Source organism: Chiloscyllium plagiosum, unplaced genomic scaffold, assembly GCF_037043375.1.
Source record: "Chiloscyllium plagiosum isolate Xiang-an unplaced genomic scaffold, Cpla_swu_hap1 HiC_scaffold_6, whole genome shotgun sequence".
Lineage (NCBI taxonomy): Eukaryota > Metazoa > Chordata > Chondrichthyes > Orectolobiformes > Hemiscylliidae > Chiloscyllium > Chiloscyllium plagiosum.
This window is the reverse complement of record NW_028270144.1, coordinates 114,837,691-114,981,869: the sequence shown is the minus strand read 5'-3', so window position 1 is coordinate 114,981,869 and position 144,179 is coordinate 114,837,691. Positions and strand designations below refer to the sequence as shown.

At 42.1% G+C, this 144,179-nt stretch overlaps 1 protein-coding gene across 2 annotated transcripts; it reads right to left on the bottom strand.

Moving 5' to 3' along the window:
* Positions 1 to 40,939: 40,939 nt before the first annotated feature.
* Positions 40,940 to 97,913, bottom strand: LOC122550908 (SH2 domain-containing protein 1A-like). Of its 2 annotated transcripts, none has more exons than XM_043692334.2 (4): positions 97,544 to 97,911; positions 86,436 to 86,496; positions 65,052 to 65,193; positions 40,940 to 41,500 (listed from the first exon to the last, which is right to left on the bottom strand). In XM_043692334.2, exons 1-4 carry the CDS (start codon positions 97,870 to 97,872, stop codon positions 41,457 to 41,459), a joined length of 576 nt encoding a protein of 191 aa, XP_043548269.1. In that variant the 5' UTR covers positions 97,873 to 97,911; the 3' UTR covers positions 40,940 to 41,456. The 2 variants fall into 2 exon arrangements, with proteins under 2 accessions (XP_043548269.1, XP_043548271.1); XM_043692336.2 differs by lacking the exon at positions 40,940 to 41,500 and adding an exon at positions 57,402 to 59,573 and having other exon boundaries at positions 97,544 to 97,913.
* Positions 97,914 to 144,179: the final 46,266 nt, after the last annotated feature.

Sequence of the window (144,179 nt, the reverse complement as noted above, 5' to 3'; positions counted from 1 at the left end):
AAGCAGGACAACATGGAAAACAGCTTCATGATTTTCCCTTCCCTCCCTTGTTGCAAGAACAGCACCTCATTTTCCACTTGGGGATCCTGCAGCTTTCCGGGCTCAATATGGAGTTCAACAACTTTATGGTTTGAGTTTCTCCCATGTCCTTACCCCCCCCACACAACCCATTGTTAGTCACTAACAGTCCCTATTAATAGGTATGCGCCCTCCTAGCCAGATTGTCATCTACTCCTTTCTATGTTCAACTGTCCTTCTCTCTCTTTGGGCTATATCTCCACCTATCCTTTACTCTTTACCCCCTATCTTCTGCATATAAACCAACCTTTTCCTAGCTCCTATTGATTCTGAGGAAAGGTCAATTAACCCAAAACGTTAAATCAGATTTGTCTCCACAGATGCTCCAGACCTGCTGAGTTTTTCCAGCAATTTCTGTTTTTAATTCATGAGTCTTGTGTTTAAATTAACTTGAATAGTTGCTGGAAATTGCTCTCTGTGATACTGTGTAATAGTGCTAAGTACCAACAGCCTCACTGTTATATCAACACAAATTTGGGTTCAACGTATCTAACAGAGATGTTTGTCTAATCAAAATAGTTGTAGTGGCTTTACTATAATTTTAAAAAATTGATATGATCAAAGAGAATAAAACAAAGTTGGTTTATTTCAAGGTGACACATCTATAGTAACACAGTTGTGTCTTTGGAACTTAGTTATTATTTTCTACCGCAAGGCATTTTGTGCTCATTAAAGTAAGAAATGTTAGTGCTGAGGAGCAAAATGCTATTTCTATCATTTGTAAACAATGTTGTCTTCTACTTTTCCCTTAATCTTTCCTTCACCTTTCTCTCCTTAAGCAGGCTTCCTTTCTGCTCTTTGTTTGATTTCCTATATGTGAGCTGTCTTTGAAATAAATATCCTTATTTTCCTGATTCAGACATTAATTCCACTTCAATAAAACTTTAATGTCTGATTTTTCCCCGGTGTATAAGTGGTTGAGGGGTGGCCTTATAGAAGTTTATAAAATCTTGAGGGGCATAAATAAGCTGGAAAGCAACGGTCCTTTTCCAAGGTAGGGTAATTGAAAACAAGGGGTCATGTTTTTAAAGTGAGAGGAGAAAGATTTAAAAAGGGCATGAGGGACAATTTTTTTTACATAAAGTGCGATAAGTGTGTGGAATGAACTTCCAGAAGAAGTGGTAGATGCAGGTACAGTTACGTTTAAAAGACTTTTGGATAAGTACATGAACAGGAAGATTTGGAGGGATATGGGGTAAAATGCAGGCAGGTGGGACCAGTTTAGTTTGGAAACATGGTTGACATGGAGCAGTTGGACTGAAGGATCTGCTTCCATGCTGCATGGCTCTATGACTCTCTGGCTGTTCTCGAGTTCTAAGCATCTTGTAGAGGACGCTGCACTGAATAGCAAGTTTCTATGCAAAGCCCCACAGAATATCTTAAGACTAGTTTAATGAACTGTTTGTGCTCTTTGTGCATCAATTACAAAATCAGGACGAATATTTTGAGCAGGACTAATTAATCAATATTTATCATTGTATTCAGGTTTATCAATCTTAATTCATAATATATTCAACAGTTAACAATTGTATGTGTAATAGTCACTTGGCCTGAGTAAAGTTGCACTGTTTAATAATTCTATAAGGAAAGGTCAGTTGGAATAGGCCGATACAATCTGGAATTTAGAAGGAGGGGTGATCTCTTCAAAAGGCTTGAGGTTCTTCGAGGGCTGGACAGAGGCAATGCTGAAACTCTTTTCCCTCACTGAAGAATCTAGAGCTAAGGAATTTAGTCCTAGAATACGGGATAAAAATGAGGAGGAATTTCCTCACTGAGGCATGTGTGAATCTTCAGACTTCTCTCGAGGACTACAGATACTCAGTCAATTCAGCATATGCAAGGCTGAGATATTTGGAACTTTGGACACTGACGGAAACAAGGGGCTTCGGAGTTGAGTGGCAAAATGGAGTTGAGGCTGAAGATTAACCATGATTTTATTAAGTGGGCTTGAATTGGCTCTGTGGTGTCTTCCTCCTCCCATTGTTTATTTCTCTACAAAATGAGATCAGGGCAATTTAAACGTTGACGATGCTATTCCTATAATTATGATATCACCAGTGTAGTGTAAAAATTAGAAAATTATTTCCAATGGATACATCCAAAAACATTAACTGACCTCTTCAAGTTTATCCAGCCTTTGTGCAATTTATCCATGCATTGACATTCAGATGTGTTTGTTATCCTCTCATCTGCCTCTTTTGAATTGGAAAGACACACAAGATATCTTTCTTGGTCTCAGCAACTTCAGTCCACAAACCAACTCTTAAGGTGCATCAATGCATCAGACTGCATTGACTCTGAAGCTGGAATTTTGATAACTGAAGCAGGGTGCTCATCAAGGCTTACAAAATCATGAAAGTTTCAGAGAGAGGAGACAATGAAGGATTGTTTTCACCAACTGGTGAATGAGTAGCAAGAAAGCATTAATCCAGAATAATTGCTAGAAGAACAGACCAGGAAGTTTGAAGAATTGCTTTCAACACTGCTGCAGAGCTATTAAATTGTGGAATTGTGTGTCAGACCTGGCTCAGGAGGCTGGAACTGTAGCATCCTTCAAAGGGGAACAGCATAAGTCAGTGAAAACCAAGAATCGAAAGGATTTCAGAATCAGTTCGTCCAGGAGTTGGATTATGGCCATTTCAGAAAATGATCAGCTCCTAAACCTGGATGAATATATCTGTTAAGGCTGGATGACAGTACATTGGCTTGCCGGCTTGACTCATGGAGCACCAGCAGTCTTTGGGGTAATAGCTGCTGGACAACCAGGCGGTGCTGAGCCCCTTTTAGATAGCACGTTTCCCCTACCAAGTTGGAAGTCATCCTCATTTACTCAATAACTTTCCTGAAAATCCCAACATTCAGGTGCCAGTGATTGGTTTCACAGTGAATGTAACCCCAACCTTCTCTCTCCGTTACTGTGCATTTCCAACATTCCTCAAGTTAAATGTCTGATATCCATCATTTCCACATTTTCCTTTCTGTTACTGTTAAATGTTGATGACACTGCTTAAATCTTCACTGAGTTAGGGAATATCTCTAACAATGCTCCATCATTGCTGTTTTATCCTATGACCATTCTTCTCTTGAAAATATATATATATTATTCATACACAGAGATTTTTTATGCAAATGCTAAGTAATTGCATTCATGAAGTAAAGACAACCAAACTGATGCCACAACAGCGGGTGGGGGGGACAGTTATCTCAAAGGCCTGAATTACATTTAGAATGGACCAATTATTCTGCGGAAATTCCTTTTATGTTGTCCTCAATTAAGTTTTCTCTGAAATTCTTCCTCTCTGCTACTTTAAATTGTGTAGTTGTCAGTAATGCAGATCAAAGAAAGGATGCTGCAATTGGCAAATCATGGATAACAGGATTTTAAATAATGAATTGTCACACTGAAGATAATCTGAGAGACTGCAATCAAGATTTATCAGCCGGCCTCAGTAACATTATAAAGTTATATGTCAATGGGGAGAGGAAGACGAGATCTTATGATGCATATTTTAAGGAGTTTACTGGAGCTTTAAAAGCATGCCAAATAAATATGCAAATTACAAATATTACGCTAGGTAACATGCACAGTTTACCATTTCCATCCAAAATACAGCTCCACTTAAATTTTCAGTTGAGAATATTAAGCCAGAGGTGCTTAGTGGCTTCAGGTTGTGCAGTCCGTTATAAGCAGGTTATTTTTGATACTGTTTAGACTTCTGTCAAGACAATAGAGCAAAACATTTCATACAAAGGCACATCGGTTTTAACTGAAAACATAAACATTACTGGAACTCACAGCAGGTCAGGCAGTATCCGTGGAAAGACAGCAAGCTAACATTTCGAGTCTTGATGAAGACTCAAAACAGGAGCTTACTCTCTCTCCATGGATGCTGCCTGACCCACTGTGATCTCCAGTATTTTTTTGTTTTCAGGACAGATTCCAGCATCTACAGTAATTTACTCATGCATTGCTTCTTAATACTGGGTAGCACAGTATTAAGAGAGTCTTTAAGAGAGAGGAATATATCAAAATGCAGCTTGTGAGATTCATGCTGTACTGTTGTTTAACTTCCAACATTGCCCATACGTCAAGCGACGATTCCCCATTTGAACTGCTTTATTTCAAGCAGCTGCATCAGAAACAATGTAACTACACCTGCTAACACAGCATCTCTAGTGTAACACAGCTTGGAAACATAGCAAAAACCTTTACCTGATGTGTGGACAGTGGTATAAGTTTGAACAATTTTCAGCCACTTATTTAAGGAAAGATCTGCAACTATTGGAGACAGTTCAAAGAAGGTTCACTCGGCTGATACCAGATAAGCAAATCTGTCTTATGAGGAGAGGTCCAGTAGATTGGACCTGTACTCATTCAAATATAGAAGAATGAGTGGAGACCTTATTGAAACAAATAAGATTGCGACAGTAGATGTGAAGAAGTTGTTCCCCCATGTGCAAGACTCTAGGTCCAGAGGGCATAATCTCAGAGTAAGCATATACATGGTAGAGATGAGGAGGACTTTCTTCTCACAGAGAGGGTACGGAATCTGTGCAAATCTTTATCACAGAGTGAAGCAAAATTTTGATCATTAAGTAAATACAAGGTTTAGATAGATATATGTTTTAATCAGTAAGGGAATTAAGGGTTACGGGGAAGTCGATCTTAGCCATGATTCCATTGAATGGTAGAGCAAACGCGATGGGCTAAATGGCCTACTTTTGCTGCTAGGTCTTATGGTCCATGGTCTTAAAGGCATGACAGAGAATATTCTTGGAAACAAATGCTTCAGGCCAACTTCCAATGTATTTCCACTGGCTGCATTTTCCCTGGAGATGGCTGAGTCCACTTCGGTGACCTGTCTGGCAGCAGCAGGAATCCATGGTGCTTGGATTATTTGGCACATAACTACACCACCCACGCCCTCCACGTCCTCCAAGACTTCCATTTCCCCGGCCCCCAACGCCTCATCTTCACCATGGATATCCAATACCTCTACACCTCCATCCGCCATGACCAGGACCTCCAAGCCCTCCATTTTTTCCTCTCCCGACGTCCCCAACAGTACCCTTCCACCGACACTCTCATTCATTTCGCCGAACTGGTCCTCACCCTTAACAATTTCTCCTTCGAATCCTCCCACTTCCTCCAGACCAAAGGGGTAGCCATGGGCACACGTATGGGCCCCAGCTATGCCTGTCTCTTTGTTAGCTACACAGAACAGTCGATCTTCCGTAATTACACTGGCACCATTCCCCACCTCTTCCTCCGCGACATTGATGTCTGCATCAGCACCACCTCGTGCTCCCGCCAGGAGGTTGAGCAATTCATCAACTGCATCAACACATTCCACCCTGACCTTAAATTTACCCGGACCATCTCTGACACCTCCCTCCCCTTCCTGGACCTCTCCATCTCCATTAATGACGACCAACTTGACACTGACATTTTTTACAAACCCACCGACTCCCACAGCTACCTGGATTACACCTCTTCCCACCCTACCTCCTGCAAAAATGCCATCCCGTATTCCCAATCCCTCCGCCTCCACCGTATCTGCTCCTAGGAGGACCAGTTCCACCACAGAACACACCAGATGGCCTCCTTCTTTAGAGACCACAATTTCCCTTCCCACATGGTTAAAGATGCCCTCCAACGCATCTCGTCTACATCCCACACCTCCACCCTCAGACCCCACCCCTCCAACCGTAACAAGGACAGAACGTCCCTGGTGCTCACCTTCCATTCTACCAACCTTCGCATAAACCAAATCATTCGCTGACATTTCCGCCACCTCCAAAAAGACCCCACCACCAGGGATATATTTCCCTCCCCACCCCTTTCCGCCTTCCGCAAAGACCGTTCCCTCCATGACTACCTGGTCAGGTCCACGACCCCCTACAACCCACCCTCCCATCCTGACACCTTCCCCTGCCACGCAGGAGCTGCAAAACCTGCGCCCACACCTCCTCCCTCACCTCCATCCAAGGCCCTAAAGAAGCCTTCCACATCCATCAAAGTTTCACCTGCACATCCACTAATATCACTTATTGCATCCGTTGCTCCCGATCCGGTCTCCTCTACATTGGGGAGACTGGACGCCTCCTAGCAGAGTGTTTTAGGGAACATCTCCGGGACACCCGCACCAATCAACCACACCGCCCTGTGGCCCAACGTTTCAACTCCCTCTCCCACTCTGCCGAGGACATGGAGGTCCTGGGCCTCTTTCACCGCCGCTCCCTCACCACCAGGCGCCTGGAGGAAGAACGCCTCATCTTCCACCTCGGTACACTTCAGCCCCAGGGCATCAACGTGGACTTCAATAGTTTCCTCATTTCCCCTTCCCCACCTCACCCTAGTTCCAAACTTCCAGCTCAGCACAGTCACCATGACTTGTCCTACCTGCCTATCTGCTTTTCCACCTATCCATTCCACCCTCCTCCCTGACCTATCACCTTCATCCCCTCCCCCACTCGCCTATTGTACTCCATGCTGCTTTCTCCCCACCCCCACCCTCCTCTAGCTTATCTCACCACACTTCAGGCTCTCTGCCTTTATTCCTGATGAAGGGCTTTTGCCCGAAATGTCGATTTTGCTGCTCCTCGGATGCTGCCTGAATTGCTGTGCTCTTCCAGCACCACTAATCCAAAATACAAACTTCCATTGACATGCCATTTCCCAATGTTATAGGGCTGGAATTGTATATCATCCCCAGGTGCATGCTAGCAATGGGGAACGGTGTGGGAGCGATCATAAAATTAGGCAGGTTGGTGGACAGGCATCAGGGCTATCACCTACCATTTGCATTATGGATGCCTGACAGCCTGCCCAATTGAAATGGTGAAGTGGGTGGTATTTTGCTGAAGTGGGTGGTATTTTGCTGTGATTAACTGAGTATGGGTAGAAGTATAGGTCCAGGTACCCTGTACCCAACAAAAAAAAGAAGGAGCTTTCCCTGATTGAAGCCTCCCACCATTATCCTTTTTAGGACCCTTTCTCACCAATGCTGCTTAGGGGCTGATGGTGATTGAGCAAATGAAGAACCCAAAGATAGAGTGCTGTCAGTTTGGAATGGGGACCTTACTCTACTAAAGTTGGAAAACCCACTGTCTGGCACACATCTGGTTAGTGGTTAAGGTCTGTTCTATTCTATTTAAGATTATACAGGAACCAATGGTTAACAAAACATTTAATCAATGGAAATGTGTCACAGCTGCAGCTTGTTGGAGGTGTGATCCAGGTCAAAAAAAAAAGAGACACAGAGTGTACAACATGGAAACAAACCCTTCTTCCCAACTCATCCATGCCAACCAAATATCCTAACCTAATCTAGTCCCACTTGCCAGCACTTGTCCAATACCTCTCTAAACCCTTCCTATTCATGTAATCATCCAGATGCCTATTAAATGTTGTAATTGTACCAGCCCCCACCAGCTTCTCTGGCAGCTCATTCCATACACACACCACCCTCTGTGTGAAAAGGTTGCCCCTTAGGTCCCTGTTTAATTTTTCTGTTAAACCCATGCCCTCTAGTTTTGGACTCCCCTACCCTCAGGGAAAGACGTTGGCTATTCACCCTATCCACGCCCTTTTTATAAATTTTTAGAAGATCACCCCTCGTCTTCCGACTTTCCAGGGAAAACAGTCCAGCCTGTTCAGCATCTCTCTATAGCTCAAATCCTCCAACCCTGGCAACATCCTTACAACCTGAACAGCTTCAGATACAATCTAATATACAGATGCTACAACACAGCAGAGAGGGAAATGTTACCTTGATACATTATACCAGAAGGCAATCACACCTCTTTAGATAGGATCTTTTGATTTAGTCAGGGAAAAGAGGATGTGTGCCAGCCTCAGGTTTCAACAGGTATGAAGTTCTTTCTGCTTGTTCGGAGAAGAGTGAGGGCCGCAGAGTGGATGAACTAACTGACCATGGTACCATGGCACAGGAGACCATTGAAATGGGAGAGAAAAAGGAACATCCTGATAGTATGGGATATGTATTATCAGGGGGATGGACACTGTTCTATGCAGCCAGGAGTGGGAGTCCTGACAGTTTTGTAGCTTGCCTTGTGCCAAGACTTGGGAAATCTGCTCAGGGTGCTCAGTGGGAGGGAGAGGACACAGTAGGCATGGTGCATGTAAGTGCAATGAAATAACTAAAACATAGAAACAGTTTCTGCTTAAACAGGATGAGGAGCTCAGCAACAAATTAAGGGCAGAACCTGAAGGCAATTCTTGGGTTCTTACGTGAGCCACATGCCAACTGGCAGAGGGCATATAATGATAGAGATATGAATGCATGGCTAAAAGACTTGTGGGGAAATTAGGTTCCAAGTTTTGGGCCTTGGCACTAGCAGTAAGGAAAATGGAGGCTGTACCATTAGGATGGTCTGCACCTGCAACATGTGGAGGCAAGTGTTCAACAAACTGTATATTTATGTAAACAGAAATGGTTTTAAACTACGCAATGGGGGTGAAGGATCTGGGTTAGGTATCAAACCAAGAGATCGAGGTTAAGGCAACATCTACTCTGTCCAGGCCATTCAGTATTCTGTATGTTGCAAATACATCCCCCCTCTCATCCTTCTAAACTCCATCGAGTATAAACCCAGAGTCCTCAAACGTTCCTTTTATGTTAAGCTTTTCATTCCTGGGACCATTCTCATGAACCTCCTCTAAACACACTACAGTGCCAATACATCCCTCTGAGATATGGGGCCCAAATCAGAAAGAAAGGTCAGAGAATTACAGGAATAGGCGGAACAAAATAATCTGAAAATATACCATCAGTCAAGACAAGCTGTAACGAAGATAACAAAGAAATAAACTAAAAACTCTGTATCTGAATGGTCATGGCATTTATAACAAAGTAAACAAATTGCTACGACACATGGAAGTAAATAAATATAATGTTGAGACAGACAGAGGTGTGGCTGCAAGATGACAAGGATTGGGTCCTGAATATTTTGTGGTATATGATATTCAAGAAAAATAGGGATGTAACTAAAGGTGGAGGGGTAACATTGTTAATCAAGGATGGTCTTGGTACAACACTTAGAGAATGGTTTGCTTCAGGAGGTCAGAATGTTGAAGCAGTTTGAGTCGAGGTGAGGAATATTAGGAGAAAGACATCAGTTACAGGAGTGACCTACAGGAATCCCTTAACAGTAACCACAATGTAGAACATTGTTATGAAAGATTTTAATGAAGTATTATTATTTGGGAAGTTTGGCTCTTGAGTTCCGTTCATTCTGTAAAGGTCTTTTTTTTTACAAAGGAGTCAGAAGGTTATTTGGAGCAATATGCTAAAGTCAATCTTTCCAAAGAATTCATGTGGCATAAACTAAATAAGGGAGGTAGCGGTATAATATTTACATCACTGGACTAGTAATTCAGAGTCCATGCTAATGTTCCAGGAACCAGGTTTCAAATCCCAGCATGATGAAGTTTAATTTCAATTAAAAAGTTTTGCTGTTAAAACCTACTCAAAGGATAATTGTAATGACTGTAATTAAAAGCCCCAAATGGGACACTAATGTCCTTTGGGGAGGAAATTCTTGCCTTGTTTGACTTAAATGTGACTCCAGACCACAACAATGTGGTTGATGTTTAACTACCCTCTAAAATAATCGAGCAAGCCGATCAGTTCATGGGCACTAGTGATGCGCAGCATTACTAGTCTTGCCAGCGATCCCGAGATTGCGTACATGAGTTTTTTACAAGTGAATCTACAAGTTAGCTGGTGAAAGACAGATGGCCAGAGACCATAAGCAGGTTCTGTTCAGAAGAACATTAAATCCCAACAGAAATGGTTGTTTAAGACCATAAAACCATTAGATATAGGAGCAGAGATTGGGCTAGTCAGCCCATCGAGTCTGCTCCACCATTCAATTGTGGCTGATAAGTTTCTCAACCCCATTCTTCCACTTCTCCACGTACCCCTTGATCCCCAAGATACTTAAGAACATTTCTATCTCAGTCTTAAATATACTCAATGACCTGGCCTCCACAGCCCTCTGTGGCAATGAATTCCATAGATTCACCACTCTCTGGCTGAAGAAGGTTCTCCTTATCTCTGTTCTAAAAGGTCTTCCCTTTACTCTAAGTAATGCCCTCAGGTCCTAGCCTCTTCTATCAATGATAACATCTTCTCAACATCTACCCTGTTTAGGCCATTCAGTATTCTGTATGTTGCAAATGTATTCCCCTTCACCTTCTAAACTCTATCGAGTATAAACCCAGAGTCCTCAAACGTTCCTTATATGTTAAGCTTTTCATTCCTGGGACCATTCTCATGAACCTCCTCTGAACACACTCCAGTGCCACTACATCCCTCTGAGATATGGGGCCCAACACTGCACACAATACTCCAAATGTGGTCTGATCAGAGCCTTATAGAGTCTCAGAAATACATCCCTGCTTTTATATTCAAGTCCTCTCAAAATAAATGCCATCATTGCATTTGCCTTCCTAACTACTTTAGTTTGTGGAAATAATCAGAGCTAGATAAAAGCTGTTTGAGCAGTCTCAAAATAAAATTCACTGAATCCATACAGTGTGGAAACAGGCCCTTCAGCCCAACAAGTCCACACCGATCCTCCAAGGAGTATCCCACCCAAACTTATTCCCCTAGCCTATTACCCAACATTTACTCCTGACTAATGTACCTTACTTACACATCCTTGAACACTATGGGCAATGTAGCATGGCCAATTCACCTAACCTGCACATCTTTGGATTGTGGGAGTAAACCGGAGTACCTGGAGGAAACCCACACAAAGTCAGAGAAATGTCTATGAGTTAGTCTGTCTCTGTGTCTTGGGGATAGGTGAGAGAATCACATCTGATAAAGGTGCATAAAGTGCAGAAAAGAAATGCTTGTCACCTAGTCATTTGAATAAAAAATTTTAAAGTGAAGGTGGGAGTGAGTCTTCACTAGGGTTGAGTGTCTGTAAGGGCTATTGTGGAGAAAAAAGGGTGAATCTTTCTTTTGCCTGTCCATGAAAAGATCTTTCCAAATTAACTCTTTATAGCTCTCTTGTTTTCCCATTTTCTGTGATAAATGTTTATTTTTTGTTAACCATGCTAGCCTTATGGGAATATGTTTTGCTATGGTAATCAAATTACAGCATAAAAACTTATGGAGATGAATCTTACTTTTTTTAGCTATGTACAATTTGCATTGAGTTTTTTGCAGTGCTTTTCACTATGAGGCCTGGCGTATTTTCTTTAACTAACAATAATCTTTCATTCGTCATTTAACCGGCAACTTGCTGGTCTACTGAGAAACCTGTTGGAGACTTGTCAAAAACGAAGAATGGAGTAAGATGGTCTTGACCTTGCCAGTCTCCTCGCCTAATTCTGCCATATATCTCATTATAACCCATGTCTCAGAGATCTCTATACATTTCTACCAAAGTCTATCAAGCCAAGTTTCTCTATTGAACCTGAATTGTCTAATATTACCATCTGCTGGGATCATAATTACAACATTTACAATAAGAAACATTGGGTGATTTTTGTAAAAAGTCAACAATAATCAAGGTTGGTTTTAATTTGCTGACTACTGAATAAACTGAAAACATCAGATTGTCAATAATAGCTAGGGTAAGGAGTTCATAGAATGATTTTGAGATAGCTTCTCACAACAGCACATTCCAGAACCAATCAGACAACAGGTTCTATAAGACTTGGTATTATGTAATGAGGCAGGATTAATTTCATTACCTTAGATAGCAGTGACCACAAGATGATTGAATTTTAAAACAGAGGTTCTTGTTAGAGAAAGGAATCAAAGGATGGAAGAGTGGAACCTCAGTCCTGATCTTATTGAAAGGCGAAGAAAGCTTGAGGGGCTGAATGGCCTACTTCTGTTCCTAAGTTGTATGTTTGTAGTTCCAGTGGCGACTAGTTCTTTGACCAGCAATTCCTCAGAGATAAGATACCCTGCCCCAGCAGGGAGGAAACCACAATCTCAGGAAATTAACTGTCTGAGCCAAGCAATATTCAATGGCTCGCTGTAATGGTAGCCATTGCTATTGGACTGATGGTGTCCTCAGCCTCAGCAGCCTGCTGGGCCATCAGCAACAATCTCACAACAGACACAGTAAAGGGAGCCTAGAGTGTGATGCTGAAAAAGCACAGCAGGTCAGGCAGTATCCAAGGAACAGGAGAATCGACATTCTCCTCGGATGTTGCCTGTCCTGCTGTGCTTTTCCAGCACCACACTCTTGACTCTAATCCCCAGCATCTGGAGTCCTCACTTTCACCACAGTAAAGGGAGCCTGTCACCTCTGCAAGGTGAGCTAACCAGCTCCCTCACCTCCTCTAGCCATCTCTCCAGCCGTCCCTACGAAGTGAGTTAACCAAACCACCCACCACCTTTAGCCACCCCTTGTTATATGATAATGCCAAAGACAGTTTCTTAACCGACCACCTTTCAGAAGATTGAACCAAAACTCCCGCTGCATGCAGCAAACAAGGGTCAGAACCAAAAGTTGAAACTTTATTGCTGGAACAGCACAGCAGGTCAGGCAGCATCCAGGGAACAGGAGATTTGACGTTTCGGGCACAGGCCCTTCTTCTTCCTGAAGAAGGGCCTGTGCCCGAAACGTCGAATCTCCTGTTCCCTGGATGCTGCCTGACCTGCTGTGCTGTTCCAGCAATAAAGTTTCAACTTTGATCTCCAGCATCTGCAGACCTCACTTTCTCCTCAGAACCAAAAGTGCCACTGTTGGCCCAAAATGTTCCAATCAGAACATTCTGTTTCAAAATTCCCTGCTGTAATGAGAACATTGAAAATTTCAATGATAAAAGAAGAGATTACTGAACAGAAACACTTATTTTAAAATGTTTCTGTGATGAACTGCACATGTTTCTTGAAAATTATAAACTTTGAAGCTAAGAAATAATGTATTCAAACTAATTAAAGAAATCCATAACATATTCTGTTCTTCCATTTGTACATATTCATTTTTGACATACTGTTAGAATCCTGCTCTGGCTCGTCTTGGTTCTGAATTAAAAGCAGAGCATGCTTGAAGAATCTTGTTTACTGTCGGATTTGAAAATGAGGTGATGTAAATCACACATAACAACAGTTCGCTGAACATCAAAACAGTTCAGACATGAAAAGCTGTCACAGATATAAAGATCATTAGGGGTTCTCCTGATCATCCTTCAATGGAAAAGTCAAGAAAACAGCATTATCAGAATTTGATCCAGTTTTCAGCTATTTCCACAGTCATCTTCCTGAAGCTAGAGAAGACAAATGGGAAACCCTGACAGAATTTCGTCCCCACAGCCATCGGACTTGAGCTGAGCTAGTAAAAAGCAATGCCAGGGGAAAACATTCTTCATATAAAGAGTTGTGATGATTTGAAATGCACAGGGTTTTCAAGAAAATAACAATAAAGAGGAACAATGGGATTTGAAAGACAGAATTTGCATGAATTCTCAAAGACCCTTCATTAGGTATTCTTATCATATCTTATAACCAAAAAATGTACACTCAGGAGACCACTTGGTCCATTGATTGTGTTTTGAAGAGCAGTTCAGTTAGTCCCACACCCTCTGCTCTTTTCATACCTTCAAGTATGTATCCAAAGCATTTTTGAGGGGGATTACTGAATCTGTATCCACCACCTGACCAGGCATTGCTTACCCTCACTGCATAAACACATTATATAATTGCTTTGAAATCAATTGGAAAGTGTCTTATATTCCAAAGTGATGAAGGAGACAAATGAAAATCTGCATAGATAAGGACTTCCTCTTCCCCACAGGTTCGTCTGACCCCATTCCTCACTGTTAAAGCGCCAGGTACCAGTAAAACCTATTTAAAACATAAATGCACTTTCACCAAAATTCAAAGTTCAAACCTAAAGCAAAATAACAGTGGTGGATTTGTGGGAGTGAATTGGATTACAGATTTTTTAAATAGCAAAATCCACCCAAGGTTCCTGAATGATGCCTCTATTCATGTCTATAGAGTATCCTGTAAACATTTGAGGTCTGGAGTGAAGTGATTCCTAGCTGGATGCTTCTATTTTCCTGCATTAGTCAATATCTTCATTACTCAGATCTTTGGGTATAGGAGTTGGGACATTATGTTGAGATTGTACAAAATATTGGTGAGGTCTCTTCTGGAGTAATGTGTCCAGTTCTGGTTGCCTTTTATAGGAAGGATATTATTAGGCTGGAAAGGGTTCAGAAGAGGTTTATCAGGATGTTGCCAGGAATGAAGAGTTTGAGTTTAAAGAGAGACTGGATAGACTAGGGCTTTTCTCACTGGAGCCATAGAGGGTTGAGGGGGTGACCTAATAGAGGCTTATAAAATAATGAGGGGTAGAGATAAGGTGAATGGCAGGTGTCTTTTCCCTAGGGTAGGAGTTTTCAAATCTAGGGGGCATATTTTTAAGGTGAGGGGAGAAAGATTTAGGAAAGACATAAAGGACAACTTTTCTTTACACAGAGAGTGGTTTGTGTGTGGAATGAACTTCCAGAGAAAGTGGTAGATGTGGATACAGTTATAACATTTAAAAGACATTTCAAATAAGTACACAAATAAGAAATGTTTGGAGGAATATGGGCCAAGTCAGGTAGGTGGGGCTAGTTTACTTTGGGATTATGTTCATCATTGACTGTTTGGATCAAACGTTCTCTTTCTGTTCCAAATGAATCCATGACTATGACTCTATAACTCATTGAACAGCAAGAATAGCTTACATCAGTACCATTTAACTCTTAAATCAGGATGTTTTGAACTAAGATCTTGAACGTTCTTGACGGGGTGCATGTGGAGATGACATTTTCTCTTACGGAAGGATCTAGAACTACAGTCCGCTGTTTGAAAATCAAGGAGGTGAGGCAATTTTCTTTTCTCTCTCAGGGGTTGTAGTTGTTTGGCACTCTCACCCTGAGGAGGTAGTGGAAGCAAATTCCTTGAATTATTTTATGGCAAAGGTAGATAGATTCTTGACGAAAAGAAACAAAGAACTGCGGATAGTGGAAATCATAAACGAAAACAGAAATTTCTGTGAAAACTCAGCAGGTCTGGCAGATTTGTGGAGAGAAAGCAGAATTGACGTGAACACATGTTCTGAAGGAGGATCACTGGACCCAAAACATTAACTCTGCTTTCTCTCCACAGATGCTGCTACACCTGCTGAGTTTCTCCAATAATTTCTGAAATAGGTTCTTGTTAAGCAAAGGGCTGAAAGGCTATTGGCCTTGGTGAAAATGTAGATTTGAGACTACAAAGCGATCAAGCATGATTCTGTTGAATGGCAGAACAGTTTCAAGGGGCTGAATGGCCTACTCTTGCTCCTTGTTTGTACCTTGGTATATAGCTGTGTCTATACTGGGTCCCAATTGCAGTCATTATAAATCAACAGAAAACTTAACATGAGATTAACAGAAACTGTAAAGAACAGGAATTATATAGTAACATCATCAGAGTGCAATAGGATTGTCTGGCTGTATAAGCACGTTGGGAACGAAAAGCCTTTTTAAACCTCTTAAGAACACCTAACAATATCATAAAAGCCTAGTATTTATAATCTAAAAGCAACTAAAGGGGCTCTAATCCCAGTGATGGAAGTCATCAACAGTGCCATGATGTGGCACTTTTAAGGGAGTAGCCTGCTCACAGACACGTTGTTTGGGTTTACCAGAACCACTCAACTCCTGACCTCATTCCAACTTTAGTCCAAACATGGACAAAAGAGCTGTTCCCCAGAGGTGAGACGAAAATACATACCCTGGACATCAAAGCAGCAGTAGTAAGAGTCCAAGTATGCATAAACAAGCCCCAGCAAAACTGGAGTCAATGGGAATCAGGAATAAAACTAGTAGAGTTATATATATATATAGTAATAGTTTATATTGTTTACCTGTGAACAGAATTGACCTTTTTGTAAGAAACATTTGTTTTTCTTAAATGCAGAAACCTAGTCAGTGTTTCTGTGAATCTGGGTCTACCAGGCAGGTACATTTGGCATTTTAAGTACTTAGACTAAAACCTTAAGTGTTGTTAAGGCCTCTCCAGTGTGGATGGGTGCACTCCAACAATACACAAGAAACTGGACACCAACCAAGACACAACAGCCCAATTAATTGGCATTCACCACCTTTAATAGTCACTCTCTTTGCCACTGATAAACGAACAAATGCAGGAGATGCAATAGAAGTTCCATAAAATCATCCTGATTTGGAGCAATATCACCATTCCTTGAGTGTTTGCTGAGTGAACATCTCGGTGCTGCCTTCCTAACAGCCCTGTGGATTTTACCTACACCACATGGGCAGCAGTGATTCAAGAAGGCAGGGCAGCGAATCCTGGTCAAGCCAGTGATAGGCTGCACACTGGTGAGGCCACTTTTAGAATACTGCATTCAAGTCTGGTCTTCCTGCTCGAGGAAAGATGTTGTTAAACTTGAAAGGGTTCAGAAGAAATTTACAAGGATGTTGCTGGAACTGGAGGGTTTGAGCTATAGGAAGAGACTGAATAGACTGTGGCTTTTTTTCCCTGGAGAGTCGGAGGCTGAGGGGTGACCTTATAAAAGTTTATAAGGTCATGATGGTCATGGATGGGGAAAGAGTCAAGGTCTTTTTGCCAGGGTAGGGAACTCCAAATCTAGAGAGCAAAGAAGTGAGAGGGGTAAGATTTAAACGGGACTTGAGGGCAACTTTGTCACGCAGAGGGTGGTGCAGATATGGAATGAGCTGCCAGAGGAAGTGATGGAGGCTCGTACAATTACAATATATAAAAGTCATCTGGATGGATACACGATTAGGAAGGATTTAGAGGGATAGGGGCTAAAAGCTGGCAAATGGGACTAGGTCAGATTAGGATGTCTGGTCGGTGTGGATGAGTTGAACCGAAGGGTGTGTTTCCATGCTGTACATCTCTATGATTCTATACACTGATATCTCATGAACAAATGCTAAAGCATGCAGCAAGAATGATAAATACCTTGACTGGTGCTTCAAGGGTTAAGCTCTGCCAGCTCTGCTTACACTGCCTGAAGTGCATTGTCCTTCCCCAGTGCCACATGTGGTCTAATGACATAAATAAGTCTACAGGGAGCATCCCGAGCCACTAATGAAGCCCTGGCTGCAAAATTATGTTTAAAAGTGATATCATAAATGAGGGTAGAAAAAGATTTTCAGCCCATCAATCTGCTTGGACACTATTTTACTTTTCTGACTGTGAATTTTCCAGCAATGTTCACTATTAATAAAATTGTGTGTGGGGAAAAGAAAAACAAATTAATATTTTTTATGGTGCACTTAGAGAGTGATAGGGATTTGCCAGTGAAGTGTTTTAGAGTGCTGTCCCTTTCCCTCTGGGAGCTGAGTTCAAAATAAGTCTCTTTTTGCTCTGACAGCTGTTAGGGGGCCCTAAGTGAAATGAATTGAGACAATCGCAAATCAGTTCCCTGTGGACCTGAGTTCATGGTACAAAACTGCCCTCAAATTTGTTGCAATTGGCTTCTCTTCAGCATTCTCAGGACATGAGAATAAACAGCGATAGTGTGAAATTGTGAGCAGTGCCACAGGTGCAGCAGGGGGTGTTCTTTTGAGGTGAGAGTGGTTGCACTCAATTCAAGAGTAGCGGAATGCAGCAACGGAGGGATAGTGAGGGCTCAAGTTTGAAAGAATTGTCCCACTTTACAAGGTGATGCATCCCACTGCAACACACACAAAATGAGGCAGTGGGATGCCATGATAGCGTGTTGAACACCCACAGAGGATGGTTTGAGACAGGTCTATTGTTTACCAATAACATGGGCCCTGATAACAGAACCGACCATGGATGGGTGGTTGGCATGGGTGGGCGGTATGTCAATAAGGAGGCCGAGATTCCTTAGCCACTTGTTTCCCTCGGCAGAAGAATGATACGACCACATCAGTGATGCATACTGGCTAATGACAGACCAGGATTCAGGATCCTACCTGCAAGTCAAGCCGAAGAGAATCAAAGACGTTTCAGAGAGAGTCATGCTCTAGGAACTATGCTTACTCACTGCATTTTATCACTTCCTTCATCCGTTAGGTCCCCAAGAAACATTTCTAGTGATGTAGGTACTTGCCACTGAAATACCAATGTCAGTGAGCTGAGTAGAAGAGATTCCCAGTCAGCACATCCCAGGCTTCATTCTTGGGTGCCAGACGGGTGAGTTTTCAGCACCTTGAGTATATTCACGTTTTATAGAGTGCTGGAATCATGAAGCGATTACAATACAGATTGTGGCTATTTGGCCCATTCAGGTCCATGCCAGCTCTTTGTAGAACAACCCAGTCAGATCCATTTCCAAGCTCTATCCCTATAATTCTGCAAGTTTTGTTCGTTCATGGGTCCATGCAATTTACTTCTCTAAGTAATCCATTAAACAACGGACAGAAATTAATACATTGAATCTTTAACAATTCTTTTCTGCAATGTATTGAAATCATGTAAATAATATTCAGAACAGATATGTACCTTTATTCCTTGTATTCCAGTTAAGGCTTAAATTGGGTTAGGTTTTGTGTTAATTGATTTAATACCGTTGCCATATTAACAAATATCATATTCATTACTAATCACAAAGCATACAATATGAGTCCATGCAATTTGAAAGCCTCCATCACTTTTTTTAATTGCAAGGGCTTTAAATTATGTTTTAATGGAATATGGGCATCACAGGCTAGGCTAGAATTAATTGGCCATCCTTAGTTACCCTTGATAAGGTTGTGATGAGATATTCCTTTAAGTGTTGTGGTTCATGTGCTGTAGATACATCCCAATGCATTAGGGAGGATGTTCCAGGATTTTGAAGAAATGGCAATTTATTTCCAATTCGAGTTAGCAAGTAACTTTGAAGGGAACCTGCATCGGATGGTGTTCCCGTATATCTGCTGCTCTTTGACCTTCAAGATGGAGGTGATTGTGAATTTGGAAGATGCTGTCCAAACAGCCTTGGTTAAATTCTGTAGTGCATCTTGTACTGCTGCTACTCAGCATCAGTGGTGGAGGGCATGCATATTTATGGATGTGGTGCCAATCAAGTGGGCTGCTTTGTCCCAGATGGTGTCAAGCTGAGTATTCTTCGGGAGTTTGTACCTGATCACTACTGTGTAATAAAGTATCTTTTCTTGCTTGAGATAAGAGTCTCTTCTAGTTGAAACTTATCATGGTTATTCCTCTACCAGTATAAACCAAAACAGGTTCTTAGAAAAAATCAAGAAAAAAAGATTAGCGGCAGCAATCCCCAACCATAAATCCCACAGATTCTACTGCCAACTGAGGAGGTTAGTCACTCTACAGTTATTGGTGATCAAACAAGATTAACCATGAGTTGATTACACTTGAATGATGGGCAAGTGAAGTCCTGATGCCGTTTATAGCTTCATACAAATGTATTTGTCACATCAGCAGACACGGAGAACTCAATCTAAAGGACTCAGAACACTCCTTGTTTTGAAGCCAGTGGTGACAGTTCTTTCACAGATCCCGAAGTGACAGGCAGAGAATATTTGTAACATCTATGTCAGCCAGATACTAAGAGGTTAGCTCAGTAAAGTTGGTGAAGGGATAGAGGATTGTAAGCAAATCATTCAAACGGCTCATTGAAATCCTGACTTAAAGAAGTTTAGAATAAATTTTACAAAGAAGAGTTTTAAACCATAATTCATACGCATGAGGGAATAATAGTCATGCTGAACATGGCACGTCAGGTCTTTAGTGTTGTACTCGCTAGCATAACAAAGGAATTGTGTTAATATGCAGATAGCATCTCCATCTAGTGGTCACTGGTGTCTAACCAATATTAGTTCCAAACAAATGTGTTTGTACACTTCACACTGGTGTATTGCTTGTGCAAACTACCTTCAGTTGAAAGACATGCTGTAAGTGGAGGTGTCATTACCTTTCGAAAGTGTTTATGGTTTTGGGTGCAATGCTCAGTCAAATTACAACAATTGGCTTTGGGCTCAGTATATAAAACAAGAATCCCAGTCATTATTTAGGCTGCTGGGTATTCACAGGAAAGGCTGAAGCACTGAAATGGCTTTCCCTTGTCTATTATGTTACAGACCCAATTGCTCTGCCAACATAGAGTTATGAGTTGGAGTTGTATAGAACTTTAGTTAGGCCACATTTGGCACATTGCGTACAGTTCTGGTTACTGCACTACCAGAAGGATATGGAGGCTTTGGAGAGGGTACAGAAGTGGAATATACCAGAATGTTGCATAGTTTCGATGCCATGCTGTGAAGGTGCTGGTGTTGGACTGAGGTGGACAAGGTCAGAAGTCACTTGACACCTGGTTATAGTTCGACAGGTTTATTTGAAATCACAAGCTTTCGGAGCACTGCTCTGAAGGCATGTGATTTCAAAAAAACCTGTTGGACAATAACCTCGTGTCATCCGACTTCTGACCTTGGTTTGGATGATATTAGCGATGAGGAGAGTTTGGACAAACTATGAATAGGCAGGGAATAGAGGGATTTAGTTTAGAAAGACTTTATGTATTTATGCAGTCTTGTAGGGCCGAACAGTCTGTTCCTATGCTGTACTGTTCTTTGTTCTTTGTAGTAGTCCTGAAATTCATTGAGCTTCCTGATAATATTTGTGGTTTTTTACATATGTAGCCTACATAACATTTGCCACAGAGTCAGATTCTGCTGAGTCCAATATCTTGAGATTTATTTGCAGTCCTATTTCCAAAGCTACCATATCACTGATTCAGACTGGGTTCTGCATTTACTGATGTCACTGTACATTTCATACATAACATCTGAATACACTGACTCCATTACGCAGACAGTGAGACTGAACATGAGGTGGGTACCTTTAAATCAGAATGCCATATATCATGACACATTATAACTGTCGTGAATGTACAGGTCTTTCTGGAATCAATGCCATAGTATTACATCACCTTTCTCTCCTTTAAAGAATGGCACCACTTTTCCAGTGCCAGAAAAATAAATAGAAATCATTTCTATACATGCAGCCTTGTTAGATGTACAAATGATCAGATCTAGTCCTTGTATACTTGTCATGACCTGGCAATGTAGCTTCCCTCTGTGGTGTGCTATTTGTCAATGCAGATGGATTTGTATCATTCAGTGTCATGTTGCCTGACACAATGTCTTCAGTAACCCAATTGCCATTCCATGTGTCAGGTGGTTAACAATGTACAATATGGACATGTCGCCTATTTCTTCATAAGATGTGACCACAGCCCATTGCCATATCACAGACGAGATACAATGACATAGCATGTTCCCACAAAGCCATGTATCCGAAACAAAGTCTCAAACTCTGCTACTTCAGGATGAGGTAACTGTCTGTGAGAGTATGGGAGGGAAGAACTGTCTGGATCTGTCTTCCGAACGGTTCAGTGGGTGATTATAAAGCATTGCCTCAAGGAGTAGCACATGAGCGAACATAGCAACTGAAAACCTGGCAGGTCGCTTTGCATTTAATTATCTTGGATTGTGCAGCACAGATTGTGCATTCCGAGACAATTCAACTGAGTAGTGAACACCTCATTTTTTGTGTATGTCCTGGACACATGTATTAATATACTTCAGTCCAATGCCAAACACAGTTTGTTGAGGTATATCAAACATATAGAACTGATGATCAATGTGTCAACAGAGCTTGCACTAGTAGTATCTTTGATTGTTCATATGGTTGGTGGCACTGAATACCGCAAAGGCTATGGACCCTGACAACATTCAGCAATAATACAGAGCTTGCTAGGACACTGGCCAAGCTGCTCTATTATAACCATGACACTGGCATCTATCAGACAATGTTGAAAATTGCTCAGGAATGTCCTGTACCCAAAAAGCAGGACAAATCCAACCTATCCAGTTGCCAGCACATCATTGTCCTATCAAGTAGCACTTGCACAGCAATAGCATGCTCACTGATGTCCAGTGTGCGTTCTGCCAGTGCCATGCAGATCCAAACCTTATTACAGCCTTGGTTCAAACATGGACATGGAATACCAGATGTGAGTGACATCAAGACAGCATTTGACTGAGTGTAGCATCAAAGAGTCCTAACAAAACTGGAATCAGTGGGTATCAGGGCAAACTTTCTGCTGCTTGGAGTCATACCTGGCAGATAGGAAGATGGTTGTAGTTGTTGTAGGCCAGGTCATCTCAGCTCCAGCATATCTCTGCAGGAGTTTCTCAGGTTAGTGTCCTCAGCCTAATAATCTTCAGTTACTTGATTAATTACCTTCTTTCCATCAGATGGTCAGAATTATGTATTGTCACTGATGACTCTATAATGTTCAACATCATTCACCATTCCTTGGATCGTGAAGCAATACATGACAATATCCAGACTTGGGTTGGAATGTGACAAGTAACATTCACACTGCACAAATCTCAGGTAACAACCATTTCTAACAATAGAAAATCTAATCATTGCTCCTTGACATTCAATGGAGTTACCATCACCAAATCCCTCCCCCTATCTACATACTGAGAGTTACCATTGACTGGTACCTGAATTGAACTAGCTATAAAAATATTGTGGCTACAACAGCTGGTCAGAAGTAAGAATCCTGTAGGAAGCAACTCATCTGACTCTCCAAAGCCTGTTCATCATCTACTAGATATAGGTCAGGGGTGTGGTGGAAACTCCCCATTTGCTCGAATGGGTGCAGCTTCAGCAACACTCAAGAAGCTTGACAGCATCCAGCACAAATCAGCCTGCTTGATTGGTACCAATTCATCAAACATTCACTTCCTCCACGACTGACACTCAGGACCAACAGTGTGTGCCATGATTTGCTGAAATTCATCAAAACTTCTTAGACAGTGTTTCCAAATCCATGACCATTTCCATCTTAAAGGACAAGAGCAGCAAACACATGGGAAAGCTTCCACCCACAGCTTCCCCTCCAAACCATAAATCATCCTGACTTGGAAATATATCTCCATTCCTTCACTGGTGTGGGGTCAAAATCCTGGAATTCCCTCCCTACCAACATTGTAGGTCCACATACACCAGCTCAAAATGGCAGCCCACCACCACCTTCTCAATGGCAGTTCAGGACAGGCAATAAATGCTGGCCCAGCCAGCAATGTCCACACCCCACAAGTGAAATTTTAAAAGTGGAAATTCGCTGAAACAGTCAGCAGAATGCAATAGCATCCTTGGTACGTGGAAAATATCTGTCCTGATCTTGCATCATGGACCAGAGGAATCTTGTTTGGAAGGAAAGGTTCTTTTTGATTCTATTGTTTGTTGGCATTAATGGAATTGACGTAGGTCACGTAACTTGGTTAGTTCATTGGTGCCCTCGTTCATGACAGGCTGATATGTGGCCTTGTGTACCAATCTCATTTTAGTTTTGTGCTCATATGAGCTATATGTATATGGCCTAGTATGTCCTGCAGGGCAATTGGCAGAATTATGACATGTGTACCTTTGAAGATTACATTCTGGGAGAGTCCTAGTTATCTCTAAGTGACCATAATGAGCTTATTATCTCAGGGAAATGTTAAATGCAGTCAGACCATACACTGACAATGATTCGCTTGAGTTTCTCGTAGCTCAACATTGTCTGCCATCGCTCGCTGAATCTGTTCTGCTCAAATGAGACTGATGTCACAGTCTGGAATCTTTGGTGTTGCAGTGGATGGATTTGTCACCTCATAGATCATAATGACATGTAGATCCACCCAAACTAGTAGAACAACAAGATTAATCTGATTCAAGGTTGCAAAATGTTTCATGTTTCTATCTCAAAGATTGCATACATGATAGATTATGCCAATGCATGGGACATCAGACCTATTGTAAGCAATTAGCTATCGTGTATGGACTGTACCATACATCGTCTTTTTCCCAAGTACTTTCTGTGTAGGATGTACCAAGCGATGATCAAGTGTCAATTTTGAGATACGGGTGCGTATTGTCAGCTCCTTTTGAGGTAAAGCACTTGTATGGATGTAACGGCTTCAACATTTCTGATACCGTCCATGAGGTGAGTCAGATTTATCACAAATACAGTCTGAGTTGGGTCTGGAAGCTTAACATTGTGGTTACCTCAAGGACTTTATTGCTTGTGTGCCATAGACAGGACTTTGGGAGTCTCTTGAGCATTGTCTCTTGCACCTTGAATTTCTCTGGATGATTAAATTTCCTCTAAATTTGAGGCAATGTGGAACATAGCTGGCTTTTGTCATGAAATGGCGCTGTCTCGGTGAGTGAGGCAGGCAACATCTCCTCAGGCGATGATTTGGTTGTGCAACTGAACCTAATTGACAGTTGCAATAGTTATTCCAGACCAAGGCACTTGACAACGTTGCTGGCCTACTGCAATCACTTCAAACTTGTGTCCTTCGCACAGCAGAGTATCAATGGTGGTTTCTTCTGATTTTTCAAGAAGTGCCTTTCAGGAAGATTTGATAATTACAAGCTTTTTTTCCAATTTAGTCTTGGGATATGAGTTGAAACTTTATTGCTGGAACAGCACAGCAGGTCAGGCAGCATCCAGGGAACAGGAGATTCGACGTTTCGGGCACAGGCCCTTCTTCAGGAATGAGCAGAGAGTGTTCAGCAGGAGAAGATAAAAGGTAGGGAGGAGGGACTTGGAGGAAGGGAGTTGGAAATGTGATAGGTGGAAAGAGGTCAAGGTGAGGGTGATAGGTCGGAGTAGGATGGAGGCGGAGAGGTCAAGAAGAAGACTGCAGGTCAGGAAGGCGGTGCCGGGCTGGAAGGATCCGGCTGAGACAAGGTGGGGGGAGGGGGAATGAAGAAACTGGTGAAGTCCAAGTTCATCCCCTGCGGTTGGAGGGTTCCCAGTCGGAAGATAAGACGCTCCTCCTCCGACCGTCGGGTTGTTGTGGTTTGGCGGTGGGAGCCGACTCCCACAGCTACCTGGACTACACCTCCTCCCATCCTGCCCCCTGTAAAAACACCATCCCATTCTCCCAATTCCTTCGTCTCCGCCGCATCTGCTCCCAGGAGGACCAGTTCAAAATACGTACAACACAGATGGCCTCCTTCTTCAAGGACCGCAATTTCCCCCCCGACATGGTCGACGGTGCCCTCCACCGCATCTCCTCCACTTCCCGCTCCTCCGCCCTTGAGCCCCGCCCCTCCAACCGCCACCAGGACAGAACCCCACTGGTCCTCACCTACCACCCCACCAATCTCCATGTACAGCGCATAATCCGCCGTCACGTCCGCCACCTCCAAACAGACCCCAGCACCAAGGATATATTTCCCTCCCCTCCCCTATCAGCTTTCCGTAGAGACCACTCCCTCCGCGACTCCCTTGTCAGATCCACACCCCCCACCGACCCAACCACCACTCCCGGCACCTTCCCTTGCAACCGCAGGAGGTGCAACACGTGCGCCCACACCTCCCCCCTCACTTCTCTCCAAGGCCCCAAGGGAAACTTCCATATCCGCCACAGATTCACCTGCACCTCCACCCACATCATCTACTGCACCCGCTGCAGCCGGTGTGGCCTCCTCTATATTGGGGAGACAGGCCGCCTACTTGCGGAGCGATTCAGAGAGCACCTCTGGGCCACCCGGACGAACCAACCCAACCAACCTGTGGCACAGCATTTCAACTCCCCCTCCCACTCCACCGAGGATATGCAGGTCATTGGACTCATCCACCGCCAAACCACAACAACCCGACGGTCGGAGGAGGAGCGTCTTATCTTCCGACTGGGAACCCTCCAACCGCAGGGGATGAACTTGGACTTCACCAGTTTCTTCATCCCCCCTCCCCCCACCTTGTCTCAGCCGGATCCTTCCAGCCCGGCACCGCCTTCCTGACCTGCAGTCTTCTTCTTGACCTCTCCGCCTCCATCCTACTCCGACCTATCACCCTCACCTTGACCTCTTTCCACCTATCACATTTCCAACTCCCCTCCTCCAAGTCCCTCCTCCCTACCTTTTATCTTCTCCTGCTGAACACTCTCTGCTCATTCCTGAAGAAGGGCCTGTGCCCAAAACGTCGAATCTCCTGTTCCCTGGATGCTGCCTGACCTGCTGTGCTGTTCCAGCAATAAAGTTTCAACTTTGATCTCCAGCATCTGCAGACCTCACTTTCTCCTCTTGGGATATGAGTATCACTGGCTAGTCAGCATATTGCCCATCCCTAGTTCCCCTTCAAAAGTGGTTATGAAATCCAATTGAGTGGCTTGCTAGGCCATTTCAGAGGGCAGTTGAGAGTCAACCACATTGTTGTGGGTTTGGAGCCAAAACAGACTAAAACAGGTGAAGTTGGCAGATTGTTTTGGGAAAGCAAATCTTAGCAGGACTTATACACTTAATGGTAAGGTCCTAGGGAGTGTTGCTGAACAAAGAGACCTTGGAGTGCAGGTTCATAGTTCCTTGAAAGTGGAGTCGCAGGTAGATAGGATAGTGAAGAAGGCATTTGGTATGCTTTCCTTTATTGGTCAGAGTATTGAGTACGGGAGTTGGGAGGTCATGTTGCGGCTGTACAGGACATTGGTTAGATCACTGTTGGAATATTGCATGCAATTCTGGTCTTCTTTCCATCGGAAGGATGTTATGAAACTTGAAAGGGTTCAGAAAATATTTACAAGGATTTTGCAAGGGTTGGAGGATTTGAGCTATAGGGAGAGGCTGAATAGGCTAGGGCTGTTTTTCCTGGAGCATCGGAGGCTGAGGGGTGACCTTATAGAGGTTTATAAAATCATGAGGGGCCTGGATAGGATAAATAGTCAAAGTTTTTTCCCTGGGGTGAGGGAGTCCAGTACTAGAGGGCATTGGTTTAGGGTGAAAGGGGAAAGATATAAAAGAGATCTAAGGGACAATGTTTTCACACAGAGGGTGGTACATGTATGGAATTAATTGCCAGAGGAAGTGGTGGAGGCTAGTACGATTGCAACATTTAAAATGCATCTTGATGGGTAGATGAATAGGAAGGGTTTAGAGGGATCTGGGCCAGGTGCTCGCAGGTGGGGCTAGATTGGATTAGAATATCTGGTCGGTATGGACCAGTTGAACTGAAGGTTCTGTTTCTGTGCTGCCCATCTCTATGACTTTATAACTTGATCTCCTTCCCTGAAGTGCATGAATGAGCCTGATGGGTTATTCCAACAATTGACAATGTTTTCATGGTCATCTTAATTCCAGATTTTTTAAAAGTCAAATTCCACCATCTGCTGTGGAGGAATACAAACATGGGCCCCCAGACTATTAACTGAGTTTGCGGATTAATAGGCTAGTGAATATACCACTAGGACATCTGCACCCCACTAATGCAACAACCAATTGAATAAACCATTCACCTCAGTTAACTTCAGTGAAAGCACAATCCGTATCTTTGTGTCAATGCTGCCTGCAAATTATTCGATCACTTCATCTAAATGTATGGCATGCATTGAAATCTGTGTCTCCTGAAATTTGTTTCAAACTTTATGTTGATTTTCTAAAGCCAAGAGAAAACACTTTGCTGAGATCTTTTCAAATATCATCAAAAATTCTGGAAGATTTCACCTTCTCAAACCTTCAATATCCAATGTAAGAAGAAGTTTGATGCCTGTTGTTCTTTGCCAATTGTCTAATGGCCCATAAAGATCGATACCTTCTTTCAATAATTGATGTCCTGAGAGAATGTCAATGGAATGCTAACCCAGACATTAGGTTTTGTGTACCTTTGTTAGAAGTGCTGCTTTCTCCAGCATTTTCTGTTTTTGTCTCAGATTTCCAGCATCTGCAATTTTGTTTTTATTTTAGCTCTCCCCTGAGGTTTTGGTGTTTGTAAGGAAGGATTTTTTTTAGGATGAAAGCTATTGTGTGATATTGAATCTTTTTCTGACATCAGTAAAGGAAGGTTTCCAAACTTCTGTCGAGGGTAATATAGTTATTTTCTTTTTCCTTGTTTAATAAACGTTTTGAATGTTTTTGTTATAACTATGCTGTCAACTTCTTGTGACTGTGCACAGTGATGGAACTCCATAGTTAAACAAGAAATAACAAAATGATGAGCTAATGAGCCAATCCTCACAGTGGGATCCAACTTGATCAATACTAACATCAACTGAGATAACAACTGTGCAAAGTAAGGACAGAAACAGCATTTATAAAATCCTGCAGGAAGAAAAGTGAACAATTCACTTAAATTGGGATAGAAGCAACCAGTTACATTCTAAAGCAGCAGTATAAATGGGAAAGGAGAAATCTGAACAAAAAACAATATCAAAAAATGTCAAAATAAAACTTTTATCTTTTGCAAATCTGGAATGCTGTCAGAGTGGTGGGATAAATTGCTATTGTAACCTGGTTCCATCAGGTCTTCACACAATTTGGCAATGAGCAATTTCTCTCAAGTAGGCTTATATGAAGCTCAGAAACTCCTATGCAGTCTGGAGGGACCAGCAGTCATAGTATTGTATCCAGTTCAAAAACATGGTCCTAATATGTCATTAAGGGACCTTCTACTGGAGTTGGAGTTAAACACTTCCAACCTCATGCTTGCTCGTGATATTCTCTTACGCCAGTGGAGCTGGTCACACTGGGTATGATCCAGGCTCAGGAGTGTGCCCAATATTTCATCTTATGTCAATATTCCATGCCAGGCATAACTCAGAGTTTAACAATATGGTATGGAGAGTGACCTTTCATATCTACCATCAATCATTTGTGAAATATTGCCTGTATATAAGCTTTTGGACTGAACCTGCAAACCAAAAGTCCTGAGTTCAATTCCAATCATGACAGATTGATATGTGAGGATTTTTTTGAGGAGTTGAACTGAGGTAAGGTTGTGGATGAAGAGGGTAAAAAAGACGTCAGGCTTCCTCAGAGACACTAGCATATTTTATGTCAGTGCAAGGGATAAATAATGATAGTATTTTGTGCAAGAAACATATTTGCAGTCAGAAAGCTGAAATGCAATGTAACTTATATTGAAAAATATACATATTGGACCAAGTAAATAGGTTAAAACATGCAAACGTGTATCAGGTCGTAACAAAATAGACAAACAAATTCAGCGGGTGACAAGGAAGTGGTGGCCAGAATATTATGGGAAGAATAAGGTTGAATAGAAATAGCATTCAAACTACATAAATCATTCCTCCATATAAATTTAATTATTTAAGTGCTTCACTAAGGAGCTGATCCATGTAAGGAACAGGGATACCTCAGGTCATTTTCATCCTGCAATTTACGGGATTGAAATTAGTCCAACTTCTGAATTGTTTTGACTGTTCTAGGTGCGATGGGTAACTAGTTCTGAAATGGTGTGGATAGCCTAAGAGACATTCTGAACTTAGCAGAAATGTTAACTCTTCCTGTTTTAAGTAGCAAATTGGTGTGTACATTGTGTTAATGGAAGACAATGGCCAAAGAGGGAGTACAGCAGATGTTCCCGAGGTAGACATTAGGGAAGGCAAGACTGTTGTATGAGGAAAGATTGATTCAATGGGGAATGTAATCATTTGGGCTTAGAAGAATGACAGTGTATCTGATTGAGAAAGATAATATGCTAACAAGGCTTAACAAACTATTCCTGAAGAAGGGCTTATGCCCGAAACGTCGATTCTCCTTCTCCTTTGATGCAGCCTGACCTGCTGCGCTTTTCCAGCAACACATTTTTAACAAACTAGATGCATGGATGTTTCCCTTGTTTGGAAAATCTACAATCAGAGGGTCACAGTCTCAGCACCTAGGGTAGACCATTTAAGACTGAGATGTGGAAATGCTTTTCATTCAGAGGATGGTTAATCTGTGGAATTTGCTACCACAAAAAGTTGTGGAAGCCAGATCATGAGTATATTCCAGAAATAGATTGACAAATTTTTAAATATTAAAGGCTTCTCAAGGTATGGAGAGAAAGTGGGAATATGATTTTGAGATAATGGTGCAGACATGATCATACTGAAGGGCTGACTGGCCTATACGTGTTCCTGTGTTTCTACATTTTAACGAACATTTACACATTAACTATTACTTCTTTTGCGTAGAGTCCATACAATGTGGAAGCAGGCCTTTCAGCTAATCCAGTCCACACTGACCCTCCAAACAGCATCCTACCCAGACACCCTACCCTCTCCCTGTAACCTTGCATTCCCCGTGGCTAATCTAGCCTGCACATTCCTGGACACTGCAGCCACTGATGGCCAATCCATCCAGCCTGCACATCCTTGGACTGTGAGACAAAACCGGAGCATCTGGAGGAAACCCATATAGACATGGGGAGAACATGTAAACTCCATACAGACATGTAGGTGGAATCAAACCCGAGTCCCTGATGCTGTGAGGCAGAAACGATAACCACTGAGCCACCAAGCCATCCCATTGTTTTATCTTTGTTTTATCTTTTCTAATTTGACATCCAATAGCCTTGTTACATTGTTACTTAATCTTAATATTAGCATATCTTTATCCTTCCATAATATTTACAATCCCAGTGAGTCACAGAGTTTAAACTTTAATCTAGTCCCATGGCCCATTATTAAAATCCGAAGGGATGAAAGTATTAACTACTAAAATGTTGGGTTGGAAATTAATTTTGCAGCTGGTCCTAAATAATTAACTTGAATTATTTTTCCTACTTTCAATATTCTTCTGCAATCTAACGGAGTCATTAACAAGGCAGAAGCAATAATAATTTGCAAATATACACTTCCAACATAGTTAACAATCCTAAGCACTTCACAAGAGCATTATCATGACAAAAATTGAAATGGAGTCAAAAAAAGTGATCTTACTACTATGTAACTCTCCAAATGTCAGTGCATTGCATATAGGAGTTGGGAGGTCATTTTGCAGCTGTACAAGGCATTGATTAGGTCACTTTTGGAATACGAGGTTCAATTCTGGTCTCCCTGCTATTGGAAAGAGTTGGTAAACTGGAAAGAGTTCAGAAAAGATTTACAGGGATGTTGCCAGGGTTGGAGGGTTTGAGCCACAGGGAGAGGCTGAAAAGACTGGGGCTATTTTTCTTGGAGCATTGGAGGCTGAGGGGTGAACTAACAGAAGTGTATTAAATCATGATGGGTATAGATTTGGCGAACAGTCAAGGTCTTTTCCCAAGAGTGGGGGAGTTCAAAACTAGAGGGCTAGTTAAAGTGAGAGGGGAAAGATTTAAAAGGAACCTAAGGGGTAACTTTTCACACAGAGGTGGTGCTTGTATGGAATGAGCTGCCAGAGGAGGTGGTGGAGACTGATAAAATTATAACATTTAAAAGGCATCTGGATGTATATATGAATAGGAAGGATTTGAGGGATATCAGCCAAATGCTGGCAAACAGACTATTTTAATGTAGAAAATCTAGTCGGCATGAAAGAGTTGGACCGAAGGGTGTGTTTCCGTGCTGTACATTTATATGACTCGATGACTCTAAATGCTTGGTCCAAGAGTTAGATTTTAAAGAATACCATTGAGGAAGGGAGAAGGGTAGAGGGGCAAAGAGAGTTGGAAAGAGAATTCTAGAGCTTACAGCCTAGACAGGTGAAAGTGTAGATACCAGTGGTGGACTAAAAGAAGGGATGAATAATCAGATTTGGAGAAACACAGGGTTCACAGGCTGAAGATCCATTCAAAAATGAGGACGACGGCCTGGTTAGTTGGGACCATGAAGATATTTTTGAATACACAAATGAAAATGGCACGGTGGCACAGTGGTTAGCACTGCTGCCTCACAGCGCTAGAGACCCGGGTTCAATTCCCACCTCAGGCGACTGACTGTGTGGAGTTTGCACATTCTCCCCGTGTCTGCGTGGGTTTCCTCCTACAGTCCAAAAATGTACAGGTTAGGTGAATTGGCCATGCTAAATTGCCTGTAGTGTTAGATGTGGGGAATGGGTCGGTGTGGACTTGTTGGGCCGAAGGGCCTGTTTCCACACTGTAAGCAATCTAATCTAATTAAATGAAAATGGAGACATTCTGGATCCAGTGATAGTCTAAATTGGGAAGTTCAAGAGGATTAGATGAGAGGATCTTCCAATTAGTTTTGCATAAACCGAAATTTATAGAGTATGGAAGGTAAGAGTCTGGCCATACAAGAGTGTTTGAATGAGAAAGATTAATCCTGAATATAGTTCTCATTTCACTCATAATTTGTAATAAAGTTTTCCTCAGTGAAGCAAAATATTCTCATGTTAGATTTGGAAATCTCAAGTTTGCAACATTCCCAGATGGATCAAATCCTGCTGGCTCTTCTCTCCTTCTTTTCACCCAGAAAAACCAAGTCAATATAGGCCACTTGCCAGTGTGGACTCTGGCTTATCTCCCACTCAGGCTGCTGCTGTGAGAGTCAAGCTGCCAATGGAAGTGGTCACAGCTGCTGTGTTCTGTACTGTAGGCCAGAGCTCCCAGGAGAATCAAATTTCCTGACTGTGGTTTACAGTGGCCAGAATTCTTTCCTTTAGTAGCAAGACTCATAGAGCTGAAAGACTTAGAAGGGGATAAAGGGAATGGGGAGAATGGTGTGATGAACACCAAAGCAAAAAGAAAGGAAAGGTCAAATGGGTGACAAGGAACAAAGCAATAGACAATGAAGAGGAAGGGGAAGTGAATGCCACTGAAGGGATAAGGGAATGTGAAGAAGAAGAAGAGGTGGAAGGTCATGAATGGAAAGGCAAAGGTCAACAGCAATGCAAAGATCAAGGGAGAGACATTAAAGGCAATAGAGCTAAACTGAGTTAGACTGTAAGAAGAGTACCAGGAAATTTAACAAGTGGGACTGAGAAAAGTATCAAATTGTTCTAGTGGGAGAGGACAAAGTATAATCTAAACTCGAAAGTAAGCTAGAAGTGCAATCTCTGTGGAATATTTGGGTACAATATAGAATCCAGGCGTTACTAGCCAGCTAGTGATTGAGACAATAATCAAAGACAAAATTACTTGGAATTTGGAAAAACATGGACAATTAAATGAAAGTCAACATCATTTGTTCAAGGAGCTTTACTTGATACTGTGTGTGGAAACTTGCAAAATGCATTTAAGAAAAGAAGCGCTTAATAAAGGGGATACAGGAACAGTGTGATCCAGAGGCCATACATTAATCTTTGAAAGTAATGGGATAAGTTGAGGATACTATAATTAGATGATAAAAAGTTTTTAACTATTTAAGCCTAAAAGGTCCAGCTCTAATGGAGGTGAAGAAAGGATTGGCCAGCCAACATGCTCACAATTTGATAGGGCCAAGGTTACTAGCCAGCTTTGCAAGTTTAATCTTGGACAGCTGGTTTTCCCAGGCCTCAGGGAATCCAGCAAATGATAGGAGGTGAGGACTGCTTCAGGGATTAAGGTAAGTGTCTTTGCAGTGCTGCCTGCAGGCCAGGAGAAATAGGAGTACTTCACAACCATCAGATCAGAATCCCCACTATACACTACATTATCTGTCTAGACTCTTGGGTTCCATTCACCCCGGGACCAGACTGCACGTGTAAACATTCAGGCAAGATTACAGCACTGGAAAAGTACTGTTCTATCCAATCTACTTCAACCATCCAAAGGGAAGCCCCTAAACTAAAATAACTTCATCACTTTATCAGTTTAACAATTCTGGTTTAAAGTGTTGTATATCCATAACTGAAGGGAACTAAGATAAGCTTGTCTAAAGCTTTTTGCAGAAAAAAGGGGTGGGTCTTAAAAGGGTTAACATTGGACTTGGACCATGATTCCCAAAGCAACTACGGAACAACCTTGATTATCCGAATGAGATGGGCGGGAAGTATTTTGTTCAGATAACTGATTGTTTGGATAACTGACTGTTTGGATAACTGACTGTTTAGATAACAGATGATATTTTTACAGGACCTTGAGATCTTGTCCGGATAATCCGAAATTTGGATAATTGACATTCAGATAACCAAAGTTGTTCTGTATATAACCCACTGATATTGTGGATGCCGGAGATCTGATGTACAAACAGAAGAAACTCAGCACGTTTTACAATATCTGCGGAGAAAGTAACAGAGTTAATGTTTCAAACACAATATGATTTTTCTTTGGGTTTCCAAAGAAGGATCACTTTGGATTTGAAATGTTTAGTTTTGTTTTTCTCTTTCCACGAATGCTGTTAGACTTGCTGAGCTTCTTCAGTCCCTTCCATTTTTATTGCAAAGATCTCTTATCTGTTTCCCACCACATGGAAATGTGGAATTGTTTCCAAACCACATAAATATTACCCAAACCAACAAAGAAATATGTCACATTTGTTTTGAGTAAGATGGTTCATAATGAAATATAATTAACCGTTGAAATGATATGTTTCTGAATGATACTGTTATGAAGATGTGGGTGTACTGTATCTTTAAGAGAGTAAAGGTTAGCGGTGATTGCACCAAGTGTTCTCAATAAGACACAATGTAACGTGTGCTCCAGCTACTGGGATAGCTAGTTGCCTTAAATAACAAAACAGATTTGAATTAGGCCGATCAGTTTAAATAATGCCCTGAAAAATACCAAACTCCAATCCAATTTGAATTTAGTATATTGACAATCTTAAAAGCAAATGACACAATCCGATGCTTTGGGCTATAAGACTGGGGAAAATTGAACAGTTGGAGGAGAACTGCCACTGGACCAACAAATGTAGACTACTAGTCAGAACTCTCTGTTTGGAGAAGGAGTTTGCACAGAGAAAAACCTCAATACGGACCTGAAGAGCCAATCTACCAACGAAGATAAAGTGGAGGTTCGACCTCTGGCTGGTTGTAAAATATGAATTTGTAAATCTTAATTGCGAGTTTTATCAGACTAGTATTATAGAAGGGAAGGTAAAAGATAGGTTAGGGGAAGGAGTTGTAAATAGTTGTTAGTTAATTATTCTCTGTTATACTTTAAGAAATAAAGTTATTAATTTTTACTTTAAATAATTCTTGGCCACTTTAAAGTTTACAGATTACTGCATGGGATAAATCTTTTCTGTGTTGCTGGTTTTAAATTAAGCAGGAGGGTTTACCCCATGTCATAACAATAGTAATAAGTATGAACAGAAGATAATGTGTGGCCTCAATTACTGAAAAGTTGTACTTAAAAATTATTGCTTATGTTCTACTTGAAGCTTCATTTATATATTAGGCTGTATTTATTCTAAAATATTCAAAATCATTTTAATCATGTGATCAAGATGGCAGCAGCAGAGTAGCAGCTTTTGGGCTGCTGAGCATACGGCTCGACCACTTCCATCTGCTGTTCTTTATTTTCCTTCTTTTTATTTATATTTCTTTTCTTTTAAGCCTTTTCTATTTGCTTTTCTCCTCATTTGCAGCAACATCGGCAAGAATGGGCCCTGTGCAGATTGACAGACGAGGATGGCAACATGGGCACATGAAGGGGCGAGGCCAAGTAAATGTTGAAGGAGGAGGCATCCTCTGGCAGCAGCAAGGCCAGAATGAGGCAGACACGGATCCATCCCAGCCCGAGGTCTCCCGGCGAGCGAGGAGCAGACTGAGCCGAGGCTCCAGGCCCAGGGCTAGGCCCAAAGCCTGAGGTGTCAATAGACCATAAGATATAGCAGTGGAAGTAAGGTCATTCCGCCATTCAATCATGGTTGATGGGCATTTCAATGCCACTTACCCGCACTCTCCCCATAGCCCTTAAATTGCAGTGGGTTTGGTCCCAGCATGTGACCTCATGGCAGCAGTGGCATTGGTGGAGGCAAGATGGCACTGGAGAGCTATGACACTTTGTTCCAGTGGTAGTGGTGTAGTGAACCATGGTAGTCTCATCGGATTTACAACATAGACTCAAGGCATTCAGGTGCAGGAGCCCACATCCAGGCCCAGAAGCTGAACCAGAAGCAAAGGCTCTTCCAAAAACCACCCAACCTTATTGAGATAAGACTAGAAAATGAACTTTATTATTTTATTCTTCTGGCTCTCTATTCTATGTTTTAGTTTATTTTTCTGTACTTTAAGATGGCAATGGAGAGTGGTGACACTAAACAGCACTTTTCACTCTATTTGTATTATCTACACGAATACACATGACAATAAATAAATCAAATCAAAACAATCCAACTTATTTAAAAAGTAGAAAAAAATACTAGTTAGTTCAAATAAGGTAGAATCTTGTGCCCTCTCCTGGTGGCAGGGGTATTTGATGAGACAGCACAATGATGGCTATGTCCCTGCCATCTTTCTGCTTTCACCTTATTAAACCCACGGGCAGCTTTCTGCCCCACCACCAACTGAGGACCCAAGTGGCCAATGACTACTTCCTCACGAGCCTCATCCTGCTGCTGATGTTATTACCCCAGTGGTGGGTGGGACTTGCCACGCATAGGGGCACAACAAACAAACTCCTTGCACATTTACTTTGAGCTCCAAGGATGATGGGGTACAATCCTTCTCTCAAAGGCACCCAGTTCCTGATTGATGACTCCTGCAAAAGGGGATAGCTGAGGCAAAGACAGAGATGTGTACAGTTGCTATGATATACCTGGATCAAGGTAACAATGGCTTAGCACAGGTCAAAAGCTGGCAGGTGGACTGACATTTGTTTACAGTGTTGAGCATTTCAACTCTGATTTTCTCTCAGCTCTGCCAATGATTTGGGCATTTTATTAAAGTGAAATGTGGCCTTCTATCATTTTAGCTTGATTTCACCACTCATACCTGTTATTACATCAGCTTAATTAAATCCAGCAAATCGCTGCACTACCTGCAAAACTGTTAGTCACTGTGGGCAAAATCGTATACAGGTCTGACTGATGTACACCATGGCAACATTTTTGGCATAGACAGACAACGTCCAGAATTAAAAATCACACAACACCAGGTTATAGCCCAACAGGTTTAATTGGAAGCACACTAGCTTTTGGAGCGACGCTCCTTCATCCGAATCATAACGTCCAGAATATTCATCTCGATGTCAGGAGTATTTCACTCCATCTGTTTTAGTTGGGCACTGAGGCAAGTTTCAGTAAAATGTCAGTCAAGGACAATTACATCATCTTAAATACCTTGTCAATGGTTCAAGTTGAATCATGGAATCCTTCCAGAGCAGAAAGAGGCCATTTTGCCCATTGAGTCTGCACCAATCTCTAAAGAGCTTACCACCCAGACCAACCCTCTCCCACCCCATTCCAATAAACATACATTTCCCATGGCCAATCCACCTAACCTGTACATCTTTGGACTGTGGGAGGAAACCGGACCACCCGGAGGGAACCCACACAGACACGGCAAGACAGTTGCCTGAGGCTGGAATCAAACCCAGGTCCCTGGAGCTGTGCAGCAACAGTGATAACCGCTGAGTCGCCATGCCACCCATAACCACCTCAATAACTTTCAGTTTTGTATCTTACCAACCAAGCTAGGCATTGTGAAATCATGGCATGGAAATCAGAGTGGGCAGGAGGAGATTTCAGCTCACCACCTGTTCTGAAGAACCTTCCAGTCGCTTCCACTCAAACAGTATCTCAAGGTATGAGCCATGGGCACCAGCAAAATGCAGCCCTTGTCCATGAACATTGGCATCTGGTGTTTTCAGACCCTCACAGCCATTATGGCACCTCTCGGATTCACCAGCAGTCAGCTGACAAGGCCCACATTTGCATTGCAGGGTAGGTGTCTCAAACTGTGAGGGAGGAGCTGCAGGTGCCACTGATGTGATGATCTTTAAAGGAAAACACCAACCCAAGCATTGTACCCAATTCCTGGCCATTCTAATGCATTGGACTTCTTTATTATTACTCTTTTATGGTTTTTACACCTCTCAGTATGTTGTCCACATACCTGCTCCTCTATTGCCTGCTGTATGTTTGGGTCTATAACACACTCCCAACTGGGTGGCTGCTCCTTTTTTTATTCCTAAACTCTATCCAGAAAACTTAATTTGAAGAATCTTCCAAGATATTGTCCCTCTTTATAAAGTAGCCAAATCCTTAATTAATAATGTGAGACCACTTCCTCTTTTACACCTTCCCCATCCTGCCTGAAGATCCCATACACCGGAATACTGAGATGCCAGTCCTGACCCTCCCTCAACCACATCTCTGTGATACCAACAACATCACAATTCCACATGTCCATCCATGTTTCTGAGTCATCTGTCCCACCCCTAATACTTAAAGAATGGGCTTAATGTACTTAAAGCAAAGCATTATTGCAGATGACATCCAGCTTCGCCTTACTCCTTTGAAACTGAACATAGCTGGTTACTTTACAAAAGCATATTGTATCCCTCTTGTACTAACACTCTGTGTCCTCTACCCTGATGGACCGGTTTAATTCTTCTGACTAGCAAAGCTATCCGCAAGGATGTTGGTCCCATACTGGTTCAGGTGAAGACCATCTCGCTTGTAGAGAACCCACTTTCCCCAGAAATGGTCCCAGTGATTCAGGAATCTAAAGCCCTCTTTCCTGCACAAATCTCTGAGCCAGACATTCATTTGCTCTATTTTTCTATTGCTATACTCATAGCAAAAGGCAATGGGAGTAATCTAGCTATTTCAACCTTTGAAGTCCCGCTCTTTAGTTTACTGCCTCACTCCTTAAATTCTTGATGCAAGATCTCAACCCTCATTCTATCTATATCATTGGTACAAATATGTACCATGACTACCATACTGTTTTTCACAATCAAGTGTGTAACTTTACATTTATCCATGTTATAATGCAGCTATCACATGTTTGCCTCCACACAAATTGTCTCAATTGCCCTGAATCCTTCTTGCATCTCCTCACAACTCATAATCCCATCTGGATTCGTGTCATCAGCAAACGTGGAAATGTTTCATTTGGTTCCCTTATCCAGGTTATTTAGTATATATACATACAGTGAATAGCTAAGGCCCAAGCACTATTCCCTGCATTATCTCACAGATCACGGCCTGCCACCCAAATAAAGATTCATTGGCTCCCACTCCCTATTTCTTTTGTTTCAACCAATTCCCAACCCATGCCAATATATAACAAATCCTCTGTGCTTTAATTCTGCCCACTAATCTCTTCTGTGGGACCTTATCAAACACCTTCTTCAAATCCAAATACACCACATCCACTGGTTCTCCCCTATCTACTCTACTAGTTACATTCTCAAAAATCCCCAGCGGATTGACCAAACATGATTTCATAAACCTTTCAGAAACCCATGCTGACTTTATCTAATCGTGTTAATGCTTTCCAGTTGTTCTATTAGTATTTATTTTATAATATACACGAACACTTACTGTCAATCCAGCAAGGAAAAGTTGAGCAACAGTATTTCCTGCTCAGCACACAGCCGTGGCGCCTGACATTTTGTTGACCCTTTTGGTCTAACAAGAACCATGCAAAACTAGTGCCCTGAGTGCAAAAACATTTCATTCTTGCTGACCTAACTTTTAAAGTATTAAAATGTGAGTTGGAAAGAAAGTTTTTGTTATTTTTAAACCACCCAACAATGTCACATAGACGTAAAAAAAATTACACAATTGGATTTTGCTTTAAAAATCACTTCAGACTTCCTTCAGTATCGTTTACAATGAAATATTAATTTGAATAAATGTCAATAAAAAGTAAATACATTTAAAAATATTTTAAAAGTCACATCAGTCTTGTTGACGAGCCTTTCAAGTTGAAATATCTAAGTCAGATAAATGTAATTAAAAGTTTTAAACACTAAAACATCTTTAGAAGTTCCCTCAAACTTGCTAAAAGTGCAGATGGATAAAATTTGTTTAAGTCAAGTGAAGATATTTTGTTAACAATTAACAACAAATTCATTATTTAAAACACCTGTACTTCTTGCTGAAGATTCCCATATGTTCCTGACTCTGTGTTTTTGGTGAGGTTGTGTGTCCAATAATACCTGCTCCAAGTAAGACAATGTGAAACTTCACATTAGTTTGAGGGCAATTAGCCCAAATGGACAAACTGTGAATCCCTGATGTTTTACGAAGAACATGGCATGACCATCAACAGAAACTCCTCTGGAGTACATTCTCACATACTGCACCTTGTAGTTTTTCTTGCATACACTTATATGTGTGATGATACTAAAGCTTTAAGAGGTGTATTTCATCCTGGTTTTCTTTTGAAGAGAAGTTTTAAGACAGAGGCACTGAGCTGTCTATTTGAATCCAATAAAGTAAACAGCCTGTGAGGCCTTGGTTTTATTTTTCAAAGTTGGAACAATAGAAGCAGCCTGAATGGGTGGGGTTAAGCTTACTCAGAACCAGGATTTTTAGTTTAAACTTTTTCAATAGCAGCTGCTGGTGCCTTGAAACTCGATATGAAGCTATTTTTCCTCTCTCTGTTAAAGCTAAAAGCAGGGTTCTCTTCTTGCTGCGAGAATTGCATGTCAGCCAATCTATTTTACTGATTTTGCCTTTGCCAAGGGTGTGTTTATGGGATGTTATTATATTGGAGCACTTACTGATTATTACTTAAATAATCTATTATTTTGTTAAGTTTTTCAATAGAGTTAATTTATTCCTATTCTTTCCTTTGTTGTATTTTGACAATAGTGTATGAATAAAGTGTGTTTTGCTTCAAATCTGGTGGTTGATCTATCAAATTGCATTTGGAATGCAGCGCCTGGAACTTGCCTTTAAAATAAGAAAAAGTTAGAGTCTTGACTATCTTCTTCATATACTTTGAGGGGTTTGGTCTGGTCCATAACACATGCATCAGCCTGAAATCGTGATGTGGTTGAGACCATTATATCTCAGCATTCAGAACTACTGGGAGCAAAATCATTGATAATGATGAACAAAGCTTTCCAAAACATCAACATTACAGGAAATATCAGGCTCCTTGAACTTATGGGTTGATATTAGCTCCTAAACAAATACATGCCCCAGGTTAAATTGAAAAATTTGAAATTGGGGCTCAAATTCATTTCAAACTCACATCCTTTGATTTCAATAGAAATGAGAGGAAAGACAAGGGATTCAAATCTGTTTTTGATCAACAACACATCTTCATTTTAACATTCTTTCTATTGTTAATCATAGGCAGGATTCCTATGCTTCAGAAAATTTGCTAAAAAAGACTAAAGGTACAGGATCATTAAGCTAAGCATCTTTGAAACTGTCAAACCTCTGAGGGAGTAAAAAGTACAGTCTGGTATCCAGTTTATGTATAAACCATGATGAATGATTGAGTCTCGGCCAATCTGTCCTCGAAATAATTGAATAGTTCTTTAAAAGAGCCTGCAACAGGTACAGTGAGCCAAATGGCCTCCTTCTGTATTTGCAACTCGGAAAGAGCGAAGGACTCAAATTATGGCACCAGAGTGATGAGGCACCAACTGCATTTTCACTTTTTTCCAGGATGTAGAACAGTGAAACCAACAAAACACTGACTGAAAAAATCAATACACAAAGCAACACTCAAGCAGAAGAAATGCATTTCATTGCAAAATGATCCTTTTGTGATCCAATAGCTGGAGATCCGTCCAATGTCCTGTTGCTCTGGTCAGATGCTCAGTATGTCCAAGTACTCATGTTTTCCCTGTGCACCTAAAGAAAAAAACTATTAATATTATATGATGGCATGGTTCAAAGAATTAAGCATAAATAGGAGAAAATGGTAACAACAAAAAGCAGATTGAAGGCTTTTAATTGATCAAATAATCACAATCAAGATGAGGCATTTTTTCACACAGTGAGTAGTTTTGATTTCAAACATACTGTCAGAAAGGCTGGTGGGAGAAAATTCAATATTAACTCTCAAAGGAAATGGAATATGCACGTGATAAAGGAAAGTTTGCTGGGCTTTCAGTGAAGAGCACAGGTGTGAGATTAATCGGAGAACTCTTTCAAACAGCTGGCACAAGCAAGATCAGCTAAACGGCTATTTTTCTCTGCGCTGAAAGATTATCCGATTTGCGATAACACAACTCTCTGAAGATGCAGTGGGGTCTGCTCCTTCTGAAATTAAACACATTACTGGAAATAGTGGAGAGGATACCTTCCTGCTTTACTTCTGATGCCGCAATCATTGACAGAGAGGAAAGTGGTAACAAAGCCAAAATGACAAGCCTCTATAGGAGCAGTGAGATCTGTGCGACATGCAGTAATCAGTGTGGGAAAATATTTTAGTTTCAAGTTCCCAGTTTTATTTTATTTCTGACAATAGGCTGGACAATGGATAGATGCAAATAGAAATCGCACGGCTGCATGGAAGGTAAACAATATAGTCCGCCAGTTAAGCATCCACATGATGTAAATGTGAAAATTATCCCCTAATGTATTTGCCCTGTGAAGTGGTTACAACAAGGTCAGCCAGGTGGACCTCATAGAATATGAGTTCCCTGTTTGGGGCTGTTAACCTGGTCCAATCAGGGAGCCCTAGCTGACAGATATAAACAGGAGTGTTAGAGGTTCTGAGAGCTGGCTCTGAGGGAGCTGGATCATTGTCAAGGACTCTCCACATGTACATAAAGGGTGACTTGATGGTGGGATATTGGCCTCTATGGAATTATGTCACCCTGGAAATGTATCCCTGATGTGCAGTGACTTTCCGTACGGAGGTTGTTAGTACATGCACAATGATAGGACTAAATACAAATATCCCAGCAGAATTCTATTTGTACATACATCAATCACTCTTGTTGAGGCTTAATCTTGCGGACTGCCCTTTCTACCTACAGTTGTCTCCAGCACTGCTTTGTTCTGCTACTTTCTGAAGAAATGTTTGCTGGATAAATATAGGATTTCACAAATACCTCCCAAATCTGTGACCTGTGCCACCTAGCAGGACAAAAGTGAAAGGTACAATGGGAACACCCCCTGGTCAAACACCATCTTGGCTTGATCGCCATTGTTTTATCACCATGGCCAGGTCAGATTGTTATGACTCTGACCTAACAGCACTGTGGGAGCACTTGGGTTTCAAGAGACAGCTCACCACTGCCTGCTCGAGAACATGGCTACATGTATATCACAAGAGCAATTTAAGAAAAACGTCAGCTAATTTTCTTCATTCTCCTTTTGTCAGAATTACTGCATGTTTTCTGTTTCTCTAAATGCATTTTTTGTCCTTTCCTGGGGAGCGAAAATTCTATAAAGCACAAAACCAAAAATGAATAGGCGGGGAGTTAGGAGGAGGTATAATCACATAGATCACTGCTTGCTCAGCTGCTGGGAATTCACATACTGATGTAATTCATAATAACAAATGAAAATCAATATAATAGAAAAATATTGACAAATTAAATTGATCTGACTGACACCGACTGTTGCAGAGTGTAGGCATCCTAACAGATATAAATGAAATGTAATCAAATATACTCTCTCGATGAAACATGAAATGTGCAAGTTATCTGACAATTATAAAAACAAGGCAAGCAAGAAAGCACAACCGCGGACTGTCTTGATATATGAACTTAAATCACAATCTAATTGGATTTATTTTATTTATTTTTAAAGACCAGTGCTTGAATGTTAGTGTAATAAAGAGAGCAGCATCTGTGCTAAATGAATCAGGTAAGTTGATAAGAGAAATTGGTTTGAGAAATGAATTGAAGGATTTTTTTTTCTGGAAAAGCCAAGATCAATCAGAAACCCAGTTCTGCATCTGTTTGGCATGAGCGCTAGTGCATTCTGATTTACTTGAAATCTGTTTACTTGGAGCGCTACACATCAACCCTGTTGCACAGCATCAAGAGGAGCTCTTATACAATACAGACCAGTAAAGTCACCATATCCAAATTGAATCAAGTTGTGGTATAAAGGTATGAGGATTTTACCAGCTTTTACTCCTCTAATTTAAGATATCTAATATCATTTTTCAAAGTGTTACTTTGCATCAGTTGATATTGTATTTCTTTCCAGGTTAGAGAGCTAATCGTTGAACCTCATACCAATAAATGTTAAAGAACCTTTAAAGAGCGAGGAGCTCTCCCAAGGGCATGGTCAACAATCAATGCCAACCAAAATGGTTCCTGATGAAGGGCTTTTGCCCAAAACATCGTTTCTCCTGCTCTTCGGATGTTGCCTGATCTGCTGTGCTTCTCCGGCACCTCTGATCTCCAGCATCTGCATTCCTTACTTTGGCCAACTAAGATACCATCACCAGCCATTCACTTCACATCTAATTGTGAGACGTACTCCTATGAACAATAGTCACTGAAACAGACTAACAGTCACTCCACTCTGAAAAATGATTCTGAGATTATAACATTCAAAATTAGACAAGATACAAGATTGTTTTATTCACTCGTGGGAAATGGACGTCACTGGCTGGCCAACTTTTATTACTCATTCCTCGTTGTCTTTGAGAAGGTGGTGGTGAGCTGCCTTCTTGAACTGTTATATTCCATCAGCTGCAGGTGATCCATAATGCCCGTAGGGAGGGGATTCTTGGAATTTGACCAGGTGACAGTGAAGGAACAGTGATACATTTCCAAGTTAGGATGGTGAGTGGCTTGGAGGGGAACTTGAAGGTGGTAGTGTTCCCATGTAACTGCTGCTATTGCCCTTTTGGATAGAAGTGGCTGTGGGTTTTGAAAGCACTGTCTGAGGATCTTTGGTGTAATTCTTCAGTGCATCTTGTAGATAGTATACACTGCTGCTGCTAAGCATTGGAGATGAAAGGATGCTTGTGGATGTGGTGTCAATCAAGTGGGCTGCTTTGATCTGGGTGATGTCAAGCTTCTTGAGCGTTGTTGGAGCTGCACCCATCCAGGTAAGTGGTGAGTATTTCACTGGATTATGACTAAAGTAAATTGTTCAAGGTAATGGAAGATTCCTTTGAGCAATGAGACACAAGGAAAATATTAGGTTATCTCAAATAAGGAGGGCATGTTAGGGATTTTTTTAGAAACATAATAATGTTGAGGAAAGATTAATCGAGGAAAGAATTTGAAATGTGAGATATAAATTGATTCAAGAATCAAATGAATGGGGAGAGAAGGAATTGAGAGAAATGGGGAGAACACAAGTAACTGGAGTAAACATAAGATTATCTTCTGCATGCATTTTAATATAGAAAAGCTGCATTCAACTTACCATCATTAGTTTATTGACCAAAATTAGTTCCCAGACAGGAAACATTTTGATTTTAAAATTCACATTCTTTTTCATCAAATACATCCATGATCAAATACCTTTCTGCTCTATGACCTCCTTGAGCCCCACAACTCTGAGATATCGGCACCCCTCAATTCTGGCCTCTTGAGCATTCCTGATTTTAATTATTCCATCAGTTACTTAGGCACCGAATTCTGGTATATTCTCCTTACAGCTTCCATGTCTTAACCTCACTTTCTTCCATCAAGCCACTCCTTAAAATCTACCTCTTAACATAGGTTTTGGTCAGTTGATCCAATTTCTCTCTAAGTGACTTGGTATCATATTTCCTTTTATAATTTTGTTGTGTTATACCTTTGACATTATTACATTGAATATATTATTGTTTCTGTTGTGATTAAAAAAAGATTAATGACTACTGTCTTTAAAATTGTCAAAGCTTTTCATCTTGCATTCATCAGGGCAAGTTGCAAAAATAAAGCAATAACGGCATTCATACTATACAAAAGGAACATGCTTATTTGATTCGGATAGGTGACAGACATTCTTTGGTGCACTTCTCAGGACTTTGTCTTGATCAATCAGAATCAACCTGCCTGTTTTAAAACTTAAACAAAACTTAGCAGTTAACTGCCTGTCACCATTAACGGATGTGTTTTCCATGCAAATACCTCTACCAAACAGAGTCTAAGTCTAACCAATCCACACTCTCCTCTCATAAATTACAAATATTGTGTCCCCTTTACTTTGGTATTTTTTAGATTAGATTACTTACAGTGTGGAAACAGGTCCTTCGGCCCAAAACGTTCACACCGATCCGCCACCCACCCAGACCCATTCCCCCCTTCACCTAACACTACGGGCAAGTTAACTTGGCCAATTCACCTAACCTGTGCATTTTTGGACTGTGGGAGGAAACCGGAGGAAACCCACACAGACACGGGGGGAATGTGCAAACTCCACACAGTCAGTCGCCTGAGGCGGGAATTGAACCCGGGTCGCTGGCGCTGTGAGGCAGCAGTGCTAACCACTGTGCCACCGTGCTACCTGTATTTATTGTGAATGTCCTAAAGAATGCAAGAAAAATGCATTACCAAAACATGACTTTCTCAGCAATATGCAAGTTCTGTACAACCAAGTGACTATTTCTCAAAGATTTACTTATGTTATGGACTAGGCCAGACCACTCAAAACATTCTTAAGCTGACAACCCAGGCCATAACTTTACAATTTGTTTCAGTAAGTGTACAGTAAAAATTACCTAGATTAATTTAGCTGGGTTGACTACTAGATTTTCAAACAGACAAAGACTTATTCATATAATTGCACAATGAAACACTAAGAACAGATTAAAGAAGTCCTATAGAACTTAGTCTATCCAAACTAGACAATCTTGCTGTTCTGAATATACACAACAGTCCCAATAAGCAAACTCCCTTTAAAAACCAGTATAAATGGAACACATGCTTACAGCTAAGGAGAGAGAGAGAGAGAGAGAGAGAGAGTTTCCACATAGCTCACTGTTGAACTCCTCACCAGTTCAAGGCTGAACTAAACTACTCAGCTAGAGAGCTGACCACTCCCATTTCATTATACAGGTCACATCTAAAACATGACCACTTTGGCCTGAAGTCTCATCTGTTTACACCTAAACAAAAGGCCTCTGTACCAAGACAGACCGATCCCAGCCTGGTTTATTACCCCTCCCTCTGAAAAACAAAATCAAGAACAGAGTCTCCTTGAGCCAAGGAACAGCTTTTAGAAAAAAAGGGACGAGCTTTCTGATGCTTATTAACCCTAAATCTTTTGATGTTTGACAGCATAATACAGAATATTCTGCTGTAGCACGCATTTCATTAACACAAATTCACTATAACACGACTGGCAAATTGGGGATATTGTTTCTAAAGCGCAAAGCTTTAAGCGTGTATTGGTTAGAATGTGATTCCAGCCGCATTATTTAAATGGTGTTGCTATTATGTAATTTTCTTATAATACGGGATTGCATGAGATTGGAACTATAGCGTTCTAGCAGAACTGACTGTATTGCTGAAGAAGGGCTTATGCCTGAAAAGTCGATTCTCCTGCTCCTCGGATGCTGCCTGGCCTGCTGTGTTTTTCCAGCATCACATTTTTCAACTCTGGTCTCCAGCATCTGCAGTCCTCACTTTCTCCTAGTTGCTCTTTTGACAGACATGAACACAAATAAAAGTAATTCAACCCCTCCAATGACACATTAACAAACACTTCAGGTGTATATTTGAAATCTATTTCAGCCAAGTGCATGGAGGAATCTGAGGGGAGGCCCAATAGAGATCTTTAAGGTTTTGATAGGCAGCAGGAGAGAAGATGTGAGAGAATCCAAAATTAGATATCAGGAAAATAAGTTTGTGAAAAGTAAATCCAATATTTGGAGTAACTTCTTCAATCAGAGTTATTACAATGTGGAACTTGTACTACATTCAGCAGTTGAAATAAAGAACATGGGCAAATTTAAGACAAGTTAGGGAAGCACATGAAAGAGAATGACAGAATTATTACAGTACAAAAGGAGACCATTCAGCTCATCATGCTTGCACTAGCCCTAATATTTAGTGCATTAAAAAAATCCAATGTCCTCTTTAATGCCTCAATTGAATCCAGCCTTCATCAGATTTCCAGACAGCACAGTCTGGAGAAAAAGTATTTTTTTCTGACATCACCCATGCTTCAGTTGCACATCACTTGTATATCTGTGCCCTTTCATTCTTGTTTCCTTTACAAGTGGGAACAGCTACACCTTATCTAACCTGCCCAGCTCACTCATGATTTTGAAAGTGTCAATCAGAACTTCTCCCAGCTTTCTCTCTTCAGGGAAATCAGTGTCAATTTCTTCAATTTATCCTCAAAACTAAAATTTCCTGTACCCGAAAGGACTCTAGAAAATCACTTCTGAACTCTCTCTCCAATGCATTCGCATTTTTCCTATAATGTGGAGCCCACAATTGTACCCAACACTCCAGCTCAGTTCAACACACTTTACTACCTTGCTTGTGTACTCTCCACCCCTATTAATAAAGTCAAGAATACTGTATGCTTTCTTAACTACTGTCTCAACCTGTACTGCCACCTTCAATGATCTGTGCACACATACAACCCGGTCCATCTGAATCTATATCCCCATTTAGAATTATACTCCCTATTTTGTATTGTCTAACAACATCTACCAAAATTCATCACCTAACAATTCTCTGCATTGACTGTCAGCTGTGTGCATTCCACCAATATATCAATGTCCTCTTTGAGTTCCACGTTGTCCTTATCACAGTTTACAATTTTTCTAAGTTTAATGCACACCAAGATCATTAACATTTATATTTCAGAAAAAGCGAAGATTCCAATACAAACTCATGGGAATTCCATTACAAAACTCCCCCCAGCCTGAGAAATATCAATTGAACATTACTCTGTATTTTCTATCACTCAGCATGTATCCATGTTGCCACTGTCTCTTTTATATCATGACCAACAAGTCTGTGGTGAGGCACATTATCAAATGATTTTCTGGAAATGAATGCATACCACATTAACAGTGTTACATTCATCACCCCTTTCCATTATCCATTCAAAAAACTGCAGCAAGTTAACTGAACATAACTTCCCCGCACACTCTTCCTAATCAACCCATCTTTCTCCATGTGATTACTGATCCTACCCTGAATAATTGTTTCCAAACATTTCTCACTATCGAAGTTAAACTAACTTCTCTATAATTGCTAGAATTAGTTTTACAACCTTTTTTGAACAAGACGATAATGTTGGCAATTCTCCGGTCTGTTGGCACCTCCCTGCAGTCCAGAGAAGACTCAAATATTAATAATACGTTATTAGAAAGGAACAGGATGATGAAATAGGGTGAGAGAAAGTTTGTGAGATGCACAAAAACCAGCACAGACAAGTTGAGCCAAATGACCTATAATTGCATTGTAAATTCAATGCAATTTTACATTGAATTGTAAAATTCAATGATACAATTATTGAATACAATTAGTATTGTATACAATTAGTAACAAAATTCCTTAGGGGAAAACACCCTCCTTGTGGGAAATAAACATTTGAGGCTTAGAAAGAAACAAGAAAGAAAAACAAAGTCACTTCTGGGCCAAGCACATTTAACTTGCATTACAATCTGAGCTGGAAATTATCAGACACGCAAACAGAAATTGCAGGAAAAGCTCAGCAGGTCTGGCAGCAGCTGTGAAGAGAAATTAGAGTTAACATTTTGCATGTGGACCCAAAACATTAACTCTGATTTCTCTTCACAGATGCTGCGAGACCTGCTGAGCTTTTCCAGCAATTTCTGTTTGCGTGTCTGATTCCCAGCATCTGCAGTTCTTTTGGTTTTCATCTGGAAATTGTCAGGCTGGGTATAAATCTGCTTTCTGTATCTTTTTATTTTCCTTTATTCATTCACAGGATGAGGGCATCACTGGTTAGGCCACCAATTATTGCTCATCCTTAATTTTCCAGAGGACAATTAAGAGTCAACCACATTGACGTGGGTCAGACCAGGTAAGGATGGCAGATTTCCTTCCCTAAAGGAAATTAGTGAACCAGATGGGCTTTCCCCAAGAATCAGGGATGGATTTATGGTCATCCTTTGACTCTTAATTCTAGATTTTTATTGAATTCAAATTCCATCATCTACCATCACAGGATTCAAACCTGGTTTCGCAGGACATTATTTGGGACTCTGGCTTAATGGTCCAGTGATAGTACCACTAGGCTATCACCTCCCCTCAAGAAGTGTGGAAAATGTTGCAACAAAAATAAATAACTGAGAGAGGATCTGTCACATCGTTAAATGAATTTGCTTTTAAAAGACACTCAGATAGTTTATTAATCTTCTGCTATTGTTGTATTCAACTGAAGAAATATAAAGAAATTGTATCTTCTGAATATTGAAGTACGTGTTGCCCTACTGAAAGAACCCGAAGAATGTGCTTCAGAAAGTATGTCCTCAATGATTTTGAACCAAATTTACAAATAAAGAGGTCGTTCATTAGCAAAAGAATGTGTTGGATTGAATCACAACTGCAGAAGTTCATTGTCTGGAGAAGGAATAGAGTGGAAGAGTTCTGGCTGTGAGTTAACTCTACAATGCAGTGTGGCTTCTGAGGAAATCAAAAAGTAAGACGCAGAGGTTCACAGGAAACACAAAGCTGATTGATATCTAATTCGTGGACAGCTTACAAATTCAGACCACAAATGTTTTGCAGATTACACAAACTTCACTCTCTCTACCACCAATGCACAATAGCAGTAATGAGTAAAATATTAAGTCACCATGGTCCTCCTGGAACAGAAGACTGCTCTCTCACTACAGAAAGAGAGAGAGAGAGAGACGACTAATAATTGTTCAACCTGAGGCTCACCATGCCTCAGGTGAGGAGGGAGGTTGAAAAGGGAAGTCTTTCAGGGTAACCTCAGCCAATGCAGAAACTGAATCCATGCTGTTGGTATTATTCCGCATTGCAAGCTAACTCAGCTAAGTGGATGAATACAGTGTGTTTCACTTTAAATTTGGTAATTTGACCAATTGAATTGCATCTGGAATGCAACATTTTACATTTACCTTTAAAATAAGACTACTTTCTGAATATTTTGAAGGGGATTGGCCTGGTCCAGAACACTATCTACAGCACATCGATAACAGTGGTTCAAGAAGGCAGCTCACTACCACAAGGGCAACTAGGGATAAGCAATAACTGCTGGCCCACTGCAATATGCACATCCCAAAAGTGAATAATAAACTGCCCACATTTGGTACAAATGAACCAATAAAGAATGCAATAAACGCAGTACATAAAACATACAAGGCGACCATAGTTGGATGGCAATGCCAAATACATACAAACATAGAAAATGGGAGCACAATGAGGCCATGTGGCCCTTCGAGCCTGATCCACAGATTCACTATCCTCTGAGGGAAGGAATTCCACCTCATTTCTGTCTTAAATCAGCGACTATTATTCTGAGATTATGACCTCTGGTCCTAGATGCTCCTATAAGGGGAAATTACTTTTCTGCATCTAACCTGTCAAGCCTCCTACGAATCTGTTATGTCTCATGTTAACGAAAGTACGTTATTGTGCACATGGTGAATATGAACTGGTTTGAAAGTGTTTTTTTTCCTTCTGTGAAGGTTGATGGCAAATTTTCCATTTGAATTTACAACACTTGCACTTTCAGTTTTGATCACAAAGGAAGTAAACACTTATGGCCCACTTTCCAAACATTTTTAAAAGAGAGAGATAGCATACATAAAAGGCTTATTTTGGGTATTTTGCGATGAAGGAAATAATACATTGGCCTTCATAACGAGAGGATTTGAGTATAGGAGCAGGAGTGTCTTGCTGCAATTATACGGGGCCTTGGTGTGAACACATCTGGAGTATTGTGTGCAACTTTGATCTCTTTAACCGAGGAATGATGTTCTTGCTGTAGGGAGAGTGCAGTGAAATTTTACTGGACTGATTCCTGGGGTGGCAGGATTGACAAATGAGGAGAAGTTAAATCAATCAGGATTATATTCACTGGACTTCAGAGAAATGAGGAGGGATCTCACAGAAACCTGTAAACTTCTAACAGGACATGAGAGCTTAGATGCACAAAGGATATTTCCGATGACGGGAGAGTCCAAAACCAAGGCTCACAGTCTGAAGTAAACCATTTAGGACCAAGATGAGGAGCAATTCCTTTACCCAGAGTATGGCAAGCCTGTAGAATTTGCTACCCCAGGAGGCAGTCAGGGCCAAAACATTTCATGATTTCATGAAGGATTTGGATACAGCACTTGGGACTAAAGGGATCAAAGGTGTGTCAGACTGAAGGCCTGTGACTAGTGGTGTGCCTCAGGGATAGGTGTTGGACCCATCACTGTTTGTTATCTATATCAATGGCTTGGATGAGAATGTACAAGGCATGTTTCGTAAGTTTGCAGATGACATTAAACAGGTGGTATCGGTGGAGAATGAGGAAGGATAGCAGAAATTGCAGCAGGACCTTAACCATCTGGGGAAGTCAGCCAAGAAATGGCAAATGGAGTTTAATATAGATAAGTGTGAGGTCATGCATTTTGCAAAGTCAAATCAAGGTAGGAGTTTCATGGTGAATGGTAGGACTTAAGGAGTGTAGTAGAACAGAGGGACCTTGGAGTTCAGATGCACGGTTCTCTGAAAGTGGAGTCACAGGTAGACAGGGCAATTTGCCATACTGGCCTTCATCAGTAAGGACATTGAGTACAGAAGTTGGGAAGGTATGCTGCAGTTATGCAGAATGTTGGTGAGGCCACAATTGGAGTATTGTATCCAGTTTTGGTCACCTTGTTATAGGAAGAATGTTATTAAACTGGAAAGAGTGCAGAAGAAATTTACAAGGATGTTGCCAGGACTCAAGGGTCTGAATTATAGGGAGAGGTTGGACAAGCTAGGACCTTTTTTCTTTACAGTGTAGGAGACTGAGGGGAATTTTATAGGAATATATATGATCATGAGAGGCATGGATTGGGTGAATGCACTCAGTCTTTTCCCAGGGTTGGGGAATCGATGACAAGAGGGCATTAGTTTAAGGTTAGAGGGGAAAGAATACAAGGGAACCTGAAGGGCAACTTTTTTACACTTAGTGTGGTACACATATGGAATGAGCAGCCAGCGGAAGTGGTTGAGGTGGGAACATTAACAACATTTAAAAGGCATTTGGACAAATACATGGATAAGAAAGGATTAGAAGGATATGGGCCAAGTGCAGGGAAATGGGGTTAGCATAGACGGACATTTTGGTCGGCATGGACCAGTTTGGGCTGAAGGGCCTGTCTCTGTGTTGTAGGACTCTACGACTCTGTGATTTGGGGAAAGAAGAAGTTGGATGATCAGCCATCAACGGCAAAGTCATTCCAAGGGTCAAATGACCCCTGCCTGCTTTAGTTTCCATGTTTCAGGTTGCTATGTTTCCAGTGTTACCACATTGAAAAAAGAAAGTTAAAAATCACACAACACCAGGTTATAGTCCAACAGGTTTAATTGGAAGCACACTAGCTTTCGGAGCGACGCTCCTTCATCAGGTGATTGTGGAGGGCTCCATCGTAACACAGAATTTATAGCAAAAATTTGCAGTGTGATGTAACTGAAATTATACATTGAAAAATTGATTGTCTATTAAGCCTTTCATCTGTTAACAGACAATCAATTTTTCAATGTATAATTTCAGTTACATCACACTGCAAATTTTTGCTATAAATTCTGTGTTACGATCGAGCCCTCCACAATCACCTGATGAAGGAGCGTCGCTCCGAAAGCTAGTGTGCTTCCAATTAAACCTGTTGGACTATAACCTGGTGTTGTGTGATTTTTAACTTTGTAGACCCCAGTCCAACACCGGCATCTCCAAATCATGAAAAAAGAAAATACTGGATAACCTATGAGTTATTGTTAAAATCAAGCCCAACACATTGGTTTTCAAAGTGTGATGGTGATGGACAATTCTCACTATCATGGCATGTTTGGCACTTGAGTGTGACTTAAAATACAGCGGCTGAGATAAGCAGATTAGCAGAGGAAGGGAAAATGGGATTCAAGTTGCTTTTACTTCTGCCTCAACTTTTTTAGCTCCAAGAACTGCTGCTTATTTTGCTAAAGGAGGAGGTGGTTAATAGGTGAGTATGTGGTAAGTGAGTAAGATTTGCTCTTTTCCTAAGGTTCAAAATATGATAGCAACCATTAGTAAATATGAAATTAAAATACATTCAATAGTTCCTGAAAACATTTTAAGAAACATTTGGCTAAGTCAAATATGGGTTCATTACAGACAGAGTCAAGAGAATTTATTGTTTGGAATAAAGAAACAGTAGTGAAGCTAAATGATTGTATTTCATCTATTTTCACTGAGGAAGATACAAGAAATTACCCAGAATTATAGATGCAAGTGACTAGGGAGAATGAGAAGTTTAAGGAAATTAGCATCAGTAGGGAGATTGTTTTGGAGAAATATTTGAGACTGAAAGTTGTAAAGTACCTGGGACCTGATATTCTTGAAATACCCCAGAGTATTGAAGGAGGTGATGATAGAGATAGTCAATACATTGGAGATTATCTTTCCAAATTCGATAGATTGTGTAATGATTTTTACAGATTGGAAGCTGGCAAATGTCACCCCATTATTTAAGAAGAGAATGACTGAACACAGAGAATCACTGACCTGTTAGCCTTACATCCAAAGTAGCAAAAAGATAGAATCTATTACAAAGAATTTGAAACAAGTACACTTTGGCAGTATTGATCTGATACAGCATAGTCAGATGGATTTGTAAATGCGAAATTGTGTTTGACTAACTTGTTAAACATGTTTTGAGGATGTGACTAACAAAATGAATTATGCGGAACTTCCTTCTTTGCCCTGCCTTTGTTATCAGGACCAACATGGACCATGATGCTGGATCTTTTCCTTCCCTCTCCAGCTGTGAGTCTCTAAGCAAAACCAAATGGCACTGTTGCCTGTCCTGGTGCCAGGGTTCTGGGCATCATCTTAGGACTGAAGTGGACCTTGAAGGGGGAGGGGAGGATCCAGTGTTGTGATCTAGTAGGTGCCAGTGACATAAACAGAACAAGAAAGCAGGATTTGGACAGTCAGTGTGAGGAGCTAGGCACTAAATCAAGAAGCAAGACCCCAAAGACTATAACCTCTATTATTACCTGAGCCATGAGTAAACAGGTACGGTGCACATCAGATTAGAGAGATGGATGTGTGGCAGATTAGAGAGATGGATGAGTGGCTCAAAGACTAGTGTGGGAGAAGCAGGACCTGGTTTGTAAAACACTGGCACCAGTAATGGAGAACATGAGATCTACTATAGCCTGGTCTTTGGTCAGCTCCAGAACCTGCTGTTCTAAGAAACTATATCTAAAACATTTAATGAACTTTACAGCAAGGCTACCATTGCCCAACTGACAATTCCTGTCAATATGTAGATTAAATTGCCCATAATTATTGACGTGCTTTGCTGACAAGCTCTCATTATTTCTTCCTTTATGCCCTGCCCTGCTGTGTGGTTGCTAGTTGGACCCTGTACAGATAATAATAATTAATGATCTCATAGCAAAGGCACGATAATATGATTAAATTTTGCCGTATGTTAGAGAGAGGAGGGTTCTGTGATGTTCTTTGATTTGAATAAGCACAATTATAAGGATGTGAAAGCAGAGCTGGCTAAAGTGAATTGGTGAAATAGGTTAAAGGATAGGTCAACAGAAATGCAGTGACAGATATTTAAGGTCATATTTCAAAATATACCGAATAGATATGTTCCAAAGAATGGGAAATATTTCAAGGGATGGACCAACCATCCATGGTTAAATAGAAATGCTAAAGTTAGTATCAAACTTAATGACAAAGTATATAACTGAGCAAGGGAGTTTTAATGGTGCAGTAGTAGGGCCCTCATCTCTGAGCTAGAAGGCCCAGATTCAAGTTCCACCTGCTCCAGTGGTGTGATATAACAACCCTGAACAGGCTGATGCAAAATATCCATAAATGTGCAAAGATAGATGGCATGTCAGAGAATTGAACAGGATATAATAGAAATCAAAGAATGATCAAAGAAGTTAACAAAGGACGAAAGGTTAGATTTTGAAAGCCAGGTTGAAATGTGAAAACAGACAGTTCAAGTTTCTATCGACATTTAAAGAAGAAATGAGTCAACAAAGTGAGTGTTGATCCTATAGAAAACAAGACTGGAGAACTGACAATGGAAAATAAGAAAATTGCAAATGACCTGAATAGGTATTTTGCAGAGTCTTCACAACTGACGATGCAAGTAATATCCCAGAAATGGAAGGGAGAGAGGAGCTCAGGAAAATCAGAATCATGAGAGAAGTATTACTGAGGAAATTATCGGAGCTGCAGGCTGATAGGATGGATTTCATCCTAGGATCTTAACAAAAGTGATTAGTAGACGGTTGATACGTTTCTTTGTAAAACTCACTTGATTTGGGATAGTCACATTAGATTAGAAGAGACTAAATATTAACTCCTTTATTCAGAAAGGGAGGGAGACAGAAAGCAAGAACTACAGACTAGATAGCTTAACATCTATCATTGAAGAAATATTGGAAGCTATTATTAAAGAAGATATAAATGGGTATTTGGATACGTTCAAGGTAATCAGCTAGAGTCAACATGATTTTGTGAAGGGGAAATGATGTTTCATCAAACTATTCCTGAAACTCTTTGAGGAGGTAACATATTCTGTGTATAATGGAGAATTGGTGGTTATATTGTACTTAGATTTCCAGCTTATTGTTGCATCAAAGAATACTGAGGAAAATAAAATATATTACTGTAACAGTTGGCATATTGACGTGACTAGAAGATTGATATATTTACAGGAAGCAGTGATTAGGTATAATTGTACTTTTACAAATTGGTAAGATGTAACAAGTGGTGTGCCACAGGGTGTACTGGGACCTCAATTGCACAATTTATATAAATGACTTAGATAGAGGTGCAGAAGTATGGTTGTCCAATTCATTGTCAGAACAAAATAGGAAAGAAAGTAAATTATGAAGAGAGCACAAACAGGCTATAAAATGATACTGATAGGTGAAATTAGTTGGAAACAATGTGGCAATGTTTAAGAGACATTTGGATGGATACAGGAACAGGAATGGTTTAGATGGATGTGGCCAGGAGCAGGTGGTTGGGACTAGCTTAGTTTGGGATTATGTTCACTGGATATTTACACTCCAGTGTTGCAGTTGTGACTTCCAATAGTGTCTTTTGTCCTCCAAATGGGTCTGGTTAGACTGAAGGATCTGCTTCCATGCTGCACAACTCCATGACTCTGTGACTATGAAAGAAATGTCATAACAATAAGGGGTGATGATAGAGGCATCTTTGTAGTCATGACAGATGGGAGGAACTGGTGAAATCAAACATGAGATAGACAGAGAGGCAATGCAGGTTGGGTGCAGGATCTCTCTTTTCCCGTATCCCTCCTGGGTACATCTCCTTTCAGATTAACCAAGGAACAGACCTGCCCAAAACACAGCCTCCTACCATGAAGGATACCAGATGGAGAAGGAAATAATTGTGAATACCTGTTAACAGTGGGCTAACAGGCCACAAAACTCATTCAAATCTAGCTATGTAAGCTTTTAAATGTTTGTGAGAAGATTTGTAGCTCGGGTGCTCGTTGTTGTGGTTCTGTTCGCCAAGCTGGGAATTTGTGTTGCAGACGTTTCGTCCCCTGTCTAGGTGACATCCTCAGTGCTTGGGAGCCTCCTGTGAAGCGCTTCTGTGATGTTTCCTCCAGCATTTATAGTGGTTTGTAAGCCTGTAATTAAACCACTAAATACTTCTAAAAGTAGTTCATATCTAGCTTCAACATTGAGCCACTGTTCACTGAGCTGAGGCTCCTTTATGTCAAGAGATAACAGAAATTCTGCTTGCAATTTTACTGAAAAAATTTTTACTTGGGCTGACAGATTTGGTTTGAGTAGTATAAGTAGAAATATCTTTCATTCCTGCCTACCAGCATCCTTCACATCAAAGTGTGCACGATTTGACAAAGCGTTTATTTACATTTGAGAATCACATGAATGCAAGTGTTAAAGCAAATGGCTGACAGGAAATCCTTCATCACCTCATCAAAGTGCTTTCTTCCTTTAAGTTGCAGTGAATCACCTTTGCCCACAGCAGGCAGTAATTGGATGAAAAGTCATTTTGTGTTGTTTTATTACAGCAGTATAAAGTCATACAAATGAAGCTCTGAATCATTTCTTAGGCCTGAAGCAGAAAATATTTACACTCCAGTGTTGTAGGTGTGACTTCCAGTAGTGTCTTTTGGCCTCCAAATGGTCTTTGAAGGTCACTTCGTGGCTTAAGCCTTCTGAAGGCTGTGCCAATGTTATGCTTGGCTGTGTTACATCACTGACCAGGAACAAAAAGGAATGCCACAAACTCTGCTCTGATTGGGTGCATTAGAGCCAGAATGCAATTAAAATTCAATGGGCAGCTACCATCTCAATCACAAGTCTGCTTGAAATACGGGCAAAGCTGGAAAAGCAAAATTGCGACGTGGAAACATAGATTAATGACTTGGTTGTTGGTTTTCAGTCAGAACTGGTTTTGAAACATTTCAAACATTCCTGCTACTTATTCCCAGCTTTTATAGTGCTTCCCTGTGGAAAAGGAAGGAAAGAAATTGGAGGATACAGCCATACCGGCTTTATACTCTGCCAGCTGTTCAGAGAGGAACACAGTTTGGGATTGTTTGGCAGCCAATATTATGTTTACAATAATAATGAAAAATGAACCAAGTGTGGGATCAGCCGGGGATGTGTCAGTCTCCAATGTATCATATCTTTCTTGGAAAGGCAGCATGGGGTAGGGAGAGAAGTACCATTATTAAATGCTTTATTTCACTATCTTTTAATGCAGGTCCTGGCTAACAGTGTAAGCCAATGGAAAATAGCCATTTCTCAACAATTGGTTTCTGACACAAGACATCCTACACCAGAAAACTGCTACAATTCCAAAGCCGCTTACTATATCCAGATCTCGCTCATCATGCAGTTTCATGTTCACAGTGCCGTTATTTACAACCTTGAAGAAGTGAGTTGAAAATCTCACGATGACTCAAAAAATTCTGAATGACTCATTTGAAAGGGGAAAAAAGCACACTGTCATAACGGAGTGCTTCACCTTATTTGTGGCAGGGAGTATCTTCAACATAAACTATCACCAGTTCATTAAAAGAGTTTTCATTGTTTGATCAGTTATGCAAGAAAAAGCTCAATGTTTTGGAGTGCAGAATATTCAAGACACATGACAGGACCATGGCGGGAGAATGAGTAATTAAATAATTGAATGACTTCTGTATGGAATGAGACCATTTGACCCGTCAAGTCCATGCTGTCTCTCTGCAGGAGCAATCCAGCAATGCCACTGCCTTGCCTTTCCTCTATAACCCTGCAAGCCCTTTTGCATCCAATGCATATCTAATTCAATTTTGAATCATATGCACATATATCGAAATATTAAGGGATGGAATGGGTTTTGGCCTTAAAAGCAATATGGATGATGGTGCTGTTGTAGCCCATGTTGCAACCCAGCCCACAATTAGAAAAGGTTTCACCTGACATTACTCAAGTGCAGGATGGACAAGTGAGCAGGAACAAACTCATGGAATGCTGGAGAAACTCAGCAGGTCTGACAGCATCTGTGGAGACAGAGAGAACCTCTAAGGGGGAAAAGCCATTGATATATGGAACTGTCAGTGAGACCAAGAGATGAGCATTGATCTTCCATCCATAGTGGAGCAAAGCCATGTGCACTTTTGATGCATTCACAATTTTATCAAAACTTTTCTCCTACTGTTTACTTGCCCAGTTTGACTGTGAGTACATTAACAAGTAGTTGGAAACAACTTCAGTTGCAGTACACTGTAGAGGGCTTGATGTTCTTTGCAGGGCCAATACATAAATATTCTTGGAGTCGTAGAAATTGGACGCTCACCTCTGTGCAACTGAAAACATGAAAACCAACAATAGCTTAAATAAAAAGGACAAAACTCGCAAATATTTAACAGTGAGAATGAACTTCCTATTGCCACAACTTAATATAAAGACTAAGATTAATTGAGGGATCGGTAAGTTCAACTTTGACATCATTTGATTTTAAATAGTTTTTGCAGAGGGTGAGGGAAAATTGCACATTTCTGTTGTTTATAACTAAGTCACTTTCTGTGCTGAAGGTGCTGACTTTACCCTGAATTTGACTTGGTGAGCAGCTACCGTCCTCCAGACTCTCATTCAGATGCATATTCCACATGCAAATGTTTGGATGCAGATATACCCGAAGCTATTAGTTCAACTTCAGTAACTGCTGGTTACAACATGAAACCGTCAGATCTTTGTTAAACTGTACACAGGCCTCAGGTCAACAAACATTCCTGTGTCCTGTGGCAGAATCCTACACATGGAAGCTTTCAACAAATTCCTCTTCTCACTAGTTTTGACATTAAGAAAAGAAGTACTGTTCTCTCATAATCTCATCAGTGGTCCCTACAGATGAGGATGAGTCTCTTCCACTCTCAGGGTGAGTCCGTAGATGGCTACATAGACTGATGAGGTTTCCGCAGGCTCTATTACACTTCGGGCAAAACATGGTGGTGGGAAGGGTGGATGGAGCATTGGTGTGGTAGTATGCTCCTTACTCTGTTTTCTCCTGGCTTCCACTTTTTCCTGACAGCAAGTCTCAAGATGTTTGACGCCTTCTCCAATGCTCCTCCTCCAATTTGGACAGTCTTGGGCCAATGATTCCCAGTTGTCTGTGGGAATGCCGCACTCACTAAAGTCGAATTGATAGCTTTGGATATATCTGCATCCAAAAATTTGCATGTGGAATATGCATCTGAATGAGAGTCTGGAGGATGGTAGCTGCTCACCAAGTCAAATTCAGGGCAAGGTCAGCACCTTCAGCACAGAAAGCAAGTTAATTATAAACAACATAAATTTGCAAGTGAGGCCTTGATGGTATCCCTGAAGCGTTCCCTCACAACATTAGAAAGAGTGCCCACACCAATTCTATTAATATAAGAATTCTCACGCGACCAGAATTACACTTCAGAATCCCAGGTTGTCCTTTTGGTAGAGGGTCTCAGCTAATATACAATCATATCAGGCTTTTTTACTTCCATCATGGGATGTGAGCATTTGCTGCCCACCCCAAACTGCTCTTGACAAATTGGTGCTAAGCTGTTTCGTTGAACTGCAATTACCATTTGGAGCAATGCATGCCATGAGCTGCATTATGCAAATGCAAAACATCAGCAGGTGAGACCCATCTGCTTAATATCTACGCAGTTTCCAACAGGCGGGCAGGTTTAAAATGGACCCTAGTGTTTACCTGCTTTCAACAATGTCTGAGTACATCCACAACCACCCAACTGCCAAAACGAATCCTCATTCCCACCTGCAATCAGCATGTACTCACATCAGGGTGGTAAAAACAAGGACTGCAGATGCTGGGAACCAGAGTCTAGCTTAGAGTGCTGCTGGAAAAGCACAGCAGGTCAGGCAGCATCCGAGGAGCAGAAAAATTGACGTTTCGGGCAAAGGTACTTCATCATCTATTCCTGATGAAGGGCTTTTGCCTGAAACGTCAATTTTCCTACCCCTCGGATGCTGCCTGACCTGCTGTGCTTTTCCAGCACCACTCTAGAGTCATAGAGTCATTGAGATGTACAGCATGGAAACAGACCCTTCGGTCCAACCCGTCCATGCCGACCAGATATCCTAACCCAATCTAGTCCCACGTGCCAGCACCCGGCCCATATCCTTTCAAACCCTTCAAACCTTTCCTATTCATATACCCTTCCAAATGCCTCATAAATGTTGCAATTGTACCAGTCTCCACCACATCCTCTGGCAGCTCATTCCATACACGTACCACCCTCTGCGTGAAAAAATTGTCCGTTAGGTCTCTTTTATATCTTTCCCCTCTCACCCTACAACTATGCCCTCTAGTTCTGGACTCCCCAACCCCAGGGGAAAGACTTTGTCTATTTATCCTATCCATGCCCCTCATAATTTTGTATGATTTGGACTACGATCGAGCCCTCCACAATCACCTGATGAAGGAGCATCGTTCCGAAAGCTAGTGTGCTTCCAATTAAACCTGTTGGACTATAACCTGGTGTTGTGTGATTTTTAACATAATTTTGTAAACCTCTATAAGGTCACCCCTCAGCCTGCAACGCTCCAGGGAAAACAGCCCCAGCCTGTTCAGCCTCTCCCTGTAGCTCAGATTCTCCAACCCTGGCAACATCCTTGTAAATCTTTTCTGAACCCTTTCAAGTTTCACAACATCTTTCCGATAGGAAGGAGACCAGAATTGCACACAATATTCCAACTGTGGCCTAACCAATGTCCTGTACAGCCATAACATGACCTCCCAACTCCTGTACTCAATGCTCTGACCAATAAAGGAAAGCATACCAAACGCCTTCTTCACTATCCTATTTACCTGCGACTCCACTTTCAAGGAGTTATGAGCCTGCACTTCAAGGTCTCTTTATTCAGCAACACTCCCTAGGACCTTACCATTAAGTGTATAAGTCCTGCTAAGATTTGCTTTCCCAAAATGCAGCACCTCACATTTATCTGAATTAAACTCCATCTGCCACTTCTCAGCCCATTGGCCCATCTGGTCCAGATCCTGTTGTAATCTGAGGTAACCCTCTTCGCTGTCCATTACACCTCCAATTTTGGTGTCATCTGCAAACTTACTAACTGTACCTCTTATGTTCGCATCCAAATCATTTATGTAAATGACAAAAATTAGAGGGCCCAGCACCAATCCTTGTGGCACTCCACTGGTCACAGGCTTCCAGTCTGAAAAACAACCCTCCACCACCACCCTCTGTCTTCTACCTTTGAGCCAGTTCTGTATCCTAATGGCTAGGTCTCCCTGTATTCCATGAACCCTAACATCAGCTTAACAATTTATTTGCACCTCAAGTAAGTTCCTGGCATGTTTAAACAATAAGATTGACACCACTGCATTGAAAATGAATTGCAAACAAGGCATGACTTTACAGCTTTCATTTACCAAACTGCATTGCACAAAAGGACATTTATGCAACTTGAGCAGCACAGTGGCTCAGTGGTTAGCACTGCTGCCTCACAGTGCCAGGGACCCCGGTTTGATTCCATCCTTTAGGTGACAGTCTGTGTGGAGTTTGTACATTCTCCCCGTGACTGCGTGGGTTTCCTCTGGGTGCTCCAGTTTCCTCTCACAGTCCAAAATCCAAGTTAGGTGGATTGGCCATGCTAAATTGCCCACAGTGTCCAGAGATGTGTGGGTTGGGTGGATTAACCATGGGAAATGTAGGGATAGGGTAGAGGTCTGGTAGGATGCCCTTCAGAGGTCGGTGCAGACTTGATGGGCCAAGCAGCCTTTTTCTGCACGATAGGGATTCTACGATGTAGGGAGAAATTATACTGTCAGGGATGGATTGAACAGGCTTAAACTCTTTTCTCTGGAGAAAGTGGAGAGGTGACTAAAAAGAAGTTTTGGAAAGTGTATTGAGTCTGTTTCCACTGCACTTTTAGTGCATCCAGCCAAGAAAAGAAAACTGTTACAAAATTCTTCCTTAACTCCACCCTAGAGTGTATCTTAAATCTCTGTCCTCTTCTTACAATCCCTTCTACCAGTGGAAACAAAGTGTCCCCATCAACTCCATCAACACACCTCATCATTTCAATTACATTTCCTGACTCATCTCTACTCCAAAAAGCAAAGGCACCTACACGTCTGGTCTCTCCACCTAACTTACATCCTCAACTGTGGTACCATATTGGTACATCTCCTCAGTGGCCTTGACATTCCCATGATGTGCAGTGCCCAGAATTAAACAAAATCTTTCAGCTAAAGTTTAACAAGTGATTGATGAACTTTTGTCACAACTTCCTTGATTCTGTGCTCTGTGTCTTCGCTAATAAAGCTCAGGAGCTTGTATTCTATCTTAACAACTTGTCCTGTCATCTTCAAAGGTTTATACATGACCCCAGGTTTCTTTGTTCCTGCACCTATTCTTGTTTTTACGTGGTCAAAAGTCATAAAGAGAAACTATACAATTATATTAATGAGCCCATACAAAGGACAGTGAATGTGTTCTATGTTATCCATCACGTGCATAACAGCCTGAAGCCTGAAATCAAGTAAAAGAAAATTACAATATGTCATTAAGCAGTCTGACATTTGATTTCTTTTGTGGCCATTAGTCTTTTTTTTACTCTCTTTTGAACATCTCATTAGTGTGCTCATCAAAGTACAAGATATCAATGATCAGGATGAAGCTTCTCTCTATTTCCAGCGTTCAATTTCAACTAGACTCAGGGCATAAACTAGGGGATAGCTAGCCTCATCAATGTAAAAAGTGTAAGAAATACAGGAGATAAGTCAAAACATCCAGGTAAATAGCATCAAGCTTAAGCAATATCCAAGCAAGCCTTTTGAGGTGGTTATGTGCTAAGAAGGGGGAATGGTTGTGTGGAGAGGGAGTTGCTGACTGCAGTAATTTGAAGAGATAGAATCAGCCTCATAGCAGCTACACTTCTTTGCCTTTAAGCCTTTTACTGATGATCAGGATTAAGCAGCCTTGAACATGGGCATGTATAGTATCAAAGTGGCTTGAACAAATACTGAAGGTGGAAGTCCATGATACATATAGAATAGAGTCCCTACAGTGTGGAAGCAGGTCATTTGGCCCATCAAGTCCACATCAATCCTTCTAAGGGCATCCCACCCAGACCCACCCCTATCCTGTAACCCTGCATTTCCCATTGGCTCGCCCACCTGGCCTGCACATCCCTGGACACTATGGGCAATTTAGCATGGCCAATCCACCCTAACCTGCACATCTTTGGACTGTGGGAGGAAACCAGAGCAAGTGAAGGGAACCCTGCAGACATAGGGAGAATGTGCATACTCCACACAGACAGCCACCCAAGGATTGATTCAAACCCAGGTCCCTGGTGGTGTGAGGCAGCAGTGCTAACCACTGAGCCACCATGCCACCCTAATACAGCTAATCAATCAAGTATGATTTTCAATGGAAACTCTTGGAAGATATTGTCAAAGAGCTGAGAATGTGTGTTGTTGTATCCAAGATTTGGCATTGTGGGGATGCAATCAGTTGTGCTAAATCCTTGAATTAAAATTTTCAAGCTATTAAGTGGAACAGATGGGGTAGATAGAAACTATCTCCATTAATTGAGGAGACTCGAACCAGGAAACATAGTTTAAAAGTTCTGTTCATTAGTCTCTTCATCTTGTGCAAAAATAGCAACAGAAATTTTACAGCAGCACATAGATATGAATTATTCCATGACATTCTTAAACGTGATAGTCAGCGGTTCATCAAAACAAATATTGCACCAACCTTTAAATAGCCACGTAAATTACACTGACATGAACACACACGTATCACTCTTCTCACCTCCATTGTGGCTTCCTATTTTGTCTGCATTATGTTCCACTGGATGCAGTAATGGTACAACCGTACCTTGGTCTGGTTTTGTGTAAGTTAGAATAAGTTTATCAATGTTGCTGAAAAACTGAGGCGGAATTCCTTCCGATGTCTGTTGAGTGAAAGAGTAAAATAACAATAAATTAGATTACGATATCTGATACTGAAGTGTAAGTCAGCTGGGGTGCTCAATCTCTCCAGGTTGGCTGTTAACTAACAGAACGCAGCAGCTCCCAAATCAATTTCTTTAAACATCTAGAAATATAAGGATCAATGATTGTATGGGAACATAAACTCCACGCATCCTTCCAAATCATATATCACTCCAGTTTGGATATAGAATCCCTAAAGAGGGAAAAGAGGCCATTTGGCCCATCAAGTTCACACTGACCCTCTGAAGAGCATCCCATTCAGACCCACCCCCAAACCCTATCCCTGTAACTTTGCATTTCCCATGGTTAAACCAACCATCCTGCACATCTCTCAACACTGCAGGCAATTTAGCATGGTCATTCCGCCTAACCTGCACATCTTTGGACTGTGGGAAGAAACTGGAGCACCCAAAAGGAACCTACACAGACATAGGGAGAATGCGCGAACTCCACAGACTGTCGGCTGAGACTGGAATTAAACCCAGGTCCGTGTGAGGCAGCAGTGCTAACTACTGAGCCACTGTGCCATCCATATATGTCACTGTTCTGTCATAGTCTGTGAGTCAAAATCCCAGAAACCTCTACTTAACATCAACCCCAAAGAGCTGTCAGAGCTTAGTCATTGTGCGTTTAAAGTTGTGATTGACTTATCTCTAAATGCCAACAATGTAAAGGAATGTGGGGAAAAGACATTGAAGTGAATGATCAGCCATGATTGTTTTGAATGGCAGAAGAGGATTCAACAGGCTGAATGACCTACTTCTGTTATTATGTTCCCCTCGAACATATCTTCAACACCATAGACTGCAGTGGTTCAAACAGAAGCATAATGGTGATGGGTAATAAATGCCAGATTTACCAGAGATACTCATACTAGAAGTTATTTTAAATGTCAGAGAGACTACCAAGAATCACATATATGCGATACTGATCATACATTATAGAGTAAATCAGTATGGCCCAGTATATTGCTATGTCCTGAGATATTGCATTCTGTATATTGTTTGGTAACTTACCATTTTCTTACAGCAAGCAAGTGAGATAAATATATCGTGCCAGAACACAGTCTGCTATTTACATTCGGAAGATATTCACTTGGCACTTGAATTTAAGAACAGTTTTAATGACTTAATCTCTTTTAGTTCAAAACAGGAAAAGAATCTGCAAAGCTATTCTCAGGGTGCGCTGTTGAAAAGTTATTTAACTCTCCTCTGGAACCAGTTGTTGTGGAATTCAGTTTTTATTTCTTCTTGGCTAAATCTGTCCTCACGTGCAATAACAAATCTCTTAAGATTTCTGTACTGCACCAATTCAAGCCTTCTACAACTCCTTGATCTTCATCACTATACCTTTCGTGGCCATTCTTCCAAACACCTTTCCCTAATTTCTGGAATTCCATCTCTTGGCCTCTCCACATCTCTGCCTCCATCTCTTCTTCAAAACATACTTGCTTGATCAAGCTTTTAATCACTAATCTAATGTCTCCTTCAGTGCCTTATCCAGGTCGATACTTTTTGAGCTTCTCACTGAGGTAAGTGTTGGTTGCAAGTCCTCTGCACCCTTTTTAACCTGTTGCCATGGAATCCCTAAGTGTTGGAAGCAGGCCATTTGCCCCATTGAGTCCACACTAATCTGTGAAGAGCATCCCACCCAGGTCCATCACTCTAACCCTGTATTTCTCATAGTTACCCACCTAACCTGCACATCCCTGGATAATTTATCATGATCAATCCACCTAACCTGCACAGCTTTGGACTGTGGGAGGAAACCAGAGCACCTGGAGGAAACCCACATGGACACAGTGAAAACAAGCAAACTCAACATAGTCACGTAAGGGTGGACTTGAACCCTGACCCCTGGCACTATGAGGCAGCAGTGCTAACCACTGAACTACCATGTTGCTGTCTGGGATCCTGTCTTTAAAAGGTGTCCCCATTAAATGAAAATCCAATTTTCTGGAAGCCACAGCAATCATGGCCATTTCAAAGGGTTGAGTGGAATTTAATGGGGCCCTTTCAAATGTGTTGGGAGGTGAGGTGAGCAGGGAATCAAGAAGGCAGATGGGGGATGGTGTGCCCATCATCTTCCCAATGCTTCAGAATTTTATCAGTGGTGGAGAAGATGAAGGACCACCCTTCCACACAAAGATCAATTGATCTCAAGCTACGAGAGTCTTTCCCCACTGTCACTGGCACCTTACCAGGAGTGGTGGGGGCAGTGAGAAATATGGTAGCCTGTATGGGCAAAACACACACTCATGCTCCGTGTAAATTGGCTGCCAATTTTTGTACATTACAACAAATGTCTGTATTTAAAACTATCCCATTGATTATGAAGTGCTCTGGGAAACTCTGGGTGAAGAGCACAATGTGAATGCAAGTCTTCCTTTCTTCTTTCTACATATGCAGAGAATGTCCAGTGAGAGTCTGCAACAACCATTTAATAAATGTTGGATGCTGGCACATGCACTTCATTTTGCTGATAGATAAGGACAACTCCATCTCAGCCAATTGGGGATTCTAAGTCAATCTAGTAGATGATGAGTTATTGCTTGTGCTCCTGTCCCTTTAAGAAATGGGATCTCATCTCCAAGACGTCTTGATCAATTGTTAAGGTAGGCAGCCCTGCAGTCTCAGCAGTGCTACAGGGAGAAACCAAGAAAGGTGCCAAAGACACCACCTTCAGACCAAGGTAAAGAGGATCAGAGTCACTGGGTTAGATGGGCAGGCTCCAAATGTTTGTGAGGCCAGGGGCAGGTGCTTGGTGGGTGCAAGAGGCTGTTACTGCCAACAGAGTGCCTGTGCCCCAAGACCTGAGCGAGATATCAGCTTTCACCAGCTGGTCTCCTCCTAAATAGCACAAACCCAACCGCTGTTGGTAAATTGCCATGGTGGCAGGAAGAGAACCTGAACCAGCAAAGCAAGTGGTGAGTCCAGAACCAGGGCTCACAGTCTAAGGACACAGGGTAGGTCATTTCAAACTGAGATGAGGAGAAATTTCTTCATCCAGAGAAGTGGTTGAGGCCAAAACATTAAATGTTTTCAAAAAGGAGTTAAATGCAGCTCTTAAAACTATAGGGATCAAAGGATATAGAGAGAAAGCAGGAACAGGGGACTGAATTGGATGATCAGCCATGATCATATTGAATGATGGAGCAGGCTTGAAGGGCTGAATGGCCTACTCCTGCTCCTGTTTCTATAATTTCCTCCAGCCCTATAATTCTCAAGAACATTTGGTGATCTTGGCTGGGAGGGGAACTGTATCCACTGTCCTTGCCCCTTCTGGGTGTTAAAGATTTGGAAGGTTCTGTCCAAGAAGGAGAAAGTGACAACTGCAGATGCTGGAGATCAGAGTCGAGAGTGTGGTGCTGGAGAAGCACAGTAGGTCAGGTAGCATCCAAGGATCAGGAGAATCGACATTTCAGGCATAAGACCTTCATCAGGAATTGTGTCCATCCAGGGATAGCGTGCTCATTGTCCAAGGAGCCTTGGTGAGTTGTTACAGTGTGTCTTGTAAATACATTACTGCCAAGTGCATATACCAATCTGTGACTCGACTAATCATTGAGTCATAGGGTCATGGAATATTCCATGGCACTGTTTGAAGAAGAACAGCAAAGTTCATCCGGAAACCAGGTCACCATTTAACCTTCCACCAACCTCTTTAAAAAGATGATCGGGCTATTTATCTCATTGTTATTCAGGGATCTTGCTCTGTGTAAATTGGCTGCCAACTTTTGTACATTATAACAAATGTCTGTATTTAAAACTATTCCATTGATTATGAAGTGCTCTGGGAAACTCTGGATGAAGAGCACAATGTAAATGCAAGTCTTCCTTTCTTCTTTCTACATATGCAAAGAATGTCCAGTGAGAGTCTGCAACAACCATTTAATAAATGTTGGATATTGGCACATGCACTTGATTTTGCCTGATAGGTAAGGACAACTCCATCTCAGCCAATTGGGGATTCTAAGACAATCTAGTAGATGATGAGCTATTGCTTGTGCTCCTGTCCCTTTAAGAAATGGGATCTCATCTCCACGGAAACCCATTCTTTGGTCCAACCCGTCCATACCGACCAGATATCCCAACCCAGTATAGTCCCACCTGCCAGCACCCGGTCCATATCCCTCCAAACCCTTCCTATTCATATACCCATCCTAATGCCTATTAAATGTTGCAATTGTACTAGTCTCCAAAACTTCCATACACATACCACCCTCTGCGTGAAAATGTTGCCCCTTAGGTCTCTTTTATATCTTTCCCCTCTCACCCTAAACCTATGCTCTCTAGTTCTGGACTCCCCACCCCAGGGAAAAGTCTATTTACCCTATCCATGCCCCTCATAATTTTGTAAACCTCTATAATGTCACCCCTCAGCCGCCGACGCTCCAGGGAAAACAGCCTCAGCCTGTTTAGCCTCTCTCTATAGCTCAAATCCTCCAACCCTGGCAATATCCTTATAAATCTTCTCGAGGGCAGTTTTCCCAGTTTTGGTTCAAGCTGCAGATAGTAGCATGGAGGACATCACCGGATCACCAAGTTTGGGTTTGTCATTGTAGCTGTAATGACTAGGTCAATGCTGGGTTGTTTTTCTATTTTCATTCCTTTTAGAATTGATACAGAGGGATTGCTATACAACTTCAGAGGTAATGTGACTGTTAGCCATATTTCTGTAGGTCTTAGTTACATGTAGGTCAAACCAACTAAGTACAGCAAACTTTTTTCCCTACAGGACACTCAAGGACACTAGATCTTTAGAACAATCATTTCGCTGTCATCATTAAACTGGCTTTTAATTCATTTAATTTTCATTAAATGAATTTTAAATTCCACCAGCTGCCATGGTGGGATTTATCCTCTTAGACTCATGCAACATGGAAACAGACCCTTCGGTCCAACCAGACCATGATCCCAAACTAAACTAGTCCCACTTGCCTGCACTTGGCCCATATCCCTCCAAACATTTCCTACTTGTGAACTTATCCAAATGTCTTTTAAAGGTTGTAACCTGCATCCACCACTTTCTCTGGCAGTTCATTCTACATACAAACCACTTCCCATGTAAAAACATTGCCCCTCATGTCCATTTTAAATATTTCACTTCTCACCTTAAAATTTGACCACGAAGTTTTAAATTGCCCCACCCTAGGGAAAAGACCTTTGTCATTCACCTTATCTATACCCCTCATGATTTTATAAACTTCAATAAAGTCACCCCTCAACCTCCTACGCTCCAATGAAAAAAGTCCCAGCCTTTCCAGTCTATTTTTATATCTCAAACCCTCCATTCCCAGCAACATCCTGTTAAATCTTTTCTGAACCCTCTCCTGTTTAATAATGTCCATCCTGTAACAGGATGACCAGAACTACACAAAGTACTCCAGTAGGGGTCTCACCAATGTCCTGTACTAACTCAATATGACAACCCAACTCCTATACTCAAGATCTGACTAATGAAGGCAAGCATGCTAAACACCTTCTTAACCACCCTGTCTACCTGTGAAGCAAATTTCAAAGAATTATGTACCTGAACCCCTAGGTCTCTCTGTTCTACAACACTACTCAGGGCTCTAACATTAATTGTATAAGTCCTGCCCTTGTTTGTTTTACCAAAATGCAATACCCTCGCACTCCACCTGCCACTCCTTAGCCCATTGACCCAATTGATCAAGATCTGTTTGCAAAATTAGATAGCCTTCCTCCCTGTCCACTATACCACCAATTTTGGTGTCATCCGCAAACTTAGTAACCATGCTTCCTATATTCTCATCCTTCCCCAAGTACTAGCTTCAGCCTCTGGTTTACTAGACCAGTGTCACTGCCACATGACTGTAGGATGCCGCCAATGCTAACTGCCCTGGTAAGCGACTATACACTTCAGCAATGGGCCCAAATTGTGAGATGCTAGTACCAGTTAAAGCTGCATTGCACTGCTAAGGGACAGCCTGAACCACTTAAGAGGAAGTAATTTTATTCTGATCAGGAAAAGACAGAAGAATGGCACAAGATAGAAAATAGTAGGCTCCAAAGTTTTCTGTCTTGGCACTGAAGCAGGACCTCTCCACCTCTCCACCCCTCTCCACCCCAACCACCACCTGCCGAGCGCCAGTGCACGATTCGAGCACAGATGTCTCACCCCTGTCCAAACTAAGCAGTCCCTCCAGCTCCTGATGAAGAGTCATCAAGATTCAAAACATTAGCTTGCTGTCTCTCCACAGATCCTGACCCATTGTGATTTCCAGCATTTTTTGTTTTCAGTCCCTCTAGAACCCTGGGCCCTGGTTAGTAGTGACCTGCACTTGAGGCCTCATATCCCTGCTGAGGCATCATATTCCTGCTGAGGCCTCAGAACCCTTTGGAAGCCTCAGATCCTTGCATAGGCCTCAAATCCCCAGAAATACCTCAGATCCCTGCGGAGGCTTCAGATTCCCACAGAGGCCTCAGATCCCTGCGGAGGCCTCAGATCCCCACAGAGGCCTCAGATCTCTGCGGAGGCCTCAGATCCCCACAGAAGCCTCAGATCCCTGTTGAGGCCTCTGAATCCTATGGAGGCCTCTGAACCCTGCAGAGGCCTCAGATCCCTGCAGATGCCTCAGAACCCTGTGGAGTTCTCATATCCCTGCTGAGGCCTCAGATCCCTGTGGAGGCTTCAGAACCCTGCAGAGGTCGCAGATCCCTGCAGAGGCCTCAGATCCCCGCAGATGCCTCAGAACCCTGTGGAGGTCAATGATGGCAGTCAAGCCCCAAGGGCTTTCAAAATGTTGTGACAAAACTTCAATGATCTCACATGAGATCAAGACCACGTATCTTCAAATGTCAATTCCCACCACTGAACCATTAGTGTTCACATACATTGTTTCATGCAGAATTTTTGAAGTCAAGATAAAACCATTTAACACCTCTGATACCTCATCCTGTAGACCTTGGTGGCTTTAACAAACACTATCAAACATAAATACTTGTACGATGATAGCAACAGTCAGTAAAAATCAACCAGCAACGAGCCCACAAATAATTGACAATGAACCCTTTAAATAGTAATAGTTGGGCCTGTATTTTGCCTTATTTCATTTATTTATTGTCACATGTACGTGTTACATGTATTATTACAAATATTGTGAAAAGTGTTGTATAATGTCAGCATTTTCTGGCATCATCTTAAAATACAGAAAATAAACCAGGACAGAGAATATAAAATTAAGGATATAAAGTTAAGAGTTCGACTTTATAGTCTTTTTTCTTAATTTCTTAGTTGTGGGCATGGATCCAGGCTCTTCCATCCTGATGCTGAGACCAACAACAGATCAAAGCAGTAGGCCAACCTTGAGATCCTTTGCCATGTCTTTGCCACTGGAGCCATTCTTTGCCTCCACTGACATCATCATTGTCATGAGACCACGTTGGGCCGATCTTGGCAGTGCAGCCTCCAATGATGATGTAGAGCCCTGAACGAGGCTCAAACTTGTCTCTGGGCCCACCATGCCATTGATGCTGCCAGGTCCCGTATTAGGCCCAAACCGCCTCCCAGCATGCCTCAGAAACTGTGGTAGTGAACTGCTTTCCTGAACTGCTACAATCATTTGCTTTAGGTAGACTCACCATGCCATTAAGTGGGGTGTTCCAGGATTTTGATCCAGCAACATTTAAGGAACAGCGATATTTTCCAAGTCAGGCTGGTGAGTGGTTCAGAGAGGAACTTGCAGGTGGTGGCGTTCCCATGTATTTGCTGCCATTGTTCTTTTAGACTGTAGTAGGTATGGAAGGTTCTGTCTAAGTAGCCTTGGTGAATTCCTGCAGTTCATCTTGTAGATAGTACACACTGCTGCGACTGAGCGTCAGTGGAGGAGGGGGGTGTATGTTTGAAGATGTGGTGCTAATCAAGCAGGCTGCTTTGTCCTGGATGGTTTGCTATTGTAGTTTGGTGTTGTTGGAGCTTTACTCATCCAGGCAAATGCAAAGTATTCCATCACACTTCTGATTTGTGCCTTACATATGGTATGGCTTGGGGAAGTCAGGAGGTGAGTTACTTACTGCAAGATTCATAACATCTGACTTGCTTTTGTAACCAGAATATTACAGTTCAGTTTCTCAACAATGTTAATCCCCAGGATGTTGACAGTAGGAGATTCAGAGATGGTAAAGCCATTGAAGGTAAAAGGCTGTGGATGTGAGTTTGCTCGGTGAGCTGGAAGGTTCAGTTTCAGACGTTTCATCATTATATTTAGGGGAACAGATAGAAGGTTTTGTGCGAATGAGAGAGCCTCACAATTGGTGTGTTGCCTCCTAGGTGCCGGGGTTTGTGATGTCTCTGATCATGTTTTCAGGATCCTTGAGGGGGAGGGGTAGCAGCCCCAAATCATGGTCCACATAGGCAGCAACTACATAGGTAGGAAGAAAGGTGGGGATCTAAGGTAGAAATTCAGGGAGCTAGGGTGGAAGCTTAGAGCTAGAACAAACAGAGTTGTTATTGCTGGTTTGTTGCCTGTGCCATGTGCTAGTGAAGTGAGGAACAGGGAGAGCGTGGAGCTGAACATGTGGCTGCAGGAGGGAGAGTTTTGGATTCTTGGATAATTGGAGCTCTTTCTGGGGAAGTTGGGATCTCCACAAACAGGATGGTCTTCACCTGAACGAGAGGGGTACCAATATCCTGGGTGGAGAATTTGCTCACACTCTTCGGGGGGGGATTAAAACTAATGCAGCAGGGGGGTGGGAACCTGAATTGCAGTTCCAGTGTACAGGAGGTTGAGGGTAATGAGGTCAAGGATAGGTTTACAAGGTTGCAAGAGGGCACTGGCAATCAGGATGTTGGTGCCAGGAACATCGGACTAAGGTGGGTGAACTTGCAGCATGGTTTGGTACCTGGGATTTCGATGTTGTGGCCATTTCAGAGACATGGCTAGAGGAGGGACAGGAATGATTGTTGCAGATTCCGAGATTTAGATGTTTCAGCAAGAACAGAGATGATGGTAAAAGGGGGGAAGGTGTGGCATTGTTAATCCGGGGCAGTATTAGATTACTTACAGTGTGGAAACAGGCCCTTCGGCCCAACAAGTCCACACCGCCCCGCCGAAGTGCAACCCACCCATACCCCTACATGTACCCCTTACCTAACACTACGGGCAATTTAGCATGGCCAATTCACCTGACCTGCACATCTTTGGACTGTGGGAGGAAACCGGAGTACCCGGAGGAAACCCACGCAGACATGGGGAGAACGTGCAAACTCCACACAATCAGTCGCCTGAGGCGGCTAACCACTGTGCCACCATGCCGCCCACTATTACAGCAGCTGAGAGAACATGTGAGAACTCATTCACTGAGGTAGTTTGGGCTGAGGTTAGAAACAGAAAAGGAGAGGTCACCCTGTTGGGAGTTTTCTATAGGCCTCCAAAGTGTTCTAGGAAATAGAGGAAAGGATAGCAAAGATGATTCCCGATAGCAGTGAGAGTAACAGGGTAGTTATTATGGGGGACTTTAAATTCCCCAATATTGACTGGGAATACTGTAGTTCAAGTAGTTTAAATGGGTCAGTTTTTGTTCAATGTGTGCACAGTATGTAGACAGGCCAACAAGGGGCAATGCCATATTGGATTTGGTACTGGGGAATGAACCCGGCCAGGTGTTAGATTTGAAGGTTGGTGAGCACTTTGGCAATAGTGACTATAATTCGGTTATATTTACAATAGCAATGGGCAGGAATAGGTATATATTGCAGGGAAAGCGGTATAACCGGGGGAAAGGCAATTATGATGCGATTAGGCAAGATTTGGGATGCATAGGATGGGAAAGAAAACTGCAGGGGATGGACACACTTGAAATGTGGAGCTTATTCAAGGAATAGCTACTGCAGGTCTTTGATAAGTATTTCCCTATCAGGCAAAGACTTAGTTGTCGAGAGAGGAAGCCATAGTTTATTTAAAAAGTTGAAGGCCTTGTCAAGAGGAAGAAGAAGGAAGAGGATGAGGCATGAAGGCTCAGTTAGGGGGCTTAAGAGTAATAAGTTAACCAGAAAAGACCTAAAGAGAGGACTAAGAAGAGCCAGGAGGGGACATGAGAAGTTTTTGGTGGATAGAATCAAGGAAAACCCTAAGGCCTTCTATAGAAAAATCAGGAAAAAAAGAATGACTGAGTAAGATTAGGACCAATCAAAGATAGTATGGAAAGTTGTGTGTGAAATCTGAGGACATAGGGAAAGCGCTTAATGAATACTTTTCATCAATATTCACATTGGAAAAGGGCAATGTTAGTGAGAATACAGAGACACAGGCTACAAGATTAGATGAGATCGAGGTTGACAAAGAGGAGGTTTTAGCAATTTTGGAAGATCTGAAAATAGATAAGGCCCCAGGGCTGGATGGGATTTATCCTCTGATTCTATGGGAAGCCAGGGAGGAGATTGCGAAGCCTTTGGTTTTGAACTTCATGTCATCATTGTCGACAGGTATAGTGCCAGAAGACTGGAGGACAGCAAGTGTTGTTCCCTTGTTTAAGAAGGGGAGTCGGGACAGGCCTGGTAATTATAGGCCAGTGAGTCTTACTTCGGTTGTGGGTAAGGTGTTGGAAAAGATTATAAGAGATAAGATTTATAATCATCTGGAGAGGAATAATTTGATTAGGGATAGTCAACACGGTTTTGTGAAGGATAGGTTGTGCCTCACTAACCTTAATGAGTTCTTTGAGAAGGTGACAAAACAGGTGGATAAAGGTAAAGCAATTGATGTGGTGTATATGGACTTCAGTAAGGCGTTTGATAAGGTTTCACACAGTAGGCTATTGCACAAAATACGGAGTTTCGGGATTGAAGGTGATTTTGTGGTTTGGATCAGAAATTGGCTAGCTGAAAGAAGACGGAGGGTGATGGTTGATGGGAAATGTCCACCCTTGAGTTCAGTTACCAGTGGTGTGCCACAAGGATCTGTTTTGGGGCCACTGGTGTTTGCCATTTTTATAACTGATCTGGATGTGGGTGTAGGAGGATGAGTTAGTAAATTTGCGGATGACACTAAGGTAGGCAGAGTTGTGGATAGTGTCGAAGTTTGTTGTGGGTTACAGAGGGACATAGATAAGATGTAGAGCTGGCTGAGAAGTGGTAAATGGAGTTTAATGTGGAAAAGTGTGAGGTAGTTCACTTCGGAAGAAGTGACAGGAATGGAGAGTACTGGGCTAATTGTAAAATTCTTGGCAGTGTAAATAAACTGCGAGATCTCAGTGTCCTGGTGCATAAATCCCTGATAGTTGCCACCCAGGTGGATAGTGTTGGTAAAAAGTCATGTGGTGTGTCAGCATTTATTGGTAAGGGGATTGGGTTTCAGAGCCACAAGATCATGCTTCAACTGTACAAGACACTGGTAAGGCCGCACCTGGAGTAATGTTTACAGTTTTGGGCACCACATTATAGAAAGGATGTGGAAGCTTTGGAAAGGGTTCAGAGGAGATTTATTAGGATGTTGTCTGGTATGGAAAGAAGGTCTTACGAGGAAAGGCTGAGGGAACTGAGGCTGTTTTCATTGTTGAGAAGAGGGTGGAGAGGTGACTTAATTGAGACGTATGAGATAATCAGAGGGTTAGATAGGATGGACAGTGAGAACCTTTTTCCTCAGATGGTGAAGGCTAATGTGAGGGGATATAGCTTTAAATTGAGGGCTGATAGATTTAGGACAGATATTAGGGGCAGTTTCTTCACTCAGAGAGTAGTAGGGGTGTGGAACGGCCTGCCTGCAACAGTGTGAGACTCACTGAGATTAAGGGCATTTAAATGGGCATTGAACATTTGTATGGATAATAATGGAACAGTGTATGGACATCAGAGTATTTTCAAAGGTTGGCGCAACATCAAGGGCCAAAGTGCCTGTACTGCGCTTTAACATTCTATGTTCATACTAGGTAAAAACATCATCAGTGAGCCTCGGTGAAGCGGTGATGTTATGCCCCCCTTCCTATTTATGTGTTTGGGTTTCTTTGGGTTGGTGATGTCATTTCTGGTTCTTTTTCTGAGAGGATGGTAGATGGGGTCCAAATTAATGTGTTTGTTGATAGTGTTCTGGTTGGAGTGCCATACTTCGAGGAATTCTCATGCGTGTCTCTGTTTGGCTTGTCCAAGTATAGGTGTGTAGTCTCAGTCAAAGTGATGATCTTCCTCATCCGTATGTGAGGATACTAGTGATAGTGGTTCATTTCTTTTTGTGGCTAGTTGATGTTCATGAATCCTGGTGGTCAGTTCTCTGCCTGCCTGCAATGTACACACCAATGTAGTGTTTATTACAGTCATAGAGTCATAGAGATGTACAGCATGGAAACAGACCCTTAGGTCCAACTCATCTATGCTGACCAGATATCCCAACCTAATCTAGTCCCACCTGCCAACACCCAGCCTGTATCTTTCCAAACCCTTCCTATTCATATACTCATCCAGATGCCTCTTAAATGTTGCAATTGTACCAGCCTCCACCATTTCCTCTGGCAGCTCATTCCATACACGCTCCACCCTCTGTGTGAAAAGGTTGCCCCTTGGGTCTCTTTTATATTTTTCCCCTCTCACCCTAAGCCTATGGCCTCTAGTTCTGGACTCCCCGAGCCCAGAGAAAAGACCTTGGCTATTTATACTATCCATGCCCCTCATGATTTTATAAACCTCTATAAGGTCACCCCTCAGCTTCCAACACTCCAGGGAAAACAGCCCCAGCCTGTTCAGCCTCTCCTCGTAGTTCAAATCCTCCTCCCCTGGCAACATCCTTGTAAATCTTTTCTGAACCCTTTCAAGTTTCACAACATCCTCCTGATGGGAAGGAGACCAGAATTGCACGAAATGTTCCAACAGCTGCCTCACCAATGTCCTGTACAGTCGCAACATGACCTCTTAACTCCCGTACTCAATACTCTGACCAATAAAGGAAAGCATACCAAACGCCTTCTTCTCTGTCCTATCTACTTGCGACTCCACTTTCAAGGAGCTATGAACCTGCACTCCAAGGTCTCTTTGCTTAGCAACACTCCCTAGGACCTTACCATTAAGTGTACAAGTCCTACTAAGATTTGCTTTCCCAAAATGCAGCACCTTGTATTTATCTAAATTAAACTCCATCTGACACTCCACAGCCAATTGGCCCATCTGATCAAGATCCTGTTGTAATCTGAGGTAACCTTCTTCACTGTCCATTACACTTCCAATTTTGATGTCATCTGCAAACTTACTAACTGTACCTCTTATGCTCACATCCAAATCATTTATATAAATGATGAAAGGTAGTGGACCCAGCACCGATCCTTGTGGCACCCCACTGGTCACAGGCCTCCAGTCTGAAAAAATCCCTCCACCATCACCCTCTGTCTTCTACCTTTGAGTCAGTTCTGTATCCAAATGGTTAGTTCTCCCTGCATTCTGTGAGATCTAGTCTTGCTAACCAGTCTCCTATGGGGAACCTTGTCGAATGCCTTGCTAAGTCCTTGCAAGGTAAAGTGCTATTGCTAAATTTTCTGTTGTTGGAGATGGTCATTGCCTGGCACTTCTGTGGCACAACTGTTATTTGCTACTTGTCAGCCCAAACCTGTACATTGTCCAGGTCTTGCTGCATTTGGGCATGGACTGTGTCAGTATCTAAAGAACTGTGAATGGCACTCAACATTATACAATCATAACACAGTCCAACTTCTGAAACTATAATTGAGGGAAGGTCATGAACTATAAGCATTGGAAGTCCCCTGAGGATCTCCTGGAGTGATGGCCTGAAGCTGAATGACTAACCTCCAATACCTACAGCCATCTTTCTTTATGACTGTACCTAGATTTCTCCTTAATTCCTATGGGCTCCTGTTTTGCTAGGGCTACTTGATGGCACATTCAGTTAAATACAGCCTTTACATCAAGGGATGTCACTCCCATCTCACCTCTGGCATTCAGTTCTTTTGTCTATGAACTAAGACTCTAATAACATAAGGAGCTGAGTGGTCCTGGCAGAAATCCAACGTTATTGCTAAGCTGGTGCTCCTTGATAGCACTGCTGATGACATATTCCATCACTTCACTGTTGATTGAGACTAGACTGATGGCAAGGTAACTAGCTGGGTTGGATTTGCTGCATATGTGTTCATCCATGCATCATTAAGAGAGGGCATTAGCTGTAGCATCAAGCTCTGAAATATCAGCACCGTTGTCAAAGCAGTATTACATGGGGATTGACTGAATGATCTGCCTATTATACGCTCACTCACTGACTATTGGCTAACCCCTCAGCAAAATGGCATTGAGTGCAGTTCACACCAAATGTGCATGACTCTCCCACTGGCATTAAACATCCAAACTTTTCAGCAACTGAGTCTACGATAAGAGACTGAATTAAAGTCCTGAAATTATTTTGTTCTGGTCTGAATAGAGCGCGACTTCCTCTGAATAACAAAAAGTACAATTAATCTCTGTCCCTCCATATTTTATAAAGCTTTAAGGTTTTCATGAAGACCTTTAGCTCGGGTTGTGGATGAGGTAGTTGGTTAGCTCGCCGAGTTAACCAACTGTCCCGTTTTAGAAAGCCTTCCCTTAAAATTATTGAACCTGTTGTCACTGCTGTGAGAAACTAAATTCCACAAAAGCAGACGATATCTTTCTCGGACATCTACTGTAATTTAGGAGGATAGTCACTAGAACAGTTTTGTTGTAGATGAATAAATTAGACTATGAAACAGAAAGTAATTTCTTTGAGACAATAAGTTGTTTTTATTAATGGGATGTGGGTATCACTGGTTGAACCAGCATTTATTGCCACGTTGCTGTTGGTCTGGAGTCACCAAACCAGGTAAAGAAAATGATGGGTGTTTTCTGATAATTAGCAATGATTACATGGTCATCATCAAGCTCTTAATTCCAAACTGTTATCTGCCATGGTACCATGAATCCGTATTTCCAGAATACTGCCTTGGTCTCTGAATTAATAATCATCCAGTGATAATGTCACTAGGCCAACACCTACCCACTAAATTTGCAACTCAATTGAGCAAAACAATGGAAAGGATTTAACACAATTCCATTTTGAAAGCTTTGGCCTTGAAATTAAGCTGTGAAGACATCAATAACATTTCTAACATTCATTTCAGTTCACTGAATCTTTAACCTGTCATTTAAAGGCCCTTACAGTTTTAATTGGACCAGTTTTTCTTTATTAAAAGTTGATCACGTAGAAAAAGACTAGGGGCTGGACAGTTATAAATTGAAATAACATTTATTGCTGACATATATCTTGAATCTACAAAAATTCAACAATATTACCGATACACTTCTAAATTTGTTTTTCAAAAAAACAAGAAAAATGCAAATCTGAATAAGAAATGAATGTGTGATTTTATCAGTCAGCCACTAAAAACGAAGGTATGAAATGAGAGCTTTTAAAATTTCTGATGTTTAGTGATTTACGATATGAATCAGTGTGACTTTATGAGATTGCGCTGTGCTGCGTTCATTCATTCAGACTGCGGTAATTAAGTTTTTAATGCCTTTCGCCAAATTATAGCAAAGCAAAGATTAAATTGTACAATGAGACAGTAAATCATTGTGTTAATCAGGTAAGAGGTAGAAAAGGCATTTTGTATTTCTTTTCCCCTAAAATTAGATGTAGAGTAATGCTCAGCTGGTGAGGGTTGAGAGACAAGAGTCACTGTGAGTGCATTTGATATTTAACTAGTTTTTTTTAAGAAAGACTGGATAGGCTGGGACCTTTCTCACTGGAGCATAGGAAGTTGAGAGGTGACCTTTTATTGAAGTTCATAAAATCATGTAGGGTATAGATAGAGTTAATAGTAGGTGTTTTTTTCCCCGAGGATGGAGGAATTTCAAGAGTAGGGGGCACACTTTTAAGGTGAGAGGGTAGAGATTTAAAAAGTCATGGGGGCAAATGTTTTACACAAAGGGTGGTTCACGAGTGGAATGAACTTCCTGAGGTAGTGGTGAATGTTGGATGAGTACATGAATGGGAAAGTTTTGGCAGGATATGGGCCAGGAGCAGGCAGGTGGGACTAGTTCAGTTTGGGATCATGTTTGGCATGGACTGATTGGACTGAGGGGTCTGTTACCATGCTGTACGACCCAATGGTTCTAATGATATAAAGGACATGATCTCATTGAATGATGGAACAAACAATGATTTGGATGGCCTACTTCTGATCCTGTAGGCGAAAGTGAGGACTGCAGATGCTGGAGATCAGAGTCAAGATTAGAGTGGTGCTGGAAAAGCACAGCAGGTCAGCCAGCATCCAAGGAGCAAGTAATTCGACATTTCAGGCAGGAGCCCTTCCTGAGGAATGATCAGGGCATTCCTGAGGAAGGGCTTTTGCCTGCTCTTCAGATGCTGCCTGACCTGCTGTGCTTTTCCAGCACCACTCTACTTCTGATTCTATGTCTTATGGTCTTATTACATAAAGAGAACAAAACGGAATCTCCCAAAAGTATGAACATGAACATATTACTGTGGTATCAGTCTCTATTCATTGCTTCTGGCGCAGGCTGCTCACAAAGCTTGCGCTGCCTGATAATTTGAGTGATGAGGCTTGACTTGGCAGGCAATAGGTCCTCAACACTAAATTCTAAGATTTTAGAGAGTACACTCTATCTCGCAGAGAGTTGCTCATTGCAACTCTCATATGCTCACTGTATCTATCACACTACTCAACCTACATACTGTGCTACTCAGTGTACCTATACTATGACTCTCTGTATCTATCAAGCTGCTCAGACACTATTCTTGTCAACACAAACTAGAACTGAAACCCTGTGCAGAACATCAACTCCTATGGCTTCCCGACCTCTCAAACATCACTCCCCCACACATCCACCAATGGACAGAAACCCACCAGTTGGTTGAAACCATGTCACTCACCCATTTCATGATGACCTGCTCAACCCACCTACTGTCCGTCTTTCATCTCAGCACCAAGTAAAGATAAACTTACTCCACAAGTTTGACCAACACAACTGTTTTGAATTAAAAGGACGTGAAATGCAAGAAATCATGAATGAGTTCCCATGCCAAAACTCACCTGGCGAATGGTGAACTACATCTGTGAGCTACCACAGTGAGAGTGGTCCTTGCTAAACAGGTTCAGGACGCTCTAGCCCCTGTATAACCAACTTCCATCACTGGGGCATCAGTACAAGCCTCTTATGCAGGGGTCTGTTCCCTCTACAGACCAGTAGAGGGCTCATATATAGGGGAAGGCAGCAGCATATCACTGGACTAGTAAGTCCCAGAGGCCCAGACAGTACTGTACTTCAGTTTAAAAGTTAGAATCATTGAATCCCTAAGCATGAAGCAGGCCACTCAGCCCATCAAGTCTACACCAACCTTCTGAAGGGCACAGCACCCAAACCCAGTAACCCTGCATGTTCCATGGCTAATTCGTCTAGCCTGCGCACTAGAGGGCAACTTAGCACGGCCAATCGACCTAACCTGCACACCTTTGGACTGTGGGAGAAAACTAGAGAAAACAGAGGAAACCCATACACATGGAGAAAATGTGCAAACTCCACACAGACAGTTATCAGAGGGTGGAATCAAACCTGGGTCCCTGGCACCATGAGGCAACAGTGCTTATCACTGAGGCACCGTGCCACCCTTTCTTGGTCATTTCTGAAGAAGTCATTGCAGACTCAAAATGTTAACTCTGTTTCTGTCTCCACAGATGCTGTTGGACCAGTTGATTACATCCAACACTCTCTGTATTTGTTTCACAGTGTCCGTGTGCTGCAGTGGAAGCTCAGAGTCACACGACGCAAAGACTGCTTTCTGCCAGCAACATTCAAACTGCTACCATCACAGCTGCAGATACCAGCATTCAGTCCAACAACTTTAGACTCCAGTCGTTTGCTAGAATTGTTTAGGCAACAGCTCTGAGGATTGGCAGTGGCTCTGTGGAGTGCAAATTCTGTCATAGCAACAGAATTCCTGCGCACACCATACCAACTTCTGAAGTGGAGTCACTGGACTTGAATTAACTCTGTTTTTCTCTCTACCAGACCTGCTGAGTTTCACCAGCAATTTCTGTTTCTGCTTGTTTCAGATCTCCAGCAACCGCAGTTCTTTGTTTCATGCAAGTGACCAATGATGTGGGTTGTTTTCAAATTGTATCAGAAGACTGAGATGAGCTGCAGTCATACTGGGAATATAGGCATACCTCACAAGCCTGTTCCATTATTCCATGACATCATGATTCAATTCTATATACTTGCACTGACATATACCCCTTAATAACTTCTTGACGAGCAATATTAGTTTCGGTTTTCATGCATGGTGTCCCAAAAGAGTTCATCAGAAAGGAATGAGTAACTGGCCATCTATCTTATTGGTGTCCGCGGGATCTTGCTGTGCCACTTTGGCTGCCAAATTGGCCTGCGCAGCAACAATTACACTTACAAAGTACGAGTAGCAATTAAACATTTTAGAAAGCACAGGGGAGGTAAAAAGAATCTACAGAATGCTTTCTTCCTGTTATTATCAGCTAACCTCAAAGTTAAGTACAAACATCCTGCAGCAGAGTTTGAGATGCAGCCAAGTTCCCTTGGGGCTTTTAACTGTAGACTTGTATTAAAATCCCTCCCCACCACCACCATGACAGTATTTGTTCTCTGCGCACAAACAAAATGCACAAGTGTGAAACATCCGGTATGAATGTGGTGATAGTAAGGTTTGCCACAATCGCCAATTCTGACCTGCTAGGATGAATGCTAAGCTTGCAAAACAGCAGGAACTTGTAAAAGGGTGCAGAGAGTCAAACCGCCCTTAAACACAGTCTGTCAGTACTCATAGGAGAAGCTTGTAGCTCAGTGGGCAGTGTTCTTGTCTCTACGCCAATGGGGCTCTGGGTTTAACTCCAGGATCCCACTCCAAAGAAGGGATGGCCAAGGAAGGGATGTTCAAAACAGATTGATTATCAAAAAGCATCAGTTTGCAAACCCTTCCAATGTATGCTGATGGCAGGCAGCAAAAGGGGGAAAAGGTCCATGGTCAGCTATGCAAATGAAAGACATTGGAGTCACTACCATCACTATCCATAGCTCCAGGCTACAACATGTATGTAAAAAATGTATGTTCCCACAGCAACTTGGATTCATAGAAACACAGAAAATAAGCCCTTTGGTACTTTATGCACCATTATTCAATATGATTAGATTCCCTACAGTGTGGAAAAAGGCCCTTCGGCTCAACAAGTCCACACTGACCCTCCGAAGGATTAACCCACACAGACCCATTTCCCACTGACTAATGCGCCTAACACTATGGGCAATTTAGCATGGCCAAATCACCTGACCTGCACATCTTTGGACTGTGGGAGGAAACCCATGCAGACACGGGGAGAATGTGCAAACTCCACACAGACAGTTGCCCGAGGCTAGAATTGAACCTGGGACCCTGGTGCTGTGAGACAGCAGTGCTAACCACTGAGCCACCATGCCACCCCAAATATGATCATGGCTGATCATCCAACTCAGCACCCTGTTCCCACTTTCTCCCCCATACCCTTTGATCCCTATGTCTCAAAGAACTATACCCAACTCCTTCTTGAAAACATTCAATGTTTTGGCTTCAACCACTTTCTGCAGCAGGGAATTCCAGAAGCTCATCACAGGAAAGATACTACAATGATGTCTGTAATATCCCCAGTAATATGAAAGTTCTAAAATGAATCATAACCAGCTTTATAAGGTTGATCGATGGGATATACTGAATATTATGAATTTTCTGTAGAGGCTACTAACCCCTGCAATTGAAGAAAAATCTACACATCTTTCTTAATCAGAGCCCAAAACAACATGGACTCAGACAGATCATCTTCAGACCAGTATATTTAATTAATTTGGAAACTTGCCTATGTTTTGCTTTTTTTTGCAGGGTACTGGAGATATCTGCTCCCAAGGGCTGTCTTCATTTATTGATATAAAAGAATCAGAGCCTGATGAATTACTTCAAAAAAAGGAAATTTCTCATCATTTCAGTGCTTAATAGCCTACCAGATCTTTAAACTGTGACCCCTTGTTGTGGAATATCCAACCATTGGGAACACACTTCGTACATTTAACCTGTCTAGTCTGGTTCAAATTTCTTAGGTTTCTATGACATTCCCTCTCCCCACCTCATTCTCCTACACTCCAGTGAACATAATTGAGCCAGTCTCTCTTCATATGTCAGCCCTACCATCCCAGGTATCAAGCTGGTAAACCTTCATTCACTCCCAGAATAGAACCAGAACATTCATCCTGAAATAAGGAGACAAAAAACTGCACACACTGCTCCAGGTGTACCCCTTGAAGAGGGAGCTATTTTTGGTTAATTTGGCTGGATGGCTGGTGGGAATCAGGTTGGTGCATAGGTTTCTATCATAGGCATAGAGTCGTACAGCACGGAAACAAACCCTTCGCTCCATGCCGAACACAATTCCAAACTAAAGAAGACCCACCTGCCTATTCCTAGTCCATATCTCTCCAAACCTTTCCTATTCATGTACTTATTAAAGTGTCTTTTAAACATAACTGTGCTCGCATCCAATACTTCCTCAGGAAGTTCATTCCACATGCGAACCACCTCTGCATAAAAAAATTGCCACTCATGTCTTTTTGAAATTCTCTTCTTTCATCTTAAAAATATGCCCCCTAGACTTTAAATTTCCCATGTTCGGGAAAATACACGTACAATTAACCCTATCTATAACTCTCATGATTTTATAAACCTCTATAAGGTCACCTCTCAACCTCCTTTGCTCCACTGAAAAAAGTCCCGGCCTATCCAGCCTTCCTTTATAACACAAACCTTCAATATCCAGCAACATCCCGGTCAATCACTTTTGAACCCTCTCTAGCTTAATAATATCCTTCACTCTGTGTCAAATGTGATTGTTGATTATTCACACAGTTAACATATATATTTGAAACTTTGTATTGCTGTAGGTTTTTCAACAAGCAACCTTTTTTGATGGTGTATTTGCACTTTGCTCCTTTATGAAGTTTATGTTGCTTTATTAGTCTTGCTTTTCTGACATTCATCATTCATCTTGGCAGGTCACAGATTGCCTACTTCCTCGGTCTGATATTTAATTCCAAGGTCCGTTTCTTTCCCACTGCATATCACCCAACTCAAGGTTGAGTCTGTGGAATGGGCAAACTCCTTCAGGTCTGGGTTTAAGGGAGTTGCAATCGCTTATTAAAACAGACTGTAGATCCTTACCTGAACATGCCAATTTCCAGAATTTTCAAAAATCCGATAAGTATGAACAAACGTTTGATTCCTGGAGATGCAAAGAAATAATTAGAGTTATGTTAAAATCCAATCAAAATGGGGGAGTGGGACATGATGCATCTTCAAATCCCTGGAGCATATAATTGAGGTAATGTTAATAACTTGAGATTTCATACCAATATGGAGCAGAAACAGGCAATCCAGCTCTTCAAGCCTGCTCCACCATTCAATAAGATCATGGCTACTCTGTGTTCCAAATTGCATCTACCTTCTTTGATTCCCTTATAAGTATCTGAACAAGAACCTATCTACCTCGAGCATAAAAGTATTCAGTGTCCCGACCTCCACCACCTCTGAGGTAGGCAGTTCCAAAGTTGCACCAGCTTTCAACAGAAATTATTTCCCCTTATCTCAGGGGTGACCCTAATCATAAAACAATGTGCTCACGTTCTCAATTGATCCACAATAAGAAACAACCTTCTGACATTGACCTTGTCAAAACTACTAACCATTATAAATTAAAGTCAAACCAACCCTCACTCTTCTAAACTTCAGTGAAAACAGGAGCTGTCCTGCCTATCCTCAAAAGACAACCCATGCAAGAGGCTGACCGTAAATCTAAGCCAAGGCTGGGCCCATGGAGATAAGACTTTAAAATCTGGACATTTTTCTTTTCTTTTGGATAAGGAGTTTAAGATCTGTACATGTCTTGGGCTCTGTTTCTATAATTTCTTGTCTTTTTTTTAAAATCCTGGTATTGTTTATTCAAGATAGTGCCGTAGAATGGAGACTTTGTACAATTTTCACCGTACTTCTGTATTCTTATACTTGAGTACACGTGACAATAAAATCTAATTCTAATTCGAAACCAAAGCATTCCATTAGCCTTCTTAATTATTTATTACACCTGCATTCTGTATTTATGAGTCATGTACACCTGGATCCCTCTGCACCTCAGAATTTTGTAGATTTTCTCCATGTAAATAATACTTCTCCAACAACCTTTTCCGTCAGGCAGAAGATACAGAAGCTTGAACACACACCAGCAGGTTCAAGAACAGCTTCTTCCCTGCCATTATTTGACTGACAAATGGATTCTGTAACTTCAAATAATGTTGATCTTGTTAATGTTGTTCTTGCCTCACTCTGTCCACGTTTTTTCTCACCCTATGATCTGTACATCCATGCTTACTATTTCTGTCTGTAATTCTTGCAAAAAAAGCAAGAATTACTGTACTTAGCTACATGTGACCACAAATCAAATCAAAATCACTTTTCTTGTTTCTGCCAAAGTGCAGACTTTGACATTTTCTAGGAGAAAGTAAGGACTGCAGATGCTGGAGAGTCAGAGTACAAATATTTGGCACTGGAAAAGTACAGCAGGCCAGGCAGTATCCGAGGAGCAGGAGAGTCGCGTTTCTTTCCTGATGAAGGGCTTATGCCCAAAACATCGACTCTCCTGCTCCTCGGATGTTGCCTGACCTGCTGTGCTTTTCCAGCACCACCTTCTTCAACTTTGGCATTTCCCACATGACACTCCATCTGCCAGATTTTATGCACTTACTTTCTCCTATTAAGTTCAGTCTGTTGATCAATTAGAAGAGGAATAGTGGCAGACTTTTTTTTAATTCTCTCATGGGATATGGGCATTGCAGACAGGGTGGTGAAGAAGGCATACAAGATGCTTGCCTTCATTAGCAGGGACTTTGAATATAGAAGAAAGGAAGTCTTTCTACAACTTGGTTAGGCCACAGACAAAATACTGGGCACAGTTCTGGTTAACACACTATCGGAAGGACACGATAGTGTGCATAGGATATTCACCACGATGTTGCCTGGAGGAGTTTGGGGTGGGGTGGGAAGGGATATAACATTATGAGAGGCATAATCAGGGTAGATCGAGAGAACATTTTCCTTAGGCAGATATGTCTAAGACCAAAGTGCTTACATTTCAGATGAGGAGTAAGTGGTTTAGAGATGATCTGAGAAAGATTTTTTTCACCCAAAGGATGGTAATATATGGAATGTGCTGCCTGAGAGGGAGATAGAGGCAGGTACTCTTGCAACATCTAAGGAAAATCTGGATGAGCACTTAAATAGCAAAGCATGCTAGGCTATGGAGCAAGTTCAGGTAAATGGAACTGGTGTAGTTTGATGTTTGTTGGTCAGGGCATAAATATGTTGAGCCAAAGGGCCAGATTCTACGCTGTATGATTCAATGATTAAATTGTGGATTGGTAAAAAATGCTGGCCTTGCCAATACCAGTTACTCCCCATGAAACAAGAAAGTAAACCAAAGTGCTTTAAATATTTATCAGCAGTTAAACACTTTTAGCAGTGAGAATTTTATCACCCTGTAAAGTTACTGACTACTGTTCTGTGAATCTGTTGTACATTTTACAGCATTTACACTGTGAAGGTTTCACATTTCCAACATTTTTGCAAGTTGGTCATTAGTATGAATTTTGCCTCCATGTGTCTTTTCTTTGGGTTCTATATTTTTTTTCTGGTTTATTAAGGAGCTACGTGAACTTAAAGTTGAAATTGTTTGCATCAGTTCCTATGTGTAGCCTGCAGAAACAACAGATCTCCTGAGCTGGATGTGGTTCACACCTTGTTGCTACATTTGCCTTTACCCAATTTACTCTAAATTCTTTAACAGTTCTGCAGCCGCTCAGAAGAGCACCGAGGACCAAGCATTCTCCACAACTGTGTGCATGCACTTTCAACCACATTAAACCACTGACTTTGGGGCAGCAAAGTTATGCAAAAAAAAGCTATGGAAAATGAGAAGTTGAGGAGGGTTGACAAATGGTGACCTACACGGTAATCCATGCAGCCAGCTGTTGACAATCACGTCTCCAAATGGTCTGTATACAATGTTTAAAAGTCCACTCTTCAATTACTTCAGAGCCCATTGGATTGACTCTTTCTGGGTCTGAAATGCTTCAAACTGATTCAGCCTTAACTTACATCACACCGGAATGGCATACTGCCCATTAGCTTCTATCCACGATATTTCTTTGACAATGTGAACAACATGCTATCCTAGAATAATTTTAAATAATAGATTTGTTCTTCTGGTTAATCCAATTTCAAAAGCAACGGGATTGGAATATTAAGCTAAATAGATAATGCAAAGATTCTCCATTTATTCTTAGTGTCACATGTAGACCAGATCAGGCAACGACAGCAAACTTCCTTCCTAAAAAAACATTAGTAAACCCATATTTTGCACAACTACCGATTTATGGTCAACATTAGAGGTTTTCTTAATTGCAGAGTTGAAGTAAGATAAAAGCAAAGTTTAAGAAGTGCTATAATGGACTGGAGAGTTAACTTTGTTCCTCTTTCCAGAGCTGTTGATTTTCTCCATCACTTCCTTTTTTTGTCTTTTCTAAGGAAATACAGTCTGTCACTGGAGTCAGTTCAGAAAAAGTTCACTAGGTTGATCCCAGTTATCAAGCAATTTTCTTATGGGAGAGATTAGATATGTTTGGCTTGTATTCATTGGAGTTTAGGAGAATAATTTGAGACCCCTTATTGAAACACTTGGTTTGACTTATTATTGTCACATGTACCTATGTACATTGGCAAGTTTTGTTTTGCATGCAGTACAGACAGATCATAATGTTTCAGTAAGAACAGAGAAGATGGTAAAAGAGGGGAGAGTGTGGCATTGTTGGTCAAGGACAGTATTACAGTTGCAGAAAGGATGTTTGGGGACTCGTCAACTGAGGTAGTATGGCTGAGGTTAGAAACAGGAAAGGAGAGGTCACCCTGCTGGGAGTTTTCTATAGGCCTCCGAATAGTTCCAGAAATGTAAAGGAAATGATTCTCGATAGGAGTGAGAGAGACAGGGTAGTTGTCATGGGGGACTTCAACTTTCTAAATATTGACTGGCAACACTACAGTACGAGTACTATAGATGGGTCAGTTTTTGTCCAGTGTGTGCAGGAGAGCTTCCTGACACAGTGTTCAGACAGGCCAACAAGGGGCGAAGCCACATTAGATTTGGTACTGGGTAATGAGCCCGGCTAGGTGTTAGACTTGCAAGTAGGTGAGCACTTTGGTGATAGTGATCACAATTCTGTTATGTTTACTTTAGTGATAGAAAGGGATAGGTGTATACCTCTGGGCAAGAGTTACACTGGGCAAGAGTTACGATGCAATTAGGCAAGATTTAGGAAGCATAGGATGGGGAAGGAAACTGCAGGGGATGGGTACATTAGAAATGTGGAGCTTATTCAAGGAAAAGCTCCTGTGTGTCCAAGATAAGTATGTACCTGTCAGGCAGGGAGGAAGCTGTAGAGCACGGGAGCCGTGGTTTACGAAAGAAGTGGAATCTCTGGTCAAGAGGAAGAAGAAGGCTTATGTTAGGATGAGATGTCAAGGCTCATTTAGGGTGCTTGAGGGTTACAAGGTAGCCAGGAAAGACCTAAAGAGAGAGCTCAGAAGAGCTAGGAAGAGACATGAGATGTTGTTTGTGGATAGGATCAGGGTAAACCATAAGGTTTTCTATAGGTATTTAAGGAATAAAAGAATGATGAGAGTAAGATTAGGGCCAATCAAGGATAGTAGTGGGAAGTTGTGTGTGGAGTCAGAGGAGATAGGGGAAGCACTTAATGAATATTTTTCAACAGTATTCACTCTAGAAAATGACAATGTTGTCGAGGAGAATACTGAAATACAGGCTACTAGATTAGTTGTGATTGAGGCTCACAAGGAAGACGTATTAGAAATCCTGCAGAGTGTGAAAATAGATAAGTCTCCTGGACCGGATGGGATTTATCCTAGGATCCTCTGGGAAGCCAGGGAGGAGATTGCCTAGCCTTTGGCATTGATCTTTAAATTGTCATTGTCTACAGGAATAGTGCCAGAAGACTGGAGGATAGCAAATGTGGTTCCCCTGTTCAAGAAGGGGAGTAGAGACAACCCTGGTAATTATAGACCAGTGAGCCTTACTTCAGTTGTTGGTAAAGTGTTGGAAAAGGTTATAAGAGATAGGATTTATAATCATCTAGAAAAGAATAATATGATTAGAGATAGTCAGCATGGTTTTGTGAAGGGTAGGTCGCAAACCTTACAAACCTCACAAACCTTATTGAGTTCTTTGAGAAGGTGACCAAACAGGTAGATGAGAGTAAACCAGTTGATGTGGTGTATATGGGGAGATTTTTTCCAAGTATAGATATAGGACAGATGTCAGAGGTAGTTTCTTTACTCAGAGAGTAGTAAGGGTATGGAATGCTTTGCCTGCAATGGTAGTAGATTTGCCAACTTTAAGTACATTTAAGTCATCATTGGACAAGCATATGGATGTACACGGAATAGTGTAGGTTAGATGGACTTCAGATTGTTATGAAAGGTCAGCACAACATCGAGGGCTGAAGGGCTTGTACTGCACTGTAATGTTCTATAACATACAATAATCATAGGGTGATTGAACTGAGCGAGGAATATAAAGTTATGGCTGCAAGGAAAGTTCACAAAAGCAAGATCAACATTAGAAGTAAAATTTGAGAAGTCCATTCAGATGTCTAATAACAGTGGGACAAGAAACTGTTCTTGAATCTGTTGGTACATTGATTAAGCTTTTGTATCTTCTGCCTGCTGGAAGAGTTTGGATAAGATTATAACTGAAGTGGGGGAGGGGTCTTTGATTATGTTGGCTGCCTTTCAAGGGAGCAAGAAGTATGGATGGAGTCAATGGATGGAAGGCAGGCTTACATAATAGAATGGGCTGTGCTCACAACTCTCTGCACTTTATGATCCTGGGCAGAGCATTGCCATACCAGTGATGCAGCCAGATAGAATGCTATCTATGGTGCATCTGTAAAAGTTGGTGAATGGACACATCAAATTTACTTAGCCTCCTGTAAAAGAAGTGGCATTGTTGTGCCTTCTTGACCATTGCATCAATGTGGATGGATCAGGACAGACTGTTGGTGATCATTGGTGAGGAACTCAATGCTCTCAATAATCTCCATCTCAGCACCATTGACATAGAGACAGGTGCTCCCTCCTTCTTGCTTCTGGAAGTATGATGATCAGCTCTTTAGTTTTACTGTGTTGAGGGAGAGCTTGCTACCTTAACACCACACCAAGTGTCCTATCCCTTTCCTCGTCTACCCTCAACTACCCTGTCTCTCTCACTCCTATGAGAATAATCTCTGCTATCCTTTCCTCTACATTTCTGGAACTATTCGGAGGCCTACAGAAAACTCCCAACAGGGTGATCTCTCCTTTCCTGTTTCTAACCTCAGCCCATACTACCTCAGTTGACGAGTATTCATTCTTGTCACTGCTTGATACCCAGCCATAAAGGTAGTGTCATCAGCAAACTTGTAGAGATGGTGTTCAGATGAAATTTGGCTACACAGTCATGAGTATACAGGGAGTACTTCTTAGGGGTCTCTTCAGAGTACATCCTGTCATGTTTTTTTTCCTGTTGTGGGAAAGTCGAGGACCAGAGGGAATGGTCTTTGTGTAACGGATTGCCCATTTGAGACGGAGATGAGTTTTTTTTCTCTGAGGGTTAAGAATCTGTGGTATTCTTTACTGCAGAGAGCTGCCAGTGTTGAATCCGTAAGTATATTCAAGGCTGAGATAGACGTTTTAATCAGTAAGAGAATCCAGAGTTATGAGGAAAAGAACGGAAAGTACAGTTAAGGATCATCAGATCAGCTTACTGCTGCTCTGACATCTTATGGTCTGAGATATGTTTAAATTCCATCAGCTGCCTTGAAGTGATTTAATGCCAAACCATTAAACCCAGTCTGGGGATCACCTGTCCAGCAGTAACTATTCCACCATTTCCTGGGTACATTTGCATAAGAGACTGGCGTCCAAGAGTGTCCAGACTCGATGGCCCGAACGGCCTCTACCAATGCTGTTGGGATTCTATGAGTGGTGTGTGTAAGGAGTTCCACCCAGGGCAACGGTATCCTGCTCTTGAGAAAGTGTGTTTGCAATCAGGAGCATATTTTGGGGGGGGGGGGGGGGTGGATCACTTATTAGCGTGAGCGACTTTCAAATACCCTCACACCCTTCCCATTCCTCACCACACACTCAAATCTTGGTCCATTCTCACTCTTTTTTCTTAAAGAATGCGGTGAGCTGAAATATTCTCAACCTGCCCCGTACCCCCCCCCCCCCCCCCCCCCGCGACCTCTCGCTCAGAAAGTTTACCATCGGACCTACCCTTCACAGTGAGGGGTGGGGGATTGAATTAAAAGCGTTTGCCGGGACGATATCAAAGGTCGCCTTAAGTACCGCCACCTCAAGGTTCTACAAACGCCAAAGGGTAAAATTCACCAGTGAATGGTTTATTTTTAATATTAGCTCGATCTCCGTGTTTTATTTCGAATAGAGTCTCTGGGAGATTGCAGAGATCGAGAGCTGGTTTAGTCTCCTAGCATCTAGACAAACTCCAACTTGCGTAGAGAAAGGATCCAATAAATGTGGCAATCGTTTATTGCCTGCCGAGGGAAGAGGGATTTGGGTTGACAGGGTGATCCCTGATCAGAACAGCATGTTTGCTTGGCTCTGGATGGTTTTGACGCCCTGTTTAAAATCTCCTTCCAACAAGCCAGGGCGAGTGCCAGAGAAGGTACAAAGAAAACTGAGACAGCATTGGAAGCATTGGTCCGTGCCTGCTTCCTTTGGGAGCCTAAAAATCCCACAGTACCAGGTTATACTAGTTAGTGCTTCCAAACAAACCTGTCGGACTATAACCTGGTGTTGTGTGATTTTTAACTTTGTCCACCCCAGTCCAACACCTGCACCTCCACACCTGTCACCCCCCCCCCCCCCCCGACTCTACACCACACACACACACACATCACGCACCTCCCTCGACATGACCTTCAGGGATTCACAAACACTACAATTCGTGGGACAAGCAAAGCCGTCAATTTTCACAACTGGGTAAGACTGGTGCAAGGCAAGAAAAGCTTGATGCAGAAGGACGGCGTTTATTACACAGACCCGCAAACCGGCTTTTTCATGCTGTTCTAAACTCGCCAAAAACCAACTCGGAGCTGTCAGAACGACCGAATTAGTTGTTCTGCAATTCTCACATTGCGATCATTTAATCTAAGTAATCAACATCGTTTCTCCCCCAGCACTCCACCCCCTCACTCTACCATAAATGCTGCCCCCTCCACACTTCAGTTCGGGTGAAACGTTAGTTTGCTCCCTCTCTCTCCCTCGTGTTAAAAATCACACAACACCAGGTTATAGTCTAACAGGTTGAATTAGAAGCACTAGCTTTCGGAGCGCCGCTCTTTCATCAGGTGAATGTTGCCGGACCCGCTGTGATCTCCAGCATTGTTTAGCTTTCATTCCCGAATAAATTGTTCGTTTTGTTCAAGTTTGCAAGCTATGAACATGCAGATCCCAGGATCAAAATAAAATCCCGCCCTCAGAATGAGTGCAATTATCACAATTTTAAATCAGAGCTGAATTCAAAGTTTTTTTTCCCAAAAAAAAGTCTAAACTACGAGCAACAGACCCCATCTGAAGAATTTCACTAACTCACTACATCAAGCATTTCAGTGGTGGGCTGACTGTAAAACATTCAGCCGCCCCCGCAGATTTCTGATGAAGTTATTTTTTTTCTCGATGCCTGAAATCGTTTCAATCCCCCTCCCCTCACCCCACGTTATTGTTTTCAACTAATTCTGAAGATATTTGGGCTTCTTGTTTTTCAGAGCTTTGGTCGCTGGTTAAACCAGGTGGCGAATCGTGAAAAGTGCAGTTTTGTTATCGTCATTTTTACGTCCGTTAAAACGATCTCTCGAACCTTCCAACATCCGCCCTCCCCCGTCTCAAAATCGAGGGAAACAAAAGCTTGTCATCTCTGCTAATGCAATTTCAATGACTCCCTCTCCATGGTTCAATTTCCACTTCAGTCCATGGTAAATCGCTGCAAAGCGAGCCTGTGCATTTATTACTGAGATAATTTGACTTACACCCAAATATTTATTTTCGCAGGCGCGGGGGTTAAATGTTTTGACTGTGTGTACCGAAATGGAGACGATTTAAACATTTATCCACATTGTTTTTATTTACTGGCGCTAATTTTACTCTGGCCAAGTGCGGAATTAATTGCACATACACCTCAATCGCTTCTTCCACGCGGTTTTAACTGTAACTTTATAAAACAGATTTCCACTCTCCCACTCCGGACCCCGCACGTCAATTTCGTTAAATGGTTTCCAAAATTGGAACTTATCATAAGTGCTATTAGTTTGTCTTCTATAATAATGTCAATTATTTGTGAGGTAAGGCTCTCCTGCGGTGCTGGTGAGGCGTTGGCAAATTACTGGAAAGGTCTGATGGTAAAAGGAAGTCAAAATCGGGGAGGACGGAGTAAGGACTCATTTTGTTTGTGAATCAAATAATTTAACAAATTTGGGGACAGTTAATGGGCACACTCCGAGCGAAAGACTTGGACACAATACTTAAGCATTAAAATTTCATCCAAGTATTTATGTCAAGCCTATGGTTATGGTACTAGCTTCGTCATAAACCGGGAGTCGAAAGCGATATTCACATATTTCAGGGAAATCAATTTCCCAAGTGTTATTTCTCAATTCTGGGGAAGGGTCACTCGACCCGAAACGTTAACTCTACTTTCTCTCCACAAATGCTGCCAGACCTGCTGAGCTTTTCCAACAATATCTGCTTTCATTTCTCATTTACAGCACCCGCAGTTCTTACGGTTTTTATCCACATATCTTAATAGCTTGAGGTGAGTGTAAGGTACTTTACAACTTCCCGAGCCGCTTCCTGAGCCGTATTGGATTCCACTGTCACAAAAAAAAAGTTAAAAATCACGCAACACCAGGTTATAGTCCAACAGGTTTATTTGGAAGCACTAGCTTTCGGTGGTTGTGGAGCTCTGAAAGCTAGTCTTTCCAAATAAACTTGTTGGACCATGACCCTGGTGTGTGATTTTTAACTTTGTACACCCCAGTCCAACACCGGCATCCCCAAATCACAAAAGAGTCAAATTGTTTCGTCTGGAATAGGAAGGCTGCGATTGAATTTGGCTTCTTAATTAAATAAAACGTGCTTATTTATTTACATATAAAATGAGCTGCTGCGAGACTGGATAACGAAACTAATTCCTTATAAATAGTCTGTGCACAAAGCCTTCATTGAACAGTCAGTGAACTTGATGTACGAACAGCCTCGTGATCGGGAGCCAGTTGGTGTCACACGGTTTTGCCAGTAACACTTGGGAAATTGATTATCCTGAGCACAAGTTCGGCTGACTCGCATCCACATGGCTCCGACTATTTACAGACAAGCGCTTTCCAGGTGCACTCCGTCCATTCAATGTGGCAGGACTGACCTCGGCTAACCAATAAAAAATCAAGATCTTTTCCAATTTCCAACAGCTACTGAATTTCAGAATGTGGTTCAGTGGCGGTAAGGCGCTTTGGGATGGGTGAGGGGGGGCGGGGAAGGAATGATGAAAGGGGCTATCCAAATTCACTCATGTCCCTTCCAAGGGCGCCAACTGATTGGCACCGTCCTTGTTACACCAAATAACTGCGGATACTGGAAATCTGAAACAAAGACCCAAATTGCTGGAGAAACTCAACATATCCGACAGCATCTGTGGAGAGAGGGAAAACTAACAGCATTAACCTTCGAAACGCTGACGCCGTTCTCGCTCCACAGACACTGCCAGACCTGCTGAGTTTCTCCAGCGATTTCTGGGGTTTCTTTTGTTTGAACGTTTCGCTCTCATCCACTGAATCGCAAAACGCTGAGCTAGCCCCGGCCCCATTCTTCTGATCTCCCTGACTTGCTTGTGTCTAAGTGGTTGAATTTTAACAGGCAATTCATATTGACGACAACAAAAAATGCTGGCAATCACAGCGGGTCAGGCAGCATCTATGGAGAGACAGCAAACTCATGTTCTCTCTCCAAGAATGCTGCCTGATCGCCAGCATTTTTTGGTTTTAGTACAAATTCCAGCATCTGCAGTAATTTGCTCCTAACTTCATTTTGGCGTCTATTTTGATTCGCCACCAACTTATCCTTTATTTATCAAGTTGTTGTTCAGTTTCCTTACTTACAACACACACAGGCAATAGCTCCCAGGCACAGTCTCGCTGTCTCGGATCAAGTAGCTGCCGTTTTTGCCTGAAGATGCTAATAGCTCCTCGGTCTGTGACTTGTTGATTTTCCCGTGGTAGAAGGGCAGTCTCATGGTTTGCACTGAGGCCTTCTCAGCCGCCAAGTTGCCCTCTCCCTCTCTTCCCCCTGTTTTACTGCAAGCAGAAACGGGGCAGGCTGCTGGGAGAGTTTGGGAATATTTTCTGTTGTGTGTGGCATCTTGCAACCGGCCCAGTCTCCTGAGTGAAAACAGGACCGAGTACAGAGAAATGCACAGGCGCTTCCCCATTCTGTCAGATTGCACTTCACTTTGTTTCTGTTCACTCTCACGACCTGTTTAAAACATCCGGCTGCTCTACAATTCAACAGGAAATACACACATCGCATCTTACTCGTTTCACAATTTTAAATGGTTTAGTTTTAAGCTTAACTGCAGATTCTCAAGCAAGAAAAATGTGCTTGGGATGAAACCACTGTAGAACATGTGATTCAGGGAATAGGAATGGACCATTCAGCTTCTCCATCCTCCTATGCCATCTATAAAGTTCATTGCTGATCTAGTTGTGACTTCAACTCACCATTCCCCTCCAGCTCCAAAGACCAAGGGCTGTTGAGAGAGATATAAAATCTCCTCATCTCCATCTTAAGTGGGAATTCCCTTAGTTTTACATTTTGTCCCTTAGTTCTCGTCTCTTCCACAAGAAAAAGCATTCTCTTGGTACCCACCCGATCCCCAGCTAGGATCTAATAATGCGAATAAAATATTCAAGTGAGTTACTATCCAGTGTTGAAAGCCTCAACTGGTTTCAGTGTCTCTGAGCCATATGTGAACAACAATGCCTGGTAATACTGCATAGCTACATCCTTTCCATATTTGAAGTTCCCACGAGTGATGCCTTCACAAGATCTTCCAGATCTGGTGACCCATCCAAGTAGCCCAACATCTGCCTCATCTTCCAAGCCAAGCTGCCTTGCATTGAGGCTCTAATCACTCCAAACCAGCTCTGCTGGGAAGATGCCTGACACCAGAATCCCAAAGCAATCGCTGTACCCAGAACTTGGTCGCAGCAGAGGCACCCAGGACGACATCATAAACACTTTAGAGGCCTCCTCCAAACATCACTGAAGAATTAAATATACCAAACAAAAAAACCCAGGAGATTGGGGAGATTCTAAACAAGTATTTGCATCAGTGTTTACTGTGGAGAAGGACATGAAAGATATACAATGTGGGGAAAGAGATGGTGATATCTAGCAAAATGTTCATATTACAGAGGAGGAAGTGCTGGATGTCTTGAAAAGCATAAAGGTGGATAAATGCCCAGGACCTGATCAGGTGTACCCTAGAACATAGAACATAGAAGAATACAGCGCAGTACAGGCCCTTTGGCCCTTGATGTTGCGCCGATCCAAGCCCACCTAACCTATACTAACCCACTATCCTCCATATACCTATCCAATGCCCGCTTAAATGCCCATAAAGAGGGAGAGTCCACCACTGCTACTGGCAGGGCATTCCATGAACTTACGACTCGCTGAGTGAAGAACCTACCCCTAACTTCAGTCCTATATCTACCCCCCCTTAATTTAAAGCTATGCCCCCTTGTAATACCCGACTCCATACGCGGGAAAAGGTTTACACTGTCAACCCTATCTAACCCCCTAATCATCTTGTACACCTCAATCAAGTCACCCCTAAACCTTCTTTTCTCTAATGAAAACTGCCCCAAGTGTCTCAGTCTTTCCTCATACGATCTTCCTTCCATACCAGGCAACATCCTGGTAAACCTCCTCTGCACCCGTTCCAGTGCCTCCACATCCTTCCTATAGTATGGCGACCAAAACTGTACACAATATTCCAGATGCAGCCGCACCAGAGTCTTATACAACTGCATCATGACCTCAGGACTCCGGAACTCAATTCCTCTACCAATAAAAGCCAGTACGCCATATGCCTTCCTCACTGCACTATTTACCTGGGTGGCAACTTTCAGAGATCTGTGTACATGGACACCAAGATCCCTCTGCTCATCCACACTACCAAGTATCCGACCATTAGCCCAGTACCCCATCTTTTTGTTATTCTTCCCAAAGTGAATCACCTCACACTTAGCTACATTGAATTCCATTTGCCACCTTTCTGCCCAGCTCTGCAGCTTCTCTATATCCTGCTGTAACCTGCCACATCCTTCCTCACTGTCAACAACTCCTCCGACTTTCGTATCATCCGCAAACTTGCTCACCCAACCTTCTAACCCCTCTTCCAGGTCATTTATAAAAATGACAAACAGCAATGGTCCCAAAACAGATCCTTGCGGAACACCGCTAGTGACGGCACTCCATGAAGAAACTTTGCCATCAACGACTACCCTCTGTCTTCTTCCATCCAGCCAATTCCTAATCCAAACCTCCAACTCACCCTCAATGCCATACCTCCGTATTTTCTGCAGTAGCCTACCATGGGGAACCTTATCAAACGCCTTACTAAAATCCATATATACCACATCTACTGCTTTCCCCTCATCAACCTCCTTCGTCACCTTTTCAAAGTATTCAATAAGGTTTGTGAGGCACGACCTGCCCTTCACAAAACCATGCTGACTATCCTTGATCACATTATTCCTATCCAGATGTGCATAAATCCTATCCCTTACAATTCTCTCTAAGACTTTGCCCACAACAGAAGTGAGACTCACCGGCCTATAGTTACTAGGGTTATCCCTACTCCCCTTTTTGAACAAGGGAACCACATTTGCTATCCTCCAGTCTTCTGGCACTACTCCTGTAGACAAAGAGGACATAAAAATCAAGGCCAATGGCTCTGCAATCTCCTCCCTTGCTTCCCAGAGAATCCTAGGATAAATGCCATCAGGCCCAGGGGACTTATCTATTTTCACCTTTTCCAGGATTTCCAACACCTCTTCTCTACATACCTCAAAGCCATCCATTCTACTAATTTGTGACTCAGTATTCACATCGACGACAATGCCCTGTTCCTGAGTAAATACTGAAGAAAAGTATTCATTCAGTGTCTCCCCAATCTCTTCCGCCTCCACACGCAACTTCCCACTACTATCCTTGACTGGACCTATTCCTACCCTAGTCATTCTTTTATTCCTAACATACCTATAGAAAGCCTTAGGGTTTACCCTAATCCTACCGACTAAGGACCTTTCATGTCCCCTCCTTGCTGCTCTTAGCTCTCTCTTCAGGTCCTTCCTGGCTACCCTATAACTCTCAATCGCCCCAATTGAACCTTCACGTCTCATCTTGAGATAGGCTGCCCTCTTCCATTTAACAAGGGATTCCAATTCCTTATTAAACCACGGCTCCCTCGCACGACCCTTTCCTCCCTGTCTGACAGGTACATAATTATCAAGGACACTCAATAGTTGCTCCTTGAACAAGCTCCACATATCATTTACACTCTTGCCTTGGAGTCTACTTTTCCAAGCCACACATCCTAAGTCATGCCTCACCGCATCATAATTTCCCTGACCCCAGCTATAACTCTTGCCCTGTAGTACACACTTATCCCTCTCCATCACGAGAGTAAAAATCACCGAATTATGGTCACTATCCCCAAAGTGCTCACCTACCTCTAATTCTAACACCTGGCCTGGTTCGTTACCCAGAACCAAATCCAGTATGGCCTCACCTCTTGTTGGCCTGTCTACATATTGTGTCAGGAAACTCTCCTGCACACATTGAACAAACACTGACCCATCTAACGAACTTGAGCTATAGCTTTCCCAATCAATATCAGGAAAGTTAAAGTCCCCCATAACAACCACCCTATTACTGTCACTCATCTCCTGAATCACCTTCCCTATCCTTTCTTGAATGATTCTAGGACTATTAGGAGGCCTGTAAAAGACTCCTAACAGGGTGACCTCACCTTTCCTATTCCTAACCTCAGCCCAAACTACCTCAGATGGCAAGTCCTCATCCATCGTCCTTTCCACCACTGTAATACTATCTTTGACAAGCAATGCCACACCTCCCCCTCTTTTACCCCCACCTCTGACCCTACTAAAACATTTAAATCCTGGAACCTGCAACAGCCAATCCTGTCCCTGTTCTAGCCATGTCTCCGTAATAGCCACAACATCGAATTCCCAGGTACCAACCCACGCTGCAAGTTCACCTACCTTATTTCGTATACTTCTTGCATTGAAGTATACACACTTCAAGCCACTTTCCTGTTTACAGACACCCTCCTTGGAAATTGATGCCATGTTCCTAACCTCCCTACACTCCAGGCCCTGCACCCTGAAGCTACAATCTGGGTTCCCATGCCCCTGCAGAGTTAGTTTAAACCCCCCCCAAGAGCACTAGCAAACCTCCCCCCAAGGATACTGGTGCCCCTCAGGTTCAGGTGTAGACCATCCTGTTTATAGAGGTCCCACCGTCCCCAGAAAGAACCCCAGTTATCCAAAAACCGGAATCCCTCCCTCCTGCACCATCCCTGTAGCCACGCATTTAACTGTTCTCTTTCCCTATTCCTCGAATCTCTATCACGTGGCACGGGTAACAAACCAGAGACAACAACTCTGTTCGTTCTAACTCTGAGCTTCCAACCTAGCTCCCTGAAAGCCTGTCTAACATCCTCGGCACTCGTCCTACCTATGTCGTTGGTGCCAATATGGACCACGACTTCGGGCTGCTCCCCCTCCCCCTCCAGACCCGGAAAACACGATCAGAGACATCATGTACCCTTGCACCTGGGAGGCAACATACCAAATGTGAGTCTCTCTCGTTCCCACAAAACCGCCTATCTGTGCCCCTAACTATCGAGTCCCCAATTACTACTGCTCTGCTCTTCTTCACCCTTCCCTTCTGAGTAACGGGGACAGGCTCCGTGCCAGAGACCTGAGCCCCGTTACTTACCCCTGGTAAGTCATCCCCCCCACAAGTATCCAAAACGGTATACTTGTTCTTGAGGGGAACGGCCGCAGGGGGTCCCTGCACTGGCTGCTTCCTCCCAGTCCCCCTCACTGTCACCCATCTATCTGCCATCTTTGGAGTTACTACTTCCCTATAACTCTGATCTATGACCCCCTCTGCCTCCCGAATGATCCGAAGTTCATCCAACTCCAGCTCCAGTTCCCTAACACGGTCTTGGAGGAGCTGGAGATGGGTGCACTTCCTGCAAGTGTAATCGGCAGGGACGTCGATGGCATCCCTCACCTCATACATGTTGCAGGAGGAACATTGCACTGCCTTCACTGCCATCCCTCTAAAGCTAACTTTTATTTTTAAAAAAACTGGGTCTAAAGAATACAACAAGCAAAATTCAGCACTTACCTACTTACCACAACAGATGTTATTATTAGGTTAGAGGAGGAGGGCGGGTGGGAGGCACTACCCGTGTAGTGCCTCGGGTTCCTCTCCTTCGCACTTTTAAAGGGGGAAAAAACCTACCCAGGTAAGCTTACACTAACTGCTTCCGGGTCTCGGCTGCCCCTCTGGTCGTCGTCACTTCCCCCTGGTGCTCCCGCTCTTTCTGTGAAGAGAGAGTGAAAGAGAAAAAAAAACACCGCTGCCCGCTACCGGTAAGCACTTTTAAAACCAAACGGTCTTACCTTCGCTGCTGCTCGCACTGGAAACTCTGTGGGAAGCTAGGGAAGTGATTGCTGGGCCTGTTGCTGAGATATTTGTACCATCAATAGTCACAGGTGAGATGCCAAAAGACTGGAGGTTGGCTAACATGGTATCATTATTTAAGAAAGTTGGTAAGGACAAGCCAGGGAACTATAGACCAGTGAGCCTGACATCAGTGCTGGACAAGTTGTTGGAGGGAATCCTGAGGGACAAGATTTACATGTATTTGGAAAGGCAAGGACTGATGTGGGATAATCAACATGGCTTTGTGCGTGGGAAATCGTGTCTCACAAACTTGATTGAGTTTTTTGAAAAAGTAACAAAGAAGATTGATGAGGGCAGAGCAGTGGACGTGATTTATATAGACTTCAGTCAGGCGTTTGACAAGGTTCCCCATGGAGACTGATTAGCAAGGTTAGATCTCATGGAAATCAGGGAGAACTAGCCATTTGGATACAGAACTGGCTCAAAGGTAGAAGACATAGGGTGGTGGTGGAGGGTTGTTTTTCAGACTGGAGGCCTGTGACCAGTGGAGTGCTGGGTCCTCTACTTTTCATCATTTATATTAATGATTTGGATATGATCATAGGAGGTATAGTTCGATAGTTTACAGATGACACCAAAATTGGAGGTGTAGTGGACAGCGAAGAAGATTACCTCAGATTACAATGGGATCTTGATCAGATGGGCCAATTGGCTGGGGAGTGGCAGATGGAGTTCAACTTAGATAAATGTGAGATGCTGCATTTTGGGAGAGCAAATCTTAGCAGGACTTATACACTTAATGGTAAGGTCCTAGGGAGTGTTGCTGAATAAAAAGACCTTGGAGTGCAGGTTCATAGCTCCTTGAAAGTAGAGTCATAGGTAGATAGGATAGTGAAGGAGGCATTTGGTATGTTTTCCTTTGTTGGTCAGAGCATTGAGTACAGGAGTTGGGAGGTCATGTTGCAGCTGTACAGGATGTTGATTAGGCCATTTTTGGAATATTGCGTGCAATCCTGGTCTCCTTCCTATTAGAAGGATGTTGTGAAACTTGAAAGGGTTCAAAAAAGATTGACAAGGATTTTCCCAGCATTGAAGGATGTGAGCTATAAAATCATGAGGGACATGGATAGGATAAATAGACAAAGTATTTTCCCTGGGGTGAGAGAGTCCAGAACAAGAGGGCATAGGTTTAGGGTGAGGGGAAATATATAAAAGGGACCGAAGGGGGAATTTTTCACACAGAGGGTGGTATGTATATGGAATGAGCTGCCAGAGGAAGTAGTGGAGGCTGGTACAATTGCACCATTTAAAGGCATCTGGATGGGTATGTGAATAGGAAGGGTTTAGAGGGATATGGGCCAAGAGCTGGCAAATGGGACGAGATTAGGTTGGGATATCTGGTCGACATGGAAGAGCTGGACCAAAGGGTCTGTTTTCTGTGCTATACATCTCTATGACTCTATGACTGTATAACTGCAGATGATGGAAATCAGAAACAAAATTACAAATTGCTGGAAAAACTGGCAGCATCTGTGGTAACCAATCAAAGTTACCATTTCAGGTTCAGTTTCTTCAGATTGGATTGTAGCAAGGAAAAGGTTGGTATATTTGCTAAAGATTGTTTGGAGGGGAGAGGAAAAAGTAAGCGATAGGTGGAGATGAAACCCAGAGTGAGAGAAACACTTGGGCAGACAAAGGAATGGGTGAAGGTCAATCTGACGGAATGAATAGCTGCTAATGGGGTCTGTTAGTGCTGACAATAGGTTGTTGTGGTAGCAGACCATTTGATGATAAGGTCTGGCATGTGGGGTTAGGGGTAGGGGCATGGGAGAAGGTGATCAAGCCCTAAAATGGTTGCACTTAGTACTGAGTCCAGAGGCTGCCGAGTTCCCAAATGGCAAATGAGATGCTGTTCTTCCAGCTCATGCTAAGCTTTGCTGGAACACTCCTGCAAGCCTGAACAGAAAGGTTGGACAGGGAACACAGTGGTGTGTTGAAGTGGCAGGCAACAGGGAGCTTGGGGTCATTTTTATCTACAGAACGTAGCTGTTCTGCAACGCGTCACCCAATCTGCGCTTCATCACCTCAACATAAAGCAGACTATGAGCAATGAATACAGCAGACCTAATTGAATGAAGCATAGGTAAAGCACTGCTTCACCTGGACAGTGTGTCTGGGATCTTGGATTGTGAGGAGGGAGGAAATAAACAGGTAGGTGTTACACCTTCTGTGATTGCAGATAAATATTAACTGAGAAATTGATTAATTATTAGAAGTTAAAATGTTAAATATACCGACTGCCTTATGAAAAAAACTTGGCTGGTAGCCACCAAAAATTAAGAAGGTTGCACTAGGAGGTACCTAACTCATGGAGATGCTTCGTTGGGAATACGCAGAGGTGAGGTCAAGGTGTTGGAGGGAAGGCACAAACCTACAATCAACCAAGCTAGCTGAATAACAGGTGTCTTTTTCCTAGCCTGGTGGTATTTCAAGACTAGGGTGATATTTTTAAGGCGAGTGCAGAAAAAAATGTAAAAACAATGCAAGGGACAACCTTTTTACACAGGAAATGCTTTGTGTGTGGAATTAACTCCCATAGAATATGATAAATGAGGGTACAGTTACAATGTTTAAAATGGATAAGTACACGAATAGGAAATGTTTGGAGGAATATGGGCGAAGAGCAGGCAGGTGGGACTAGGTTAGATGGGGAGCATGGTCGGGGTGGACTCAATGGACCAAAGCGTCTGTTTCCGTGCTGTATGACTCTATGGCTCTGTGATTTTTTGACCCTTCAGGCAGTTTGCAAATTGCACGCCAGACCTTAGCAGCCATTTCACAGCCCACCAGATTAGAATGGCAGCACATCGTCTTCAATCCAGAGGACTGACTGAGAACAAGGAGAATTTGACACATAACTCTCCTTGAGTGTTAACCAATTATTTGAGTGCGATTATCCGGTTTATGTATCATTATTGGTGTTGACTGAGCCTATGCAGACAGCAGTAGAGTACGAGGACCTCTAGTGGCACAATCCAGATTTTCAAACCCTGTCAACTGAGTCTGTATTCCTGCACAATATGTTGTATCTACCTGTGACCAAGAGTTGACATTTTGTTGGTTGATCCAGTTGTGATTCCTTTAAATCATTGTATGCATATGCCAATGACTCTTTGCTACACGCCAGCAAGCTGAGTTTATATTCTCGCTGCTGCTTAACTGAACCACATTATCAACAGTATTTGGGTGAAAACATTAATAGAACTGCAACTGAACTGTACAAGAAGCAATACAAACTTGCCATGCCCCCAGCTGATCAGGCTCCCAGCCACAAGGGAGTGATGACACAAAATGTTGTGACATCTTCCTTTTTCCCATGACTTGAACATCAAATTTCCTGAAATACAAAAGCAACGTGCAGGAGATGCTGGAAAAGGACAAAAATGCTGGACAAAATACCTGGCAGGTCAGGCAGTACCTGTGGAAAGAAGCCGAGTTAAGATTTTAGGTCAATGACCTTCCATCAGAGTAGCCTTCTCATATTAAGTAACATTGCCAAGAAAACTTTTAGCTGTATATATGCAAACAGCTTCTTCGCCTCAAAATGAAATCTCAAGCAATGTTGATGCCCAAAAAAATGCAACATTATAAAAGTAAGAAGCAAAGAAAGTCTTTGCAAAAGGCTATACAAATACATGCATGTGAATTTGTAACAAATGATTTGTATGCTGGGCATATAAACACAATTCAGAGAGCTGCACCACCCTATATTCATTGGGTTTATTCTATCCCCAAATGTTAGCATTGATTTCAAAGTATAACATCTGCTTGACCTTTCAGGAAGAGTCTCTGTTACATCGGGCATCTCAAACCAGACATCTGGGGAGCAGGTCTAATGGGAAATGCAGATAACTGACTCGCTGTTGTAAGTGCTAGTGCACTAGGATCAGGAGCTTGTACAAGGTATTGCAAGATTGGTTCAATTAGCTGCATCAGATCAGAACCCTACAATGGGGATTACAACATGGGAGTAGGGGACAAAGATCGTAGCTCCGGACCAGGTATTAGTGACTTTGCATCAGGGGAATCTCCGGGATCTGTCTCCAAGTCATTGATAGGGAAAGGACAGGAGGGCGCAGCATAGGGTACGACGTTTGAAGAGCTGATCCCTGAGCTGAAAGCCCTGGAACTGTGGAAGGCATAAAATTCTCATTCAGTATGTGATACTGAGATAAGATGCATCAAAACCATTATTGATAATAATGGCTACCATAGAAGGTGACAAGTTTGCTTCAGTATATCAGGGAAAGGTGTCTCAAATGTTTGCGTAACAGGTGAAGCTAGCTTTTTCATCCTTCTATTTTGCAGTAAACACAGAAGTAATATTCTCCACGAACAGGATGCTGCTGTTAAGCCATAAGGATGTTTTGCCTACCGCACACATTAATAATGTACTGTATGGGTTTCAGTGCCAGTGTGATGCCAAGTATGTAGGCTGTACATCCCACCAACTGGGAGATCATATGTAATCCTTTGCTTCATATGTCTATGACAACCCAGAGCACTGTCTATGACAACCCAGAGTCCATGACTGGGCAGAAGAGGGAAATATATTTCATGGATAAAAGAGCAGATTTCACCATCGGACAAATTATATAGCGATCATCTGCCCACTCCACCCTTTCACTAGACTGACATCGAAAAGTAAAACTTTGAAGGAGGAGAAACACTTAGGCGTACACTTGGAAGTATTTTATAGGCTGCAATGAAAGATCTCATGCCAGAAGCCTTCGTTGTTAAGAGCAGATTGAAAGAATGCCTTAACTTATAAGGTGCTATGGGACCAAATCCATCCCAGCCTAGTTACATTCTTTGGTTGGATGATCATTTTAGAGGCAGAAAGACACAGATGATATCATGATACAGCATTTAGTGTACATTGCAGTTGTGAATAAGTTCTTCGGGTCTGTTACTACATAGTCTACAACAGTGCTAACCTCCAGGAGATCATGTAAGACATGACTTGTTAATTCTTCAAGGGCAGTTCCGATCCAACTATGCCCATGGTAGATTAAGTGTACACATAAACACCCTTATACGGTGTGACCACTCCACGTTACTGCACAGAAAATTGTTCTAATGCAAATTGGAGAATGGCATCAGATCTGTTGCAATGTTGGGCTGTACAGGACATTGGTTAGGCCACTGTTGGAATATTGCATGCAATTCTGGTCTCCTTCCTATCAGAAAGATGTTGTGAAACTTGAAAGGGTTCAGAAAAGATTTATAAGGATGTTGCCAGGGTTGGAGGATTTTAGCTATAGGGAGAGGCTGAACACGCTGGGGCTGTTTTCCCTGGAGCATCGGAGGCTGAGGGGTGACCTTATAGAGGTTTACAAAATTATGAGGGGCATGGATAGGATAAATAGACAAAGTCTTTTCGCTGGGATTGGGGAGTTCAGAACTAGAGGGCATAGGTTGAGGGTGAGAGGGGAAAGATATAAAAGAGATCTAAGGGGCAACTTTTCATGCAGAGGGTGGTACGTGTATGGAATGAGCTGCCAGAGGATGTGGTGGAGGCAGGTACAATTGCAACATTTAAGACGCATTTGGGTGGGTATATGAATAGGAAGGGTTTGGAGGGATATGGGCCGGGTGCTGACAGGTGGGACTAGATTGGGCTGGGATATCTGGGCGGCGTGGATAGGTTGGACCAAAGGGTCTGTTTCCATGCTGTACATCTCTATGATTCCATGGCTCTATAATTACATGTTTCCACCTAACGAGGATCCAACTTTGACATGAAAATGTGGGTGTGCCAGATCAACAATATTATCATGTTATGGACCAGGCCAGACCCCCTCAAATCATTTCAAAAAGGTAGCCTAGATCCCAACTTTTCGCATTAGAACATAGAAAAGTACAGCTCAGAACAGGCCCTTTGGCCGACGATGTTGTGCAGATGGTTAATCCTAATGTAAAATAAAATAACTTAACCTGCGCACCTCTCAACTCACTGCTATCCATGTGCATGTCCAGCAGTCGCTTAACTGTCCCTAATGACTCTGCTTCCACCACCATCGCTGGCAACGCATTCCATGCATTCACAACTCTCTGCGTAAAGAACCTTCCTCTGACATGTCCTCTATACCTTTCTCCTAATATCTTAAAATTATGACCCCTAGAACCAGTCAATCCTGCCCCAGGGAAAAGTCTCTGGCTATTGACTCTATCCATTCCTCTCATTATCTTGTATACCTCAATCAGGTCACCTCTCTTCCTCCTTCTGTCCAGAGAGAAAAGTCCAAGCTTATTCAACCTCTCTTCATTAGGCAAGCCATCCAGTCCAGGCAGCATCCTGGTAAACCTTCTTTGCACCCTCTCCAAAGCCTCTGTATCTTTCCTATAGTGGGGCAACCAGTACTGGACACAATATTCCAAGTGTGGTCTCATCAGGGACTTGTAGAGCTGTAGCAAAACCTCATGGCTCTTAAACTCGATCCCCCTGTTAATGAAAACCAAAAAATCATATGCTTTCTTAACAACCCTATCCACTTTGATGGCAACTTTGAGAGATCTATGTACTTGTACACCAAGATCCCTCTGTTCCTCCACACTGCCAAGAATCCTGTCTTTAATCCTATATTCACATCCGAGTTCGACTTTCCAACATTCATCACTTTACATTTATCCAGGTTGAACTCCATCTGCCATTTCTCAGCCCAGCTCTGCATCCTGTCTATGTCGCGCTGCAGCCTGCAATAGCCCTCTATACTATCAACAGCACCTCCAACCTTTGTATCATCTGCAAATTTCCTAACCCTCCCCTCAACCTCCTCATCCAAGTCACTTGTAAAAACTACAAAGAGCAGAGGCCCAAGAGCAGAGCCCTGCGGGACCCCAATCAACACTGACCTCCAGGCAGAATACTTTCCATCGACAACCACTCTCTGCCTTCTGTCAGCTAACCAATCAGACAGCCAAATCTCCCTGTATCTCATACTTTCTAACTTTATGAATGAGCCTACCATGGGGAATCTTATCAAATGCCTTGCACATGCACCACATCCACTGCTCAAACTTCGTCGACCTGTCTTGTCACCTCCTCAAAGAACTCAATAAGATATGTGCCTTTAATCACGCTCTGCTTTTCTAAATAGTCATAAATCCTATCCCTCAGAATTCTTTCCAAAACTTTGCTGACCACAGACAAAAGACTGACTGGGCTGTAATTGCCAGGGATTTCCCTATTACCCTTCTTGAAAAGAGGAACAACATTTGCCTCCTTCCAATCCTCCAGTATGACTCCCTTGGAGAGTAAGGAGGCAAAGATCTTCGCCAGCAGCTTAGCAACCTCCTTTCTCACTTTCCGGAGCAGCCTAGGATAAATCTGGTCTAGCCCTAGGGACTTATCAATCTTAATGTTTTCCAAAATTTCCAGCACATCAACTTCATCAATCTTGATCTGTTCAAGCCTGTATCCCAGCTCCTCAAAGTTCTCATTCACAACAAGGTCTCTTTCCTTAGTGAAAACCGAAGCAAAAAACTCATTTAGGGCTTCCCCTATCTGCTCAGACTCCGCACACAAGTTCCCTACGTTATCCCTAATCATCCATACCTTCTCCCTGATCATTCCCGTATCCCTCATGTATGAGTAAAATGCCTTTGGGTTCTACCTAATCCTTCTTGCCAAGCCTTTCCCATGCCCTCTCCTAGCTCTCCTCAGTTCATTTCTGAGCTCCTTTCTAGCTAGCCTGTAATCCTCTGAAGCTATGCTAGATCCTTGCTTCCTTCACCTTATGTAAGCTGCCTTCTTCCTTTTGACGAGAAGCTCCTCTGTTCTCGTCATCCAAGGTTCCTTAATCTTACCCCTTCTTACCTGTCTCAGAGGAACAAATTCATGCATCACTCACAACAACTGCTCCTTAAATAGTCTCCACATGTCTGCGGTGCCCTTTCTGTGGAACAATTGCTCCCAGTCTGTACTTCCCAATTCCTGTCTGATAATGTCATAATTTCCTTTTTCCAATTAAATATCTTCCCTCGGTAACTGCTCCTTTCCCTCTCCAAGACGATGGTGAATGTGAGGCAGTTGTGATCACTGTCACCAAAGTGTTCTCCCACCACGAGATCTGACACCTGTCCTGGCTCATTGCCTTAGCATCAGATCCAAAATGGCCTCTCCCCTCGTCAGTCTGTCCACCTACTGACTAAGGAAACCCTCCTGAACACACCTGACAAAAATAGCTCCATCCAAACCATCTGCACTTAGGAGGGTCCAGTTGATATTGGGAAAGTTGAAATCACCCATAACAACAACCCTGCTACATCTGCATTTTTCCAGAATCTGTCCGCCTATGAGTTCTTCAATCTCTCTACTGCTATTAGGGGTCTGTAGAAACCCCCAATGAGGTGACTGTTCCCTTGCTGTTCCTAATTTCCACCCATACTGACTCAGTAGACATACCTTCCTCAACAATCTTTGTTTCTGTAGCTGTGATGCACTCTCTGATTGGCAATGTTATACCCCCTCCTCTTTTTCCACCCTCCCTGTTCTTTTTAAATGTTCTAAATCCTGGAACATTAAGCAACCATTCCCACCCCTGTGAAACCCACATCTCTGTTATGGCCACAACATCATAGCCCCAAGTACTGATCCATGCTCTAAGTTCGTCACTCTTACTTCTGACACTCCTTGCATTAAAGCAGACACACTTTAACCGATCCCTTTATTTCGTCGCATGAGAAACCTTCCCGATAGATTCACATTATCCTGTCAATGCCCCATCTGCAACTGCCCCCCTCTCAGACATGTGCCTCTGATTCCCACCCTCCTGCCAAACTAGTTTAAACCCTCCCGAATCACACAAGTAAATTTCCCACCCAGGACATTTATGCCCCTCCAGTTCAGGTGCAACCCGTCCTTCATGTACAGGTCCCACCTTCCCCAGAAGGTATCCCAATGGTCTAGGTATTTGAAGCCCTCCTTCCTGCACCGGCCTCACAATCGCGTGTTAAGCTGCACTCACTGACTGTTCCTCAGCTCACTATCCCGTGGCACCGGTAGCAAACCTGAGACCACTACTCTACTTGTCCTGCTCTTCAGCTTCCAACCTAACTCTATGTAGTCACTTTTCAGATCCTCAATTCGTTTCTTGGCGTTGTTTTAAGCAGATGTAAGATTAATATTCAGGAGTGATGCAGCTGGTAAAACCACTCAGTTTTAAACAAATCAGAATTTATTTACAAACTACCGAATTAAACATAAACAAAAGAGAACAGAATATAGTATAACTTAAACCTCCCTGAAAACCCAACCAACACGATCTCCCCACAACTTAACAAAGAGCTGTTCCAATTTCCTGCAACATCCCATGAACACACCCCTTGGCAAAAAGGTAAATTCAAACACAGGTTCTTACAGGAGAGATGCCAGAGAGGGAGAGGATCAGCATGGAGCCTCTTTTTACTCCAGCAGCTTCTCTGGGTTCCCAGCTAAAAACTAAAACCAAACTGGAAAAAGCCCTGAACTGGGAGGACTGGCCACTCCCCTTTCATTGTACAAGTTTTTTTTAATACAAACCCTAAATGCCTCCTCTGATAGCTGACTTATGCAGTATCTGTTCGCCATTCTTCAAGTAGCCAGTTCAGACATATCAGCACCTCTGCCTTTATGACTCCTCTCGAAGAAAAGGGCAAAATAACCTTGTTAAAGAGGCAACATCATCACACTCTTACTCTTGAACACATATGCTGAACTGAGAATGTATGTACTGAGACAGGGTGTAAACCTAATTCACTATAACAGACTCTAAAAATTAATCTTGGGTTTACAATTGCATTGTTTGCTAAGTGACTGTGTCCTGTAGTCCTGAGAAGGTTGAGAATTCTGGTAGCTGAGAGGTGAAGATTGATCATATCAAAACCAAATGGTCTTTGTGAAAGAGGACTTGCAGTTCATCGAAGACGTCTGAGATATTAATCTCATCAATAACGTGCATCAAAGTGTATGTTAAAGGCCAAGCATTGGGTTACTTGTTACACCTAAAAGAAGTGAGGATAGTTCAACTGCAAGACCATCCAGTGTGGTTAGATTGGCATTGACTTTAATGGAGCAGTACATGGGCACTGTACATTCAAGAGAAAGTGTTGGGTTGAGATCCATAAATGTATGTGGAGGCATCACTAACCAGCCATTACAATTGATGCATTATTGATTTCTATGAATGGAGTGCCTCCAAGTACCTCAACACCAGTATTCTCCATGACTCAGGCCTTCAAAGGTCAGAGAGAAGTGTGCTTCCCCACAGTATGTGAAGGCAATGAGGCATAAAATTGGTGAGATGAATGGAATGAACTCATGGCTAGGACACTGTGTCTCATAGCTGTGAAAGTGCAGATCAAGTTACTGATGGCTGCATTGTCAATGGTCATTTGCATTAAATGGCCCTTGAAGAATGTGTCCAAATACAGTGAATGGTAAATCTGTACATAGAGTGCAGCTGATTCCAACAAAACATCAGTTGATTTCATACCTCCTTTGCTAATTAAAAATCCTTGAGAAAATCATCACCCAGAGTGCAAACTATTCTTTAAGCTTTAGCCATTTGTAGTTGTGACACCTATCATGGGCAGGAAGTAAGGGAACTGATTCTGCACTAAGTAAAGTGCAGAGCTAAATGGAAGTTAGAAATCACACAATGCCAGGTTATAGTCCAACAGGTTTATTTGGAAGCATTAGCTTTTATAGCGCTGCTCCTTCATCAGGTGGCTCCTTCATCAGGTCACATCCATCTGATGAAGAGCAGCGCTCCGAAAGCTAGTGGTTCCAAATAAACCTGTTAGACCATAACCTGGTGTTGTGTGACTTTTAACTTTGTACACCCCAGTCCAACACTGGTTCTTCCAAATCATAAATAAATGGAATGCCTAGATGGAAGAAGCAGCAGCACTGAGACGTTGGAATTAGCAGATGTGCGAATCTCCTCAAACAGGAAATCCAATGGGAGATCTCTGGCTTAAAGGAGACCTTGGCATATCTGACCTGAGCTTGGTGCCCACCTCTGCTTCACTAAACATGGCAGATTGGTGTGAATAAGAGGTAGTCGATTTAGAGGAGGTGAAAGCCTCATGGTATTGTTGCTAGGCTCTTAATCCAGAGACCTGGTAATGTTCTGGGGACCTGGGTTCAAATCCTGCCACTGCAGATGTGGAGTTTGAATTGAATAAATATCTGAAATTAGGAGTCTAATGATCACAGTAAAACCATTGTCGTTTGCTGAGTAAACCACTTCTGGTTTCACTAAAGTCCTTTAGGGAGGGAAACTGCTATCCTTACCTGGTCTGGCCTACATGTGACTCCAGACCTGCAGCAATGTGGGCAATTAGGGGTCGACAATAAATGCTGGCCTGGCCAGTGCTGCCCACATCCTGTGAATAAATAAAGGACGGTCACGTATTCCAATGATGGTGATGTTACTTCATCCTCATGAAGAGATGAACCATAATGCCTGAGCTTGTCTTTTATCCAGAAGTTGTTCTTATAGAAGCCATTAGAGATGTTGGTGCATTTCATCAACTGTATTCTGAAATCAGCCATGGCCAAGGTGGCCTGGAAACCATAAACCATAAAGGTCTGCTGTCATGGAGAAAGTGACATTGAAGCTCTAACTACTGTTGCATGATATATTGGGGCATTAATTCACAATCTGTCCTAATATCAAATTCCACTTTTGTTAGAGATATCCCATCACCTTATGTCTTTGAATCCCTGAAGAGACTCAGTTTTTGTTCTCTGCTCCAATGAGAAATTATCACTGAGAAAGGGGCAAACTCAGGATCTAGTGTCAAAGTGTAGTTTCAGTTCTGACATCAATGATCAAATGGATTGACCATCTCTTGATATTCCCTGGATATTGTTACTTAAGCGTCCAATCCATAGCTGCCATAGTTTCCACTACTATTGTATCATTATACTGTGGAGAAAGTGAGGACTGCAGATGCTGGAGATCAGAGTCAAGAGAGTGGTGCTGGAAAAGCACAGCAGGTCAGGCAGCATCTGAGGATCAGGAGAATCGACCTTTCAGGCAAGAGCCCTTCCTGATAAAGGGCTCTTTCCTGAAACGGCGATTCTGCTGCTCTTCGGATGCTGCCTGACCTGCTGTGCTTTTCCAGCACCACACTCTCGACTATCATTATGCTGTGGACTAATGAGGGGCTAAACTTCTGTATTGTTCCAGATTATGCCAATTTTGATGAGTGGCACTAAAACATTCCAATCCTGCCACCATGCCAGCAGGCTGTGTTTACCTTCAGGTTTTCACATAAACAGTGCTTAGGTGCAACATTCACCTGAAATGTAATCACAAAATCGAGCAATACACTCAGAAATATAAAGTAGTCTGGCCGGCAAAGCAGCTGGCTCTCAACCACAAGAGGGCGATTGCATATATTGACGTTGTCATTTTTGTAATCAATGGAGGTGAAAATTAACGTGGATAATAGAGTCCCAGAGTTCAAAGTAGCATATACACAAAGGGTTCCTTTCTTATAAGTATCATTGATTATTGAAATGAGAAATTTCAGGTTTAAACCCTTTTTAATATGAAAGACCAACTGTCCAACATATTGCAAGAACAAACACTAACTAATGTTACAGCTGCTCTATTAGAATAGAAAAGATGAAAGAGGTGACTTACAGGAATATTGAGTGCGATAAAAGGAATTCACTTGGCTTTACGAGGTAATTCTGTAAGCTAGGTCTCCTAACCCAGAGAGTTATGCAATATGAACCTGTATCAGCAACAGAGGCTTGGTGCTCATTATAATTCATGGCTAACATGATCATCCATCTAGAATTTACCATAAAATATCAGGAATGTCTGAGAAATATGAAAGCATATGTTTTGTAAATGCAACCTAACTACTCTAGTTGGATATTTTTAATGCAAAAATGGCAAATTCTAATGTCAGAGTTTCCTCTCAGGATAAGAAGAGAGGCAATCTGTTAATAAATATGTTCAGATTTGAATTACATTGATATAGTCATACATTTCAAATGTTCACTGAATTTTAAAGCATATGTTACAGAGTGGCAATACTCATAAATTTGTAATTCTTGCCAGTAGTCTAATTTGTATGAAAAAATATAGTTAGACTTTAATGTAAATGTTGCCTGAGTATGTTTGCAGTAATTCTTTGAGTGCATGCATACACGGCTGTCGTCTGCATGCTGCGGCTCAATGACAGGTTGGGATGGTCTTGGTTCACGTTTGAAGGCATTGTAGGATGAATGTCCTGCTCACCTTGCAGATTAGCTTCATTCCAGTGGGGAGCTGATGTAGGGTGGAGTGTGACTGTAAGGAAGATGAAGAAGAGCATTGGTATGATGCCATAGCTTTTCTTGACCCTAGTTTGCACTTGAGTTGGGGTCTGGGTGGATTCCATCGATGAGGATCATGGTTTGCATGTCATTATTTAACAGTTGCAGAGGATGGTGAGGTGCTCCAATGTCAGGTCAATGTCACCAGCACAGAGGCACTGGTGATGGTCAATTAAATATTCTGGTGGGTCACATTATCTGCATGGCAGATTGTAAACTTCCAAAGCAAGCTCTTCATTCTGAGTTTTGTCATGGCAAGCGATATGAACATTTCAAGGGCATCCTCAAAGCCTTCTAGATTAAATGTGACATTCTCACTGCCTCCTAAGAATCTTTTTCCCAAGATGACCCAAAGTGGAGAAGTAACATTCATGAAGGTGCCATCCATTTCAAGCATCTCCAACTGGTCCAGATGGAAGCCAGTGTAAGGGGCTATGTAAAAATTTGAACATCCCAACAACCTGCCTCATCAACACCAACCTGTGGCAGAGAATAAAGGTTTAACATCAGACTGTTGAGTCACCTCAGTGTCCATAAATTTCAAGGGAAAGAAAGTCACCTTCAGTATCAAAGGGTTACTTAAGACAATGAAGAAAATGAACTTTCTCTGAGATACTGGAAAGTGCCCTATTCAAAAAGAGCAGGACCACTCCTATTTGTAACCAAGATCATTCTCAGATAGTTTTGGATGTTGTCCGTGCACTATGCATCTGAATGCATATTGTTGGAATGAGAGGGTTAATGTTCAATAATCCAGCAGCAAACTTTTTGTAGATAAACAGATAAGTTTGTTTATTTTCACAACTTTCTAAGAAGCTCCTCAGAAACGGTATCAAATTTTCTCTCTCTGTCTCTCTCTCATACACGCGCACACATATATACATATTAATTATAGATCAAGATAGCTATAAACATTCAATGGAACACTTTATTTTAATGTGGGTCTGTTATTTTGAGGTAGAGACAGGCAGGGAATAGAGGGATACCAACTCCATAGAGGCAGAAGATTTTTAGGTTTTTAATTTAGAAAAGCATCATATGTTAGCGCAATCTTGTGGACAAAAGTATCTGTTCCTGAGATGCACCTTTCTTTGTTCTTAAATTTCAAGTTGGTGGATATTGCCTTGAGTGTGCAGAAATATCTCAGCAACTGCAATGGCTTCTACAGTTGGACTGTTTGTGTAACAATACAATAAGAGGTATATTTTATCTTTTCTTTAGGAAGAAATGTTGAGGCAGAGGCATTGGGCTGTCTGCTCAAAGCCAATAAAGTAAACAGCTTGTGAGCTGTTTAAAAATTGGAACAATAGTAGCAGCCTGAATGGATGAAACTCCCACAGAACCAGGCTTTTTAGTTTTTGCTTTCTGCATTTGCTGGAGTCTTGAAGCTGGATGTCAAAACTCTTATTCCTCTCTCCACTACAGCTAAAAGCTGGCGTTCACTTCCTGCTGCTAGAGAGACAACCTATCTCACTGAATTTGCCTTTGTCAAGGGTGTATTTATGGGATATTACTATATTGGAACAGTTAATTAATGGTAGTTATATGTATATTACTTGGTAAAGCAATTTGGTAGCTACAGTTAAGCCAATTCTTTTGGTTATAATAATTTTGTCCATATTTTAACTGTAGTGTAAAAATAAAGTGTGTTTTGCTTAAAGTCAAGTAGTTTGACCAATTGAATTGCATGTGGAACACAATGCCTTACACTTACTTTTAAAACAGAACAACATTAGGCTATCTTCTTAATATATTTTGAGGGGATTTGGTCTGGTCCATAACATTTTGCACAGAGGAAAGTAATGGCCTAGTCATACTACCACTGGACTGTTAACCCAAAGACCCAGGTAATGTTCTGGGGACCTCGGCTCACATCCACCATGGCAATGGGATTTGAATTAAATAAAAATTCTGGAATTAAGAGCTTAATGATGACTATGAAACTATTGCTTATTGTCAGGAAAAACCTGTCAGGTTCACTAATGTCCTTTAAGGAAGGAAACTGCCATTCTTACCCTGTCTGGCCTACATGTGACTCCACACCCATGGCAATGTGGTTGACTTTTATCTGCCCTCTGGGCAATTAGGGATGGGCAACAAATGCCGGACTCACCAGTGATACCCTCATCCTGTGAATGAATTAATAAAAGGGTAGCTTGTAGATGGCTTGAGGTAGGGGAGAGAATGGTCCTTTGCTGCTCTTTCAAGGATTCAAAGCTTATAGTCCTTTTACTGTTTGGTTGGTTACAGCAGTCCAATGACAGAGCTTGTTGGTCCCTCTATCCCTGTAATGGAGATCTATCTGCTGAGATGATATTCATGTCCAAACAGGGAGGAAAGGTGCCACTCTATAATATGAGTCTGTAACAAATAAGTATGATTTTCTAAATAAAGCACCCTGTGGTCTTTATTTCAGATGTCTCTCCTTTGGTGGTTGGGTTTTCACATCATAAAGTGTCATATCAGTTAAACATCAATTTGTTTGAATAAAAACCATCAAAGCCAGTAAGTCAATTTAGATTTGTGGACATGTGTGACAACATAAGAACATCTCATAATATAAGAACAGACATTATACCATAATGTAAGAACATAACAAGAACAGCTTTGATGAAGAGCCAACAGATTCAAAATGTTTTCTCAGCATTCTCCCCACAGATGCCGCCAGAGTTGCTGAGTTTCTCCATAAGTTCATAAGCTCACAAGATATAGGAGCAGAATTAGGTCATTCTGCCCATCGACTCTCCTCTGCCATTCGGGTCATGGTTGATATGCTCCTCACCCCTATTTTCCTGCCTTCTCCACATAACCCTTCAATCCATTATCAATTAAAAATCTGTCTCACTCCTCTTTAAATTTACTCACTGCCCCACCATCCACCACATTTTGGGGTAGCTAATTCCACAGTTTCTCCTCAACTGTGTTTTAAATTTGCTACCCCCTATCCAAAAACTGTGACCTCTTGTCCCAGAATGTCTCACAAGTGGAAGCAAGTGCTCTACATCTATTTTATCCATACCTTTTATCTTGAATACTTATTTTGACCTCCCTTCATTCTTCTAAATTCCAGAGAGTATAGGCCTAAACTGTTTAATCTCTCTTAATATGACAAACCCCTCACCACTGGGATCAATCTAGTGAACCACCTCTGAACTGTCTCCATTGCCACTACATCTTTCTGCAAATAAAGGGACCAAAACTTTGCACAATACTCCAGGTGTGGTCTCACCAATGTCTTGAATAGTTGCAACAATACTTCTTTACCTTTATATTCAATTCCTTTAGCAATTTCTGTTTTTGTTTCAGATCTAAAACATCTGCAGTTCTTTGTTTTATATTAGAGATTCACACACCCCAAGTGTGCTTGCATTTAATTGCAATGTGTGTAGCTACTGGCCTATAGAGTACCACCTCCATTGGCTCTTTCTGTGAATTTACATAATGCCACCAAAGGAGCATCTCATTCCCTGTCCTTGAGCATCATTGCAAAATCTCTCAACAGGCTCTGCTTATGAAAGGGTGAGGAGGGGTGGGACAATTAAGGATTCTCAACAATGCAAACCATCATATATTCATGCTTAAACTCTTAAAATTAATCATTCGAGGGAAGATGCAGAGGATCAAAATCCTATAATGTGGAGACGCCAGTGTTGGACTGGGGTAGACAAAGTCAGAAGTCACACAATTCCAGGTTATAGTCCAACAAGGGTTTATTTAAAATCACAAGCTTTTAGAGGACTGGTCCTTGGGCAGGTAAAGTGGAGGGAGGTGCAGAGGCACAAAATAAATAGGCGAAGAGATAATGACAAGATAATTCCAGATATTTAAGTGCGTCAACAGATAAGTACAAATGGGATGAGTAGAGAGTCGATGGGCTGAATTACCAGTTTTTGCAGGTGACCAAGTGTCAAATTGTGTAAGTAAGGGGTCAATGGCTGAATAACAAATGAAGGGATGACCTATGAACTGATTAATTAAAGCAGAGAGATAATTACAGAGGAACCTCTATTATCCGAACGAGATGGGCGGGCAGTATTTCGTTCGGTTAATTAATTATTCAAATAACAGATTCAATGCCTCTCCTTGGGACTCAGAGTTTTCTGGAGTTTCTTTTTTCCTCTCTCTGCCTGCCTTAATTCCCTCTCTGTTTCAGGGTTTGTTTCTGAGTAGACACACATTTGTGTGTAAGGGACCTGCAGCATTGCTGAAGCCTGTCCCCGCCGCTGCTTCACTTCAATGGGATTGACACAATGAGCACTTGCAATGTCCGCGCCCTCTTCAAGACACTGGGCAGCAGCACACTGCACAACCCCACTCCTCCGTGCACCCCCGCCTGCCTGGCCCCACCCCTGACCCCAGAATGGAGATGGCAGCCGGACTGGACTCCAACAGCGAGACTGCTGCTGCCTTTGGGGGTGAATCTCAAAGTAGCACACACACACACACACACACACACACTAACGCAGCAACACGCAGACACACACACACACACACAGCAGCATGCATACACGCGCAGACGCACACACACAACTTTTTACTGCAACCTTTTGACAGGTTTCCACCTTTGCCCTGTACAGGACAATGTTGGAGAGATTATCTGGGGAAGCGGGATTTAGGATACACCCTTGTGTAGAACTCCAGGGGAAGTATGGGGAGAGAGAGAGCGCGGGAGATCAGTCATTTGGAGACGATGCTTGGGCTCCCATCGATGTCCAGGACTGTACACGGCAACACTTCAGTAAGTCAAATTCACTTTTAATCATTGTAAACAAAAGACGCGATCTGTGTTGGTAACACCTCTTTGATGTAATGTTTCTATCAGAACGTTGAGAACTTCTTTGGATAATCCAAAATTCGGATAATTGATATTCGGATAATCGAGGTTCCTCTGTACAAATAATCAAAAATAAGATGGTGCTAGAGACAAACCGAATAGCTAGAACAGTTATCAGAGTCAAAATCCTCCCAACAACGGGAATATCCACTTTTAATTCCCCTAGAAATGAAGGAGCATTCAAATCCGTAATTCTGGCTCCCTGCTGTAGGCACTATCGTTAAAATCAGACACTTTTTGTGAAAAGGTATTCTTTAAAACTATAGGGCCAGATTTTCTAAAGAGTGTCAAACTCCCACAGGTTGCCACTCCAGCCACTTTTTGAAGAAAGATGGGAGATTAGAACTTCTGCGAGGAAATTCTGCTCAAAAATCCCTCAGAAATGTGGAGGCATATTTCCGTTCTAACAGTTCTTTTGAAGCGTAGAACTGTCAGGGGAAGGCAAAACACGTTCTGTTTTCATAGAGTCAGCTACTGTATTCTGGAATTTAGCAATCCTGACAGCTGCTGTCAGACCATAAGTATATAAGTTAAGTGTGATGTTTAGGTGCCAGGCAGGTAGGGTGCCAGCTGGAAAGATACCTGGTAAGTAGAGTATAGGGTATCAGGTTAGCAGTACGCTCATTGAGTATTGCACCGAGTATGTAGGTTATCAGCTGGGAAGGAGGTAAGGTGCCAAGGATAAGATGCCAGTTGGGTACCAGGTAATATGCCAAGTAGCTAGGTCCAGCTGGATAGGATGCCAAGATGCAAGGTGACAAAGTAAGTGGTGCAGTGTTGGAGTACGTTGGTATGGATGTTGATATGGGTGGTGGTGGGAGGTGAGGGGAAGTAGAGGGAGGAGTTCCAGGTTTGGTCAGATTTGGGGGGGTGGGGGGAATTGGGGTGGGTCTGACAAGGTGGATCTTACACTGGGCCATAGATGGGTGTGGAGTTAGGGTAGAGGGGTCAGGTCACATTCGGGATAGGAAGTCCAGAATCCAGCAAAGGGACCTGGGGATGTCAGATTAAGTCTGATTGCTGGTTTACATGTAAGGTTTTCTCGCACTCCACTCTCAGTTCAGATGTCAGCTCAAGGTTTAAAGTTTCACAACCTTCTGACTAAATAAACGTACCCTTCAACTCAGACTAAGTATCTTCCCTCCTATTTTTTTAAATTGTGCCCCTTGGTTCCAGATTTCCCGGCCAAGAGAAACATCTTTTCTGTCCTTTTAAGTAATATGGAATTTTCAATTAGATCTCTTCTCATTCAAAACTCTCAAAAATACAGACCCAGTTTGCTCAATCTCTCCTCACTGAACCTTTGTTGCACTCTCTGAATGGCTACAATATCTTTCCTGAGACAAGAAAGTGCACACAGTATTCTAACCGAGCTTCATACCACCAATACTGGAATTAATTCACACATGCTCCCTACTTCTGGTCTTTGAATTGGATTTCTGCAGAGAAGCTCAGGAGTGCCCTCCTTATTCCAATGAAAGATGTGGCAGAAATAGTAAATGCCATATTACACAACAAGCCAAACAACGGCCTCGTTCTGAATTTAATCTGGTGAAGGGTTCCATCTCAAATACTCATGTGCTCTTTCTCTCCTGGACCCAGCTGGCATTTCCACCAATTCCTAATGTTTATCTTGGAACTGGTATTTACAGGATTTATTTTTAGGTTAAAGCTGGGGAACCAATTTTTGTTTTAATTGATTGTGAAGTAATTTGGAATGCCCTGAAAATGCAGATGATGCAATGAACACAGTCCGCCGATTTCTCAGCAACAAACCCAAACAAGCAGACAAAACACGTTCCAGAAACCCTAGCGGCCTAGCCACTCTCCCCGACATCAAAGACATCTCAGAAATGACAGCCAGACTACTCAGACCCTTTGGCATCATGATAGCCCACTAACCCATCAACACACTAAAACAGCAGCTAATGAACTTGAAAGACCCTACACCAGGGGTGGGGAACCTGCGGCCTTCTGGGCCATTGTGTGTGGCTTTTTGAATGAATCCAAATTTTGCAGAACAAATCTTTTATTTTTTATTAATATGATTTTTTTCTTTATTATTTTTATTTTAATCTTAAAATGAATGTATTTAAAATACTAGAGAGTAAAAGAAAATTCAATGAAACAATCCTTACAGACTGACCACCACAATTAAAAGAATGTGAATTTTGAAGAATATATAATTGAAGTTTCTTGGATGCAGCCTTATTAAATTATAACCAACATAATGCAGCCTTCCAATATGTTTCCCCACCTCTGCCCTATACAGACAACAAGCAAGACTAACGTCATTTACAAAATACCGTGCAAGAACTGTAACAAACACTACATTGGACAAATAGGCAGAAAACTAGCCACCAGGATACATGAACACCAACTAGCCACAAAAAGACATGACCCTCTCTCACTAGTATCCTTACAAACAGATAAGGAAGGACACCACTTCGACTGGGACAATACATCCATCTTAGGACAAGCCAAACAGAGACACGCATGAGAATTCCTAGAAGCATGGCATTCCAACCAGAACCCTATCAACAAACACATTGAGTTAGACCCCATCTACCATCCTCTGTGAAAAAGAACAGGAAATTACCTCACCGACCCAAAGAAACATAAACATATAAATAGAAAGTAGAAATCATATACAGTGCTTCTCCTGAGGCCCACTGAAGACGTTACCAAGTAGGGTGACGAAATGTCTGGAAATGAACCTCCCAGCTCAGCGAGCAAACCTACATCCAGAACCTCAACCTTAGCTACAAATCTTCTCAAAAGATGATACTATATAAGTGCAACTCATTTCTATTCATATTTAGTAAGAATACCAATGAATAAGCATCCTTGATGCTTTTCAGTGCATTGGATTTTTTTTTAACCACGAGATCTAAGATTTTGTTAGATGTAGCACGTGGGGGAGATCTTTGTATACTCCCTGATCAGCGAGTTGGTGGAACTGAATAGAACACTGATTAAATCCTGCAAATAATTGCCAAGAAACAAAATGTAAATAAACATTATTAAGTCCTGGAAATGTTAAGCAATCCAATCCGGTGAGCACTGTCAGGGATGAAGCAAAGCAGGAATTTAAATGATACAGGAACAAAAATACTAGAAAACCTCAATAGGGTGAGGAAGGAAACAGAGTTAATGGTTTAGTTCAATTATATTTTTTGCCTTTTTATTCAAACGATACAGTTTGTGTATCACACATTTCATGAGACTTCTTTTAGCAGAATGACTTCCGGGAATAAAATTGACTTCAGAAGGAACGAGGAAAGATTTCAGGAACAGTTGTCACATCGGAGCTATGAACAAATGAGATTGTTTCAGTCAAGAAATACAGGAACACAAGATGTTATTGAGCTTCTTGAGCTCCCCTTACACTTGGTGAGATTATGGTTAATGAATGTTATGTAAATAACTACAAGGTAACTCATAAAGGAGTGATGTTGAGCCTGTAAATTGAAAGGTTTTCCAATGAGAGCCTGAGTAAATTTAGTTGATATTCTCTGGAGTTTGGAAGCATGGAAGGCAATCTCTTGGGATATTCAAGATTATAAAGCAGCTACAAAATGTAGATCCCCCTAGTAGGCATATCTAAAAGAGGGTGTCCAGTTTCATGGACCGTTTGTTGAAACTGTGATGAAGACAAATTTAGAATCCTCTACCCCAGAGTGTTTTGGATGCCAATTATTGAATATATTTAAGGCTGAGACAGACAGATGACAAGTCTCTCACACTCTCATGGAATTTGGGTGTGGACAGGACAGTGGAATCGAAGTCCAGATTTGGCCATGATCATATTGAATAGTGGAAGCTCCATATGTTAATCGACAAGGCTTTTTCTTTGCAGACAGAGAAAAAACATGTACACACATTTTGCCTGTTTCAACTCACTAATATAGGTGACAGACATTCTCTGGCTAATTTCTGAGGGAAATGCCGGACACATCAAAGTGAATTTTTTTGGTTTAAGGTTTTAAAAGGCTTGGCAGCAAACTGTCTATCATCATCTATCTTATCGATTCTCCATGACAATGTCACTATCAATCAGATTTCACTTCCTAACCGATCTGCACTTTCCTCTCATACAAATGCTTGTTTTCCCTTTATATTGGTATTTCTGGTCGATTGCCCTGTTGAGCACATAGAGTCATAGAGATGTACAGCATGGAAACAGATCCTTCGGTCCAACCTGTCCATGCCAACCAGATATCCCAACCCAATCCAGTCCCACCCCTACCAGCACCCGGCCCATACCCCTCCAAAACCTTCCTATTCATATACCCATCCAAATGCCTCTTAAATGTTGCAATTGTATCTGCCTCCACCACATCCTCTGGCAGCTCATTCCATACACGTACCACCCTCTGCGTGAAAAAGTTGCCTTTTAGGTCTCTTTTATATCTTTCCCCTCTCACCTTAAACCTATGCCCTCTAGTTCTGGACTCCCAAATCCCAGCGAAAAGACTTTGTCTATTTATCCTATCCATGCCCCTCATAATTTTGTAAACCTCTATAAGGTCACCCCTCAGCCTCCGACGCTCCAGGGAAAACAGCCCCAGCGTGTTCAGCCTCTCCCTGTAGCTCAGATCCTCCAACCTTGGCAACATCCTATAAATCTTTTCTGAACCCTTTCAAGTTTCACAACATCTTTCCGATAGGAAGGAGACCAGAATTGCACGCAATATTCCAACAGTGGCCTAACCAATGTCCTGTATAGCTGCAACATGACCTCCCCACTCCTGACCAATAAAGGAAAGCATACCAGACGCCTTCTTCACTATCCTATCTACCTGCGACTCCACTTTCAAGGAGCTATGAACCTGCACTCCAAGGTCTCTTTGTTCAGCAACACTCCATAGGACCTTACCATTAAATGTATAAGTGAAAGGTTTTGACAAAATGTCTATTTTCTTCAACAAACACCAAGCTGTTGGCTACCAAAGCAAATTCTGCTTCCACACAATTGATTCCATTGGCTCCCTGGGCAGTATCTACGCCCACAAACTGGTGTTGTGATATAAGCTTCTGATCCTATATCTGCTCCATCACAAAATTACCTCATTCCACCTCAATGTTCATTCAACAACAACTTTCTATCTTTATAACCATCCCTCGCACTATAAACCCAACATCACCAATGCCTACATCTCCTTTAACTCCAAAATTCTCTATTCCCATGATTCTGACCTGTTCTGCAGCACATCTCCACCCATTACTTCTATCACCTAGGCTCCATGCACTGGAATTACCCTGCTAATCCACTTAGTCCTTCCTGAGTTGCAGATGTACCATGTGCTCACAGCAGTTGGAAATCCCCCAAATTATGGAAAATTTCAAAAATTAGTACAGAGGATGAAGTCAAGTTCTAGTTCTCAAGCAAAAAAGAATAAACAAGAAAGGACATGCATTTATACGACAACTTTCACTACTTCAGGGCGTCCCAAGAATTTTGCAGCCAAATTATTATACTGTTTTGTTGAAAGGAAAAAATATAGTATCAGTAATTGTGACCTTGATTGTTGTAAAATCCCCCATCTGGTTGCCCTTTCAGGAAGGAATACTGCCCCGATCTCCCACAGCAATGCAATTGACTCTTAATTGTTCTCTGACAGTCTTATCTATCCACCCAGTTGTATCAACCAGCTGCAAAAAACTATAATAAGAATTATACATACAACTACCAAGCATCAATCTCAGGATAATAGGTAAGTCATGCATTGGTGAGGCCAGACTTCAAATTCTGTATGCAGTTTGAGTTTCATTAATTAAAGAGGGATATGATTGCAATGGAAGCAGTTCAAACAATGTTCACTTGATGGACTCCTAGGATGAAGTGCTTGCCTTATGAGGTTTGAAGGATGAACAGTTCAGGCCTATGCTCATTCGAGTTTATGAGAATAAGAGTTGACATTTTTGAATATTCTGAGTGGAGCCTGACAGAGTAGATGTTGAGACGATGTTTTCTCTCAAAGGGGCACAGGGAAGTAGGAAGTTTAAAAATAAGGGTTTCCCATGTAAAATGGTGATGTGGAGGAATCACTTGTCTCATAGGATGGTTAGCCTTTGAAATTCTCTTCCACAGAGACTGCATCATTGAATATTTTCTATGTTTCTACCAGTTATTGGGCTGGATAATCAGCCATGATAATAATGAATGGTGGAGCAGACTCGAGGGACTGAATGACCTACTCCTCCCAATTTTCTATGTTTATATATATTCAAGGAAGAGCTAACAGACTTTTGGTCAACAGGAAATTCAACGGTTAAGTGTGACAAGTGGGATTTTTTTATTTATGCAAGGTTTCTGGTGCCACTGGCTGAGCCAACAGTTATTGCCCATCCCTAATTGCCCAGAGGGCAGCTAAGAGTCGAATACATTGCTGTGGGTCTGGAGATACATATCGGCCAGACCAGGTAAGTTCAGCAGATTTCGTTTCTGAAAAGTTATCGGTGAACCAGATAGGTTTTTATTACAATCGATAATGGTTAATCTTACACTTGCTTTTCATTCTAGTGTTTTATTGAATTCAAATTTCACTATCAGTGGGATTCAAAGCCATGCCTCCAGAACATTAGTGGGGATCAGCTGGATTTCTGGTCTAGTAACATTACCACTCCAAGGTGGAGTTAACAACATAGTCTGATTAGCCATGATTTAATTGAGTGATAAAGCAGAATCAATGGGCATAATGGTATAGTCCTATTCCTATCTCTTATGATCTTATGTAAGAATCATCCCACACAAGTGCCAGACAATGAGCATCTCCAAAAAGAGACAACCTACCCTCAACATTTAATGACATGATTCTTGTATGAGAAATGCTTACGACTGAACACCTTTTTGTGTGAGTTGAGAGTGTGTTGCTGGAAAAACACAGCAGGTCAGGCAGCATCCAAGGAGCAGGAGAATCGACATTTCAGGCCAGAGCCCTTCATCTCTGGCCCAAAACATCAATTTTCCTGTTCCTTGGATGCTGCCTGACCTGCTGTGTTTTTCCAGCAACACACTCTTGACTCTGATCTCCAGCATCTGCAGACCTCACTGTCTCCACCTTTTTGTGTGAGGCTGTCTGCACCATTGCTCACAATGGGATAGGTTTGCTGCCAGTGTCCTCTTTTAGGCTGGAGATCATAGGGCCCATTGATCCTGTGTAAATGAAGGAAAACACATGCTTACCTACAAGAAGATTCTCTTGTCTTAAACAAAATATCATTTATTGCATTTTTGCAATTATGTGCAAGTTACGCAAATAACATTACAGACTATGAGGAGGTTGGATGATAGGTCCAACTCTTCCAAGATCCTAAGCTGTTCTCCCAATTCTTTATGAGCCTATTATAGTGGGTGGTGCTTCAGGAACTTCTCTGTATAAACCCCTTCAGGTAATTATATCTTTACATAACATCTCCCCTCTCCAAATCTGATTATTGTTATTATTATTATTACAACACATTAATGTTGACAAGTATATTCACCACTGACCCATCTCATCCAAGTCTCTGACTTCACAACTGCAGGTAGTATGGAGATTTCAGTATTCTACCAGAATATGTTCTCTTCGGACTTGAGCTAAAGACTATTGATTTTGACCATTTTCTCGACATGATAAAGTCTGAAAATCCCTTCAAGCTGGATAACATTTCATTTGTTAGATTTCCCTTGTGGAGGACAGCTGTAATGTTTAGACACGCAAATTCTATTTTGCAGTGTCCTGGATTTCTGAATCAGGCAATTTCTCTTTCAATCCTGGATCTCTGGCCATCATTTCTTATTGTTAGTTTCCATGTGTTCGTAAGCACCACATCTTCAATCAGCAAATTTTTATCCTCAATATACCAATAAACCTATGCTGAAGTATGTAAACTCATTATTTCAATGTGTTGATTTGCTTGGACAATTCATTCACCTTCAGAAATTGCATGACCAGTGAAATCATCATCTACTATTACAGCAAGTCAGATAGACATTAGATACTTAAGGTCCTGGTCAGGATTTGGAGCAAGGAAACCTCAAGTACACAGACAGTGTCCAGCTACTCAAAAGAAATACTTTATCTATAACATATTTGGCTACTTACAGAAAATGTGCCCAAGGAGGATGTAGTCACAAAAAAAGAACGTAAATCTTTTTGCTACTTACAAAAAGAGATTAATAAGGTGGAATAATCTTTTTTTAATATTCTTTCATAAGAATGTGGGCATTGCTGGCTATGCCAACATTTATTTCCACATCCCTAATTGTTAAGTGTCAACCATGTTGCTATGGTTCTGGAGTCACATGGAACCCAGATTAAGTAAGGATTGCAGATTTCCTTCCATCAAAGTGAACCAGTGGGTTTTTACAATCAACAGTAGTCACATAGTTGCCCACTCGTTCTTAATTCCAAATTTTTAAAATTGAATTCAAATACCATTGCAGCTCTCAAACTCAGGCCCGCTGGAGTCCCCTGGATTATTAGTCCAGTGACCGCCACTATGTCATCACCTTCTCACTAACTATTTCAGACCCTTACAACCTTATACACTATTCCCCACTTAACTGGATGCTTTCAGCCAAAACAATGCTAAAGAAACTTGACACAAAACAGATCCAAACAGCCCACTTGATTGGCGACCTGCCCAAATCATAAACATTCATTCACTCAATAATTAGCATATGGTAGCAGCAATGAAGAAATCGCACACACGGCAAGATCCCATGAAATTAAATGTAACAGTAACTAAATAATCCATGTTTTATTTGATGTTCATAGAGAGATGAGTAACAGTCAGGACATGTTGGAGTACAGATGAAGGGCTTATGCCTGAAACATCGATTCTCCTGCTCCTCGGATGCTGCCTGAGCGGCTGTGGTCTACCAGCACCATACTCTTCAACACTGTTTTTTCAAAACAGGGGCCATTGGATCTTTTAACTTAACAGAGGAGATGGGGCCTTGATTTAATGTTTTAATCAGTAGTGCAGTAGTCCCCTACTTTTGCAGTCAAGTTTCTGGATATGGGCTTGAACCCACAACTTTGACATCACCTGCAAGTTCCCATCCTATCCACTAATCATCCTGACTTGGAAATATGTCCCTTTTTTCAGATACCTCTGGTTTAAAATGCTGGACTTCCTTCCCTAAACGTTTTGTGGGGTTACCTATAGCACATGCACTATACTGGTTCAAGAAAGCAGCTCATCAGCTCCTTCTCAAGGGCAGTTAGGGATGGTCAATAAACACTGCTCCAGCCACTGATGCCCACTTCACATGACTGAATAAAAAAAGTGTTATCAATTCAGCCCCTGCTGACACCTGTTGGAGGACAGACCAACACAGGAAAGATGTCCTGAAGTCAGAGCTAAAATTGAAATGACTGAATTTGTAGGTAAGTGATTATTTTGAAAAGTTGTCTTGTTGCTTATTTATGTTACTCTTGAACTTCACTTACTGACCTGAGAGAAGAATAATGATTAAAGACAATGTAAAGACATTATTTGATCGACACCTTCCCCTGGTTTATTGATTTAATTGATTTTTGATTACTATTTCTTCTCTAATATTTTTGCTATCTGGTTCAATGGCAGATTCACAATATATTGAATAATATTTCAGACAAGTGGCAGAATTCACATACCGGTATAAATACAGGGAATATTGGAAATGCTCATCAAGTTTGACAGCCTCTGAGACAGAATCTTGTGTTCTTTGAGGTGGTGAGGTAGAAGGTGGGAAGAGTATTTAATTGGGTAGAGCGGTGCTGTGCCGGATTCCAGTCATCTACCCACCTCAACCATAATTACATTCGGGCAGGAAATTCCATGGTCAAATCATTATCAATTGAGAGTCTTGAGAGGCAATTAAGGGTCTCAGTTTATCGCAGTTGGGATTAACCCAGCAACAAGTGAGCCTGCCAATGTATGATGTTCCTGGAAGCAAAAAGAGTAATAGATAGTTATCAGCTTCAGGATGGGATAAGAAAATAAAACTGAGTGAGGTATTCATACATTTACATATTCTCCATTTTACACCCAATTAAACAACCATTAGAATCCTCAAATGTTCAGAATGTTATCTTGGACATTATATACACAGAATCACAATCAGAGTCTTACAACATGGAAACAGACCCTTTAGTCTAACCAGTTCATGCTGAACATAATCCCAAATTTAACTAGTCCCACATGCCTCCTCCTGGCCCATAACCCTCCAAACCTTTCCAATTTATTTATCCATGCAAATGTCTTTTAAGCATTGTAATTGTACCTCCTGCATCCAACACTTACTCAGGAAGTTCATTCCGCATGTGAACCACCCTCTGTGTAAAACATTTGCCACTCATGTCTTTTTTTAAATCTCTCTCCTCTCACCTTAAACGTCTGTCCTCTAGTCTTGAAATCCCACATCCTAGGGAAAAGACAACTATTATTAATTCAATCTATACCTCTCATCTTATAAGTCATTACCAGGTCACCTCTCAATCTCCTATACACCAATGAGAAAGGTTCCAGCTTATCCAGCCTTTTTTTATAACTCAAACCTTCCATACCCAGCAGCATCCTGGTAAACCTTTTCTGAACCCTTTCTACTTTGATAATATCCTTCCTATAAATGGGTGACCAGAACTGGATACAGTAAACCAGAAGAGGGCTCATCAATATCCTGACTTCCCAATGCCTACACTCAAAGGGCTGAGCAATGAAGGCAAGTGTGTCAAACGCTTTTTAACCACCCTGTCTATATGTGATGCAAATTTCAAAGAATTATGTACCTGCACCCCATGTCCCTCTGTTCTACAACACTACCCAAGACCCTACCATTAGTTGTATAAATTCTACCCTTGTTTATTGTACCAAAATGCAATCATTCGCATTTGTCCAGATTGAACTCCATCTGCCATTTTTCAGCCCATTGACCCATGCGATCAAGGTTCCTTTGAACTCTTAGAAAATCTTCTTCACTATCTACTATATACAATTTTGGTGCCATTTGCAAACTTACTAACCATGCCTTCTATATTCTCATCCAAATCATTTATATAAATGACAAACAAAAGAGGACCTAGAACCGAGCCTTGTGGAATACCGCTGGTGACAGACTTCCAGTCCATGAAGCAATCCTCTACTATTACTCTCTGTCTCCCGCCATTAAGCCAATTATGTTTCCAACTGGCAAACTCACCCTGAATCCCATGTGACCCAACTTTATAAATTAGTCTACCATGCATAGATCTATAGCAGAGCCTGCTAAGCAATTGCTATGGAAAGTTTACTGATAGAAGATTCTTAATCAATGTGCCAGACTTTTGAAAAAGCAACAGGGCCACATTCTCGAATCGAGCATACGTTGGGCTCTTGCATTCTTGGGTAAGCTTGTGCTTTGAAGCAGGCATTTTATTTGATGCAGATTTAAGCTTGTTACTCCTGCTGTTTAATAATGACACTTCATTTTTATAACAGCCAAGCTGACAGCAGGCAAGATCAATCTGCAAATTCTTCTTACAGTAATATATATGGGTCAAATAAGTACGTCCAAAAATGTTCTCTTTGTGATCCCATTTCAGTGCATGTATATATTTGTAACTACAGAGCTGTGAGGGTGATAAGGAGGATAGGGAGACCTGTCAGAAAGTTGGACACATGGAGAAATGGTTCACCTGCATAGTTTTTAAGTTAAAAGAGCACCCACCTCTCCAAAGGACGTTTCTACAATACCTTCGGCCCAAAACTTCAGCTGGTTAGGCTGTGCCCACTTTTTTAAAAATTACAACGATTTGTAGGGGGTCATGCCACATTTCTCACTTGGTCAGAGCTACAAGACATTCATTGCTACCTCAGAGTTGAGTCTCCAAAACCTACAGTTCAGAGAATCCCAGGTTATGATCTCATAACCTTCAAAATCAAAAACTGAATTTGCTGGAAAGCCTCAGCAAGTCTGACAGCATCTGTGCAGAGAAAGTAGAGTGAACATTTCGGGTCAAGTGACCCTTCCTTGGAAAGTTTTGCTCTACTAATAACCTTCAACTCCACTTTCCTGCCTTTTCCCCATATACCGTCATTAACTTACTGATAAAAATCTGTCTCTCATAGCCTTGAATATACTGGATAACGCATCCTCAACTGTCCATTTTGGTATAGAATTCCACAGATTTAAAGACGTTATGTGCCTTCTTTCAAAATGTTTTTAAGTCAGCTTTATGGAGGTCACTCAAAAAAAAAGACCATTTACTATAAACATACTGAAGTCTTCATCCTTGTAATTATTAAAATACTGTACATAACACATAGAGTTCCAAAAATATTAGCGTGGTATTTACATCTGAATGAACAACTGTTCACATTAGGATATACATTCCTCTACTAATTCAGAAATGTTAAATATCAGTGGTAATTTGATCTTTCTAAACAGTTGGCATCCACTTAGATCTAAATACATGGTACAATTTTAAATACAGAAGGTTCTTCAATTACCTTATACGCAGAGCTTTAAGCATGCAGAATAACATTTGATATAAGCATGGAAAGTTTTAAGAACAGGAAAGACAGAATTATATTGAGCTTAAGAAATACACTAAGGCTAAAAGTCAGTTAAACTCCAGGATTTTAGGGAAGGGTGGGATTCAGAACTCAGAAGTTATGGTTCAAGGTTTGGATAGTAGGCAGGTAGGAATCAAATTTTGTGCGATGTCTAGGGGTGATGTCTCCAGTAAACACAAGTAGCTCATGATTCATGTTTGCAACTTGACCTCAAAATAACAGACTGCCTATACCTACTGAATTATTAGAATTAGAAGTAGATTGAGATTTTATTGTCATGTTTACTCAAGTACAGGGATAAAGGAGTACAGTGAAAAGTGTATAATGTCTCCATTCCTGGCATCATCTTCGGTACAAAGTAGAAAAATAAGGAAATAATAAAAGTTCAACATTAGAGTCCTTTCTAGTATAAAATAACAACATTTTACAATGTTAGAATTTCAACATAGCAGTCCTTCTTAAATGCTTAGCCATGCTTGGCTCACACTTCCCACAAGGGTTTAATCTCATCTGTGTTGGGCTCACTCTCTCATACTCTGCCACACCCGACTTTGCTGCAGATGTCGGGAGGCCTCAGGCTGCCTGCTCTCGTTGCCGCTGTAGATACAGGGGGACCTCTATTGCCACCACACTGGGCTCAATCTCCCGCATGCTGGTCTCACTCTCCTCCACTTTGGATTCACTTTCCTCTGTGTTGGACTCAATCTTCACCGGGCTGCACCAAAGTCAACACCCTCCACTGAGAAGAAACCTTGCCTCAGACACACTTGAAACCACAGATAAGTGTGGCTTGGTAACAAACTCAAGCAATCCTTAGTTATGTCATGGAAATGATGTGAGATTAGAGGCCAGGTACCGCACACGAGGAGATCCTGAAAGAGGGGTTATTCTATGTCCCTTTCCATCCACCGTCAAGCAATAGCAAAGAGCACATGCAGAAAACTAAGATAAAACCATCAGCAGCTCTCAAGTTGAAGATAATGTACACCACTATATGTACTACAGCAATTCAAGAAGACAACTTACCACGATATTTCATAGTCAGCTAAGGAAGGGGCAATAAATGCTGGCCCAGCCACACCCATGAATAAATTTTTAAAAGCTGTTAGAAGCTGTGTTGAAGTAAGACTACCAGGAGTGATGCAAGATATGAACAATGTTGAAAAACTACCCTGAATATCATTGATGTGGAGGTGCCGGTGTTGGACTGGAGTGGGCAAAGTTAAAAATCACACATCAATAGCTTATAGTCCAACAGGTTTATTTGGAAGTACAAGCTTTCGGCGCACTGCTCCTTCATCAGGTAACTAGTGGGGCAGGATCATAAGACACAGAATTTATAGCAAAAGATCATAGTGTCATTCACCTGAAATGATATATCGAACAAACCTAGATTGCTGTTAAGTCTTCTATCTTTTAGAATGGGCTGCAGGTATTGATTCATTAATATGTAAATCCCAAAACTTATTTTAAGTCACATTCCCGAGATAACAAGGTGGCGGAAATGTCGGCGGATGATGCGGTTTACATGGGCACCGGTATGGGCCCCAGTTATGCCTGTCGCTTTGTCGGCTACGTAGAACAGTCCATCTTCCGTTGTTACACCAGCACCACTCCCCACCTCTTCCTCCGCTACACTGATGACGGCATCGGTGCAACCTCCCATTTATCTCTCCACCCTCCCTGCCTTCATTCCTAATGAAGGACATTTGCCCGAAACGTCAATTTTCCTGCTCCTCGGATGCTGCCTGCCCTGCTGTGCTTTTCCAGCACCACTCTAAGCTAGACTCTGATTTCCAGCATCTGCAGTCTTCACTTTTGCCTGCCTGATTTTTAAATTTGCTTACCCCAGTCCAACACTGGCTCCTCCACATCATCATCTCATTGAATTACGGAGCAGACTCGATGGGCTGAATGACCTACTTCTGCTTCTCCATCTTATGATTTTATGGAATGAGCGCATCCTATGTAGCAGGCAATCAATGATTCAACATAAACAATTTAGGAAATCTTGAAAGAATGATTCATAACAGGCATGGAAAAGATTTACAAGGATGTTGCCAGGATTGGAGGATTTGAGCTATAGGGAGAGGCTGAATAGACTGGGGCTGTTTTCCCTGGTGCGTCGGAGGCTGAGGGGTGACCTTATAGAGATTTATAAAATCATGAGGGGCATGGATAGGATAAATAGACAAGGTCTTTTCCTGATCTCAGCAGGTCTGGCAGCATCTGTAAGAAGAAAAAAGAGCTGAAGTTTTGAGTCTGAATGACTCTTTGTCATAACTCGAAACGTCAGCTCTTTTCTCTCCTTACAGAAGCTGCCAGACCTGCTGAGATTTTCCAGCATTTTCTCTTTTGGTTTCAGATTCCAGCATCTGCAGTAATTTGCTTTTATCTTTTCCTGATCTTTTGGGATGGGAGAGTCCAGAACTAGTGGGCATAGGTTTAGGGTGAGAGGGGAAAGATATAAAAGGGATCTAAGGGCCACCTTTTTCACACAGAGGGTGTTGCATGATTGAACTGAGCTGCCTGGGGAAGTGCTGGAGGCTGGTACAATTACAGCATTTGAAAGGCACCTGGATGGGTATGTGAATAGGAAGGGTTCAGCGGAATATGGGCCAAGTGCTGGCAAATGGGATTAGATTAGGTTAATATAGTCTACAGGAGTAGTGCCAGAAGACTACTTTGTTGCTTTGTTCAAGAAAGGGAGTAGAGACAACCCTGGAAATTATAGACCTGGGAGCCTTACTTCGGTTGTGGGAAAGGTGTTGGAAAAGGTTATAAGAGATAGGATTTTTAATCATCTGGAAAGGAATAGGTTGATTAGGGATAGTCAACATTGTTTTGAGAAGGGTAGGTCATGCCTCACAAACCTTATTAAGTTCTTTGAGAAGCTGACCAAACAGGTGGATGAGGGTAAAGTGGTTGGTATGGTGTATATGGATTTCAGTAAGGCATTTGATAATGTTCCCCATGGCAGGCTATTGCACAAAATACAGAGGCATGGGATTGAGGGTGATTTAGTTGTTTGGATCAGAAATTGGCTAGCTCAAATTGTGCGTGGGAAATCATGTCTCACAAGCTTGATTGAGTTTTTTGAAGAAGTAACAAAGAGGATTGATGAGGGCAGAGCAGTAGATGTGATCTGTATGGATTTCAGTAAGACGTTCAACAAGGTTCCCCATGGGAGACTGATTAGCAAGGTTAGATCTCACGAAATACAGAGAGAACTAGCCATTTGGATACAGAACTGGCTCAAAGGTAGAAGACAGAGGGTGGTGGTGGAGGGTTGTTTTTCAGACTGGAGGCCTGTGACCAGTGGAGTGCCACAAGGATCGATGCTGGGTCCTCTACTTTTTGTCATTTACATAAATGATTTGGATGCGAGCATAAGAGGTACAGTTAGTAAGTTTGCATATGACACCAAAATTGGAGGTGTAGTGGACAGTGAAGAGGGTTACCTCAGATTACAACAGGATCTGGACCAGATGGGCCAATGGGCTGAGAAGTGGCAGATGGAGTTTAATTCAGATAAATGCGAGGTGCTGCATTTTGGGAAAGCAAATCTTAGCAGGACTTATATACTTAATGGTAAGGTCCTCGGGTGTGTTGCTGAACAGAGACCTTGGAGTGCAGATTTAAAGCTCCTTGAAAGTGGAGTCACAGGTAGATAGGATAGTGAAGAAGGTGTTTGCTATGCTTTCCTTTATTGGTCAGAGTATTGAGTACAGGAGTTAAGAGGTCATGTTGTGGCTGTACAGGACTTTGGTTAGGCCACTGTTGGAATATTGCGTGCAATTCTGGTCTCCTTCCTGTCAGAAAAATGTTGTGAAACTTGAACAGGTTCAGAAAAGGTTTACAAGGATGTTGCCAGGGTTGGAGGTTTTGAGATATAGGGAGATGTTGAACACGCTGGGGCTGTTTTCCCTGGATCATCGGAGGCTGAGGGGTGACCTTATAGAGGTTTACAAAATTATGAGGGGCATGGATAGGATAAATAGACAAAGTCTTTTCCCTGGGGTCGGGGAGTCCAGAACTAGAGGGCATAGGTTTAGGGTGAGAGGGGAAAGATACAAAAGAGACCTAAGGGGAAACGTTTTCACGCAGAGGGTGGTACGTGTATGGAATGAGCTGCCAGAGGATGTGGTGGAGGCTGGTACAATTGCAACATTTAAAAGGTATTTGGATGGGTATATGAATAGGAAGGGTTTGGAGGGATATGGGCCGGGTGCTGGCAGGTGGGACTAGGTTGAATTGGGATATCTGGTCAGCATGGACGCGTTGGACCGAAGGGTCTGTTTCCATGCTGTACATCTCTATGACTCTATGAAAGAAGACGGAGGATGATGGTTGATGGGAAATATTCAGAGCTGAAAATGTGTTGCTGGAAAAACGCAGCAGGTCAGGCAGCATCCAAGGAGCAGGAGAATCGATGTTTCGGGCATGAACCCTTCTTCAGGAAGGCTCATGCCCGAAACGTTGATTCTCCTGCTCCTTGGATGCTGCCTGACCTGCTGCGCTTTTCCAGCAACACATTTTCAGATCTGATCTCCAGCATCTGCAGTCCTCACTTTCTCCTCTCTGATGGGAAATATTCACCCTGGAGTTCAGTTAATAGTGGGGTACCACAAGGGTCTGTTTTGGTCCACTATTGTTTGTTATTTTTGTAAATGACCTGGACGAGGCATATAAGAATGGGTTAGTAAATTTGCAGATGACACTAAGGTTTGTTGATATTGACAAAGATGTTGTAGGTTACAGAGGGACATAGATAAGCTGCAGAGCTGGGCTGAGAGGTGGCAAATGGAGTTTAATGCAGAAAAGTGTGAGGTGATTCACTTTGGAAGGAGTAACAGGAATGCAGAGTACTGAGCTAATGGTAAGATTCTTGGTAGTGTAGATGAGAGAGATCTTGGTGTCCAGGTACATAGATCCTTGAACATTGCCACCCAGGTGGATAGGGTTGTTAAGAAGACATACAGTGTGTTAGCTTTTATTGGTGGAGGGATTGAGTTTCAAAACCATGAGGTCATGCTGCAGCTGTGCAAAACTCTGGTGTGGCCACACTTGGAGTATTGCGTACAGTTCTGGTCATTATAGAAAGGATGTGGAAGCTTTGGATAGGGTTCGAAGGAAATTTACTGGGATGTTGCCTGGTATGGAGGGAAGATCTTACAAGGAAAGGCTGGAGGACTTGAGGCTGTTTTTGTTAGAGAGAAGTTGAGAGGTGACTTAATTGAGACATATAAGATAGTCAGAGGGTTAGATAGGTTGCACAGTGAGAGCCTTTTTCCTCAGATGGTGATGGCTCGCATGAGGAGACATAGCTTTAAATTGAGGGGTGATAGATTATAGGACAGATGTCAGAAGTAGTTTCTTTACTCAAAGAGTTGTAGGGGCATGGAACGCACTGCCTGCAATAGTAGTAGACTCGCCAACTTTAAGGGCATTGAAATGGTCATTGGATAGGCATATGGGCGAGAATGGAATAATGTAGATTAGATGGGCTTCAGACTGGTTTCACAGGTTGGTGCAACATCAAGGGCCAAGGGGCCTGTACTGCTGTAACATCCTATGTTCTATATCTGGTCAGCATGGATAAGTTAGACCTGTCTGTTTCTGTGCTGTGTATCTCTATGACTCTAGAATTAGAATCCCTACAGTGAGGCCTCTTGGCCCAACAAGTCCACACCAACTCTGAAGAGTAACCCACTCAGACCCATTCCCCTACATTTACCCCTGTCTAATAACACTATGGGCGATTTAGCATGGCCAATTCACCTAACCCGCACATCTTTGGATTGTGGGAGGAAACCGGAGCACAGCCACGTAGACACTGGAAAAATGTGCAAACTTCACACATACAGTCATCAGAGTCTGGAACCAAACCCAAGTTCCTGGCGCTGTGAGGCAGCAGTGCTAACTACCAAGCTACACTTGAAATGTGAGATGAAAGGAGAATCCATGGAGATGCAGGAATTGAGTCTCGGCTATTAACATCTAGGCTCTTCATCATAAGTCAACCGCTCAATCAACTGAGCTAACCGGAGCCCTCGTGGAAATCCTGCAACGGTACAAGTCCTGAAATTGTGATTTTGTGCATGTGCGGAGAAGATGGAAGAAATGGAAATTAAAATATCTCCATTCACAGAAGTCCTGATAAACCTTGAATGCCCTGAGCTTTTGCCACGTGCCACCCATGTTACTGTATCATTTCTGCAAAGGCGGGAGATCCTCGCGTGCCCGCGTTGCCGGGGTGACCAGGCCGCGCGCGGTTGGGGGTGGGGGTGGTTGCCGCTGTTCTCGCGAGATGTTGAGCGGCTGGGGGCGGGGCGGGAAACAAGAGGCGGGAGGAGCCGGCTGACAGGCTCGGGGGACAGGAAGGTGACAGCGAGTCGAGCGGCGGCGGTACTAGTAGCAGCAATAACAGGTAGGAGGAATGTGCCATTTCTCCCGGCGTTAAGAAGCCTTAGAGTACCCTCCTTCCCCCGCCAATGAGTGTCATTCCATAGAGCGGCCTACAATTAGCAGCCGAGGGATGGAAGGCATGGCAACCAAACGCCAGGCTTCAGTCTCCCCACCTAGGCCAACCCCCTTCCCCGCCCCTCCCTCCGGTATCATGTTAACACTTCAATTAAAGCCATGTTGACTCTAGATTGTAGTTTCTAATGCACCTCATAAGAGATGTTATGACATCTCTGGTGCAGAAAGTTAAAAATCACACAACGCCCGGTTAGTCCAACAGGTTTATTTAGAAGCACAAGCCTTTGGAGCGATGCTCCTTCAGCTGGTTGTGGAGTCTAACGCAGTAAGACACAATTTATAACAAAAGTTTACAGTATAATGTAACTGAAATTATATGTTGAATAAGACCTGGATTGTTTGTTAAGTCTCTCATTTTTTAGAATGACTGTTGGTTTCAGCTTTTTCATATGTAAATCTCAGAACTTTTTATAGTTACATTCTCAGGTGAATTTTAACAATGGATGTCATATTGGTCTGGACAATGCATTTAAGGTGTGAGGTGCCTGTGTGATTCTGCCTGTGCCACAATGTTCAGACTGATTCTAATCTAATGAATGGATTTACAGAATCTTATATGGACTCATGCAGTTTTTGAGCAAAATTAAAATGTCATTCTGCAAGTACCAATTCACCCCACAAATGTGTGTGTGTGTGTGTGTGGTGCAGGTGGGTCTTGAATCTATGCTTCCTTGTCTAGATGTTGGGACATTGTTACTGTACCACAAACAACCCTTGCAGAGTTTAAAAAGATTGCTATGGGACAAATGAAGTATTTTATTTGAAACAAGACTCTAATTTTAATTCTATTGTTTTTGACTTGACAAAACTACCCATCTCTCCCTCTATACTGTCCAAGATGAATTTCCATCTTTCTTTGCTCTCAATTAATTGAAGTCTTACTTGTACCAGTCATGATTTTAAAGCAACTGCAGTGAATATTTGTATTAAGGATTTTAGTTTGAAGAGATAGAGAGCCTTTATGTTATAATTCCTCAGTGAGATGTGGGCATTACTAGCTAGGACAAAACTTATTGATCATCACTTCTTGCTCTTGACAAGTTGGTGATGAATCCTTTTTAACTGCTGCACTTCCATTGCTGTAGGTAGACCACAGGGCAGTTGTAAAGTCATGGAAACGGATACTTTGGTTCAACCCATGCTGACCAGACATCACAATCTGACCTAGTCCCATTTGCCAGCATTTGGCCCACATCCCTTTCAACCCTTCCTATTCATATATCAATCCTTTTAAATGTTGTTGTACCCACTTCATCTAGTAGCTTGTTACATACATGTATTGCCCTCTGTGTGGAAAAAGATGCCCCGCAGGTCCCTTTTAAATCTTTCCCCTGTCACCTTAAACCTATGTTCTCTAGTTTTGGACTTCCCTACCCTGGAGAAAAAGATTTTGGTTATTCACTCTATCTATGCCCCTCACGATTTTATAAACATGTATAAGGATACCCCTCAGCCTCTGCTCCAGGAAAGAAGTGTAGGAGGTTCCAGGATTTTGATCCTGCAATACTGATTTTTGTCTTTATTCACTTATGAGATGTGGATGTTGGTGGATGGTCAGCATTTGTTGCCCTTGAGAAGATGATGAGCTGCCTTCTTGAATCATTGCAGGCTATGTGCTGTAGATAGATCCACAATACTATTGGGAAGGGAATTTCAGAATTTTGACCCAGTGACAGTGAGGGCAACTTATCTCCATGGTGACTATGGATGGTGACTAGCTTGAAGCAAAACGTGCAGTTGTTGGAGTTCCTATGTGTTTGCTACCTTTATCCTCCTCGATGATAATTGGTTTGGTAAGTGCTGTCAGAGGAACCTTGGTGAAAATCTGTATCTTGAGTAGCATGCCCTATTACTGAATATGATGGTGGAGGGAGGGAGTATTTGTGGATGAGTATTTGTGGATAGGTTGCTTTGTCCTCGATAATGTCAATCTTCTTGGAGGTTGTTGAAGCAGTACTCATCTAGGCAAGTGGAGAACATTCAATCACACTACTGTCTTGTACCTTGTAGATGGTGAACAGGCTTTGGGGAGTTGAGTGGTCAGGTGCTCAATGCAGAATTTCTAAACTCTGACCTTCTCTTGTTGTCACAACATACAGTGGCTTAGTGAGTAGTCATCATCCTCAAAACAAGGGTTGAATGATGTTGATTAATATGTAAATGATCTAGTGAGGACATAGAGACCCTTTTGGTGCAGTGGTAGTGTCCCTACCTCAGAACCAGGAGATCTGGATTCAAGTTCTACTTGCTCCAGAGATGTGTAATGACATCTCTGAGCAGGTTAATTTAATAATTAGTGAGGTTGTTTGCGCTCTAACTCAAACAATATAGGCTAATTTTCACAACTTTTTTTTCATCATCCTTTTTTTTAATTCAAGAGCATGTTTTGTGACTATAGGGAGCTGAGGCTTACAACCAGAAAAGCATTCATGAATAATTTGCTCAAAGGATGAATGTCAGTGGCAAGATGAACTTTTTATTTACTCATCTCCAATTTTTTTTAAACTGCTGCAGTCCATGTGGTGCCATCAACATTGCTATCAGGGTGGCAGCTGAGGAGTAGTGACTTAATTCCAAGGATGTACCTGTGCATCTGCTGCCCTTCTTTTAAACCATAAGAAATGGGAACAGAAGTAAGCCATTCAACCCTTAGATATCCAATAGAATCATAGCTGATCTATCAAACGGATCTAGCATGTACTAACAGAGTTCATGGGATTGAAAGGCATTGGGAAAGAGCTCTGGCAAGTTCCTGTGATACATCTTGTATATAGCACACATGGTATGTTAATTGGTTAGAAGTGAATGTTGAAGGTGGTGGATGGGTGCCTATTGAAAAGACCACTTGGTTCTGGATGATGTTGAGCTTCTTTTTGGAACTGTACTTGTTGGAACAGAAATTGGTTATTCAGGCCATTAAGTCTTCTCTGCCATTTGGTGAGATCATGCCTGATCAAATATCCTTGTGCTCTATTTTCCTGCCTTTTATCCCATAACCCATGATTCCTTGCTGATTTTAAAAACCTGTCTATCTTTGAATATACTTAGCAATCCAGCCTTGACAGCGCTCTGAGGTAAAGAATTCCTCAGATTGACTACTATCTGAGAGGGGGAAGAAAACATTCTCATTGCTGCCTGAAATGGGTGACCCCTTACTGAGTTATATCTTCTGGTCCTGGACTCTTCCCACAGGGGGAAACAGCCTCTCTGCATCTATCTTGTCAAGCCCCTTAAGAATCTTGCGTTTCAGGAAGCTTTCCTCACATTCTTCTAAATTCCAGAGAGTACAGGATACTTCAGTTACATGCTGCCTTGAAGTTATGGGAAGTCACTCTTCCTTCATTTTGAGGTTGGCTTTGTTTCTAACCAAACCTAAATTGAATATCAGTGAGCAGGATATTGCTATTTCATAGCTGGAAATGTGTTGCTGGAAAAGCGCAGCAGGTCAGGCAGCATCCAGGGAACAGGAGAATCGACGTTTCGGGCATAAGCCCTTCAGGCTTATGCCCGAAACGTCGATTCTCCTGTTCCCTGGATGCTGCCTGACCTGCTGCGCTTTTCCAGCAACACATTTCCAGCTCTGATCTCTAGCATCTGCAGACCTCACTTTCTCCTATTGCTATTTCATAGGACTGTTGATGGTTGGTTTTTTTCTCTTATGAATGCGTGCTGAGAAATGTGATTTGCTTCCAATCCTAAACCTTACTAATCATGATTTTAA

Coding starts and splice junctions, on each gene's coding strand:
- LOC122550908 (XM_043692334.2), bottom strand. CDS start 97,872: ATGGGGAAGCGCCTGTGCATTTCTCTGTACTCGGTCCTGTTTTCACTC. Junction 65,194..86,435: donor CTGGAAATTGGCATGTTCAG/GTAAGGATCTAC, acceptor TTCACTCAACAG/ACATCGGAAGGAATTCCGCC. Junction 41,501..65,051: donor AATAGGAAGCCACAATGGAG/GTGAGAAGAGTG, acceptor TTTTTTCTTTAG/GTGCACAGGGAAAACATGAG.